Source organism: Pelophylax lessonae (assembly GCF_965119305.1).
Source record: "Pelophylax lessonae genome assembly, chromosome: 5".
Taxonomy (NCBI): Eukaryota; Metazoa; Chordata; class Amphibia; order Anura; family Ranidae; genus Pelophylax; species Pelophylax lessonae.
The window spans coordinates 28,717,036-28,861,214 of NC_138772.1; the positions used below are offsets into that span (position 1 = coordinate 28,717,036).

Here is a 144,179-nt window from a genome sequence, read left to right on the forward strand (position 1 = left end):
GCTCCATAAAGATATGGTTTGACCAGTGTAATGTGGAGGAACTTGATTGGCCTGCACCCAGCCCTCAACCTACTAAACAAATTTGAGGTGAATTAGAACACTGAGCGTAAATCAAGTCTTCTCACCCAACTTCAGTACCGGACCTCACAAATTCCCCCACATATACACTTTAAATTCTTGTGGAATGCCTATCTAGAAGAGTGGAGGGTATTATATCCTTAAAGTAGGGCCATCTCCATAATAATGACCATGGTTTTGGAATGGTGTGCTGGTCATGTGTCCACAAAGTTTGGTCAACATATTGTGTTATGCTGCAGTGAGAGATTGATCATCCTAAAACAAACACCAAGAAGTAAAAAGAGTGTGGAGACAGAGGCAGGTATTGTGGTGAAGATGTCACGTATCAAAGGGATATCCGAGGGGGGATTAGAGGTGAAGATGAGGATGTCATCAGCAAATAGGGCTGCACGGATTTCCTGGTCCCCAACCTGTACAGCATGTAGCTGAGGGTGGGAGGTAAGGAGATGAGACAGAGGTTCCATAGTGATGTTGAATAAAAGGGGGGACGGGGGACATCCCTGTCTAGTACACTTGAAAAGTGGAAATTATTCTGAGACCTGGCCGTTGGTGACAACATTGGCACAGGGGGAGGAATACATGGCTGCAAAGAGATGCAGAAAAGGACCTTCGAATACGAATCTCTGGAGAACTAAGTTAAGCCAAGAGAAGCTGACATTGTCAAAGGCCTTTTCTGCATCTAGGGTAATAATGGCCATGTCTGTTGTGGAGTGCTTTGGCCATTTCCAGTACCGATAATACCTTTCTAATATTGGAGGTGGCGGAACGCCCCTTGGTAAAACCGGAGGCAGGTATTGTGGTAGAGAAATCTCAATCATCCAGCAATAAACAAGCCACCAACTGGCTCAGTCCACCAGATTCCCACCTACAACTGAACTATAAAACGGACCAAGCAGGTTAAAACCTGCTATACAACCTTTAGAGCTACAAAAAAAACAAATGTCGTGTAAGGGTCTGCCTGACTGTATACAAGTTGAAAAGATTGATATTATGAGCAGAGATTGCATGCCTAGGGCCAGCTTCATTGACCACCATCTATGGAACTGGAAGAGATTTTGTGGGCTCTTCTAAAAGATCAGTCATATTTAATCGTTTTCATCAATATCTTTGATTTGATGGGGCCTGAATTTGAAGTTGGTCAGGACTTGAACACAATGGGGTTTATTTACTAAAAGCAAATCCACTGTGCACTACTAGTGCACTTGGAAGTGCAGTACTGTAGGTCTGAGGGAAAGTTCTGCTGATTTCTATTATCCAATCATGTGCAAGCTAAAATGCGGTTTCTTGTTTAACTTGCATGTCCCCCCTCGGATCTACAGCGACTGCTCTTCCAGGTGCACTTGCAGTGCAAAGTGAATTTGCCTTTAGTAAATAAACCCCAATGTCTGTAGGACAATTTTGCTAATAAATGTAACTTTCCTTAATAACTAAAGATTGGTTTCATATTGATGTTCATCTAGAATTTTGTGAGGGAAGTGGTGACCAGACACCCTCCCCTTTTTCTGCACCATCCACAGTCGACTATAAGGATGGCAAAAGCAGGGAGTATCCATTGCATTAAACTGCTTTGGAGCTTTTAAGCTTTTTAAAGCTATGGAACATAAAAATATTGTTATAGGGTATGTGCCACAGCAATAGAACAGGAGGACCACATAGATATTAAGTGCCGATTCACACTTGTGCGATTGCGAACGGGTGCGATTGCAATGCGAATTTGCAGTGCGAGTTTACCTTGTGTTTTTCAATAGTACCAGCGCGATTGTAATGAAAATTGATTGTGTTATGTTAATTAAGCTCAGGAGAGGTGGAGCTGAGGGGAAAACTAAAACAAAAAATAAGAATTCGCACATATCTGAACTGATAATGCGAGTCCAGACCGATTTACATTGATGTCTATAGAGACTAAATTCGCAACGCAGCGCTGTAAACTCGCACAAGACCCTTATCATCATCGCATTATATTCGCATCTGAATCGCAACGCATAGATGTGAACGATCGTCGCGAATACAATGTATTTTGGGAATAAATGCGAATCTAGACTTTTCATAACGCATCGCATTCGCAAGTGTGAACCGGCACTTAGAGTATAAAAGACTCACAGCAAAAAAAAAAAAAAAAACAACAAATACAAAACAGTTTTTACTTTTTACTAGTGTGTACCAGATACACAAAGGCTCAAACACACAGGCAATGTATAAAGCTCATCTGCAGCCTTTTTTTCCCCATGGGGTTTGGATAGAGTAGAGAAGATTTAAAATGTGTCTGGTTTTGAGATCTCCAAAAAAAAAAAAAAGACATCTCTATGAGGCATTGGGACTTGTTTCAAAAAGTGCAAACATTAATTTGAAGAGCTCATTAGCACTGGTGAGGCGGCTCACATAAAACAGGACTCTCTTCCAACAGTACCCAGAACGTGACCCAAGAAAAAAAATTAACAGAAGAGCCAGACCCAGTGATGGAGTCCAAATTGCTTCAACAGTTTAAAATGTGATCACATAAAACAGCCAATGTGTTTCGGGGGCCAAATCAATCCCTCCTTCATTAGGGCTTCAACAGTTATATTTTTATGTGCATATTTATTGTAGTCTTGATGGAGGATTGTGTTGGTCTTCAAAAGGTGTTGGAGCAAGAGCAAAAAACCAAGAGTCCAGACGTGCTTTAATAGTTTTCAATCACCTAAAACAGCCAACGCATTTCATGGGCCAAAACAATCTTCTGTCAGGGCTCACAATTCGTTGGCTGTTTTGGGTGATTGTACTTATACTTGAATGGCCATCCCAGAGACCAAAAGACACAAACAGCAATAAAAGGCTGGCAAATGTTTGGATGTTCTAAAGCCCCGTACACACGAGTAGAAATTTGGCTGGGAAATTTCGTCCGACGACCAATCTGCCGATTTTCGGCTTGTTAGTATGATGCTTCCGACAACCGACTTCGACTTTTCGGTCGAAAAAATCCTGGTGTGCAGGCTATATAATTTTTGTCGACCGTCTAAAACACGTCCGATTTTCGTCTCATTAGTACAGATTTCGATGGGGAAAAATCTGATGAGCAAGACTAGGCATGCTCAGAGATGAAAGAACACAAAGAAAGCAATCCAACACATGACATCACTTCTGAAGTAGAATTCTGTCGTGCAGGAAAATTCGTGTGCAGTCTAGAGCACATTCCAACCAACAGACACCACTCTGGACAAAAGACGGACGACCAGTCGGCGGAAATTCATTGTGTGTGTGTACGAGGCTTTAGTCTTCCCCAATCTACAAAAATGAGTTCTTGTCTGCGTTACTGTTGACGAGATTCCCCATCACTTCTGGTCCTGATAGGAACTCAAATGGCAATAGCCTGGTACAAGCTTGACCCCTTCCTTGTTCAAAACAAAAAAAAAAAAGACCTTGGTTGGAGTTGGGCTTTACTTTTAGATTATAAACTCTTGTCTAAAGAGTATTAGCTTCATCAAGCACATGCAAAGCATTTAACAAGCTTTAAGCAGCTTTCTTGAAGACCTCAAACCATACTTCAGCTCCAGCTTGAAAATGAGGAATACAGCTTTTACTTGTCTGCTAAAAGCTAGAGCCATCACTCAGAGTGGTGGGGATGCTTTAAATAGTACATATGGTATTTTGCAAATACTGATTATGCTCAGTTAAATATTTTTTATTTTTTATTTTTGGTCAGGCTATCAAATGTAGCATAATTAATATTTAGTGCATGGTCTTCTCAAGACCAAAGTTGACTCATTGCTTTGCTGTAAATAAATAACCTTAATGCGGAACTAAACTCTCCTAATCACCAGCTTCCTAGTTTCTGGCCTAGGGAAAAATTATGTCCCGAATCCCAGGAGTCTCATGGACATTCCCCCCCCGAGGCCCCTTTCACACAGGCGGACCCGTTCAGATCCGCCTGTCTGTTTTTTTGGTGGATCTGAACGGATGCCCCATGCATCTCTATGGGGCATCGGATGTCAGCGGAGACATGTCCTCTGACATCCGATCCGATCCGTCAAATCTGGACGGATGGAAACCCTATTTTCCATCCACCCAGATCAGATGAGAACAGACAGACGGTCCGTTCCCATTCGATTCCCCCATTGAGAACAGCGGGACCTGGTAGCTCTGTCTCCGCACACAGCGCGGAGACACAGCTGCCATCCGCCTGCTCAGTGGCGGATCGATCCCCTGCTGAGATAAACGGAGTCCAGCGACGGACTGGAATGTGTGAAAGGGGCCTTAGGCCCAGGGGTGTCAAACTGGTGGCCCTTGTTGCAGAACTAAAAGTCCATGCCTCTGCATGTGGGAGTCATGCTTGTAACTGTCAGCCTTGCATTGCGTTATGGGACCTCGTAGTTCTGCAACAGCTGGAGGGCCACCAGTTTGACACCTGTGCGCTAAGCACACCCTCCTGCATGCCTGAGCTAAGAGCAGATGGATTCCAGGAAGTAAATGCTACATGAATCATCTGCCCTTATTTAGGACAGCCACAGCCAGAAATGTTGGGGGGTGGAGGTGTTTTTCAAAGCTTTGACATTGATAGATGGGGGGAGTTTGCTATGAATATTAACAATGAATTAAATAGCATTTTCAGTTTGTGGTGCTCGGATACAGTTTAGTGCCGCTTTAGCTGCAGGATATCAGGCTATGCACACACAGCCGCATAATTCAAGGGAGAGACACAGCCTCCACCTCTCTGCTAGCAGATGCAAACTATGTGATATTTCCATTAGACAGAAGCAGTCAGCAAGTGAGCAGAAAAAAAACATTAATTTTTATATAAAGAAAATAATAAAATTACACAAAAAATCAATTTATACATCTAAACGGTCACAAAAAAATGTATAGCTAATTGAACAAAAACCATTATAGTTCAGCAACGGTGCTCAAAGCTTGTCGTATGCAAAACGCTTGCTCTTTAGATGAACATTTGTAAGTCAAGGTAATGAAAATGCCTTGTGTGGAAAGGGCCCAATGGCTTTGTGCTCTGGTAACACAGGTAGTATTCTCAGCTCATAGGCTGCAAAACACTTGGTGACGTAACCGAGTCCGAAAATTTCTCTTAATCTGTAGACTGTGCAGGAGAAATGTCACGACGCATCCTACAAAATTTAACAAGCTGGCTTCAAGGTGCAGAAGCGTAGTACACATGGGCAGAATGTTGGACGACATCGGCCGGTTCAAAGATAACTGGCCGACATTTGGCCAATGTGTGTGGCAGCCTGTGTGTATGGCCACCGGCGTCTTTCGGAACGGGCATGCTGGAAAAGCAGCAGCCAACCGGCTCCAGATCAGCACTCTCAGCCAATAACGCGGGGCCTTCCCCATGTCAGAACATAACTGCTCAGCGGAAGAGATTGCTCTACTAACGCCGGATTAATAGTACAGCGGCTCCGACCGGAGTGGTCAGTTTTTTTTCGTTTAACCTGCTGGGTTGAACAAAAAAAAAAAAAAAAAAACAGGGATGTGTATGAGGCTTTAGTGTAAACGAAAAGAGGTTTGACCGCACTCCAGAGGATGAAGATAAAATGCTCCTTAAGATTGTCTTGTTTTGTTGGATTTACAATCGGGCCACAGACAGTTGACAAGTTTCGTGATTCAAGATCACTTAATCATAACATTTATGAATAAGCGATCTTGAATCACGAAACGCGCCAACTTTCTGTGGCTCTATTGTCTTGTTGGATTTACAATCTTAATAACTGAGCCACAGACAGTTGACGAGTTTCGCGATTCAAGATTGCTTATTCATAAATGTTATGACTAAGCAATCTTGAATCGTGAAACACGTCAACTGTCTGTGGCTCGATTGTAAACCCAACAAAACAAGACAATTTTATTAAAAGGAGCATTTTATCTTCATCCACTGGAGTGCGGTCAAACCTCTTTTCATTTACATTGAGTGGATCCAGACCGCGGACTGGACTTGCACCTAGTTGTTTGAGGGTTGGATTTTCCTCACCCTGGACTGGTGTACATTTCATTTCTATGAGGTTTAGTGTCCTGTGTTCGGTGCCAGAGACAAGAGATCTCTATAGTATAATAAAGGGCATTTTTGTTTTGCTTTGGACAAAGTGGAGAGGAATTAAAACCCCTGTTAAGTTTGTATTACGGTCTGTACCCCCCTATGAGAGATTCACCCTATTTGTTCTATTTACCATTATCAATGAAAGTGAAAGAAATTCCCAAGTTTTTGGTTGTCCCCAGAACAGCAATGGGACCTAAATCTTCCAGTGGGGTCACTATTTTGGGTGACATCCAGGGATGATCACACTAGGAAGGGATTTCCTCTCACTTCCTGTTTGGCTATAGAACAGAAAGTGAAGGGAAATCTCCCCAAATAGGACAAAGATGGCAAAAAAAAAAAAAAAACTGACAGCTTACATAACCCTCCCTTTCTTTATCCAAAATAATAAAAAAAAAAAGTTTGCCTTTAGTTCTACTCTAAGCCACCCCCTGCTCAGGGTGGATTACAAGAAAACTCGTGTGGACTGTGCAAATGAGGGAATGCATGCTCATGAGATTCCAAACCCCTTCCCAAACAAAGCCAATGTAGGCCGGCCATAGACGGTTTGAATCTCAGCAGGAACTGGCCAAGATTTGAACCATGTATGGGCAGTCTAATTGAACCCAAGTGAATCGATCAATCAATTTGCTCTGTCTATGTCAATAAGTACAGCTGCCATCAAATTTGGTGATTACCAAACAATATAAGTGTATTACTTGTGAGGCGCTATTGCGAACAATAAACCATATATTATACCCAAATTTAAATTGATAAAATGTCCATAATTTCTTGTGTTCTTCCAGTCACCACGTGAATTAGGTGCTCTATACTCTTCTTAGCAAAAACCAATGAGTGCTCTTGAATGGTGCTCCACCACCTTATTGTGAATGGGTGACTCACCAGATGGCTGCAGGCCACCTGGACCCAAATCGCCTTGATAAAATTCCTTAGTATCCCAAGACCAATTTAAGGATCTTCAAATCTACAGTACAAACCAAAAGTTTGGACACACAAATAACCCTTACACAGCCTGGAGGTGTGTTTGGGGTCATTGTCCTGTTGAAAAATAAATGATGGTACAACTAAACGCAAACCGGATGGAATAGCATGCCGCTGCAAGATGCTGTGGTAGCCATGCTGGTTCAGTATGCCTCAATTTTGAATAAATCCCCAACAGTTCTTTAGCCCAAACAAGTCTCTTCTGCTTGTTGCCTTTCTTTAGCAGTAGTTTTCCTAGAAGATATTCTACCATGAAGGCCTGATTCACACAGTCTCCTCTTAACAGTTGTTCTAGAGATGTGTCTGCTGCTAGAACTCCATGTGCCATTGACCTGGTCTCTAATCTGAGCTGCTGTTAACCTGCGATTTCTGAGGCTGGTGACTTGGATGAACTTATCCTCCGCAGCAGAGGTGACCCTTGGTCTTCCTTTCCTGGGGTGGTCAGCATGTCAGCCAGTTTCTTTGTAGAGCTTGATGGTTTTTGTGACTGCACTTGGGGACACTTTCAAAGTTTTCCCAATTTTTTCGGACTGACCGACCTTCATTTCTTAAAGTAATGATGGCCACTCGTTTTCCTGTACTTAGCTGCTTTTTTCTTGCCATAATACAAATTCTAACAGTCTATTCAGTAGGACTATCAGCTGTGTATCCACCTGACTTCTGCACAACACAACTGATGGTCCCAACCCAGTTTTTAAGGCAAGAAATCACACTTATTAAACCTGACAGGGCACACCTGTGAAGTGAAAAAAATTTCAGGTGACTACCTCTTGAAGTGTGACTCTACAATTTTCATAGACATGAAAATAAAGAAAACTCTTTGAATGAGAAGGTGTGTCCAAACTTTTGGTCTGTACTGTATATCTGCCAAAACCTTTACACCAGCTCCCTGGACTTAATATCAGGAGGTGTGGATCTCACATCCACAGCAGGGTAAAATATGCCAGAGGTTTTCCCAGAATACAAAATGTGAAGCAAAACGATCGTGCAGTAACGTTTTATTTATAAAAAGTTTAAAATCAAATACTTGTACATAAAACTCACATTTGCCTGTGCCTTAAGAGTGAGACCTACTCAAAAGGCCTGGACTGTTGGAAACGCCGCTGCGTTCCACTGGGCGGATGTGACTAAACCGGAAGTGATGTCACTGTACTGGACCTCAATGCATTTCGCAAAAATGCCACTCTTAGGCACAGGCAAATGTGGGTTTTATGCATTTGATTTTAAACTTTTTATAAATAAAATGTTACTGCATGATCATTTTGCTTCACATTTTGTATTCTGGGAAAACCTCTGGCATATTTTACCCTGCTGTGGATGTGAGATCCAAACCTCCTGATATTAAGCCCAGGGAGCTGGTGTAACAGTTTTGGCAGATATAGATTGAAAGTAGCGGTGCACCGATCCGATATTAGGATCGGATATCGGCCTCGATACGCCAAAATAGCTGGATCTGTAAAATGAACAGGTCCACGGGCCGATCCGGTTTCGTCGCAGCAGAACCTACCGTGGTGTCTGCCGAGTCCCGGCTCAACCGTCACTTACTTGCACGGAGCCTCTACTTCCTGTATAGGTCCGGCTCACAGGCGCAGTGATATCAGATGCACTCCGCCTGTGAATGGAGGAGCCGTACACAGGAAGCAGAGGCTTTGCTCTGTACTGCAGCCGCATGCTTCCCGGGCTCAGACAGACAGACAGACACAGTGCCTACAAGAAAATCCCTGCAAGTACCCTTATTGCTATTACAGTACTGTATACTGTGTATATATTATATATATTTCTCAGGTTCAGCTGCTTTGTTGTACTGTATGTTGCATTTTAAATTCCTGTTTGCAGGATGTTGCATTTCATATTTTTTTTCTTGTGGCTACATTTTATTCTTTTGAATTTTGAGTTTGATTAAATATATTTTAGATTTTGAATGCACAATTGTTATAACAAAACAATAGTTCCGGATCGGTATCGGCAGATACACAAAGCCAGACATCGGTATCGGGACTAGAAAAGTTGGATCGGTGCACCCCTAATTGAAAGATCCTTAAATTGGTCTTGGGACACTAGGAAATTTTATCAAGGCGATTTGGGGTTCGGGTGGCCCGCAGCTATCTGGTGAGTGACCCAGTCACATTAAGGTGGTGGAGCACTTGTTGGTTTCTGCTAAGAGTATAGAGCACCTAATTTACGTGGTGACTGGAAGAACACAAGACATTATGGACATTTTATCAATTAAAATGTGTAGAATATATGGTTTAATTATTGTCCATAATAGCGCCTCAGAAGTAATACAATCACATGGGTGTACATTGTAGTACTCAAATGTGAACGGGGCACCAGATCAACTACCTAGATAAATACGTTGGGCAATTATAAAATTATTCTTATTTCTTAGAAGTTCAATCGCAGTTACCATAATATAAAGCAGATGTAAACCCTAAATGAATGTCAGTTTGATCAAGTACTGTGTAATACACACACACATATATATATATGTGTATATACATATACACACACACACGTGTATATATATATATATATATTTATTTTAGAGCTGCACGATTGTGGATAAAATGAGAATTACAACTTATTTGCTTAGAATAAAGATCACGATTCTCAGCATAACATTGTGTTTCACATTATACAAAAAAAAAAAATTGGGCTAACTTTACTGTTTCGTTTTTTTTTTTAATTAATTGAAGTGTAATTTTTGCAAAAAACTGCTTTTGAAAGGCTGCGCAAATACCGTGTGACATAAAATATTGCATTGACTGCCATTTTACTCTCTAAGGTCTCTGCTAAAAATAAATATAATGTTTGGGGCTTCCAAGTAATTTTCTAGAAAAAAAATACTGATTTTTAACTTGTAGGCAATAAGTGTCAGAAAAAGGCTTATTCTTTAAGTGGTTTACCTGCCCTCATTTACAGATGAAGTTCATCTCTGTGATCTAAAAGAACCAAATTATACATTGTTTAAATTTTATTCTCTCAGCGCTGAGCAATGTTGTGATTAACTTTGCCAGCTGCCTTTTTTTTTTGACAGCTCTGAGCAGAGGAGGTCTCTGCACCTGATTAAGATCATGAGGTGGGTTGAATCGAGATCGCAATTGTTTTTAAACGAGTAATCGTGCAGCTCTAATAATATATATATATATATATATATATATATATATATATATATATATTTTTTTTTTTGCATTACATTATCCTTTTTTCATCTGTTGTAGGAAAGGGCTGCTGCCACTTCCCATCTTCATGCACTCCAACAATGGCTGCACGGTGTTTCCGGGTGGTAACATCAGCAGAACATGCTTACCTAAAGTGGCATGTATGCTTGCATGCTCTACTGGAAGCCCATGTGACAACCCAGGAGAACCATTGGGAGGGGGGGAGCGCACGGTCTCTCTACAAGAAGTGTGTACAGGGAGACCTCCATGGCAGGGTCAACAGGTATTTTAATGAACGCACCAGATTTATAACAACATTAACATGTCAAGCTTATATGAAATGTTAGTGACCAGGTTTACATCTACATATGTATGTGTGTGTATATATATTATATATATATACATATATATACACACATATATACACACATACACACACATACAGTACAGACCAAAAGTTTGGACACACCTTCTCATTCAAAGAGATTTCTTTATTTTCATGACTATGAAAATTGTAGAGTCACACTTCAAGAGGTCACATGAAATGGTCTTCCAACAGTCTTGAAGGAGTTCCCAGAGATGCTTAGCACTTGTTGGCCCTTTTGCCTTCACTCTGCGGTACAGCTCACCCCAAACCATCTGGATTGGGTTCAGGTCCGGTGACTGGAGGCCAGGTCATCTGGCGCAGCACCCCATCACTCTCCTTCTTGGTCAAATAGCCCTTACACAGCCTGGAGGTGTGTTTGGGGTCATTGTCCTGTTTAAAAATAAATGATGGTCCAACTAAACGCAAACCAGATGGAATAGCATGCCGCTGCAAGATGCTATGGTAGCCATGCTGGTTCAGTATGCCTTCAATTTTGAATAAATCCCAAACAGTGTCACCAGCAAAGCACCCCCACACCATCACACCTCCTGCTCCATGTTTCACGGTGGGAACCAGGCATGTAGAGTCCATCCGTTCACCTTTCCGGTGGTTGGAACCAAAGATCTCAAATTTGGACTCATCAGACCAAAGCACAGATTTCCACTGGTCTAATGTCCATTCCTTGTGTTCTTTGGCCCAAACAAGTCTCTTCTGCTTGTTGCCTTTCTTTAGCAGTGGTTTCCTAGCAGATATTCTACCATGAAGGCCTGATTCACACAGTCTCCTCTTAACAGTTGTTTTAGAGATGTGTCTGCTGCTAGAACTCCGTGTGCCATTGACCTGGTCTCTAATCTGAGCTGCTGTTAACCTGCGATTTCTGAGGCTGGTAAATCGGATGAACTTATCCTCCGCAGCAGAGGTGACTCTTGGTCTTCCTTTCCTGGGGCGGTCCGCATGTCAGCCAGTTTCTTTGTAGCGCTTGATGGTTTTTGTGACTGCACTTGGGGACACTTTCAAAGTTTTCCCAATTTTTTGGACTGACTGACCTTTATTTCTTAAAGTAATGATGGCCACTCGTTTTCCTGTACTTTTTTCTTGCCATAATACAAATTCTAACAGTCTATTCAGTAGGACTATCAGCTGTGTATCCACCTGACTTCTGCACAACACAACTGATGGTCCCAACCCCATTTATAAGGCAAGAAATCACACTTATTAAACCTGACAGGGCACACCTGTGAAGTGAAAACCATTTCAGGTGATTACCTCTTGAAGTGTGACTCTACAATTCTCATAGTCATGAAAATAAAGAAAACTCTTTGAATGAGAAGGTGTGTCCAAACTTTTGGTCTGTACTGTACATATATATATATATATATATATATACACACGTATATACATATACACACACACATACATACTATATATATATATATATATATATATATATATATATATATATATATATATATATATATATATATATATAGATTTTTGCATGACCCCAATTTTGACTGGTTCTTGAAAACAATGCATCGCCCTGTGCTATTGCAATCATTTTTCCTGCAATTCCAAAACAGATGCACCAGAGAAAAGGCAGAACAATGAAAAGCATAAAGCTCTAACACAACACAGATAAAGACCCAACAGTTAAAAAAAAAAAAAAAACAACCAGTCAAATGATCTTTTTTAGCGTTGACTGGTATTGGGATACAACTCCTTGTATTGCAGCCAATATGAAATGTTGAGGACAGAAAGTCTAGGAGGGAATGGGGGGTGTTACTTCCACAAAGAAATAGCTGGGGTGCAAAGACCGGTTTAATAAACCAACGCATAGCGTGAAGGAAAGAGACGGTCTGGATTCCTGCTCTCCATATTCCTCTGTACTGGAAAGGCGATTCGGTCACAGCACACGGATTAACCACGGTTGCTTAGCAACTGTCGGCAGGACACTTCCAACTCCTTTGAGCGCGGGAATCCGCCGTCTGCGAGGATTCCTTGTGTCTTCCATAAACAGGGACAGCTGACCTCGACTTTCACTCATGTGCGTGATGGCTCCAGGTGGACAGAAGAAAACAAAAAAAAAAACCCAAACCAGCTTCCAATTTCATCTTTCCCGACCTTTTCCGTAGAATACTTAGGGGCAGTTTAACATGAAGGACAAAACAAGAGACAATGATAAAAGGACCGACCATGTTAAAATATGTACTAAAAACAAATAGAAAAAGCACAGTAGCAACAGGACAGACTTGCAGGCCTCGGTCCCCGCCTATTTTAAACCGGAGGGTACGCCGTGTGCAAACATGAGCGCTAAAGAATGTCAGATGATGGCTTCCCTCTCTCCGCCACATCCCTGCGTGACAGAAGAAGAAAGCCAAGACAAAAAAAAAAAAAAAAAGATGTCCGCAGTGCCACAGTCTTGCCTTGAGGAGAACTACAGATTGGTCATTTCCTGGGTTGGTCTAGTTGTTGTTTATGCGGCCGGCGGGGAAGAGTGGAGGTGGGGGCGGAAGGTGATGTGACGGGGGAGGCATGCTGGGAAGTGAATGGAGGAGGGGCAGAGAGAGGGGGTGTTGCGGCAAGGTCGGTGAGAGCCCCGGGCTAGACTGGACTGGCGAGTTGCCGCTCTGTGAGGAGGCGGAGAGACTGGCCACAGTTCCGGGGCTCCCGGGGGTTGGGGGATTGCCGCCCTGGAAGCACTTTTCCCTGTGAGCTTTCAGCATGTTGGAGAATCGGAAGCGCTGGCCGCACACGTTGCAAGGGTAAGGTTTCTCGCCTGTGTGGGTGCGGCGGTGGCGCTTCATGTTCGGCCGGCTGGTGAAGCTCTTGCCGCAGATTTCACAGATGAAAGGTTTCTCTCCTGCAACATAAAGAGGACCAGAGTCAACACCTACACCAGTATAAACAAGTCGTGACGGGGAGAAAATAAACAAATACAAAATAAAATATCCAGACATACTTTAAAAATAAACATGTACTTTACTTATACAGGACAAGGTAACAAGTACAAAATAATACCACCCCTGCAGCAGAGTATGTACATCTTCCCCTTGTTCCTCCACCAATCTGTTCAACCTCTGAGTACCTTCCGGTAACTCACTTTCCTGTCACATGACAGAGATGGTGCTTGGTGATTGGCCACTTAGGTACTCAACACTGTCACATTGGGTGGGTGGAAAATTCTCAGCCCTGTGTATGCTCCAAGCTGCAACATGAGGCTGACACAAGATTTCCTCACTTCGCTCATGGGGACCAAAAAAAATGAAAGGTGAGTATGTGCCCCAAAGCACAGGTTCCCCTCTAATTTTTAAAAAGTCGAAAATTTTCATTATTGAAAAAGTGTGGATAGGAGACGTTTTCAGAGTGAACAGAAATTCATATTGCAGAGTCCAATGACTCAGGTTAGGCAGCTATCCAACACGAGCTACAGAGAGTACGAAAAAGCAAGAAAGCAACACAAAGTACAAGTGTATTTATTTCATCAAAGAAGTCCACAGCAAACCCAACACCTTAAAATATATTTATATTCCACTTCTGTATTTATATTCCTTTAGGCCTAATGAAAAGAGAAAATTCTCAAACCCAAAAAGTGTTGCTGTCAGGACATGGATCTGAACCTGCAAACTGTTGCGTCTGTTCTTACTAAGCCACCTGGAATGCTGGACATATTCCTTGACTATTTCTTGAATGATCCTGCCTTGAACCATGTTTGTCTTGATCCTTGAACGCTGTGCTCCTCCCATGAAGTTCCTATTAAAGGCATTCCTTTGCACTTCCTTTTTGCCAACTGTTTGTGCTCTCTTCAGCCAAAAGCTAGCTCTAGTCACTCCTTCTGCCCACCATGCCCTCATCACCGACCTTTGACTTGTTCCTCAATTACGCTTCTGCTTTATCCTAATTTGCAGCTACGTGTTACTGACCTTTGGCTTATTCACTGGCTACAAAGGGATCAGGGTATTCCGGTGCATGGAGGGTGTATAACCAGCTGATTAGTATAGTTCAAAGGCAATGCTAAAAATGTAATGTATATAAAAGGCATTGGGCCCCGTCCATAAGTTCTCTAAGAGTACATAGGGTGCATACAGTTCCGTACAGATTATAGGGTATGGATTGCAGCAGAAGCGGCAGCCATCTTCAGAGTGTAACAAGCTCTGTGGGCATTGGAATTAAAGAAGGGTGAAGGGAGGGGCCTTTGGAGGTGCCTCCTAAGTGCAGTATTTAAGGGTAAAATTTATTGAGACAAGATTAAAGACTCACAAGATGTCAGTGGAAAAGATGGCTCATCATATTAAAAGTCAGTGGCTCGTCTCCGTCCTGCAGGTTTCCTTTGGTGGTCCAAACAGCTAGGAGATGGTAGTGATAGGCATGGACCTCAACTGGATTCAGGAAGTCCACACCAGCTATTGTGGAATGCACCGATGGAAGGGACGTCAACGGGAGGAATCGAGAGGCCTGCAGAAGGAGGTGGAGGCTCCCAGCATGTAGCCTAGTACAACCCGAAAAATGGATTTGATTTCTCCCAGTAACGTCGCTGGTGTGGACTTCCTGAATCCAGTAAACGTCCACGCCTGTCACTACCATCTTCTAGCTGTTGGGACCACCAAAGGAAACCTGCAGGACGGAGACAAGCCATCGACTTTGAATATATGATGAGCCATCTTTTCCACTGACACCTTAGGAGTCTTTTTAATCTCACGTCAATAAATTTTCCCCTAAATACTGCACTTATGTGGCGCCTCCCCCCCCCCCCCCCCACCCCGTCCCTTCTAGTTTCTGGCTACGCTTCCGCTTGATCCTAACCTGCTATATCTGGTACTGGACCCCTGGACCTCAACCTGCTCACCTCCTGGTGGGGAGATCCCAAAGACTACGACCTGGTACCAACATGCAACAAAACCCCTCTCCACCATCAGGAACTCTGGTGAAAACCAGTTAGTACTTAGATTATATATATATATATATATATATATATATATATTTTTTTTTTTTTTTCTGTCATTCTTCTATATTTATATTTTTAGCACCAACAAAGAGTGAATGTTGTAACACACTCAAGACGGGTTGTCATGTTTCCTCTGTACTAAATAGTATGATATATACCCTTGAACTCCAAAATCTTTGAGATGGCGTCCTTATTTTATTTATATCTTCCAAATTTTTCCTTCTGATCAGTGAACAGGTCACACTAGAAGTACCCCAGCTGCCATTCCCAACCCCCTTTTAGAAAACACAGCAGTACAAAAACTCAATTACTATTAGCTGGGATTGACTTACTTGCACCCCGGAGTTAGTGCAGTTTTCTATGTTTTGCATTTCTTTTTACAAATGTTCCAAAATAAGATGAATGGCATATGGATCCACAAATCTTTATTCTGTTAAAATTGTAGAGACGGCATAACCGGCAATGCGTTTTAAGGATATGGTGTAATCACCTTATGAAAAAACGACATCGGCGAAATGAGTACATATACAGACTGATACTACTGTTGTGGGCTTAGTAAAACTTTAAAGTGGTTGTGAAGGAAGAAGGTGCATTCTATGCAGTAAGATAAATAAAACCCTGTGTGCGCAGCAACTCCCCTAATACATACCTGAGCCCCCTCTCTATCGAGTGATGTGCACGACTGCCTAGGCTGTCAGGGACTCTCCCTCCTGATTGGCTGAGACAAAGCAGCTGTGCCATTGGCTCCAGCTGCTGTCAAAGTCAGTTAGCCAAACAGGAGAGAGAGAGGGTGGGGCCAAACCGCAGCTCTGTAACTGAATGGGCACACAGAGCTGCAGCTCGGCTGCCCCCATGGCAAGCTTCTTGCTGTGGGGGCACGTGGCAGGAGCACCGAACAGGAACCTGAGAAGAGGAGGATCAGTGCTGCTCTGTGCAAAACCATTACACAGAGGAGGTAAGTATTACATGTTTGTTATTTTTAACCACTTAAGCCCCGGAGGATTTGGCTGCTAAAGGACCAGGGGTTTTTTTGCGATTTTTTACTGCGTGACTTTAACGGACAATTGCGCGGTCGTGCGACGCTGTACCTAAACGAATTTGACGTCCTTTTTTTCCCACAAACAGAGCTTTCTTTTGGTGGTATTTGATCACCTGTGCGATTTTTTGATCACGCGCTATAAACAAAAAAAGAGCGTAAATTTTGCAAAAATAACAATATTTTTCACATTTTTTTATATGAAATTCCCCAAAAAAAAAAGTAAAAATCAAAATTTTTTAAAATTTTTCGGCCAATTTCTTTTATGCTACCTATGTTTGGTAAAAAAAATTGCAAAAAGCGTATTTTGATTGGTTTGCGCAAAAGTTATCGCGTTTACTAACAAAGAGAAAGATTTTTGTCATTTTTGGTGTTTTTTTTTTTAACGCGTAATGGCGGCGATCTGCGATTTTTTTTTCGGTACTGCGACATTGCGGCGGACAGATCGCACCCTTGACTGACATTTTTGACACTTTTGGGGTTACCAGTGATATTACTGCAGTAATCAGTGCTATACATATGCACTGTTACTGCAAAAATGACACTGGCAGGGAAGGGGTTAACTTTATTGGACAGGGAGGGGTTAAGTGTGTCCTAGGGGCGTGCTTTCTACTGTGTAGGGACATTCCTATTGGTGTAAAAGCAAAGATCCACCGTTCTACATAGTAGAACGGTCAGATCTTTACTTTTACACAGGGAGAACTGACAGGCAGCTTGTTTACACAAGCTGCTCTGTCTTTCTCCCTTCACAGGAGCGATCGCAGTGTGACTGGCGGACATCGAGTCCGCCGGTCACACGCACTGACTTACCTGTGAACGAGCCGCGGTGGGCGCGCGCCTCGGCGGGCGCGCGCCCGCCCGCGATAGGCTCGCAAGTCAGTGACAGGCGAGTGACGTACCGATACGTCACTCTGCCTGGCCGGGGCTGACCGCCGCAGTATATAGTCGTGCGGCGGTCGGCAACCGGTTAAAGGAACAAATATGAGACTTGACAATCACTTTAAGGCCCCTTTCAGACTTGTGTGACTCGTCCTGTGATTTGGGACTGCAAAGTTGCATGACAAGTGGTACTCCATGATTTCCAATGAGTACCGTTAACATCTGTGCGACTTCAAGTTGCATTGACTTCAAAGTAGTCCCTGCACTACTTTGGTCTGACTTTATGCATTTTGGAGGTCCATAGACATAGGCATTGCTTCAAGTCCAGTCAAAATTGCGTGACTTTTAGGTCGCACAAATGTTAAAGTGGCAGAAGTCAAACTTTACAGTAAACATGTGACAATCCTTAGTAAGGTGAACTGATCTACAATGAAAATGTACGTTAGGATACCTATGGGGATAATTGCACGTAAAAATGATCATTAGATCCAGAAATATTAGCAGCTGGAACATACAAATCAGTTCTTTCCAAGCCTCTCTATGTTACCCTAATGTGATAGGCAGGTCTTACTAGCCAGAAACTCTATGACAGGCTGCAGCAAGAGGAGGATGAGGTTATGGAATGAATAAGTCATGTGACCTGGAACCTCCCCCCTGAACTCCATACCACTCAATACATCATCCAGCCAAAGCCTTCCATAGATGCTACACCTGTCCCTCCAGTGCCTGGACAGAAGCACTGTAGCTTGACAGCCCCATGCGTCAGGTGGCCTTAGGTGTAGTTCACGTTCATTATACAGTATAACATTAAACGGGGGGAAAAAAAGAAGAAAAACCAGAAAATTCATTTTAGCTGCATTTATGGAGATCCATTGCATACCACAATAACAAAAATGCATGCCAAATGTACAGTAACAGATTTAAAAGCAGAGATGTGAATGAGCTCTTACAGGAAAAAAAAAAAACTTTAGTTAAATACCTGAATAATTAAAAACCTGAATAATTTTGCCCAGGCTTGAGAAAGGTTTACTATAATGGAAAGGCGCTCAGTCTTGAGCCTGCAGACGATGGGTGGACATGTTGTTTACACCTTCTAAGATATCACCATACAGTACTGGTGCTTGTACAAGGGGTGACTTCCAGATCCCCTTCCACTGGGTTCCCTGTGTAAGCAGCAGTGATTGATGTAGGAGTTTCCTCTCCGGGTAGCCCTCCCCCCCGACCTTTGCTCTTTTTTTTTTTATTGTATTTCTTTATTTGTGCTTAAGCAAATATACCCCATTCCCTGAAGAAGGACTATACATCCGAAACATGTCGGTGTGACCACTAATACCTACCTGGGCTGACCTGAAGTTGCATATAGGCGGCTCCATGGATGGTTAAGGTTATCTTTGTATGTATATACTGCTATGAGGCATGTAGAAGTGTTTGTTTTTTTGTTACTCTGTTTTCTTATAGGGATTTTGTTCCCTGTTTACTCCAAGTTTTCTAATAAAATTTTATACCTTTTATACATATTCGGGATCGACCGATTATCGGTTTGGCTGATAATCGGTGGACGATATTCCCTTTTTAAAAGCATCAGCCACAAACTTGCCCGATATGACCGATATTTTCTTAGGGTAGGGCTGCCTCTGGAGGGGAAGGGGGGATTAGAGTGCCACGCCTGATTACACAAAGAGCAGGGTTCTCCTGCTTACCCGGTGCGGGCGCTCTCATACGAAGTCCCCCCTCCTGGACCGGTTCCTACCTATGATAGACAGCACACTGGTAACGTCTATCTTAGGAGCCGGTCGGGGAGGCGGGACTTCGTATGAAAGCGCCCACGCCGGGTAAGCAGGAGAACCCTGCTCTTTGTGTAATCAGGTGGTGCTCCAATTCCCATGCACTGGTCACTCTGCATTGCATGGGGGCACCCGCCACTCTGCATTGCATGGGGGCACCCGCCACTCTGCATTGCATGGGGGCACCCGCCACTCTGCATTGCATGGGGGCACCCGCCACTCTGCATTGCATGGGGGCACCCGCCACTCTGCATTGCATGGGGGCACCCGCCACTCTGCATTGCATGGGGGCACCCGCCACTCTGCATTTGGATGTGTGATTAAATGTGCAGTATATCGGCCGATACCGTTACGTTGTGACCAAAATATCGGTATCGGCCCTGGAAAAACCATATCGGTCTATCCCTAATACATATGTTTACTCTTTCTCTGCCTCCAAAGTCCACGAGGGGTTTTGGGATGCACTTTGTGCAAACCTAGTTATTAAGGTTTATTATAAGAGCAAAATTACACAGGAGAGGACACAGTGGTCATGACACACAATGCTAGAGGGGTATCATGCATTTGAATGAGTGACCCATACTTCTACTTATTTACTTTTACACTTTTTTTTTTTAATTGTTTTTGTGTTCATGAAAGGTCTGGATCTGGTAAGTGGAGAGTTGATCTGGACTCCTCAATGCAGCGCTGCAGCAACAGATCCCTTCTAATAATGTATGGTTCATATTCCCATCACACACCTTCCTGGATACAGGCATAGCTATAGTGGGTAGTGCAGCAATCACCAGCGGGACACTGGATATATCACAGCTAAGTATACATGTTCGCCAACACACCATGGATCTTGCATAGCAGTCCAAAACTTTTTATTGTGAAAGGATCACATCATAACAAGGTAAGTGCATTGTTTCGGAGCCCTTCGTCAGGCATGTGATGAATCTGGATCTGGTAAGTGGAGAATTGATCTGGACTCCTCAATGCAGCGGTGCAGCAACAGATCCCTTCTAATAATGATCTATTGCTGGCTGCAATCAGCCAGCAATGGATCAGCATCGCAGTGAACTGTTGCTGCAAATAGAGACTGTACCAGCTTTGTGCTAGCCTCTGTACTGGGAGGGAATGCTGTAGGGTCATTTTTGACATTGTACCACAAAATGAAGAAGCCACAAAGGGTAATTTGAAGCAATGTGTAGAAAGATTCAAAGCCCAAAAAGTCGATTGTTTCAGCTCCTGAGTTTTCTGCTGAATGCCAGCTGTCAGTGACCGTTTCAGGCCTTTGAGCTGGAAAGAAGTCGCTGATACCCAATGCGGTTTCAAAATGGTGCTGGAGCAAATAGTTGCTGTCCCAGGGCCAATTAAAACAGCACCAGAGACAAGAATCATGTATATTCTTCCTTAGATCTTAGTGTATTTCTTCCAATATGTCCATAATCCAGTATGAGACTTCACCCCTGTGCTGGAGCTTCCTGTAATAAAGACTGCTCACTGCTGCTCCTTGTCCTTGTGTGGGATGACTGGTCTGGTCTCCACCCCCTCCTGCAGGCAGCCTTTAGTGGGTAGAGCTTGCTGAACCCCTCCCACAGCTCTGCTCTCTGCACAGGCAGTGATGATGTCACTGCTACTTTTACAAGGTAATGTGTCTGCAAAGGCATTTGCTTGCTATGGAAAGACTTTTAAAGCATTCGTATAGGTTTAGTTTTTCCTTTTTTAATAACAAAAATTTTCTACTTACCAGCTCTGTGTAATGGTTTTGCACAGAGAAGCCCCAATTCTCCTCTTCTCAGGTCTCCCGTTGGCGCTCATGTCCCCTCTCCCCTGCTTGCTCTGGGAGCACACGTGTGCTCGCTCCTGAGCCGTCTATGAGACACACAGAGCACGGCTCAGCCCTGCCCCCAGCTGCACACTAAAGATTTTTTACCTTCATGCACAGAATGCATGAAGGTAAAAAAGAAAACTTCAGCCTTTAGAACCACTTACATTAAATTTTTTGTGCCCGGAGTTCAGCTTCAATGACCAAGATACGTGGCACAGACAACCACATGGGTCAGACAAGATGGTGTGACACCAGCATGAGGAATGATTAAGGGCATGGAGTGGTGGTGGTGTGAGATCATGGAAAGGGGGGAAAAAAAAAACAATATTAAATGAATTTCCTTACTTTCCTTACCGGTATGGGTCTTCATATGTTCATCAAAATACTGTTTCATGTTGAAATCTTTTCCGCACCACTGACACATGAACTGCTTGTGACCGATATGTATGCTCATATGTGACCGCAGCTGATACTTATACTGAAACCGCTCATGACAATTCTTGAAGGGATTGAGGGGAAAAAAAAAAAGGGATAAATTAGAAGCAAATAAATACAACACAATCGCCTAAAGCCCCTGATGTGTGTGTGTGTGTGTGTGTGTGTGTGTGTGTGTGTGTGTGTGTGTGTGTGTGTGTGATCAGGAGTAGCTTTATGCCTTTTCTGCCCAGCCCTAATGTCCCTTTAAGTGGATCTTCATACATGGGGACAGCAGAGACTGCCCAATTGGCTGTCGCAGCGGTCACATGATCCGGCGCTTATCCTGCCAGCTCACTACTAAAGACCAGGAGCGGTCTATGACAGCTCAGTCACTGTGCTGTGAGCACAAAGTGGGCAAGTTCTCAGCACAGGAACCTTGGCCTTCCATTGACACATGTGGGAACTAAAGCCTGCTCTCTTTGCTGCCGAACATATGCATTATGAGGACAACAAGAGGTTAAAGCCCCAATCCCGGTTCGCTTTTCTACTACTGCATACCATTTACTTTTACTGTAAGTTGTGGATATTTATAATAAAATTGTTATTTACCTACTACACTATGAAGTCCTCTCTCCATCTTACCCCTCTATGAGAGAACCTTTAAGGAGACCCATTATCCACACCATGGGCTGTTGATCTGGATATCCATTATTGGAGCAATAAGGAGAAGTGTCTCATTATAAACAACGCTTGAGTTATTCAACATGGAGGTGAGCAGCCATTGCACCCAATGCTGGATTTCTGTTTTTGGGATTAGTTCACATCGGTGACACCATTTGGATTGCTATATACCACATTTTTTGGTTTTAGATCACCATTATATATCTTTCATCACTCTTTATGAACTTATTACTGATTTTATTTCACTCTTATCCCATTTATTTATTCGTTCATTTATTATTTATTTATTCATTATTGTGGTTTATCACCATGTCCAATCCATGCACAGATTTTATGAATAATGGTTATTATCAATTTAGTGATATTTATTTAATGTGTTGACATTTTTGGAATCAGAGCTGATTCACTCACAAATTGCACTTTAATCTTATTGTATGTGGTGGCACTACATCAATTAGCTGCTATATTCCTTTAACACATTTCTCCTTTTTTATTATACTTATACCTTACCTCTCGCTATCAGTTAGTGCATTGGTTCATTACCCCCTTTACCCAGCAATTTCTCTGCCATCTCCCCTCTACCTCAGCTTATTTAAACACCCAAAGTTTCCAGGTATGGGGTAGTATATGAGCTCCTCCCACTTAACCGTGCTCTCTTCTAGCGATCATGGTCTACCTTTGAACAGGGAACACCTAGAAATGTTAGTTGTGCGTACAGCCATACCCTGGAAATTCTACAATTTTTCCCAATATCCTCCTAAAATATAGCAGTGTACTTCCTGTGCCTAGGCATTCTTGCTCTGTAGTCTCATAGTTGTATTCCTGTAGGGTTCGATCATGAGAGGCACTGCTGCCTTTGATTGCTAGTCTTACTAGATTTGGTGACATCAATACTGGGCTGCTCACTGTTCTCCTTGCTGGAGAGGAAGCTGTACCCGAGGTCCTGCAGTGTAAGGATCGCCCAGCTTTTGCCTTCTTCACTCTTTAGATCTGTGCTTCCTCCATCTCCCTTGCTGATTTTTCATCATTACCCCACCAGTCATCAGGGAGGCAACTCTGACATGAGGAAGCAAACCCCTACCTCTACCAAGATTGGCTGCCTCCATCCAGAGAGAGAGCGTAGAACAGTATCGGTGGGGCCTATAGGTAATTTGCTTTTGAACCTTAAACATAAAATCTCTGAGCGATCATCATACATATCCCTGGCGTAAATTTTTGACTCTCACCTCACACTTGAAGGGTTTCTCCCCAGAGTGCTGCAAAGAATGGACCTTCAGAGACATGCTGCGTTTAAAAGACTTTCCGCACGTTTCACATGTGAATGGCATGTCCTTCGTGTGGGCTTTTGTAAAGCAGAAAAAAAAAAAAGTAAAACATCAATATAAAAGTTCCTAACATGCAATCTGCAGTATGGAGAAAAAACAATTATTGTTGAAGTCATTTTTTAATTTGCTGCACACATTTAGGAGTGTTTTGAACTTTTAGCTTAAACTTTACTTTTTAAAACTTTTTCTCTCTTTCTTTTAACTTTAGTAATAGCAGAAGGGATAGTAATAATAATAATAATAATAAAAAATAATAATAATAATAATAATACAGTAAACCCCCGCTCCATCCCAGTATATTGCGTTTTTTTTTGTAATGTTATTTTACTATATAAATCATTAAAAATGAAATATTTTTGTGTTTCCCATAGCTCTTGCTATGTCTCTCAGTATCTTTTATGTGTTTAAATGAGTTTCTATTGTTTTAAAAGTGTGTTTAAAGACCTTAAAATGCCTTTACACGTACAGTGACAGTAAAAAAAACATGCCTACAATGCATTTTAATAGGGTTCTTCTATTTCACGGTTTTTCACTTTTCGCGGCTGGGTCCAGAACGTAACCCCCGCAATGGAGGGGGGTTTACTGTAATAATAATAATAATAGTAAGTGCCGGTTCACACTAGGGCGACCTCGTCGCCTCACAGGTCGCCGCAGGTCGCCTCCCATAGGGAAGCTACGGACCTGTTCTAACAGGAGCGACACAAGTCGCTCCGACCTAGAAAAAGGGTCCGGAGCTTCTTTGGGGCGACCAGGAGGCGACCGCCATAGACTTCAATGTTATGAAGTCCGTGGCGGCCGCTCCGAGGTCGCGGCGCGCTGCTCGCACCGCGATCTCGGAGGTCGCCCCTGCAAGTAGCGTCGCGGTAATGTGAACCGGCGCTTATAGCAGAAGGGAGCTGATGAGACAGCCTGTGCTTGCTCAGCTTCTTTTCCTTTACAGCAACTCAAAGCACCTCTATGCATACTGCTGGATGTGTATAGTAGAAAGGCCTTGTCTACATGGACAGGCAGGGCGGTAAGGGCAGGTGTTAAGAGTTGCATTTTTACTGCCCCTTACCCCGACAGCTGAGCCACGAGTTAACATGGCCATATAAGTAAATGTTACCGTGGTTTGTCAAAACTTACACCACAGGTCACGCTCGACAGGCAGTACTGCAGCCAAACATGACCCATTCAAGTTTATAGGGCCGCTCCAGAACCACTCTGCAACTATGTGTAATTCATGCAGTCGCGGTGCAGTGTTGCCCGCCCTCAATGGTTAACACAAGCAACAAGGAGGCAACATATCTCCTCCAAGCTGCCTGTCAAATGCCTTTGAAATCCCATTCACTGCATATCGATTTTCAGAGGGGCAGCAATGACAGACCAACATGTACACAAGCCCAAAAGGTAAAACAAGCCCTGGCTGCTATATCGGCTGCGAGTTTGTGTACATAATGGCACTGCTGTCAATATAACAGTTACGTCAGTGACACCGAAAGGGTTAAAATCCCATACAGCAGCAAAGCTGCAACATCATTGTAGGAAAAGTTTGCAAGAAAATGATAAAAATGAGAAGCATGTAGAAGATTTCTCCAACCCATCTGTAAAATGACTTGAATGGAGAGGCCAGAAGGGGAAACTCGAATTTGCTGCAACAGTTTATATCTCAAAAGAATCTGATCTGGTTATTTCGGTCAGCTAAATACAGCAACCTCATTGGCTGCTTGAAATTACTGCGCTTTGTGCTTCTAAAAACTTTTGAGACCCAGGCACATGACCATTAGGTGGTACCTCTGTGCTTCTGAAGGTTATGTCAATAGTCATGTCGATACTCACCTACAAGGTGCTTGCGGACATGGGCCATCGTGTAGAACTTCTTTTCACAGATGTCACAGGAGAACTTCTTCTCTGCGTAACCGTGTACAATCTTATTGTGTTCATGCAAGGACCAGAGCTTCTTAAATGTCTTCCCGCATGTTAAACACTACAAAAAAAAGTGACACATTATTACCAGACCAATAGTAATCTAATGCATCATTAAATAAAATGCAAGCAGATTAGTCAACTTAAAGCAAGGGAGAGAGAATGTACTAGTGTAACGCACCATAGACCAGTGCAAGGGACTGTAATGGGGTCCGGCAGCCCACTGCTGGACCCCATTAAATCCCCAAGTGTCAAATATTTTAATTATTTTCTAAATTTTACTCTCTATTTTCCAATGTTATCCAAACTAGCTCAGAACAACAAAAATAAATTTTACTCATGTAAACTTAAGCACAAATAATAAAAAACATATTTGTCTTACAGACCTCTTAGAAAATAACAACAAAGACCCGCCCTTATAAATTTGCCTTTTAAACTGCTTCACAGATTTCTTACCATTACACTACCAAGTCATTTTATTTAAAAATTATTACTCTTATCTAAGCATATGCAAGAAGCTAAATATTGCAATGCAGGTCAGCAAAATCCCATTGCCTTGATTTACTCATTTTGAATGTAATGTGTGTGCCCAATCTTCCTCAGATTTACCAACAGCAAAGATGAATGTTAATCAAATGGGCCTGTGTAAGCCATCCATTCAATTTATAAACAAATCAGAAAAGCCTTCAAACTACATATATGTTGGTACAATCGGATAGTAATGTATGTTGCCGTCAAAAGTCTTGAAATTGAGAGTCAGGGGTCAGAGGTCAGAACTCCGGCACTGGTGTACGGCCTGATCTCACAAATAAGTCACCTAACTCCTGAGTGTTTATAGCAGTGCCAAATACAAAATCTGCAAAGAGAAGTCCAGATTCACACTTGCAAATTTGCCTGAAACCAATTATATGGGAGAAACCCCATCAGGGTTTCCCAGCAATTAGCTGTAGGAGGCAACCCTATTGAAATCAATGGGAGGCTGCCAGCTCCAGCACCTTATCTTGGCCCTTGCATGTAATTGCTCATGCAGAAATCACCTGGCAGTGATCGGCTCTGGACGCAGACAGTATGCGTCCATGGCCAATCACTCATAGGTGATCGTCCTGAGCGATTACATGGGAGCAGCTGTGATTAGCTGTGGGAAATAAGCAGCAGCCCATTGCTTTCAACGGGGCTGCCTCCTGCAGCTAATCACCAGGAACCCCTCTGGTGTTCTCACATGTAATCTGTGAGGGAACTTTCACAAAGAGAATTTATATTTTTTATGGTTTTTCACATTGAAATGCTGGAGAAGATTGTGCAGGGTCAGGGAGTTAAGATGGCAGCAACTGTCAAGACTTCATACCCATCTGTTAACCTGCACCAAAAAAGCATCACTAAACAAGAGGAATAAAGGTAGTCTTCTATTATCAGAAAAAAAAAAAAAATTAGCTGCTTAAACTAGCCACAAACATATCATTCATTCGTCTGTTATGGACAAACTAAAGAGAACAAGTACACAATGTAACCAACAATTTGAGGTTTACGGATGTTTTTTTCTTGCTGAAGTAAAAGGGAAGTCTCGGTAAAAATAAATAAAATAAATAATAAATTAATATCTGCTGGAATGCTTTAAAGCATGAAAAACTGGATTTTTGTCTTACCCTAAAATCCTTTTCTCTGATGTTCATTGACGGACACAGCTTCATATCTTTCTTGACCGATGGGTTATGCTGCCCCCTACAGGAGGAGGACACTAGGCGGAAAAAAAATTGACTACGCCTATAGGGCAGTGCCAGGGGGTATACTACCACTTCCTGCTATAGGATCTCAGTTTTGTAACAAGCAGTGTCAGAAGAATACATAACCCAACTCCACAGAGTGGTGGGTGCTGTGTCCGTCAATGAACATCAGAGAAAAGGATTTTACGGTAAGACAAAAATCCAGTTTTCTTTCGTTCACTGACGGACACAGCTTCATATCTTCCTTGATCGATGGGACGTCCCAAAGCAGTGTGAGCATGAGGGGTGGGAAACAAAAAAAAAGACAGCAAAACCCCAAATTCCCCACCGGGCTTAACGAAGCCAACCAGGTAACCAAAGAGCTCAACTAGGAACAACTGAAGCTCACCTACCAAGAAAATTACACCCTCAAGAAGCAGAAGCCTCTGCAACAGCAGCCTGCAAAACTTTGCGGCTAAATGCAGCATCTGCAGATGCGAAAACATCCACCTTGTAAAACTTGGTGAATGTGTGTACAGACGACTAGGTGGCTACTTTGCAAACCTAGACCCCTGACACCCGATGACAGAAGGCCCAGGAAGCACTAAGCGCCCTCGTAGAATGCGCCTTAACAGGGAAAGGAGGAACCTGACCCTTGATGGAATAAGCCTACACCACCTTCTGCTTGATCCATCTGGAAATGTTTGCAGCGTATGTGGCCTACCCCTTTACGAGAACCATCTGTAAGGACAAATAAGGAATCAGATTTGCGAATCTACACCCTAATGGCCCGAATCACATCCAGGAAATGCAAGGCAAATATTTTAAGTGTTTTGGCTTAGGACACAATGAAGGCAACACAAGGTCTTCATTTAAGTTGAACCCCGAAACGACATTAATTAGCAGCAGCACCACACGGTAATTTGACTTTATTCATTTCTGAGAGTGAGAGATATCACAGTTAGCGCTGGAAGTCCCTTTGTTGTTTGACCCGAAACGACCTGCCCTGTCCCTGCGAACAACCAGGTAAGGAGACCGACAGGACAACGCAGCCAGCTCAGAGACCCTGCGTGCAGAAGTAATAGCTACCAAGAAAGCCCCTTTCTGTGACCAGGTAAGCAGAGGAATCTCACGATTATTTTCAAAGGGTGGTTTTTGAAAAACCAGATTAAGGTCCCACGGGGGCACCAGGGACTGTACCGGAGGAGCCAGGTGGCGAACCCCCGGCACAAAAGTGCAAACCAAGGAATTTGAGGCCACAGGCCTTTGGAAGAAAATTGCCAAGGCTGAAATCTGACCCTTGATGGTGCGCAGGGCCTTGGTAGAAGCTGTAGCGGAGGAAAGGCATATATTAAGCGATACTGGCCCCAAGGGGCCAACAGAGCGTCTACCAGAGGGTCTCAGGATCTTGCTACAAACCTCTGAACCTTACAGTTGATGCGCAAGGCTAACAGGTCCACATCAGGGGTCCCCCACTGGAGACACAGTTGTTGAAACACCTCCGGATGAAGGGACCATTCACCCGGACTCAGGGCCTGCTGACTGAGGTAATCTGCCTGCCAATTTTCCACCCCTGGAATATGCACAGGATATCTCCAGGATGTTGATCGGTAGACTGGACTCCTGCCGAGACCAGACTCCCTGGGCTGATTCCGTTCCCAGGACACCTCCCCATCTCGACAGGCTGGCGTCTGTGGAGACCACATTCCAGTACAGGGGAAGAAAGGACTTCCCCTGTCGAAGCGCTGGGGAGCGAAGCCACCAAATTAGGGATCCCCTCGTACCCCAGCTCAACAGGATCAGATTGTCCAGGGACCGTGGATTCTTGTCCCATTTGGCTAGAATCTTTTTTTGAAGAGATCTGGTATTGAACGGAGCAAATAGAACCGTGTGTATTTAGACTTCTGACTAAAAATGTAATTTTAGTTTTTGTTGTATTTTAGTCATCTGAATTGCTTTAGTCGTATTTTAGTAGACTAAAATATTTTAGTCAATTCAATTAACACTGCAGAATGTGCATATGGGTATTGCTTGGGGGTGTTCCTTGCTTCTTGGTAAACAGTGCTGTGCAAGTGAGAGCAGCATTTGGCATAGCTGTCAACCAATACCTGTGGGAGGGCTGAAGTCCGCTCTCTGCTGACGTCACGGTGCCTGTGCAGGCACCGCATCATCACTAGGGATCGATCAATTATCAGTGGGGCTGATATTCACTTTAAGTATTGTTATCGGCCACAAACTTGCCGATATGACTGATATTTCTTCAAGCAGTTGTACCGGGGTTTTGCCTGCAGCTAGAGGCATCACCCCGGTACCGCTGTTTAGGGCTGACGGTCGGCTTTTTTGTAATGACAACCGCTGCGGCCGAGCAGCCGCCTGATTGTCATTACAAGGAGCGCGAGGGGACTACCCCCACTCCCACCACCTTCCCCGTTCGCCTTGGTCTCCCGTCCCACCGGAAGACCTGAGCAACCAGCCAGCACAACTTCCGGCTGGCCGAAGACCCGAACTAAGCTGCATTCGGCTCTGATCGGGTCTCCGATGTAAAAACCCGGAAGGGATGATTACTTCCAGGTACTAGGACAGCATTCAAAACAGTCAAGCTTGGCATTTGAATGCTTTTAAGTACACATGAAGGGTTTGGGGTCCTTTAGACCCCCGATCCCTCCATAAAGAGCAGCTGTCACTCCCTATTACTGTCACAAGGGATGTTTACATTCCTTGTGATAGCAATAGAAAGGACAGTGTGCAGAATATCGGACATGTGTAAATGTGCAGAATATCGGCACCTAAAATCAGCCTGAAGGGTGACTGGAAAATTGGTATCGGCCCTGAAAAAATGATATTGGTCGATCCATAGTCATCAAGACAATAGAGTCGGGATCCGCCCACATGCCTGGACCTTTGTCCTGTCAGAATACCGTTACCCATCAGAAAATAAAATGGAAGTGACGTTTTGAACAAAAACCCGCTTACTGCGCATGCGTTCCAATAGGTTTCCTAATCTGACAGAACACGAAGGTGGCAGCGGACATCTTCTTACACCCAGCCAAGTCTTCAATTTCACACTCATTTTAGCAGTAAACTCTCCTTATATACTGAAATACAGTATTACATTTGTATTATTATAGTATTATAGTAAATACAGCGACAAGCCTGCAGGCAGAAGGAGGCGATGGCCATCTTGGTACACCCCGCACTGCTCAGCACCAAACTGATTATATAGTGAAATAGTCTATTTCAGTCTATAAGGTGAGTTTACTGCTAAAATAAGTGTGAAATTGAAGACTTGACTGGGTGTCCGCTGCCGCCTTCGTGTTCTGTCAGATTAGGAAACCTACTGAAACTCATAGTGGCCATGTTGGAATGCATAGCGCATGCGCAATAAGCAATTTTGTTTGCAACATCACTTCCACTGCATTTTCTGATGGGTAGCGGTATTCTGATAGAACACCGGCACCCGGCTCAGCCTCTCTGTGAGCCTAGATTCAAATGCGGTCACAGTCGTGGTTTTTCCGTCAGCGATTCCAGCAGATGGCGAATTTGGAGCAACCTGCATTTTTTTATGCAGTGCCATCTTTTTAATAATGCAACTGTCTGATACAGATCTGATATTAAAAAAATGTTATAAATTAGTTAAAATATTAAAAAAAAAAAAAAAAAAAGGACTATTTTTTCTTACATTTTGCATTTTTGCGCATGTTAGTCAATAAGTAAAGAAAAAAGAAAAAAAAATTGTGCTTTTAAAAAGTAACAAAATAAAAAATGTTATATGTTCTTAAAAAATATTTGTTAAAAAAAAAAAAAAAAATATTCAGGCTTGCAAATTAGAGTTATGTTTAACTGACACACATGGACACTGCAGAATTTGGCCCGGGCATTTGGGCATCATTGGCCTCTGGTTATGAAAGGGTTTATAAAAATGAAAATTTTTCAATAGCATAAAGGTGGTGATTCAGTGGTTAGATGGGGACCTCAGTTCAATTTTCTGCCAGCACCATCTGCCCCGCCACTCCACACAGCCCAATGCTCCAGTGAGCGAGGAGGGGGCAGAGCAGAGAGCGGTGACTGACAGTCAGCAGCTCTCTGCTCGGGGAGCCGTAGGAACCCAGCGATTGGCTGTGTTAGATCACTTGATTCATAGAGTTCGAGGTGCCAGGGGACAGATAAAGTATCCACTTAGATGTATCGGAACGGCGACCCCACAGTGTTCTTATGTGTTTCCGTCAGAATACCGCTTCCTTCAGTCTTGAACATAGATATCAGATATTTTAGCCGCCCCCCCATACAAAACTAGCCAAGAATAGCTCGGATAAGATCTGGCACATTTACTGAACCAACTCACACCGAATATAAACCACACCAGGTCAGGTGCCTGATTACATTATCATATGCAGATAAAATCGTGTAAAGAAATATAATAAACATACCTAAGGAACCCACACAAACTATTCTACTTTCCAACTAGTAACTAATAGATGATAGTGATTTCATTAACTTGAGCTAATTAACTAGCAGACTTGCCATCATTGAGCTCATGAAGTACAATACACATTATTATAAGTGTACATATATCCCCACAGTAGGCAATAGGTGAGTTAATCACTACAATCAACAATGTGTGGAAGACAGGTGGTTGAGCTGATATAAGCATCTGCCATGAGTCAGACTGTGCGGAGCAGTCCCCTATTGGCAATAGACAGCTAAGCCTTTCACATGGATCCTAGGCCTAGAGTTCCGGAGTCTGTGTGTCTTGGGGAGATGTGGACTTGAATCCCAAGTAACATTACTCCAAGGGTCCCCCAAGCATACACCCCACAAAGAGCAGTGTTCCCTCACAAGCCAGGGCCCATAGTCAGTAGGCAAGAGACTAGCCTGCAGTCCTCTCCAAAAGCCCCTGTTCTGAGTGAGTTTGTCACACTAGGTAAGTATGATCCTAAAAATCATAAAAGAATAAAAATACATCTTTTAAGCATGATGTAAGCACGTCACCACTACATTCTATAATCTACACACTCTGTAAGGAGATTTTAGCGGAGTTCAGTCACACAAAATAGGAGCTGCCCTTCATAGGCATAAAGTGGAACTAAACTCCCAGATATACTCCCCTCCTCATTCCAGTGACTCGGTGGTTAATCCCTCGCCGGCCAATTCCATCTTCTTTCTTGGCTACTTCCAGGTGCCGGGTTTTCTGCATTTTTTTGGTAAATTCTTCTATTGTTCTTTCAAAGTAAAGAGTGATTCACAAAACAGAGCCTCTGGGCAAAATCCAGCTCCAAAAATAAAACTAACGTAGTCCAACTAAAGACTTGGCTCGAGAACAAAGTAAACAATAACACAGAAACGTTATATCGATCGTGTCCACAAGAAAAAGGATAAGTAAAGTAACGTCAAATTCAACAACCACCATTCTGATGCCTCGTACACACGCATCGATTGTTGGCCGACCGATCGGCCGCCTTTTGTCCAGTGTTGTTGTGTTGGTTGAAATGTGCTCTAGACTGCACACAAATTTTCTCGGCCAACAATAACCAACTTCAGAAGTGATGTCATGTGTTGGTTTACTTTCTGTGTGTTTTTTCTTCTCTGAGCATGCTCAGTCTTGCTCATCAGATTTTTATCTGCCGAAATCTGTACTGACTGACGGAAAATCGGCCGTTCTGTTGACGGCCAACAAAAATTTTATAGCCTGCACACCAGATTTTGTTCGGCCGAAAAGTCGGAGTCGGTTGTCGAAAGCATCATACTAACAAGCCCAAAAACGGCCGATCGGATGTTGGCCGAAAATTCCCGGCCAACTATCGATGCGTGTGTACGAGGCATTAGAACCATAGGGGGGAGGGTGTGTTACATACTTGGTCTATAACCGTGCAGGATAATAGGGGACTGACAGTGGCTAGGAGGCTCTTAAGCACAACTAAGAAGCCAACTGGTATCATAATAATTATTGAGTAGCATTAGCTGTGTGCGATTCAAGCCAAATATTCTATAATTTTGTCAAATTTGGCTGAACATCCCCTGGAATGATACGTGGCTTTATAGAAAGGAATAGAAGAATTAATCAAGGCCTTCCAGAGGTTGAGGGAGGGCACGTTGGGTTGTTTCCATTTCAGAATCAGAGCTTTCCTTGCATAGAACCCTAGTAGTCCTATAAGGGTCTTGCCAAGGTGCCCATCAAGCAGACAGACACATTCAGAGGTTCGGAATCATAGTAAGGGAGGTAATGAAACCCGTGACCTCTTCACAGAAATAGTTTATCTGAGGACAAGACACGTGGCTGAAGTCTGCATCTCCACCACCACACTTCCAACAGCATGAAGAAGCATCCAGATAAATTTTGCTCAATTTTTGTGGTGTTGGGTTGTCGGCTTCTTGATTGAAGTCACCCATGCATGCACAGGGAGTTCATGATTCCGACACAGCCAGAGTGTGCCAGGAATAAAAGCTGAGCTCACATGTGCCTGAATGAAGTATTCAGTTAGCAACAGCCTCCTGGGATAGTCATGTCACACATCCTAGGAGGCCTTGGTGTGCTGTATAGTCCACGCAAGCCATCGTTAGGGGGGCCAGCTATCTTTCTGGTTTTTGAAGCCAACCCCTTGATGCACTGTAGCGCATGCTGCCTAGAAATTCCAGATTGCACAAAAATTCTTGAATGATCTAATAACCGATATAACAACTACCAACTGCTAGTGATAGGTGTACCTGGCTCTGTTCAGTCGGTCTTGTGATTAGCACACCTGAAGTATAACAATGTGACACCACTACTACCAGCCTGCAGTTTCCCCATCACCTCACTGCCTGCAGCCTGCTTACCAGGGTATAAATGGATGACACTAAAGAAGACAGGCATCGCCAAATCAGAGAACGTTTTGCATTAATTGAGAATAGTGTTCCCTGAATGGTGTCTGCGTTGAGCGAAAAAGCAACCTCCAGTGTTCACAATGCAGCAGGGTAGCTGCTCAGCACTAGACCCAGAAGCTGGTGGCAATCATTCTAGTAGTGGTGCCTACTACAGTGATTTCCAGCTTCTAGAGCACAGATCTTCAAAATACGGCCCTCCAGCTGTTGCGGAACTACACGTCCCATGAGGCTTTGTAAAACTCTGACATTCACAGACAAGACAGTTGTTCCTGAACAACTGGAGGGCCATAGTTTGAAGACCCCTGTTCTAGAGGGATCTCACAGGTATGGCACACATATGGTGCTTTTCCACTGCATGGTACGGATCGGTTTGGCGCTTTTCCACTGCATGGTACCGCATGGTACATGTTAGAACGGTTCGGTACGGTTTGGTACAGCAGCGCTTTTCCACTACATGGTACGGCTTGCTTAAACAGTACCACCTCGGTTGGGGTTCCAGGCGGGCCGTACCGATAACATATCCCACAGTCCTTTGCATGCAGCATTGATTGTTTGTCACTACTAGCCACTGATTGGTCAGAGAATAGTTGTAATCCCACCCACTTACTACTAAGTACTACAACAGTGGAAAAGCAAACCAAGCTTAGTAGAGCCTATACAGTGCTGCAGAAAGGTGCTGACTTGTACCATGCAGTGGAAAATCAAACTGAGCCGAGCTGGGCCAAGCAGTGCTGAGTGGAGCCGAGCCGGTACTTGCAGTGGAAAAGTGCCAATACATACTTACATTAGTCCAAACTGGACCAATGCGACTATGGAAATATTGCCATTACCTGCAAATTCATCTTTAAAAACTTTGGGCAGAGCTTCCTGAGGATGACAGGTGGTGGAAACACGTTTAGGCGGAGTCTACAGCCGTCACAGTTCCAGTGATGTCACAGTTCCAGTGATGTCACATCTAGGGGCTCTACATCCGGTAACTGAAATGCACGTCGGCCTTGGTGAGAGCAGAGGAGTTTCTTGTTGGCTATACCAAGGCTATCTATCTTGGTGCCTCCAATAGGCACTTTTAAATGTGAGTGATTTTTCTACTATTTTTACCTGGTGTCACAATAAATACAGCACAGTATTTTTCTTTTGGCTCATGAGCATTTGGCTGTATGAGATGGGGAGAGACACAAGTGGACCATAAGATCCTGACGACGACCCAGGGAAACCTGATTCAAATATGACGTAGAGGAGAAGCTTGATCCAAAGCACAATAAAAATGGACCTTTACCCTCCTGAGGGCAATCCCACCTCTCCATCCCTCCTACCTTCCTCTGCTGGAATAGGGCATCATCTTTTTTTTCCTTTTGTTTACATTTTTTTTTTTTATGCACTTGCCTTAGACCAGTGGTTCTCAACTCCGGGCCTCAGGACCCACTAACAGGCCAGGTTTGCAAGATAACCCAAATGCATCACAGTTGATCTATTTTGCTGCTCAGTGATTGCAGTATTCTAGTCTGCATCTCCCCAAGGTGATACTTAAAATCTGGCCTATTAGTCCTGAGGACCGGAGTTGAGAACCACTGCCTTAGATGAATGACCTGCACACTACCCACTGTGTCTCCCGGGATACGTACGTCACATATCTCAGGAGGCATAGCCTTTCATTCATGAACAGGAGGAGGAGGGGGGGGGGGGGGGGACGACTATTGAAATGTCATTCAGCGTTCCGCCTGCTGAACCTGGAAGAGCCGGCGGGCCTCTTGATGACAGCGGAGAAAACATGGCAGCATGGGACGGAGCTGTGGCTGGGTATGAAATTATCTCAGCAGGTCAATGCTGGATCCACTGGATGGGTGAGTATCTGAAATGTCCAGATACCACCATCAGGTAAGCGGGGCAAAAAAATCCTCTTTAACCACTTGCCGACTGCCTAACGCAGATCTACGTCGGCAGTCAGCCCCTCACAGGCAAAGCGACGTAGGTCTACGTCGCTAGCTTGTGAGGGTCTAGGGAGCAAGCGCGCGCCGCCGGAGGCGCGCTCCCGCGCGGTCACGCACCCCCCCGCGCATGTGACCGGCGGACCCGATGTCCGCCGGTCACTCTGCGATCGTCGGGGGAGAGGGAGAAAGTCAGGCGGCTTGTGTAAACAAGCTGCCTGTCATTCTCCCCTGTGTATGAAGGATGATCATACGGTTCTACTATGTAGAACCGTTGATCACTGTTCATACATCTGAAGCCACAGCCAATCACAGTAGAAAGCACGCCCCTAGGGACACACATAGCCCCTCCCTTTCAAAAAAAGTTAACCCCTTCACTGCCAGTGTATTTTTACAGTAACAGTGCATATGTATAGCACTGATTACTGTAGAAATGTCACTGGTAACCCCAAAAGTGTCAAAAATGTCAGTCAAGGGTCCGATCTGTCCACCGCAATGTCGCAGTACCGCAAAAAAAAAAAAAAAAAAAGAAAAAAAAAAAATCGCAGATCGCCGCCATTACGCGTTAAAAAAAAAAAAACAACAAAAATTACAAAAATCTTTCCCTTTGTTAGTAAACACGATAACTTTTGCGCAAACCAATCAAAATACGCTTTTTGCGATTTTTTTTTACCAAACATAGGTAGCATAAAACAAATTGGCCGAAAATGTTAAAAAATTTTGATTTTTACATTTTTTTGGGGGGGAATTTCATATAAAAAAATGCGAAAAATATTGTTATTTTTGCTAAATTTACTCTCTTTTTTTGTTTATAGCGCATGATCAAAAAAAAAAAAAAAAAAAAAAAAAAAAAAAAAAAAAAAAAATCGCACAGGTGATCAAATACCACCAAAAGAAAGCTCTGTTTGTGGGAAAAAAAGGACGCCAAATTAGTTTAGATACTGCGTCGCACGACCGCGCAATTGTCAGTTAAAGTCACGCAGTGCCGAATCGCAAAATACCCCCTGGTCAGGAAGGGGGTAAAATCTTCCGGGGCTTAAGTGGTTAAGACCTTCTTTATTGTTGAAGAGGTCCAGTTTTTTTCGGGGTGTGAGCACTTGAATCACAGGGTAAACTTTTCAGTTTGGTGGTGTGCAAGAGGATACTATTGCTTTTTGGCTTACTATCACTTTCTGTCCCAGTGACAACAGCCACCAGGACAAATCTCCCCAGAGGGGACAAATACTGCAATAAAAAAACCTTTCCTACTCCATCCAAAAAAAAAAAAAAAAGTTTGGCCTTAGAACCATTTTAACGGAATAATTCACACGTGATTTATGAACAAGAGTTTTATTGTAAGAAATCTGTATTCGCTTCAGTTACTTGTACGACACAATATTACCCAGAGAGGTCAGTGAGAGCTTTGCGGTGAACGTAGATGGCTGGAAATGGAGCCAGAATACCAGGAGACATATGGAAACAGATGGGGCTGAGCGGACGTTTCATGGGACATTAGCCATGCCTCTACACAAAATGATCCCTGCTCAATGAGGCAGCGAGACGGGCAGCAGATTGTGACCCAAAGCGGAATGTCATTCGCACACAGAACTCGTGTCCTTGAATGAATGGCAGACGGGAGGACGGGACATGACAAAATCCAACATTATCTCTGCTGGAAAGTGTTTTTAATGGGCTTGTGTACACAAGAAAAAAATATTTCCTCAGTACATTGGCGTAATCGATGGGGAAACGTCTTTTACTGACAAGTGTTGGATTTATTACCGGTCACAGGAGCTCCCCACACCTGTCCATCAAGGAGCGTATCTCCTGTTAGCCTGCCGCATTAAACTGATGCAAAATTCAGGTGGGTAATAGGACCAGGAGATTGCAACAAGGCACTGCAGATTAGAAAGAGAAGCAGGTCACACAGTATCCTACACTAAACTAGAATCTGCTAACATACAGCCTGTTTATTCTGACATTGCCATTTAGCCCCCGTTCACACCGGTGCGACTTGTCATGCGATGGCACCCTTTTGTTGACAATAGAACTGTGAAATCGATGTGACTCCAACTTTGCCGTGCAGCCCCGATTTGAACAAAAAAGGCTCCTGCACTATTTTTGGCGATTTCAGGTGTGACTTGCATAGGCTTCTGTGCATAAAGTTGCACAGAGGTCAGCTAAGTCGCACCTGAAGTAGCGCTGAACTGCAGCTTTGACATCATGCGATTTCAAGTGAAGTCGTACAATTTGAAGTTGGATTTGATGTGAATGGGGGTGCTCTTTACACGTAAGGACTTATCCTGGCTGGTAGTTAGAATCTTTAATATTTGCAAACAAAATGAAGGTTTCCCATTTAGGCTCGGTTCACACTGGGGCGGCACGACTCTGTACTACTTCGGGGGCGACTTGTGCATTCCCATGCACCAAGACTTCGGAGCGACTTGCACTGACTTCACATAATGGAAGTCTATGCAAATCGCTCTGAGGTCGCCCCGAAGTAGTACAGGACCCTTTTTCTAAGTCGGAGCGACTTGTGTCGCTTTTAATAGAACGGGTCCTGTAGCAGTCAATGGACTGCGAGGGAGCGCGACTTGTCAGGCTGACAAGTCGGGCTGGTGTGAATGGAGTCTCAGAATAATAATCTGTCAGTAAAACCTAAGAAGGCACTGAACACCGTGCACTACGAGCGTCTGTCAAGCAAAAACAGTAGCCGCAATGGATGGTGGGTGACGTCCAAGCTTTTTATAAGGAGGGGTCGGTGACGTCACCACGCTATCCATCGCGGCTACTATATATATATATATATATATATATATATATATATATATATATATATATATATATATATATATATATATATATATATATATATATATATATATATATATATATATATATATACACACACACATACATACATACATACATATATACACATACATATATAAGTGTTTTTAAGGGATAAAGCACTATAATCAGACCTCTTTTTATATGGATGAGTGGATTTACTCTGGGGATCGGAGTCGTCTTGTTATAAAAAGCTTGGATTCCTAAGGAAGTGGTCTGGTCGTACCTGGGGAGTCCCTTGGCTAAGGATCTCTGGTCTCACGTGAATGTGTCATCAGGATTGGGATCACATTTGATTTCCGAGAGAGTCTTGTGCTATGTTAGCCTGTCAGGTAAAACAGGGGCTACCTTTAAAAGTGAGAACACTGTGTGACTGGGTGTTGGACGCACAAAGTGGAGCACGTCGTACAGTCTATGTGCATGATCACACTATTCTCACATTGGGACTTTTTTGCTTTCTTATTTCTATTTATGTTTCATTTTTTATTTCTAGCGCTGCACTATTTATTGTTTATGTTTATGATCTGGGATTTAGTATATTGGCCCTTGGTGCACAGCAGTTTTCTTACATTTGTACTCCAGTGCGCCGATTTCTATTTTCCATAATAGGTTAGTAAAACCGCGATATCAGAACCGATTTAATCATACAGTTTGTAGTGTACATAGATTTGCAAAACAATGAGATCAAGGAATATTCCTGGAATCTGTTTTATCTCATGTGTACTGTGAAATTCTGTGAATGCATCAATGCACTGCATGTTATCTTGAATTCATTGAATGAGTTTACTAAAAATTTAAATATTGCAGAATATACAGCCTCATGCTACATAACTAAGCTCCATTTCATGCTGATTAAATTAAAATGATTAATGTATCTTAAATAGAAAACTATCTTTAGGTAAAATGCTTTTGGAGAAAAAAATCTATTAAAAAAAAAAAAAAAAAAAAGATTTAACTGGTTGCCGACCACCGCAAGTACATATACTGCGGCGGTCAGCCCCGGCCAGGCAAAGTGACGTATCTAGCCTCGAAGGCGCGCTCCCGCCTCGGCTCATTCACGGACACCTCCGGCATCGGGTCCGCCGGTCACTCGCAGTCGTCCGCTGTGAAGTGAGAAACGCAGGCGGCTAATGTAAACAAAGCCGCCTGTCATTCTCCCCTGTGAAAAAGCACAGATCTAACGGTCCTGCTATGTAGGACCGTTGATCTCTGCTGTTACACAACAAGCCACCTCCCTGCACAGTTAGAAGCTAGGGACACACTTAACCCCTCCCTCTCCAAGTTAACCCCTTCCCTGCCAGTGTCATTTTTACAGTAACAGTGCATATATATAGCACTGATTACTGCAGTAATGTCACTGGTAACCCCAAAAGTGTCAAAAATGTCAGTCAATGGTCCGATCTGTCCGCCGCAATGTTGCAGTCCGGCAAAAAAAAAAAAAAAAAAAAAAAAAAAAATCGCAGATCGCCGCCATTACTCGTTGAAAAAAAAAACAACAAAAATCTTTCCCTTAGTTAGTAACCTCAATAACTTTTGCGCAAACCAATCAAAATACGCTTATTGTGATTTTTTTTTACCAAACATATGCTGCAGAAAACAAATTGGCCAAAAATTTAAAAAAAGTTTGATTTTCAAATTTTTTTGGGGAATTTCATATAAAAAAATGTGAAAAATATTGTTATTTTTGCAAAATTGACGCTCTTTTTTTGTTTATAGCGCATGATCAAAAAATTGCACAGGTGATCAAATACCACCAAAATAAATCTGTTTGTGGGAAAAAAAGGACATCAAATTCGTTTAGGTACAGCGTTGCACGACCGCGCAATTGTCCGTTAAAGTCACGCAGTGCCGAATCGCAAAATACCCCCTGGTAAGGAAGGGGGTAAAATCTTCCGGGGCTTAAGTGGTTAAATAAAAAAAAAAAATCTAATTTTTTTGATTTTTTTTAAATCATCCCGCCTTACCCAGACCCCCCTCGGACTCTCTCCTCACTTACCCCTGAGCCCCCTCCGGCTCTTGTCTCACTTACTCCTGACCCCCCTCTAGCTCTTGCCTCATTTACCCCTGAACCCTTCAAACTCTCGCCTTACTTAACCGACCCCCTCAAACTCTGCCTCGCCTACTCCTGACCTCATCCGACTCATCTCACTTAACCCTGGCCCCCTCCAACTCTTGCCTCACTTACCCCTGACCCCCCTCCTGCTCTCACCTCACTTACCCCTGATCCCATCCAACTCTCGCCTCCAATACCCCAACCTAGGTATCTGCAAAAAGTGTTGCAGATTAGAGAATAACAGGACCACCCTGACTAAATGTCAGCTCCACTCTAAAGGGTAGTGTGGAGTCTTTGGGATAAGCCAAAATGGCACCAATACTTGGCACACGTGCAGTAGCAACAGGAAGGTGATAACATTCTCTACTAAACATGCAAGGCATCATCAACTTTTACATGTAGACCAGTTCCATGCACAACAGCCGTATCCACTAAGAAGCACATCCAAAGAAGTCCAAGGAGTAGGAGAATCCTTGTTATGAAGAGACATGACGCAGTTTCTGGCCCCATCATCTTTTACCACCTCCTAACCCTGGCTCCAGCAGATGCTTACACAGCCACGGTAATCTCTGGCCTCAAAGCTCACACCACCAACTTCCTTGGCATAAATGATGCTCCTGGTCTGGAGGACTGCATCTGGATTTACAGCTGAGGCTCCACTCACCACTGCACTTGCAACCACCCCCCCCCCCCTCAACCACCACTGCCCCAGCTCTTCCCATTCCTCTACAATGCCTGAAAACTCTACATGAGTAAGGATCTGTAGGACATGAAGGTGCAGTTATGCACAACCACCGTACCCAGCAAGAAGTACATTCAGAGTGGTCCATGGAGCAGGTGAGTCTGTGTGGAGTTTTTTGGCCCTATCACCTCACACCACCTCCTAACCCCTAGCTTCTGCTGAAACTTATACAACGCCACTAATCTCTGGCCTCAAATATAACACCACCAACCTCCTTGACCTGACTGTTGCTGCTGGTGGTCAGGAGGACTGGATCTGGAGTTACAGCTGAGGCTCAACTCATCACTGCGCCCACAACCACCACTGAACCAGCTCTCACCGTCCCACCAACATGCCCGAAATCTCTCCATAACGTCACGCGTTAAGGATCTGTGTAGTGAGAAGGTGCATTTATGGAGGAGTCAACCACAAAGCTGCCCTAGCCCAACCCCACCACCGAAATTAAACAGGGTGTTCCGTGAAAAAACCATACCCATAAAAATTCCATACCCTCATTACTTCCGGTGCACCTACATCAGTGAACAGCTGAGGAGCTTACTAGTGCGCATGCTCGGAGGGTATGGAATATTCACGGTAGTGTGTGTAACGTTACACCGCCTCAGATGTTGCGGCGGTTACATTAAAATATCTCCGCTGCAACATGAATCATCTCTGCTCCTACCCCTGTCACTTCCCTGATCTTGGCTACTAAATGTAAAAGCGGATCACGGAGCCGAGATCTCAGTGATTTAGATTTCATACACCCGCCGCCGCTTTTACATTTACTAGCCGAGATCAGGGAAGTGACAGGGGTAGGAGCGGAGATGATTCATGTTGCAGCCAAGCTGTTTTAATGTAACCGCCGCAACAGCTGATGCGGTGTAACGTTACAACACACTACCGTGAAAATTCCATACCCTCCGAGCATGCGCAATGCTAAGCTCCTCAGCTGTTCAATGACGTATCCGGAGCTGTGAGCATGCGCACTGCTACGCTGCTCAGCTGTTCCATTTAGTTTCTGACAGGGAGTGACGTGGGTATGGAATTTTCACGAGGTATGCTTTTCTCACGTTACAAGGGCCATACAAATCGGAAAGCCCATGAGAAAATGAAAGTGAAAGAGCTCTCAAGGCAGGACAACCAACGCATCAGGGCTGGGACAATTTAGCAAAAAAATGTCTACTGGAGTCAAAAGCAAAATTATGGATACAAATCAGACAAGAGAAAGAAGCAATGGGGCCTGCATAAACTGACCACCCCAAACTAAACGTGTCAGCTGGTTTTTGCCTTCCAGTTATTGCATGTGATCACAAAGGATTAAGGACTCTTAAGAATCATTTGGTGCTCCCTTTTTTTAAGGTTTTTAATGCTTTCCTGGTGAAGATTGGCATCCAGACAGAAGTGAGGGTGAATCTAAAAAACTTTAGGCCTTAGGATATACAGTGAGGGGAAAAAAGTATTTGATTCCCTGCTGATTTTGTACGTTTGCCCACTGACAAAGAAATTATCAGTCTATAATTTTAATAGTAGGTTTATTTTAACTTTGAGAGATAGAATAACAAAACAATCCAGAAAAAATGCATTTAAAAAAAAGTTATAAATTGATTTGTATTTTAACCACTTGCCGACCGCCACAAGTACATATACTGCGGCGGTCAGCCCCTCCCAGGCAAAGTGATGTATAGGGTACGTCACTAGCCTGTGAGGCTCTGGGGAACGAGCGCACAACGCCGGAGGCGCGCTCCCGCTCGGTCCCGGACCCCCCCGCGTGTGTGCCCGGCAGACCCTATGTCCGCCGGGCACTCGCGATCGTCAGTTAGAGCGGGAGAAAGGCAGGCGGCTGATGTCAACAAGCCGCCTGTCATTCTCCCCTGTGTAGTAACAGTGATCATACGGTTCTACTATGTAGGACCGTTGATCACTGTTCCTACACCTCAAGCCACAGCCAATCACAGTTAGAATCACGCCCCTAGGGACACACATAACCCCTCCCTCTCAAATAAAGTTAACCCCTTCACTGCCAGTGTCATTTTACAGTAACAGTGCATATGTATAGCACTGATTACTGTAGTAATGTCACTGGTAACCCCAAAAGTGTCAAAAATGTCAGTCAAGGGTCCGATCTGTGCAGCGCAATGTCACAGTCCCGGAAAAAAAAAAAAAAAAAATCGCAGATCGCCGCCATTACGCGTTAAAAAAAAAAAACCACAATAAAAATGACATAAATCTTTCCCGTAGTTAGTAGACGCAATAACTTTTGTGCAAACCAATCAAAATACGCTTATTGCAATTTTTTTTTACCAAAATATGTAGCAGAAAACAAATCGGCCTAAAATGTTAAACATTTTTGATTTTTTTTTGAGAATGTCATAAAAAAGTGAAAAATATTGTTTTTTTTTCAAAATTGTCACCTCATTTTTTGTTTATAACGCGAAAAAAAAAAAAAAAAAAAAAAAAAAGGACAGGTGATCAAATACGAACCAGAATAAAGCTCTATTTGTGGGGAAAGAAGGACATGAATTATATTTGGGTACAGCGTTGCACGACTGCGCAATTGTCCGGTTAAAGTAAGACTCCATTCACACTGGGGGCGACCTGTCAGGCGACCTGGTCGCCTGACAGGTCGCCTGCCATAGAGTAGCTGCGGACCCGTTCTAAAAGGAGCGACACAAGTCGCTTCGACTTAGAAAAAGGGTCCGGAGCTTCTTTGGGGCGACCTGGAGCAATCTGCATTGACTTCAATGATATGAAGTCCGTGCCGGCCACTCTGAGGTCGCGGTGCGAGCTGTGCACCGCAACCTGTGAGGTCGCCCCGGCAAGTAGTGTCGCCCCAGTGTGAACGGGGTCTAACGCAGTGCCATATCGCAAAATATGGCCTGGTTATTAAGGGGGCAAATCCTTCCAGTCCAGAAGTGGTTAAGGGGGGTAAAACCTTCCATAGCTGAAGTGGTTAATGATTTGCCTTCATAAACATGAAAAGGAGCCAAGCCATCTAACTGGCATTGATTTCTCAGAATCCTTAATAGTTAAAGTTTTAATAAAGGGGAAAATAGGTTTTTGATTTGGAGACTCCCCATAAAAATAGAGCATAGGAGGTAAAAAAAAACCAAGTCATTACAAAAATGACTTAAAGATGAATGTAATAACATTAAACAATCGCTCAAAGTACAATATACGACAATGTAAAGTCAATGCAACTTCTGGTCAGACGCTGCAGTTATCGCACACAACCTTCATGCAGTGATAGGAGAATACAATCCGATGTCTGCGGAATGCGCTCACTGGTTCCTGATTCTTATCCGTCATCACTTTATGACTACCGATAAACCTCTATAGGAGTGCTCTAGGAAGAGAAAACTCTATAGGCGGGAATAGTTCATATTCCCATCGCACACCTTCCTGGATACAGGCACATGAGTTGTGGGTGCTGCAGCGATCACCAGCTGGACACTGGATCCATCACAGGTACATACATAAGTCACCAGCCCCAACCACATCACGTGCCTGACGAAAGGGGTCCTGCGTGACTCCGAAAATGTTGAACTTATCCTGATGTGATCGTTTTGCAAAAAAAAGTTTCTTCTGACTGCTGTGCAAGATCCTTGGTGTGCTGGTGAATATGTTATGTATCTGTGATATCTCCATAGGTCATTCATCACCCAACTGTCTGTGCAGCATCAAAAATATATGTAGCGCCCTCCTAGATAGGTGTTAGAATAAAAGTATTGTTTTGGTTCTTCTGCTTATCATGGAGCAGGACTGTTATGGCGCTTTTCCACTGCATGGAACCAAACGGTTCGGCTCGCTTTTGTGCTTTTCCACTGCATGGTACGATGTTGGAGCGGTTTGGTTCGGTACAGTACGGTACGGCGGCGCTTTTCCACTACATGGAACCGAACGGTACGGCTCGCTTAAACAGTACCACCTCAGTTGTGTTTCCAAGAGGGCCGTACCGATACCATATCCCACAATCCTTTGCATGCAACCTTGATTGTTTGTCACTACTAGCCACTGATTGGTCAGAGAATCGTTATCCCACCCACTTTATTTTAGTGGAAAAGCAAACCATACCAAACCGTTCCAACGCCGTACCATGCGGTACCATGCAGTGGAAAACCAAACAGAGCTAAGCAGGGCCGAGTGGAGCCGAGCCGGTTCTTGCAGTGGAAAAGTGCCATTAGTTTTGCCTGTTGTATGTGTCCATGTGTGATTCACTTGGTCTGAGGGAGTGTCCCCACTGTATCCCAATAGGGTACAAAAAAAAGGGGGGGGGATGGTCAAGCTGAAATAGTTGGGTGTGATATCCCTGGTAACACCGCAAGTGTGGCAGTCCATCCCCTGGCTCCAGGACGTGGGCAGAAAAAAACACTGTGTCCCAATAGGGTAGCCTGTTGGACAGTGGAGGAAACCCAGATAGTGACACACAGACTTTTGTGGCAGTCCCAGTGGGAAGGCACCACTGCAGTGCATCCTAGGATTGACCATAAAAGCTGAGGGCACATGTGACAGGGTGTCTTTGGCGGGAAGCAGGGTCCCAGGAGGAGGGTGACGGGTGTCTCTCCTCCTGTATGCTGAGGGAAGTGGTCACAGGCAGTCGGCCTGGTGAGTCAGGTGTGGAGCTGAGCCTTGAAGGTCCTGGAGAAGCTGATGGTGGAGCTGCAGGTAAAGCTACCTGGGAAAAAGAGTGTCTGTGAGTACCGGGGGGCTTGCCAAGGGGTCTGCCCAGGAAGGGGGACCACTCCAGTGAGGTCAGTGGACAGAAGGTCAGCGCACACAGTCAGTGGGTAAAGGGGGTGCCAAGTAGGACCCCGAAGAGTGTAAAGGGGGTGTCAAGTAGAACCCTGAAGAGTGTAAAGGGGGTGTCAAGTAGAACCCTGAAGAAAGTAAAGGGGGTGTCAAATAGAACCCTGAAGAGTAATCTACCAAGTAGTTTGCCTTTCAAATACTTCACTTCAGTGGCAAGGTGAAGCAGCGGCCTTGCCGCATTCAACATAGCCAGAAGTCAAGCTTGGGCATAGTTTATTAAGTTGGAGTATGCCACTCATCCCATCATAAAATAAAAACAACAAAAACCTAAATCCCCTGGACTGTTTACTGACTGAGCCAAGAATCTAAAGTCTTAAGAATTCACAAGTTGTTGCTATGGGTAACCCAGGGGAATCCCCTTTAAGCAGCTCCCAAGGAAGTAGTGCTACATATACATGCAGTGGTCCTCAACCCCGGTCCGCAGGGCCCACTAACAGGCCAGGTTTGCAAGATAGCTAAAATCCATCCCAGGTGATATAATTTGCTCCTCAGTGATTGCAGGACTCTATTCTGCATCTCCCCAAGGTAATACTTAAAATCTGGCCTGTTAGTGGGCCCTGAGGACCGGATCAATTCAGAAACATAACACCAGGAGATTTATTTTTTTCAAAAAATGTTTAATTTTCAGCCAAGTCCAATACGATTTAGGTTTAGTTCATGAAGAGTTAATGGTGTTTTCATGCTGTATATTATTCTCTATTTCTCATGTAGCTGTCCTTGATTTATAGTCATAACATCTTGTTTGTTCAGATATGTCTGACTCTGCAGAAATAGTTTCATATGAGAGGATAAGGCTGTTAGGAATACTCTAATTTGTGTAGTATGCTGAAAAGTATCATGTGATCGTTAGTCATACTGAAGTCAAGCCATTCATTTTTCTGTTCTAACTGTATATATGCTCGGGACAATTCCTGAAATAAACGAACATGCTCTGACTCTACCCTCGTGTGTCTCTGTGTGTTCCCGAATATTCGTATGGAGCCCATCTAGCCGTCCCTAACAGTTCACACCGATGCAGTTTGCTTATAATCCGTTTCTGCAGTGCTTTTTGAGGTGCGTTTTGAGTTTTTGCACACACGTCTTTTTGATGCGTTATGCTTTTTTTTTGGGCAATTTGTTGTTGGGCAGATTACAGAAAAGCAAATCGCAGCAAAAAAAACTTACTACATGCTTTTCTGCAGCTTCTTCTTCTTGAAGTCTATTGAATAAAAAACGCACTGTTATGCGTTTAAAAAAAAGTCCCTGGCCCTTTCCAAAAACACAGCAGCTGAAAAAAAGCATAGGATGTAAAACCCGGTTCACACTACTCCGACTTGGGACGTGACTTGTGTGACCTCAAGTCGCCAAGAGCTTGTCATTACAAATTCAATGTAAATGAATGAGAGCCGTCTTAATATGCACTACTGAAGTCGCTCCGACTTCAGAAAAGGTTCCTGTACTACTTCAAGGCTACCTCTATCTGACTTGTGCACATAGACTTCAACAGGAGTCGCCTCTAAGTCGGATCCTTATCTATTTTCAAGTGACTGTGATCGGACTTTCCAGTTAGAAGAAAAAGATTACCCAGGCATTCCCCACAGACAAATTCGTCTATCATTAAGTCGCTTCAAAGCAGTGCACAAGTCACGGTAAAAAGTCGCTCCTTCATGGGGCGACTTTCTGGTTGCGGTAGTGTGAACTGGCTCTAAATGTATCCCAAAGGAAATCCTATAAAATGGACTGTAGTGCGTTTCTGCAAAAAGCATTAAAAAATGCATAGAAGTGAACCAAGCCTCAGATAATACAGCCATACAGCTGACATTAAAGCGGAGTTCCGGGCACAGAAGTCATTTTTTAATAAACATACCCCTGGGACAGTCAGGGCTAGCACATTCCACAATGGCTAGCCTCTGATCTGTCCCGGTTCGCACTTACCTTTTAGAAGAAATACTTACTTATAAAATTTCTTCCACAGCGTTTCCATCTCTCTTGTGGGCAGCTGAAGCCGGCGCGGTTCTCTTCAGTGTCTTCTTCCGCGTCTTCTTGTCCCAGAATGCGCCTGCACCGGCCCCTCTCGTCACTTCCGGTGCGGCGCTGCATTCCTCCACAGCTTCTGGGCATGCCCAGAAGCTGTTTAGCAGGGGAATGCGGCGTCGCCCGGAAGTGACGAGCAGGGCCGGTGCCGTCGCATTGATTCGAGGGAGCGATGACGTTCAGCTCCCAGGAATCATCGCGAGACAGGAAGTGACGGGGTGAGCCGCGGCACCGAGGGAGGAAGTACTCTGAGGTGAGTATTTACAAACTTCAATTAAAAGGTGAGTAAACAAAAAAAAAATAAAAAATAACTATCCAATTCCTTTTCAGGTGATGTCTAACTAGCGGAGGGGCACAAAAAAAAAAAAATGGATTTTTGTAAGATCTTACCGTAAAATCCTTTTCTCTTAGCTCATTGACAGACGTAGTCCTCGGTGATACAGCACCTTCGGGTTATGTTGCCTCCACAGGAGCAGGACTAGACAGGAAATTAAAATGCTCTGGCCACACCCTAGGGGCAGTCCCAGAGGGTATATCCTCTCTCTCTCTGCCTCAGCAAATCAGTTATGTCAAAAAGCAGTCTTTAGAGATTTTAACCCAACCCAACTCCAAAACAGAGGGGCGGGGACTACGTCTGTCAATGAGCTAAGAGAAAAGGATTTTACGGTAAGATTTTACAAAAATCCATTTTTCTCTATCGCTCATTGACAGACGTAGTCCTCGGTGATACAGCACCTTCGGGACGTCCCAGAGCAGTATCACAAATGAGGGGTGGGAAAATGGAAATCAAATCCCAATCTAGAAGGCCCAACCGGTGCCAACTAGAAGTTTACAATGCTCATCCTTAATGATGAGACTCAACAAAAATAACATTTTCAAACAGAAAAAAACCCTCGAGGTAGACCACCGGTCTCCTCAAATTGCGGCCTGCAAAACCTTGCGGCCAAATGAGGCATCCGCCGATGCCCCAGGAAGAAAGGAGGCGGCTCCGCCCCTCTGCGGCGCCTCCCCTAGCTCCACGAGGTGTTTGGATCACCTCAAACATGGCCGCCCCCATGCTGGAGACACGAGGCTACGCCAAAATGGCGGCTCGTGCAATCCAGCAAAAAAAATGGCGGCGGCCTGTACCGAATAGCGGTGTGCTGCAGGGCACACAACACTATCTCTGCATGGGGATTTTTGGCGTGGTTGGCGGTACCGGCCCTGGCGGACCTCATGGCCGTTCGGAAGGCCTGCTATAGCTGGAGATTTGACTAGGAAGGCAGTCTACATGTCCGTGGCTTCTGACTGGTAGGTACCTTATTCTTATCACAGTAAGATTCCCAGACTGCCACTGATTACAATCTTTTAAACATGTATACAATTAGATTGTTCGCTCCCAAACCAAGCCTCCTGGCTTTTTGCACATAAAATCACACTCAAAGTAGGGGGATCTGTGCCATGTTATAGGATAGAGGGGGACTCTATCTTACCATACAGAGAGGGGCCTGCGTTCACCACAAGACCCGTCAGGGGGAAAAGGGGGAACATACTACTCACCATACCGGAACCAGGCGGGCACCAACTCCTGACAGTACCCCTCTCCACCGGGGCGGGACGGCTGTCGACCAATACGGACGCCGTGACTCATGGTCTTTGGCGTTTCAGTGAGACGTTTAACTCGCGGGGTCAGTCCCTTAATGGGACTTTGTCGCGGCCGACCCAGCGCGGAGCTATGGCCTGCACGCGCTCGTAGGCTGAACTGGGGTGACCACCGGATCTCAACATCCAGCCCGTCGCCCAGTTCAGCTTTCTTGCTTGAAGATCTCACAGGAACACTGGAGAAAAAAAGCTGTCTAAAAAATCTTTTTAAGAAAAAAATCTTGCCAGGACCAAAGATCCCAGCAAGGTATCTAGGTCCTTACTCCTAACTAGACAGAAAATAACTGATTTGCTGAGGCAGAGAGAGAGAGAGGATATACCCTCTGGGACTGCCCCTAGGGTGTGGCCAGAGCATTTTAATTTCCTGTCTAGTCCTGCTCCTGTGGAGGCAACATAACCCGAAGGTGCTGTATCACCGAGGACTACGTCTGTCAATGAGCGATAGAGAAATATAGTTTTTGTGCCTGGAACTCCGCTTTAAGGCCCCTTTCACATTTGTACAACCTGAAAGTAATGCGACTGACGCGACTTGATGCAATGCCTGTGTAATGTTGAGGTCTATGGACCTCAAGTTGCATCAAAGTCGGCCCAAAGTAGTGCAGGGACTACTTTGAAGTCGCTGCAACTTGAAGTCGCACAGATATGAATGGTATTCATTGGAAATCATGGGGTACGACTTGTCATGTGACTTTGCACTCCCAAGTCGCGCAAGTGTGAAAGGGGCCTTAACCAAAATTGGATTTTTGACTTACCGTAAAATCCTTTTCTCTTAAGCTCATTGACAGACGCAGTCCTCTTTGATTAATATCAGTAGGGTTATACTGCCCCCTACAGGAGTAGGACACTAGGCAGGAAAAACGTTCTGGCCACACCTTAGGGGCAGTCCCAGAGGGTATATCCTCTCTCTCCCTGCTACAGGATGTCAGTTATGTAACAAAGCAGTGTCAGAGAATTTAACCCAACCCAACTCAAAAATAGAGGGGCGGGTACTGCGTCTGTCAATGAGCTTAAGAGAAAAGGATTTTACGGTTAGTCAAAAATCCAATTTTCTCTGTCGCTCATTGACAGACGCAGTCCTCTTTGATTAATATCAGTAGGGACGTCCCAAAGCAGTGCCACAAATGAGGGGTGGGATAACGGAAATCAAAATCCAATCCAGAAGGCCCAACCAGAACCAACCAGAAGTCTTAAAGGCTCATCGGACAAAAGGATGAGCTCAACTGAAAACCCAACAGAAAAAAACCCTCGAGGTAGACCAACGGTCCCCTCAAACAGCGGCCTGCAGAACCTTGCGGCCAAAAGAGGCATCCGCCGATGCCAGCACATCAACTTTATAAAATTTTGTAAAAGGTATGAACCGACGACCAGGTAGCCGCCTTGCAAACCTGAAGCACCGACGCCTCCTGGAAGGGGCGGCCTGGGCCCGAGTAGTACTCGGCTCGGCCTGCCGGCGGGAGGGAGCTCGCAGAGATGGATTGCGACCCACATAGGAGGAGTGTGTTACAGGATAGAAGGGATCCCGGTCATGAGGGTCCGACCATCCCACGGATAGGCCCGCGTCCACCTGACAGAGGGAAAGGGGACATCCTACTCACCATGCCGGAACAGGCGGGCACCAACTCGTGACAGAACCCCTCTCCACTGAGGTGGGGGGGCTGGCGGCCAACACGGACGCTGCAACTCCGACTCAGACTGGTCGTGGGTGACCTGGCGAGACGTTTAACTCGCGGGGCCAGTCCCCGTCCAATGGGACTATGTCGCGGCCGACCCAGCGCGGAGCTAGGGCCTGCACGCGCTCGTAGCCCGGCTGGGGTGACCACTGGATCTCAACATCCAGCCTGTCGCCCAGATCCAGCATAATTGCTTGAAGATCTCACAGGAACAAAAACTGGAGAGAAAACGCTAACTAAAAAAAGATTTATCTAAAAAAGCTTGCCAGGACCAGAGATCCCGGCAAGGAACTTAGGTCCTTACTCCTGACTAGGCAGAAAAAAACTGACATCCTGTAGCAGGGAGAGAGAGGATATACCCTCTGGGACTGCCCCTAAGGTGTGGCCAGAACGTTTTTCCTGCCTAGTGTCCTACTCCTGTAGGGGGCAGTATAACCCTACTGATATTAATCAAAGAGGACTGCGTCTGTCAATGAGCGACAGAGAAAACACATTTAGCCTTCCTTGCTCTTCCCACCCCACCAACATGCCACTAACATTTTTAACCCCTTCACGCAAATATGTGGCCCCACTGCACCTGGCTTTTTTCCTGTGGGGCCGCATATTTGTGTATCTCCCTTTGTGCTCACTGAGAGCCCTGGGCCCCGTTCTAACAATCGGGAGCCTGAACGTCCGATTCCGGGTCGCTTCTGATTGCCTGCCCCCCCCCCGATTGGCCATCACAGTGATCAGTCACTGTGAAGCCTGCCCCCCCCCCCCCCCCCGTTTGGCTATCACAGTGATCAGTCACTGTGAAGCCTGCCGCCCCCCCCCCGCCCCGTGTTTTCTGTCTCTGTGAATGGATGAGACAGATACATTGTATATTAAATTTAAAAAAAACAATTATAATTACAAAAAATAAAATAATAAAATACCGTTTGATCTAGGTCAGCCCCAGGGTTAGTGTTTGGGTCAATGTCAGGGTCAAAGGTCAGTATTTTTTTTTTTTTTAAATTACTATTAGTGTCGGTGTGTTTTAGGTTGGCCAAAAAAAAAGCACAAATGTGTACGATGATTTCTTGTTTCTGGGCTGCACTACAGGTACATACACAACTAACATAAGCATATGTGGTATCAATGTGATCGTCAGGAGCGGGAGAATTTATTTTGGGTTGTTCTTTGGTGGCAAGTTTAGTAGTAACGAGAAATATACAGTTACATTTGAAAAAAAAAAAAAGAATTTTTATTTTTTTCGGCTAGTTTTCCTTTAACTACTTGCCGCCTGACCACCATCAGACTGGAGGACATGAAAGCCACCCCAAGAGTAACATTGGCAAGACCCAATTTAGAGGCCCGATATCCACAACACCAGATACAAGCTTGGGTGACCCCCCAGACTGAAAAGCTGTGGGTCCATTCTCTCGGGTGAGGGGGGACAAACTTGACAGCATGCTTACATGAAGCACTTCAGCACTTTTTGAGAATTTGGAGCACCAAGCACTTTATATGAGAATTTTTAAAAGACTTTTTTTATATGTATATTTTTTTTGAGCACATTATGTTGTATGATTCCTCTGTAGTTATATATGCATATTCGTCTTTATAGCAGCACCAGCTTTAGAAATTCATGTTTAGGGTGTGCCCCCCCCCCCCCCCAAAAACTTTGTCTCTATGTTGTATGATTATATGTTTTGATTTGCAAGTGCTGTATTATTATAATTGTATTTTTTTGAGGTGTAAGGCTCGGTTCACACTGCCGCGACCACTAAAGTCGCCTCATAAGGGGCGACTTCTAGCGCGACTTGGTAATTATTTTACGCGAGACGTCTTTGTACACTTTGTATTTGGCCAATCAAAATATGATGTGTTGTGACCCAATTTCCCTTTCCTGTTGTTTTTTGCTGGCATTTATCGGGCATTTTTTGGGCGTCTTTGGAGGCATGTCTTTAGTGTCTGGGGGGTCTAAAAAGTGTACCTGTGAAGTTTCATCTCTGTAGCATATCCAGAATCAGAAAAAAAGAGCATTTTTCTTATATTTATTAGTAGCACAGGCATACGGCTTCTCTCCACCTGGGCGTTTTTCTTGCAGGCATTTATCGGGCATTTTTGGAGGCAGGCATGACTTTTTTTGGATTTAGTGTCTGGGGGGGGTCTAAAAAAGTGTACCTGTGAAGTTTCAGCTCTGTAGCATGTCCAGAACCCCCAAAAAAATGATAATTTTTCTTATAAATAATACAGCAGTGTGACGGCTTCTCTACACCTTGCATTTTTTCTTGCAGGCATTTATCGGGGCATTTTTTGGGCGTCTTTGAAGTTATGCCTGCCCCCAAAGACGCCAAAAAAATGCCAGATAAATGCCTTCAAGAAAAACGGCCAGGTGGAGAGAAGCCTTATTCATGTGCTCATAAAAATCATAAGAAAATGCTCTTTTTTTCTAGTTCTGGACATGCTACAGAGCTGAAACTCAGGTACACTTTTTAGACCCCCCAGACACTAAATCCAAAAAAAGTCATGCCTGCCTCCAAAAATGCCTGATAAATGCCTGCAAGAAGTATACGGGACAAGTCGGATCACAAGTCGCCTCAAAGTAGTACAGGACCCTTTTCTGAAGTCGGAGCGACTTCAGTAGTGCCAATTAAGACGGCACTGATTAACATTGCTTTTGTTATATCAAGCGACTTGGGGCGACTTGAGGGCACACAAGTCGCCTCACAAGTCGCGCTAGTGTGAATGGGCTCTAATAGGGTGGACAGCAAGTGCAGATATTTCGGAATCACACACATAGCGCGAGTATTTATAGGTTGTTTCTATTCACGCATATGTGAACCCGGTCTAAACAAATGACGAAGTTGCAAAATTGGGCTTCGGCATGAAGATTTGTTTTACCCTTGGGTGCGAAGGTTAAATACAATTTTTTCCATTTTCATTATGTAGCACTACCCCCTAGAGAGCTGCTGAGATTGGATTCCCCTGAGTTACCCGTAGCCACAGTCTGTAGAAACTGATCACTTTATCACTTGGCTCAGACAATGAACAATCCGGGGGATTTGGTTTTTGTGTTTTTATTGGAACTGGGATGGGAGAAGTGATGAGTGGGATACTCTAACTTAGAACTATGCCCAATGTAGAGGACATCTATCTGTAGTGTGCGGCAAGGCCGCTGCTTCACTCTGCCACTGAAGGGAAGATCGTAAATGTGATCCTGTTGTGTTAAACCTTCAGGGTCCTAACTTGGCACCCCCTTTCTCACTTGCTGTGTGTGCTAGCCCCTGTCCACTGACTCTCACCGGAGTGGTCCCCTTCCTAGGCAGACCCCTGGCAAGCTCCCTGCTCACGGACACTGTTTTTCCTCAGGTTGCTCTGCCTCTTGCTCCTCTGTCAGTATCCACTGGACCTCCTGGCTCAGCACCACACTTCTGGTCCACTAGGCCAGTGTTTTTCAACTCCAGGCCTCAGGACACACTAACAGGCCAGGTTTGCAAGAAAACTGAAATACATCACAGGTGATATAATTTGCTGCTCAGTGATTGCAGTATTCTAGTCTGGATCTCCCCCAAGGTAATACTTAAAATCTGGCCTGTTGGTGTGCCTTGAGGACCGGAGTTGGGAAACACTGCACTAGGCCAACCGCCTGTGACCACCTTCCACACCGACAGGAGGAGAGACAGCCGTCACCTTCCTCCTGGGACTCTGCTTCCCGCCCAAAGATACCTGGTCACATGTGCCCCTGGCTTTTATGACCTAACCCAGGATGCACCACTGTTGTGCCAACCAACTGGGACAGCCACAAAACCCTGTGTTGTGTCACTGGCTGGGTTTCCTCCACTGTCCAACAGGATCCCTTATTTGATACAGTGGGGACACTCCCTCAGACCAGATAAATCACACATGGACACATGCAACAGGCAAAACTAACAATCAAGCTCCCCTGATAAGCAGATGGAGCTGCTAAGCCTTTATCCACCTAGCACCTACCTAGGAGGGTGCTACAATTGCATACCTTATTTTAGACCCAGTGATGTCATCACTGGGTTTCTATTAGGGTTGCACTGATACTGGTATCGTGCCGATACTAAGCATATGCACGAGTACTCATGCAAATTGCTCTGATACCTTTGCTGTGCAATTTGGGCCCATACAAAATGAATAGGGATGCACTGATCCGATATTAGGATCAGATAACAGCCTCAATACTGCCAAAATAGCTGGATCGGTAAAATTAACAGATCCACGGTCTGATCCGGAACACCAGAACCTACCGCGGTGTCTGCCGAGTCCCGGCTCAGCCGTCCCTTACTTGCACGGAGCCGCTACTTCCTGTATAGGTCCGGCTCACAGGGGGAGTGATATCAGATGCATTCCGCCTGTGAATAAAGGAGTCATACACAGGAAGCAGAGGCTTTGCTCTGTACTGCAGACGCATGCTTCCCGGGCTCAGCCACAGAGCCTACAAGAAAATCCCTGCAAGTATCCTTATTTCTATTACTGTATATGTATGTATGTATGTGTGTATATATATATATATATATATATATATATATATATATATATATATATATATATATAGTGTATGTGTGTAGTTCCGGATCGATATCGGCAGATACACAAAGCCAGGTATCGGGACTAGAAAAGTCGGATCGGTGCACCCCTAAAAATGAATGGGCTCAAACCGCACTGCAAAGTATCACGTGATTTGAACAGAAATGTGGTACGATTCCAATACAAATCACATACAGAAACCCCTCCTCTGTGAACTCAGGCTTGTCATAGTGACTTCAGCCTGGCTTCACAGAGGAACACTGTGGAAAACCGCATCTGATTCGGACAATAGCACCAGATTCCTGTTCAAATCGCATGCAATTCTTTGCAGTGTGATTTGAGCAGATTAATTTTGTATGGGCTCAAATTGCACTGCAAAAGTATCGATCCTTGGTATTGGCATTAAAAAAAAAAAAAAAAAAAACACTGCATCAGTGCAACCCTAGTTTCTATGCTTCTTTATGCAACATAGCCAGATCACAACTGGTGGGAGGGGCCTGTACATGGCTTCCTGAAAACATCACAGCACCCTGCCTCCGTACTCCCCTGCTGATGCAAGCAGTGGGCTGGCTCTTGGGAGGAGTTATCCACCCATCAAGTCGGTTTAATATTTGCATGTCAGTATGGAGGAGTGGGCGCTCATAGACAGGCTGTATTTGCATGCAGATCACCTCCATGTGATGCCCGGCCGCCATCATTGAAAAAAAACTGGACTTCAGAATAGGGGTGGGCCAAAGACATTCGGGCTGGGAATGAAAGGGTTGGATGAAGCTGGATGTCTTTCAGCCAAGAAATGAGGGTGGCTCTATCTTACTTGCTGCAGCTACTAATGCATGTTGTGAGGAGCTCACAGTGTGCAGTCAAATCAGAGCATGCAACTGAAGTCTACACCTTCAAAAACAAGTCAGCAAAAGTTATGGTACTTTAGCATCACCTTAAAGTGTATGTCTGTGCAAAATAAACTAAAATATATTCCGTGCCTCTCTGCAATACATGTGCCCAGGTTTTATCCCTTTAAAAAAACTGCAAGAATGGGGCCGACAACACAAAGTCTCTGCTGTACTGTAATCCCCACCAGTGTTGTCAGCTCCCCACAGATCCCCATTTATACCTGGCAATTCTCTCTCCTTTAACTGCACATATTGGAAGGATTCTGCTGCCTGTTCACACATGCTGTGTAAGAAAAGGGATCTTGGAAGATGTAGTTTGGGGGGGGGGGGTGCTTGTACTAATAGTAATTCACCTCCCAGCAGCTGCCCTCTGCAAGAGCTTTACAAGGTTAGTGATGTCACAGGGATACAAAGTAAAAGAAAATGCTGAGACATCTGGAGTCGAGCAGTGTGCCTCAGAAAGGCTAGTTAGGGGTGCAGCAGGAGGGTACTAAGGACCCTGATGTAAAAGGGGGCCCGAGGGGGCTGAGGACCCTGATGTAAAAGGGGGCCCGAGGGGGCTGAGGACCCTGATGTAAAAAGGGGGGGGCGAAGGGGGCTGAGGACCCTGATGTAAAAGTGTTGGGAGCGAAGGGGGCTGAGGACCCTGATGTATAAGAGGGGGGAGCGAATGGGGGCTGAGGACACTGATGTAAAAGGGGGGGAGCGAAGGGGGCCGAGGACCCTGATGTAAAAGGGGGGGAAGCGAGGGGGCCGAGGACACTGATGTAAAAGGGGGGGAGCGAAGGGGGCTGAGGACCCTGATGTAAAAGGGGGGGAGCGAAGGGGGCTGAGGACCCTGATGTTAAAGAGGGGCACAAAGGGGGCTGAGGACCCTGATGTTAAAGAGGGGCACAAAGGGGGCTGAGGACCCTGATGTTAAAGAGGGGCACGAAGGGGGCTGAGGACCCTGATGAAAAAGGGGGGGCGAAGGGGGCTGAGGACCCTGATGAAAAAGGGGGGGACGAAGGGGGCTGAGGACCCTGATGTAAAAGGGGGGCAAAGGGAGCTGAGGAACCTGATGTAAAAGGGAGGGGGCGAAGGACCCTGATGTAAAAGATGGGGCGAAGGGGGCTGAGGACCCTGATGTAAAAGGGGGGGCGAAGGGGGCCGAGGACCCTGATGTAAAAGGGGGGGCGAAGGGGGCTGAGGACCCTGATGTAAAAGGGGGGGCGAAGGGGGATGAGGACCCTGATGTAAAAGGGGGGGCGAAGGAGGCTAAGGACCCTGATGTAAAGGGGGGGGCGAAGGGGGGCTGAGGACCCTGATGTACCAAGGGGGGCTGAGGACCCTGATGTACCAAGGGGGGCTGAGGACCCTGATGTACCAAGGGGGGCTGAGGACCCTGATGTACCAAGGGGGGCTGAGGACCCTGATGTACCAAGGGGGGCTGAGGACCCTGATGTACCAAGGGGGGAGAGGGGGGCCGAGGACCCTGATGTACAAAGGGGGGAGAGGGGGGCTGAGGACTCTGATGTAAAGGGGGTGGCTGGGGTGTCTAATGTGAAAGGGGGACTCCAGTGAGAAAGGGAGAATTTCTGATGTGACATAGGGACCCCATTTTAGACTGGGGTGTGTTGAAATTTTGCATACTTTTAAAGGGTGACTAAAAGAGGGTTCAGAAACCACGATCTAGAGCAGATCTGGGGGGGATACTTTTGGTCAGGTCTGGACATACCCTTTAAACGCCAAACTACAGAAAAGCAAGCATGAAAGTAAAATACAATACAGCCACAATGAAGCCGGTTCACCATTACCATGAATGGTCCTCATGCATACACTAAGCCGAAAATTAGGCGTGTGCATTCCTTTAAGCGCAGGTATGTCGGGTAAATGTCTGGAGCACGGCAGACAATTAGGTGTGCTCAGGCGGTTTTCTCTGTCTCGGCTGGATGTCAGGTATTTGCAGCTCATTAAAAGGCTCCTCATTATGGATCCCGTTTCATCTTGCTGAGCAATTCTGCGAAGGATAAAACCCTGCGGCCAGGGAGGCGGAATTCACCTTTTTTTTAGCTTTCAGCTATAAATCAGAACTCCTCTGTCACCGCTCTGATCCAATATTACACTTCTGGATGCAATTCTATAAAAACCAGAGGAAGGAAAGTTCTAAATCTAGACACTATAGGCGCCCTCCTTGCTGGGGTTCGAGAGGTCATGGATAAACTCAGTGTGGGGGAGGGGGGAGGCTGCACAACATGGTAGGGGGGTACATGTAACATTTAGATTCAAGGTACCGTCATCCTTTAATATGGCCAAATATCCCCATGTGATGCTCAACCTTTTCATGGACTGATACCACTAAAGTCCAGATGCCGAGACTAGCACTGAATTTAGCAGCAAAAGCAGGCACTGGTTAAAGCCCATTTCAGGGCAAAGTAAACCCCCCCCCCCCTCATTTTTAAAGCAGAGCTCCACCCGAGAAACGGGAAGCTTTGCTTTAGGATAGGTACCGACTCCCACTTCCGCTCGAGCCAGAAGTTCTCCTCTCCCCCTCCCTCCTTGCAATCTTCTGGGACACGTCACAGGTCCCAGAAAATTGTATGACCAGTGGGGAGGGACTGCGCGGCTCGCACAAGCGCAGTGCACACCCAGCTGTGAAGCCGCAAGCTGTCGGGTGCCCACACTTGCAATGCTGTTGCCGCGCAGATTAGAGGGAGAGAAGCGAGGCTTCGGGCAGCCACATCGCTGGATCGTGGGACAGGGGAGTGTTTGCTTAATAATAGACAGACACACGTTTTGTAGCTGCCGACTTTTAATAAACACAAAAATTAGGGTTTAAAATTTAAAAAAAAAAAAAAAGAAACTCTACATTTGCACAAGCATCTAGAACCTCCAAAAAAAAAAAGTTCCCCCGGGATCCACAGATGTTGCATACAGCTGTCCATAGACCACAATTACCAGATTTGGCTGTACCCGGGAATGCGCCAGTAGTTGCATAAAGTACAAGCGCAATGTCTGCCTGAACAGAAGCTGTCTGCATTCAGGACATGCGTCAGTAAAGTGCTTTATGCAGCTGCCGTGAAATACCTGCGTATAGTGCCATCTTGTAACTGCTGCCTAGGGGCAGCTGTTCACTACAGGACCTGGGGGGTTAATTATTACACTCACCAAAGCCAATGCTGGAGGTTACTATCCCATGATTCACCCGACGCCAATGCTGGGGGTTATTATGGCACTCACCCGACGCCAATGCTGGGGGTTATTATGGCACTCAACCGACACCATGCTGCAGGTTATTATAGCACTCACCCGACTCCAATGCTGGGGGTTAATATGGCACTCAACCGACACCAATGCTGGGGGTTACTATTGCACTCACCGACACCAATGCTGGGGGTTACTATTGCATTTACCAACACCAATGCTGGGTGTTATTATAGCGCTCAACTGACTCCAATGCTGGGGGTTATTATGGCACTCAACCGACGTCAATAATGGGTGTAAATATTGCACTCACCGACACCAATGCTGGGGGGTTACTATTGCACTCACCGACACCGATGCTGGGGGTTACTATTGCACTCACCGACATCAATGCTGGGGGTTACTATTGCACTCACCGACATCAATGCTGGGGGTTACTATAGCACACACTGACACCAATGCTGGGGGTTACTATTGCACTCACCGACACCAATGGTGGGGGTTACTATAGCACACACTGACACCAATGCTGGGGTTATTATCGCACTCACCGACACCAATGCTGGGGTTATTATCGCACTGACACCAATGCTGGGGGTTATTATTGCACTCACCGACACCAATGGTGGGGGTTATTATTGCACTCACAGACACCAATGCTGGGGGTTATTTTTTCGCTGACACCAATGCTGCTGCTGTTATACTCCAACATCTTCAGTGTGCACAATGATATTCTGCACAAAATACAGCAGGGCCAAAATTTTGGGTGTCGAGGTGCGTTATAGCGCATTCATTTTAAATTGGCTGCCTAACAATGCATGAAAACGTGCTGCTACTGTGAGACCCCCCTCTGGAAGTGAACCCTGGCTTTTACTGCTCTTACAGCGTCCTAGATCTGTCTGGCTGCTCTCACATCGGCTACAATAAAAAGGGCATACTTTAAGAATAACGTCTTATTTTTGTGCTTTTGGGGGGGGGGGGGGGGGTTCCCGCACCTCTAAATCTTCACTCCTAGAATAGAGTTAAGCAGTTAAAAAAAAAAAAAAAAAAAAGGACTTTCGCCCCCATTTTTTCTGCCCACTATACAGCAAGAACCTGATAAAGGGGGTTGTAGTATGAAGGGATTTGAGGACTGACTCCATGAATATCAACTCCCATCCCCTCTGTCCCTGGAAAAATTGGTTGCCACTAATCTTGTCCCTGGGACCAAAAAGTTGGGGGACCACTGATCTATGGAGTTCAGCTTTAATAAAAACTCTTGGGGTTGGTTTACACTTGCTTCAAAATGTGGCATTGGACAAGCTTTTTTAAAGCATTCTGAATGGGGATCAGAGCAACTGTCACTAAATAAATGAGTTACCTTACAGTTCTGCATTTTTGCTTTTGATTTGCTTTCCTTGAAAAATTATACCCCATGCACTTTCTTGGTTCTTCAAAGCGTCTTCATAAAAGTCTATCACAACTCACTAATAGCACCTGCAGCATTTGAGGGGCTTTTTTTTTCCAGAGTTAGCTTTGTTTTGTAGGTATTGAAGGGATGCGATATCCCAGGATGCACTGGAAAACCAACAAGTGAACCAAAAATACGTCATCATTAGTCAATTCTGGTTCATGTGTATATATTCTGGGAGCGTCTGGTGCAGACGTCCCATCTGGTGTGTAGCGTGGGGTAGCAGGAAGGTAAGATGGGTCCAGAGTGAAGCAACTAGTAGACGGCACATGTGGTGTGCAACATGGGAACGCTATAGCGGAAGGTGAGTGGGAACAGGAGAGATAGGGCTGAGGGCAGAGGATCAGTAGAGCTGGGGGACCATAGCAGAAGAAACTAGCATATGTCACATGTGGTGCAAAGCATGGGAGCAATAGAGCAGGAGGTGAGTGAAGACCAGAGAGAGAGAGAGGATGATCAGCAAAACGGAAGATCATCAGAGCTGGGGGGTTACTGCTAAGCAGGGGATCAGAAGCATTGAGGGTTAACAATTAGCGGAGGAACAGCAGAGATGGGGCTACTACTGAGCCAGGGATCTGCTGAACAAAGGTACAAATGAGCTAGGGATCTGCTGAGCAGGGGTACTAATGAGCTGGGGGGCATTACTGAGTTAGGGGTACTACTGAGCCCCTTTAAAACAAATGGAAAAATCAACACACAGGGAATTTGCCAAGCGTCATTAAAGCTTCAAAAAAACATCAAATAGGCATTTTGAAGCGGTAGCAAATGTAAATGAGCCCCTACACTCAGCTGGGACACCTACCTACAACTGCGACTAGTGTCCCACCACCTTGTTCTCACAAAATAGGGGTGGGGACAAGACATTTACGTATAACAACCGCAGCAGAGGAAAATCAGGTCTCCTGCCAGACAGAGCTGTGCAGTGAAGCAGAGCGGTGTACATTAACCCAGTGGTCCTCAACCCTGGCCTACAGGGCCCACTAACAGGCCAGATCTTTATCCAAGATAACTGAAATACATCCCAGGTGATATAATTTGCTGCTCAGTGATTGCAGTACTCTAGTCTGCATCTCCCCAAGGTAATACCTAAAATCTGGCCTGTTAGTGGGCCCTGTAGGCCAGGGTTGAGGACCACTGCATTAACCTGCCAAAATATTCTGTATTTTGTCTTTTCTGGTGCTGAAATAGCTCCATACAGTGCTGTGCAAAAGTATTTGCCCCTTCCTGATTTTTTTCTTTTGCACATTTGTCGCACCAAAATGATTCAGATCAAACAAATTTTAATATTGCACAAAGATAACCCAAGTAAATACAAAACAAATTGGATTTTTGACATACTGTAAAATCCATTTCTCTGATGTTCATTGATGGACACAGCTCCCGATTTGTGTTAACCATTGGGTTATACTAGGGATGCACCGAAATGAAATTCTTGGCCGAAGCCGAATAATAATAAAATGTTTGGCCGAAGGCCGAATACCGAACGCGGTGTTTTGCATTTTTTCCATTTATTTTGCCAATTTTTTGTCCTCTCTCTTGTCCTCTCACTCTCTCTCTCTCTTGTCCTCTTATGTCTCTCTCTCTCTCTCGTCCTCTCATGTCTCTCTCTCTCCCTAAATGTTACTGTAGGGAATGGGATTCAGTGCACACTGCAGCCTTGTACCATAGGGTTAATGTTAGTGACACTGTAGAGATTGGGAAGGATGCTGGGAATGGAAATCAGGAAGCATGCAGGCAGCCTTGTAAATTTTAATTGCAGATACAGGGCACTGGGCAGGTCAGGGTTAATGTGGTAACATCAATTACTCAGTGACAGTCAGTCAGTGTGGACTCTATCAGATTATACAGTGACAGACAGTCTCTCATAGTGGTGGTAGTAGGAGGCTGGAGGTGGACTAGTAGGAGCCTGGAAAGGAGCACAGCCGCATACATACATTACTCACTCGTGCACTGCAGCCCGCCCCACACATTCAGTGAGTCTTACTCTCCTCCCTAGTTTTTTCAATGGCACATTCAGGAAGCCAATCACGCCGTGAGTAGTGGCACAGCGGAACTAATCAGGTGTGCAGGCACGCGTGATTGGTTCGCTGTGCAGCTAATCACGGCGTGATTGGCTTCCTGAATGTGCCATTGAAAAAACTAGGGAGGAGAGTAAGACTCACTGAATGTGTGGGGCGGGCTGCAGTGCACGAGTGAGTAATGTATGTATGCTCACCGCTGAAGTGTCCCGGCTTCCCCTGCCTAACACGGAAGTCTGTGAGTCCTACTGTCCTCCTCCGAGTCCCTTCCCCCTGTAAATATCGCCTACGGCCACAGAACGATAGTCAATATCATATCGACTATCGTTCAGCCCTATTATTCGGCACAAAATTATTCAGCCTTTTGACTTATTTGGCCGAACACCGAAAGTGCTATTTTTTCTATTTTCGGCCGAATAATGTTCGGCCGCCGATTATTCGGTGCATCCCTAGGTTATACTGCCTCCTACAGGAGTAGGACACTAGGCAGGAAAAAGCTTGACTACGCCTATGGGCAGTCCCATGGGGTATATACACCCACACTCAGCTATAGGCACTCCGTTTTTTTTCTGCCTGTAAAATCCTTTTCTTGGGAGTACATCACAGGATACACAGCCGCCATAATAATTACTATCTGGGAAATACCCCACCTATAGATGAATGGACACTGGCAACTAAAAAGACAGGAAGTCAGGAAATAATTATTAAGTAATATTGGGCATATGTTATAGGTCCCGCAACCATAGGGGGAGACAGACCTTTTTTTGTTTCAGTTGTTATTGAAAATTTTGTACAAACAACAGTTAGAAACAAAAACGTATCAACCATAAGCCCCCGTTCACACTGGGGCGACCTGTCAGGCGACCTGGTCGCCTGACATGTCGCTGTAGGTCGCCTTCCATAGAGAAGCTGCGGACCCGTTCTAATAGGAGCGACACAAGTCGCTCCGACTTAGAAAAAGGGTCCGGAGCTTCTTTGGGGCGACCTGGAGCGACCTGCATAGACTTCAATGTTATGAAGTCCATGCCGGCCGCTCCGAGGTCGCGGGGCAAGCAACGCGCCGCGACCTATGAGGTCGCCCGGCAAAGTAGCGTCGCCCCAGTGTGAACGGGGTCTTATGGTAGAGGAAAAACACACCATCTCCAACAGCATAATCATGACCATGAATATGAACAGTATATTCGAGTTGAAATGTGAGCAAGAGTGGTATCTAAATGCAGCAAGAAAATGGAGAGGCATAATGGTGAAGGAGAAACGAGAGGGGAAAAGAGGTGAGAAGAGATGAAAAGAGAGAGAAACATTGAGAAGGAGGGGGCGGGGGGAGGGGGAAGGGGGATAAGGGGAGAAAAATACGGGAGGCGACCGGCTCCTATGGCTGTATAAGTAAAAAATGGTAAGAAGGTGAATAACCATCACAACGTTAGGACATTAACGCAGCATAAGAGGCAGAGTGAGTAAAGGAGATCCAACATGCCCATATCTTGTATGCCTTATCGGGTTGATTTCTATATTCTAGGGTCCTATCTTCCATATGATAAAGGTGATCCACCGTTTGAAGCCAAATTGATATAGGAGGGATAGTTTGGCTTTTCCAATATCTAGGGATTAAGGCCTTTGCTGCATTTAAAAGATCAGGGGTAATGGAGCGTCGATACAGGCCTGTTGGATCCTCCATGCAATGAAATAGTACAACCCATGGATCATTGACAATGGGGCAAATAAGTTTCAATATCTTCGACCAGTACGGTTCTATAAGTGGGCAAGACTACCATATGCGAGCGTGAGAGGCAACCCCTCCAGCAAAGGTCAGAGCAGTCAGGAAAGAGTTTGCGTAGCTTAACAGGAGTGTAGTGCCATCTGGAGAGCAGTTTATAGTTTTGTTTTGCCCATTCTGGAGGAGATGGATGACGTGTGAGTAAGTTGCAATATCTTGGAGATTTGAGTTTTCGAAAGTTCAGAGTCAAAGGAGGCAGATCTATCACAGCATTGGAATGGCAGCAAGGATGGGAAATGTCATAATGGGGGGGGGGGGTTTAATTATCCAGCTATAGAACTGCACATTCGTCTAAGGCTCGCCATTTCCTACATGTTTTGCAGGACAACTTCATGGGTCAGACAGTGAGAACGCACCAACGAGAAACAATGCAATACTAGACCTACTGATTACAAAGAATACAGACCTGATTGCGAACGTAGAAATAAGGGGGCAACTTCGGAAACAGTGACTATAGGTCAATTCATTTCAGTATAAATCACAGAAATAGGAAACATAATGGAACCACTAGGACACTGAATGCCAAAAGAGCCAATTTCCCTAAACTACGCTCTAGGCTAGACGATATTAAAGGAGATAGAATCCTGGGAACAAGGAACATTGGGGAAAAATGGAAGTGCTTTAAGAACAAATGTATTGGCCAGTGCATTCCAACAGGGAATATGTTTAACCACTTAAGCCCCGGAAGATTTTACCCCCTTCCTGACCAGGGGGTATTTTGCGATTCGGCACTGCGTGAATTTAACGGACAATTGCGTGGTCGTGCGACGCTGTACCTAAACGAATTTGACGTCCTTTTTTTCCCACAAACAGAGCTTTCTTTTGGTGGTATTTGATCACCTGTGCGACTTCTCCTTTTTGCGCTATAAACAAAAAAAGAGCGTAAATTTTGCAAAAATAATATTTTTCACTTTTTTTTTATATGAAATTCCCCCCCCCCCCCCCCCAAAAAAATGTAAAAATTAAAATTTTTTAACATTTTTGGCCAATTTGTTTTATGCTACATATGTTTGGTAAAAAAAAAAAAAAAATTGCAAAAAGCGTATTTTGATTGGTTTGCGCAAAAGTTATCGCGTTTACTAACAAAGGGAAAGATTTTTGTCATTTTTGTTTTTTTTTTTTAACGCGTAATGGCGGCGATCTGCGATTTTTTTTGCAGTACTGCGACATTGCAGCGGACAGATCGGACCCTTGACTGACATTTTTGACACTTTTGGGGGTACCAGTGACATTTCTACAGTAATCAGTGCTATTTCTTTTTCCACACAGGGCCAGATTGGACAGCTTTTTTCCCTTAATAAGTGAAATTATTAAAAAAAAAACTGCATTTTGTATTTACTCGGGTTAGGTTTGCGTCATATTAAAATTTGTTTGAGTTCAGCTTTAACATAATGTTGTCATGAATTTTGTGTCACATTTTAAAGTGGAGTTCAAGCCAGTTCTAGACTTTTTTTATTTTATTTTTTTAAATAGTTGCACCAATATGTATTGGAAATCGGCATATGCTGCATGTGTCAACGTTTTCTGTGTCATTAAGTATTAGTACTCACTGTAGCCTCCTGAGATCCAGCAAGTGTCCATCCTGAGTGTGGGCATCTGAAGCCCACTAGGAGTCCCTTCCGGGATAAGGTGCTGCTGGCTACCCAGCAAGCACCTCCCGATCTCACGCATGTGCAGTGGGACTTTATCACGGACGTAGCCTTGCCTAGCATCGTGTCATTTCTGGTTTAGAAGTAACGCGATGCTAGCCTTAGAGGATGCCAATTGGCTCCTGGGATTGCTTACACTGGTATCCCAGAAGCCATTGCAAAAGAGGATATGACGTACTTTGCCGCGGCCGGGTTTGGACTGAAGTGGATCTTTATTAGAAGTAAAGGTACTATATATTAAAAAAAATAATAATGACACTATCCAAAAGGGAATGGCGGAGTGATCAGCAGCACATGCAGATTTAGATGAAAATTAGGGTGGAACTCCTAAAGAGATTGCATTCAATGTTCCATAAACAGAATGTTGTACTTTCTATCACACTTATTACTATGTTGTGGTAAAAGCGAGCCCTTTAATACCCATAGATTTTGCTTGCATTCATGTGCTTCACCTGTGCAGGAAAATGCACCAGCAAACATTACAAGGCGCTGTATAACTGAGCAATAAGTTCTAGCATACTGCCCAATTTCACAGTATGGACCTCATTGCAGGAAAAAAAAAAAAAACACTACTGAAAGCAGTCGTCTTTTAAAAATGATTACATTGTAATTTTAAATGCAACGAGTGTAAATAAATTAATTTGACTTAGTATTCACCTCCTACAGCTATGCTCAGACTGGGAGAGGAAGGAGCAGCACAAAGATCTAGTAAGGTTGCCATAATGCTCATGTGCTGCCAAGGAACACAAGGATGAACTTCTCAGCCTGTTGCTTCTCCTTCACGGTCCAATCACAGGCTGGAGACAGGGAGGTGACTAAGCCGTGTTGCTTAGCTGCAGCAAAATAAAGTCAGATCGCCAACCTCGCCGTGCCATTGCGATATTTATTGCCGAAATCAAATCTCCCTATTTTAATGCAGATAAGACTGTATATACACACAATACGGCCCTTCTTTTGGTGTGATTTCATATACTAAGGGCTATAGCAAAGGGTTAAAATACACTGTAGAGTCAGTAACTGGAGAGTCGGAACACTGCTCTCATACACAAGCAACAGCTTGGGTTCCTAGAGGTCCAACACACTATTCCCATCAACAGCACCCTACTCCCCACCCCGAGCAGTGATCAGCAAGGGGTGTGGAGTGTCAGACCACTGCAGACCAATGAATTGGCTTTATAAACCATTTGCACAACTCCAAACAAACTTTTTTTTTTTTGTGGACATATCTGGGAAGTGGGAACAAGCCAATTACGATCAATTATAATAGTCTCGTCTTTCTCCTTGTGTGTTCATCTGAGATGAATCTCTATTGGGGACAATGACCGAAATGAAAAGGCTAACAGATAAAATAAACCTTTGTCAATGCAAAAAAAAAAAAAAAAAATGAGTTCCCCTTTCACAAATCAAATTAACCAACAAAAACTATATCCAAAGTTCTTATTTCACTGCCTTCACCACCAAGAAGGACTTTCTATAGGACAGCCAAAGCGTTATACGAGGCGGGATCCAAAAGTCCTCAGCCCAACGTGAAGAAGTGATTTGATTGGGGTGGTGTTAGAATGTCATAGTGTGTTATTTTGTATGCGTGCCAGCCAAATTTTCAAGGGTCTAACCCAGGGATCCTCAAACTACGACCCTCCAACTGTTGCAGGACTACACATCCCATGAGGCATTGTAAAACTCTGACATGCCCAGACATGATGGGAATTGTAGTTCCTGAACAACTGGAGAGCCATAGTTTGAAGACCCCTGGGTTTAACCTTTGTGCAGTTAGCAATTTACAGAGAAGAGGCCAGGCAAGTTGCTCTCTATAGCAGGGGTGGGGAACCTTTTTTCTGCCAAGGGCCATTTGGGTATTTAGAAAATCATTCGGGGGCCGTACAAAAATTATAAACTTAAAAATGCGCCTGTTATATTTGGTCAAACATTTAATCAACTCACCCCTAACTAATGTAATAGCTGCAACTGCTTCTCTTTGGTGAGGTGTGTGATGTTAGCTGGTATTGATGATGTTGCTACTCGCAACTTGTATTCCAGGTTTTCGTCGGTTAGTCTGGAGCGCAGTCGACTCTTTGTGGTGGTAAGTTTTGAAAAGAACTGCTGGCAGGTACTGCTGGTGGGTATAGCTGGCTGGTACTGCTGTGGGTGCTGCTGGCTCAGGCTGGTACTGCTGTCTCAGGCTGGTACTGCTGTGGGTACTGCTGACTCATACTGCTGTGGGCACTGCTCGCTCAGGCTGGTACTACTGGCTAGTACTACTGGCTGGTACTGCTGTGGGTACTACTGGCTCTGGCTGGTACTGCTGTGAGTACTGCTGGCTCTGGCTGGTACTGCTGTGAGTACTGCTGGCTCTGGCTGGTACTGCTGTGTGTGCAGCTGGCAGGAAATGCTGGCTAGCAGCGGCGCCGCACTGGAGGAAGAGGCAATGTTTCCTGTATCGGTCACAGGCGGAGAGCATTTGATATCAGACTGTCAAAACAGAGCCGGAACTATACAGGAAGCATCGGCTCCGTTCTGACAGATCAGCTGAGAGACACTGACTTAGCTGCATGGGGGGCCGGACCAAATGACTTTGAGGGCCGCATACGGCCCCCGGGCCATAGGTTCCCCACCCCTGCTCTATAGGATAGCCGAAGGATTATACAAGGTGAGATTCAAAAATCCTCAGCCCAACGTGGAAGAAGTGATTTTATCAGGATGGTATTAGAAGGTCAGTGTGTTATTTTGAATGCGGGTCTGCAAGTTGCTTCCTGCTCAAACGTTGCATGCTTGAATTTTGTCACACACATTCAAAATAACACACTATGACATTCTAATACCACCCTGATAAAATCACTTCTTTCACGTTGGGCTCAGGACTTTTGAATCCCACCTTGTATAATGCTTCAGCTATCCAATAGAGAGCAACTTGCCTGGTCTCTTCTCTGTAAGTTGCTTCCTGCTCAAACGTTGTATGCTTGAAATTTGTCAGAGAAGAGGCCAGGCAAGTTGCTTCAAATGTCCTCATTTGCTCGGAGCGCCATCACTGAAGCATTGAAAGAACTAGAGACTCAACTCTACTAAGTCGCCACTATTCTAAAGATTGGAAAAACATTTGCTAAGAAGTCATTTTGGAAGCTATAATGAAGTCATGAATGCTGTTGTAGAGTGGTTTAAGGGTCAAGCGGAGAGTTTTCCTGGATGGAATAAAATAAAATATCTGCACGCTCTACAAAAGTGCATCAAAAGTGATCATAAGACCATTTTATCGTAAAGGAATAGAAGCTTTAATATACTCACAAAACTGAACGACAAAGCATGAAATGAATCCAGTCTAGATGAATGAACGAGGCTTATCCACAAGGGCATAGCTAATGCGTTTCAAAGGGCAGTGCCCGCATTTCAAAGGGCAGTGCCCACTTTATTAGCTACAGCCTTTGCGGATGGGCACCCTTTGTTCACCTGGACTGGATTGCTTTTATTATTTTTATTTACTTTTGAGAGTAAATTCGAGTTTCTATTCCTTTACGATAAAATGGTTTTGGAATGCACTAGGCTGGTGTGCCCTCTCTTCTTTTTGTTTCAGTCGTTGGTTAAGGATCCCCACTATCTGAAGTGGGTAGCAAGCCCTATTAATTGCAGAGCTCCCCATGGTCAGTTTCGTCCTGGACCTGTTGAGATCAGAACAGAAACACCATTTACCGTGGTAGTAAACTACCATTTTTTTTATGTTTAAACCTGCAAGGCAAAGTTATAATATGCTAGTATGTATCGCATACAAGCGCATTATGTAAAACATACCTTAAAGCGGTTGTTTTAAAGGATAGCGACGATTCGGATGTCTCTTTCTGGCACATCGCTTGTGGAATTTGGGAAGTTTATCAAATGATTCTTCCGAATTTCCAACGGAGCGATGTGCCAGAAAGAGACATCCGAATCGTCGCTGTCGTCACTTTCCGTACCTGATGACGAATTTTCCCACGAATCGCTATCGCTCAGTTCAAGTAACTCAGTTTCGCTGTCACTGTTTTCCAGTTCGTCTAAAAGCGATTTTGCGCAAAAAGAACGCTTTGTGGATGCCATGGTCGTTCTCTATTTTCCAGGCACAAAGAACTGGAAAAGCACAGGCAGGGCACTGGAAAAATCACCAGGTGAAATCCTGTGGTGAAATGGGATGATACAGTGTAATCCGTTAGGATCATAACTTTGTATCATCTCATTTGGCGTATTTACATTTTTGAATTTGCCGCCGGTTCCACCCCCCTGCATCGCAACGCTCGCAGGGAAGGGAAACGGAAGAAGGTGCTGGCATCAGCTGAACACACAGCGGGAGGACAGCGGGGGAGGATGGTGGGGGATCCCAGGGGAAGGTGAGTTTTAAAATATAAAACAGATTTCCATGCAAAACAATGTACCGCTTTTAGCACAGAAATCCTGACATAATCATAGCGCCAGGGAGGTTAAACAAAACTATGATGAAAAATCAAGGTGATCCTCCCGAGTCTTTACTTTGTGTGTACGGCTATGGACTTTTAGCAATTTCTTCGCATAAAAAAGATTGCTTCATCAGAGAAACCTGCTCAGGCATGCATGCAAAGAAAAACAGAATTGAGGAATGCAAACTTACCTTTGACTAAAAGACCCAAGATCAGCATTTATAATTTTTTTAAATTAATGTTTACTATGGGCAGCAGACGCCAAGCATAAAGAAACTTACTTGTATATTCTTTTCACAGTCTGTCTGGTGATGGAGCATGAGCTCGCTTTCCAAAAGAAACCTCTTGCCGCACTTGTCACAAATCCTCATGCGACTGTGGGTGACGTTCATGTGCTTTTCCAGATACCACCTATTATTGAAAACCCTAGGACACTTTTTACAAGGAAAGTTCTGCTTCTCCTCAAATTTGGCCTTTTGCCCCAACACATCCTGTCCTTTCTTTTTCCGCCTCCCACTGCTTCCTCGGTTTCGGGATGCTTTTGCTCCTTTCCTTAGCGTGGTAGTGTTGTCTTTGCCCGGCGACTTGCTCCCCTCACCAGGAGAGTTTTCATCTTTGGCCATGTCTGCCGATTCATCGTCCTTCTCCTCCTCTTCCTCTTCTTCCTCCTCCTCTTCCTCTTCTTCCTCACGGGGTTCTTCAATGTCCTCCTCTTCACTTGGAAGGATGTCGTCATCTTCATCCTCCAACATGTCTAAAAAATCCTCCTCTTCCTCCATTCCACCTTCTTCCTCATTTTCATCATCCCCCTCTTCTTCTGATCCCCGATCATCCCCATCTGACCGGTCTAAGACCGTCACCGGCTCTGTTGACCCCTTACCATCAGTCCCTTTAGAAACATTTAGTGTCTGGTTATTTAAGTTGACCTCTACAATGATCTGTTCTCTGTTGTAGGACTCTTGGCTTTCCATATCCTCCTCAGAGTCCGCTCCTTCAATTTTACAGACCCTGCCCCCGCTTCTTTCCTCATTTTTAAAATACTGCTTAGGTGATGTGGCATTGGGCAGATGTCCTTTGCTCACACTGTCTTCTACTCGAACAGAGTAAGGGTCATTCCCTTCCCGGGCGTAAATCTTTGTTGAAGGGGCATCAACTTCTTGTTTGATCTCCCTATAGAACTGAGGCTGCATGACCGTGGTGACATCCGTCCTACTGTCATCTGTCTCTAAGATGTCGTTGGCCATTGACAGGTTCAACGACCTGCTGTGGATGAGCTCCTGACAGGATGTCACAATTTCGTTCATTTGCAACACAGCAGCAGCATTTAAAACGTCCTGCACATTGCAGCCATTGACTAAGAGCTTAGAGGTGTAAATAAAGTTGAGAATCTGCTGGAAGCCCCGAGACGTCAAAGCCTCCAAGGACAGTTCCACCCTTTGAAGCTGCTTGTTCTGGGTGAAGAGTGAATGGAAGAACTGGCTGTAGGCAGCAAGGACACCCTTGTGAGCAGGGAAAGTGCTCTTCTGTTGGACCAAAACAATGTCCACATCGCAGAGGTCGGGCTGGAACAGACGCTGCTCGTTGAGTCTGTCCATTAAACAGGTGAAGTGGAGAGCCACATCTTCCACCAGGGAATACTCCGTGGAGGGGTAATCCGTTGTCTTCTCGACGATCAACTGTAAGAAGAAAGAGAGCGGAGTGTAAGGGTGTATCAAACAAGCAAGATCACATTAAATAATATTACCAACAAATTGTGTAGCGCTAAGCCCCCGTTCACACTGGGGCGACCTGTCAGGCGACCTGGTCGCCTGACAGGTCGCCTCCCATACAGAAGCTATGGACCCGTTCTAATAGGAGCGACACAAGTCGCTCTGACTTAGAAAAAAGGGTCCGGAGCTTCTTTGGGGCGACCCGGAGCGACCTGCATAGACTTCAATGTTATGAAGTCCGTGCCGGCTGCTCCGAGGTCGCGGTGCAAGCAGCGCGCCGCGACCTCTGTGGTCGTCTGGGGAAGTCGGATTGCCCCAGTGTGAACGGGGCCTAACATTAACAGTGTTGATCATAAAAATATTAAAAACATCAAAAAATATTGATATTAATAAAACATAAAAACAAAAAAAATAGTGACATAAATCCTGCATCTATGTGAAATAAAAGTCCATTAAAGGAATTAAGGAATCAAAATTGGTGCACAAGTCCCAGAGTTGGTTGATAATAGGTAGGAGGCTGATATCCCAAGGAGGTGATGGAGTAGGAATACACCGGTGAAGTACCGTATTTTCCGGCGTATAAGACGACCCCCCTAATTTTCAAGTTAAAACCTAGGTTTTGGGCTATACTCGCTGTATAAGACTACCCCCCTTCCGAAGCAAGGCAACACCATTGAAAAACATCAGATTTCTCATAGATCTCCAAGGTACCCCAAGTACTGTAATACATGTAATCTCTCATAATATCTCCAAGGTACCCCAAGTACTGTAATACATGTAATCTCTCTGGCTGTGCGGGAATCCTGTACCGGTGCTTCGGCTACATACAGTGTACCGCGCTGAGCCAATCACAGTGAGCGATGTATTCTATTATTGAATGCAAAGCCTGCTCGGATTGGCAGAGTCTGAGAGGCGGGCTGATGTTACTCTGCCAATCCGAGCAGGCTTTGCATTCAATAATAGAATACATCGCTCTCCCTGATTGGCTCAGCGCGGTACACTGTATGTAGCCGAAGCCACGGGTCCCCCAAGTCGGAGCGACCTAATGTGAACGGTGTCTTAGACCGGGCCAATTTTTTTTTGACACTTTACAAGCTAAAATCTGTTTTTGCTAGAAAACTACTTAGAAACATTATATATATATTTTTTTAGCAGAGACCCTAGAGAATACAATAGATATCGTTGCAATATTTTTTATCACATCGGGTTTGCGCAACGGTCTTCCAAACTTTTTTGTTTTGGAAAAAACTTCACTTTTTTTAATTAAAAAATAAGAAAACAGTAAAGTTAGTCCAATTTTTTTTCCATAATGTGAAAGATAATGTCACGCCGAGTAAATAGATACCCAACATGTCATGCTACAAAATTGCGCTTGCTCGCGGAGTGGCGACAAACATTGGTACTTAAAAATCCCCATAGATGACACTTTAAAAAATTTCTACAGGTTACCAACTTAGAGTTACAGAGAAGGTCCAAGGCTCAAATTATTGCTCTCACTCTAACGACTGTGGCGATATCTCACATGTGTGGTTTGAATACCGTTTACATATGTGGGCGGGACTTGCGTTTGCGTTCGCTTCTGCACGCGAGCTAACAGGGACAGGGCGCTTTAAAATTTTTTTTTCCTATTTATTATTTTTACCCATTTTTGAAAAAAAAATTAATAATTTTTGATAATTTTTATTCCTATTACAAGGAATGTAAACATTCCTTGTAATAGAAATAGACATGACAGGACCTCTTTATTGTGAAATCTGGGGTCAAAAAGACCTCAGACCTCACATATACACAAAAAATAAATAAAAAATCGGCCCTTTAAAGCACTTGCTAGGCGTAGAGTTTGCCGTCGCTCTGGTCCTCCTAGAGCATAGAGTCAAGTGGGGGCCTGTCTCAGAGGATTCGGGACCGGATCGTTTTCCCCGCTGCTGGCGGGTGCGGTAAGTGGGGAAAAAGGCTGGGACGTGGCGGGGGGCACCTTTTCCACCGCACCGTAAGGGTGATCCAGCGGCGAATCCGCTGATGGGACCACCCTTATGTGAAAGCCTATCGCCCGCTGCTGAAAAAAATACCGCGGTTATGGCAGCTATTTGCTGCCATAACCCTGGTATTTAGCTTCAAAGGACCGACATAAAACTGCGGCGGGTGGTCGGTAAGTGGTTAAGAGCGCAATGTCCTTGTGCTTCCTGTAGATAGCAAGATCAATATAGAAAGCCCCCTATTAGATGTAATAACCCAAAGGGCAGGACACTCATACTTCCTTTTCCTTATTAGATGTTAATCTCCAAACAGCGGGGTTCTCATACCTTCTGTTTTATATTAGATGGCAAGCTCCAAAGTACAGGACCTCACACGCCCTACACTAGAGGTCTTCAAACTATGGCTCTCCAGTTGTTCAGAAACTACAATTCCCATCATGCCTAGTCATGTCTGTGAATGTCAGAGTTTTACAATGCCTCATGGGATGTGTAGTGCCACAACAGCTGGAAGGCCCTGGTTTGAGGATCCCAGTCCTACACCCTCCTAGATGTTATGTTCCAAAGGGCAGAACTTAAATATTCCCTGTACCCTACTGGAGGGTAAAGTGGAGTACCTTCAGATGTTCTAGACCCTAAAGATAGTGAGAGTTTCAAAAGGACAGGGTCCTCATACTTTGTTTTATATTAGATGGCAAGCTCCAAAGGACAGGATCTCATACTCCCTGCTGCCTCCTATATGTTATGTTCCAAAGGGCAAAACCTTCATACTCCCTGTATCCTATTAGAAGCTAAGTTAAAAACCTTCATATGTTCTATTCTCCAAAGATTGTGAGTTTCAAAGGACAGGCCGCTCCAGTAGACATCCTTCTGACGAAACGCGTAGGGCAGAGTCTGAACATCACACATCGCTTCCGGTTACGGAGTTGAGGGCCGTGGAACGCGGAAGCTTCCCGACGCACGCTATACGGATACAGATCAGCACAACGAGTGAGTCTACACTGTTCTCTTATATCACTGCCTTGAAATTTTTACAAACTATGGGGTTGTGTCTCTGTTGGAGCATATAGATCATCAGGATCATCAGTCCATCAGAAGTGGAAATCAAACCCCAAAGCTGTAACAGCCCATCGGCCCTTATACAGGTCGTATTGCAAGTGCGCCATCTAGTGGCATACACGGATGTGCACACGCTTTTTTGCCTTTTTTACACTCTTTACACTTTTTATTTTAAAAACTGAGGATTTGTTCTTTGTTGATATATATTTTTTGACACTTATTTGAGTTGGTGATAGAAAAGCTCACTAATTTATCACTACACAAGTGATCTTCACACATTATTTTGGAGAATATATTCACTATCCCTTAAGGATTTGCCTTGAGTTTTGTTTACAATATGTGCACTCATTTTTACTGTTTTTAACTTGCACTTTTAAATTTAATAAAATATTTTAAGCACTCTATTATTGATTATCACACTTTTATTGACCCACAATATCACACTTGCATATATTAAGTTGGGTGGCACCGTGAGATATACTCCCTTTTTTCACTATTAATTATTGGCACTGCATACCACCCAATATGTTTACCTTTGAGTCACATCTATAGGTAGCGCCTGTACCAGCCTTCACGCACTTTTATTCACTTCAAAAAGGACAGGGCCCTCATACTCCCAGAACTCTAGTTACCGCCCAAGGGCAGGACTCTCCTGATTTGGTGGCAACTCAGGTGGTTGGATTTTCCTTTAGTTGCAGTCCCAGTGGTCAGTATTGGTCATATACAGTAGAGGACACCATAATTCAATCAAGGACATCAAACCAAGTTTTCCGATTACCACATTACTCCCGAATGATGAGAACTTTAGAGGACACTTCGTTAAATCTCTGCCCTGCTGCCAAAAAAGGGGTCTTGAAAGTTTTTAATTGCGCGGTCATGCACCGCTGTACCCAAACAAAATTCTATCATTGTGTTCACTCAAATAAAGCTTTCTTTTGCTGGTATTTATTCACCACTGTTCGTTTTATATTTTTCTGGTAAATAAACTAAAAAAGACCGAAAATTTTGAGAAGAAAAACAAAAACCAAACAGTTTTCTTGTTGCAAATAAGCCCCCATTCACACTGGGGCGACGCTACTTCGCACCGCGACCGGAGGTCGCGGTGCGAGCAGGGCGCCGCGACCTCGGAGCGGCCGCCACGGACTTCGTAACATTGAAGTCTATGGCGGTTGCCTCCTGGTCGCCCCAAAGAAGCTCCGGACCCTTTTTCTAGGTCGGAGCGACTTGTGTCGCTCCTATCAGAACGGGTCCGCAGCTTCCCGACCTGGTCGCCTCACAGGTCGCCTCCCATAGAGAAGCTACGGACCCGTTCTAATAGGAGCGACACAAGTTGCTCCGACCTAGAAAAAGGGTCCGGAGCTTCTTTGGGGCGACCAGGAGGCGACCGCCATAGACTTCAATGTTATGAAGTCTGTGGCGGCCGCACCGAGGTCGCCCCTGAAAGTAGCGTCGCGCCAGTGTGAACCGGCGCTAAATCAGTGTATATTACTCTATAGGAAAGGCATAGAGTCCATAAACTAGGATATAGATATTTATATAATAGATTTATATTAAATAGGTTTTTTTAAAAGTTGTAATTTTTTGGAAAATTAAAAAACTAAAATAGAAAAAATTTAATTTTTTTTTTTTTTACATACGTACCATTGTAGAACAGCGCAATCATAACTGGTATGGCAGTGATCAGGGACCGTAAAAAATAAAAGCCCTCGGGTCCAATATATGAACCAATTGCGGCCCTCAAGTCAAAAAGTTTGCCCACCCTTGCCATAGACAATTGCATGGTAAGAGTAATGCTGGCCATACATTAGCCGAAATATCGGGCTAATCATTTTCGAAAAACGAAAAATCGGCCCTGAGAGCAGACGATCGTGCCATCATGTAATGACCGAATATCGAACGATAAATCATTCAATGGACATAAATGAATTCAGTTTGTCACATATACCGAGTGCAAACAGGTCGGCCAAGAAACACATTAACCTTTCAAATTATCGTTCGTTTTTTCAAACCGGTTCCTTCGATTTTTCGGCTCTGAAAAGTTGAATACGATTTTCTATTTGTGCCCATTAACTGGACGAAAAACGGACGATTGGACCAAATGACAACATTTTCGAACGATTTTTCGGCAGGTGTATGGCCAGCTCTGCGTTTCAATGAGCCAATAATAAGATGCACACCAAAAGCCAGCTGGAATTGCAAACACTGAAAAAGCCAGGAGAAGCTCCGTCATCTTCATATGTGACCCCCCCCCCCCCCCGCCGTCCTTCCTGCCCACCCGCAGCAAGAGGAGGGGTGCGCAGGCGTCCCACTGAGGACGAGCGCCAGCATGGGGTCAGCAGAATTTAATTATCATTCCTAGAATCCAGAATGTACAAGGAGCATTTATCACCACTTCTCCATAACCAAGGCCAGAAGTTATCAAATCACGCCCCCCCCCCCCCCCCCCAAAATCTCACTGCCTTCATTTTTTTTTTTACGAAGAACCCACCGTGTATTGTCACAATACGAATTAAATTGATGCACATGACTCCACATTTGCTAAATTGTACAACTGCAGTTCTCAAAAATACATTTAAATTTACCCCCAGGTGTCTCGAAACCTTGGCCCTCCAGTTGTTCAGGAACTACAATTCCCATCATGCCTAGTCATGTCTGTGAATGTCAGTGTTTTACAATGCCTCATGGGATGTGTAGTTCTGCAACAGCTGGTGGCCCGTAGTTTGGAGATCCCCGATGGACCATGTGGGGTTATTGGGTCACTGATCCATATCATATGTTAGTGCAGAACCCTGATCCCTCTATGGAGACGTATTTATCCTGATATTGGAATCCCCATCATCCCATATCCCCCTCTACTGAACTTTTGTTTGAGGAGTTCAATAAACAGAACAGTTGTCATCCACATTCCACTACCTGCCTAACGTAAAGCGGAACGTCACTCTCTCAATCAACAATGACTATTTTTAATCCTTATTCTGCTAGTTTTGGCAAATAGATAGGAAGGTATATTATATATTTTTGTTTTAAACCACTTAAGGACCGGGCCCATTTCTGACACTTGTTTACAAGTTAAAATCAGTTTCTGTTTTATATTAGATGGCAAGCTCCAAAGTACAGGACCTCACACGCCCTACACTAGAGGTCTTCAAACTATGGCTCTCCAGTTGTTCAGAAACTACAATTCCCATCATGCCTAGTCATGTCTGTGAATGTCAGAGTTTTACAATGTCTCATGGGATGTGTAGTTCCACAACAGCTGGAAGGCCCTGGTTTGAGGATCCCAGTCCTACACCCTCCTAGATGTTATGTTCCAAAGGGCAGAACTTAAATATTCCCTGTACCCTACTGGAGGGTAAAGTTGAGTACCTTCAGATGTTCTAGACCCTAAAGATAGTGAGAGTTTCAAAAGGACAGGGTCCTCATACTTTGTTTTATATTAGATGGCAAGCTCCAAAGGACAGGATCTCATACTCCCTGCTGCCTCCTATATGTTATGTTCCAAAGGGCAAAATCTTCATACTCCCTGTATCCTATTAGAAGCTAAGTTAAAAACCTTCATATGTTCTATTCTCCAAAGATGGTGAGTTTCAAAGGACAGGCCGCTCCAGTAGACATCCTTCTGACGAAACGCGTAGGGCAGAGTCTAAACATCACTTCCGGTTACGGAGTTGAGGGCCGTGGAACGCGGAAGCTTCCCGACGCACGCTATACTGATTCAGATCAGCACAACGAGTGAGTCTACACTGTTCTCTTATATCACTGCCTTGAAATTTTTACAAACTATGGGGTTGTGTCTCTGTTGGAGCATATAGATCATCAGGATCATCAGTCCATCAGAAGTGGAAATCAAACCCTGATCCCTCTATGGAGACAAGTATTTGAAATGGAGCCAAAGACACAGAGGACCACTGAGCAATCCGCTCCGCAGCCGTCCCGAGCTGTGTGAACCACCTCCAATGCCAAAAACTCCAACAACGTTACTTCCGGTGAGTGTACACCAGAAATAATTGGAGGCTTCCACCACTTGGTGTTTTCACAGAACACCAGTATATAACTCCGGTAGATGCTATAATTAGTGGAGATTGTTAGTCCACCCACTAGTTGTCTCCGCCTTGGAGGCAGCCATGTTCTTGGTTACTTACGGGCGGAGTAACACTCTGCACTAATTATAGCATGTACTGGAGTGTATAAGCTGCCGGTGTTCTGTGAAAACCCCAAGTGGCTGAAACCTCCAATTATTCCTGGTGTACACTCACCGGAAAGAACGTCGTTGGAGTTCTCGGCAAGTTGGGGTTTTTCGGCAGAACACCCGGCACACTCTCCTGGCATGCAAATTGGATGCGGGGAAACCCACATCCAAATGACATTAGTGTGAACCCAGCCTAACATTACTTTATTACATAGCTATTAGATTGTAATTACAGGTGATGTTGCAATATACATTAACCAGTTGCCGACCGCCGCGAGTACATATACTGCGGTGGTCAGCCCCGGCCAGGCAAAGTGACGTATCGGTACGTCACTAGCCTGTCACTGGCTTGTGAGCCAATAGCGGGCGAGCGCGCACCCACTGAGGTGTGCGCCCGCCCTGGCTCGTTCCCTAACAAGTCAGTGCGTGTGACCGGCGGACCCGATATCCGCCGGTCACTCGCGATCATTCGCCGGGAAGGGAGAAAGGCAGGCGGCTAATGTTAACAAGCCGCCTGTCATTCTTCCCTGTGTAAAAATGGAGATCAGACGGTTCTACTATGTAGGACCGTTGATCTCTGTTTTTACACTAGTAGCCATGTCCAATCACAGTTAGAAACACGCCCCTAGGACACACTTAACCCCTCCCTCTCCAATACAGTTAACCCCTTCCTTGCCAGTATCATTTTTGCAGTAACAGTGCATATGTATAGCACTGATTACTGTAGTAATGTCACTGGTAACCCCAAAAGTGTCAAAAATGTCAGTCAAGGGTCCGATCTGTCCGCCGCAATGTCGCAGTCCCGCAAAAAAAAAAAAAAATTGCAGATCGCCGCCATTACTCGTTAAAAAAAAAAAAAAATATGACAGGAATCTTTCCCTTTGTTAGTAAACGCGATAACTTTTGCGCAAACCAATCAAAATACGCTTTTTGCGATTTTTTTTACCAAACATATGTAGCATAAAACAAATTGGCCGAAAATGTTAAGAAATTTTGATTTTTAAATTTTTTTTGGGGAATTTCATATAAAAAAAAAATGCGAAAAATATTATTTTGCAAAATTTACGCTCTTTTTTTATTTATAGCGCAAAAAGTAAAAATCGCACAGGTGATCAAATACCACCAAAAGAAAGCTCCGTTTGTGGGAAAAAAAAGGACGTCAAATTCGTTTAGGTACAGCTTCGCACGACCGTGCAATTGTCCGTTAAAGTCACGCAGTAAAAAAAAAAACCCTGGTCAGGAAAGGGGTAAAATCTTCCGGGGCTTAAGTGGTTAAAGGGCAGTTATAGATGGGGCAGGGGCTCCCTAGGGGAGGTGTGGGCTACCTCTCCAGGCCCACCTGTCCCTCATCTATCCATTAGATTGCATGTGCTCCCATTGTGGAGACACTTATAAATTAGTAGTGCAAGGCCCCTTTCACACGAATGATCTGATCCGCCTGTCAGTTTTTTTTTTATGCGGATCTGATCGGATCCTCCATGCATCCCTATAGGGCAGCGGATGTCAACGGTGACATGTCCGCTGACACCCGCTGCTACCCGCATCCGATCCTGTCCATGAAATCGGGACGGATGGAAACCCCATTTTCCATCCGTCCAGGGGATCGGGGCGGTCCGTTCTCATCCGATTCCACCATAGAGAGCAGCAGGGCTCTGACACCTCCCTCTCCGCACACAGTGCGGAGACGGAGCTGTCACCCGCCTGCTCAGTGGGGATCGGCGAATCGATCCCCGCTGAGCAGAGAACGGTCCGCACTGGACAGCCTACCGTGTGAAAGGAGTCTTAGGACTGCAAGCAATACAGAGTGCCGTGATGGGGCCTTGCAGCTTACGCATGCGTTTGCAAACGTGCGTTAAATAAACCCCTGTTTTTAACCAACATTGTTAGACAGGTCAATTCGGTTTGTTAGACTGGTCGGTGAGTAGATTTACTAAGGGCCGGTTGTTCTCACGCACCTCATTTAAAGTCCCAAACCTTTTTCCTCATTTTCCATATACAGGGATGGAGACGCTGAGCCTTACCCGGCTTGTGCCTCATTTAAAGTCCCAAACTGTCTTTATTCCTAAATCAAAACCACCCTGCTACCCGGACTGGCTCAGAAGAGACACAATTATGTAGTTCCTGGCACATTTGGTAGCAACTACTAGAGGTGCGCATCTTCACTGGTCTCACGATTCGATTATCATGTCAACGATTCAATTCCACGATGCATCACGATTACTGCCCATGGTTTTCATCCAAAAAAATTCAAGCAGTCAGAAGAACTCAATTTTTTTTATTCTATCTGTTCTTAAAAAAAAAAAAAAAAAACACACCACAACACATGTAGCGAAGTCTACACAACTTAAAGAGGAGATAGCCAGAGACTGCAGATGTGAAACAAGAGATGGCCAGAGACTGCAGACATGATACAAGAGATGGCCAGAGACTGCAGACATGATACAAGAGATGGCCAGAGACTGCAGACGGGACACAAGAGATTGCCAGAGACTGCAGACATGATACAAGAGATGGCCAGAGACTGCAGACATGATACAAGAGATGGTCAGAGACTGCAGACATGATACAAGAGATGGTCAGAGACTGCAGACATGATACAAGAGATGGTCAGAGACTTCAGACATGATACAAGAGATGGCCAGAGACTGCAGACATGATACAAGAGATGGCCAGAGACTGCAGACATGATACAAGAGATGGTCAGAGACTGCAGACATGATACAAGAGATGGTCAGAGACTGCAGACATGATACAAGAGATGGCCAGAGACTGCAGACATGATACAAGAGATGGCCAGAGACTGCAGACATGATACAAGAGATGGCCAGAGACTGCAGACATGATACAAGAGATGGCCAGAGACTGCAGACGGGGCACAAGAGATGGCCAGAGACTGCAGACGGGACACAAGAGATTGCCAGAGACTGCAGACATGATACAAGAGATGGCCAGAGACTGCAGACATGATACAAGAGATGGTCAGAGACTGCAGACATGATACAAGAGATGGTCAGAGACTGCAGACATGATACAAGAGATGGTCAGAGACTGCAGACATGACTAAAGTGATGGCCAGAGACTGCAGACATGACTAAAGCGATGGCCAGAGACTGCAGACGTGACACGAGATGGCCAGAGACTGCAGGCTATATCGTTTATAGCGTAAAGAATAAAAAAAAAAAAATGCAGAAGTGATCAAATACCACCAAAAGAAAGCTCTATTTATGGAGAAAAAAAAAAGAAATCAGATTTATTTGGGTACAGCGTTGCATGATCGTGCAATTGTCAGTTAATGTAACGCAGTGCCCTATTGCAAAAAATGGCCTGGTCATTAAGGGGGGTAAAAGCATAATTGCATGGATCATCCATCTATCTATATATATATATATGAATTTCAGAGTTCCTGGGCGCCGCAGCTCCCTCCAGGCGAGCCACAGAGAAGAACCCCCAACCCTACAGAAACAAGTCCCCTCACCGTGCTAATGAGCCGCCTCTCCCCCCCCCACCCCCGAGTCCCGGTCATCGGGTCAGGAATAGAAGAGACCATTTATCACTAGGAGAGCAAAGAGACCCGGGAGCAAAGCCTGCTGGGAATCCTCATTAGTGTGCCAAGAGAAATCCGTGCATTTAAAGTGGACCAGCCACGTACACCTGGATATATCCTCTATTACTCTGCTCTACCCATTCCCCTCTACTTCCTTACAGTGGAAGTTATCACCAAATCTCTACCATAGTTTGTAGATGCGATAATGCGCAAACCAATAAAAAAACGCTTATTGGGATTTTTTTTTTTTTTTTTTTTTTTTTTTTTTTTACCAAAAATATGTAGCAGAATACAAAATCGGCCTAAATGGATGAAGAAATGTGATTTTTAAATTTTCTTTTTTTTGGGGGGGGGGGGGGAATGTTATATAGCAGAATGTGAAAAAAAAAATTATATTATATAGACACACACACTTTTTTTCCACAATGGTTGCTCTTTTTTTTATAGCGCAAACAAAACCCCCCCAAAAAAAAAAAAAAAAAAAAAATTTTTCGCAGAGGTGATCAAATACCACCAAAAAAAAAAAAAAAGCTCTACTTGTGGGAAAAAAAAAAGGACATCAATTTTATTTGGGTACAGCGTCACATGGCGCAATTGTCTGTTAAAATAACGCAGTGACGAATCGCAAAAAATGGCCTGGTCATTAACCACTTAAGCCCCGGAAGATTTTACCCCCTTCCTGACCAGGGGGTTTTTTGCGATTTTTTACTGCGTGACTTTAACGGACAATTGCGCGGTCGTGCGACGCTGTACCCAAACGAATTTGACGTCCTTTTTTTCCCACAAACAGAGCTTTCTTTTGGTGGTATTTGATCACCTGTGCGATTTTTTGATCATGCACTTTAAACAAAAAGAGCGTAATTTTTGCAAAAATAATATTTTTCACTTTTTTTTTTTATATGAAAATCCCCCCAAAAAAAATGTAAAAATCAAAATTTAACATTTTCGGCCAATTTGTTTTATGCTACATATGTTTGGTTAAAAAAAAAAAAAAATAATAATTTGCAAAAAGCGTATTTTGATTGGTTTGCGCAAAAGTTATCGCATTTACTAACAAAGGGAAAGATTTGTCATTTTTGGTGTTTTTTTTTTTTTTTAACGAGTAATGGCGGCGATCTGCGATTTTTTTTGCGGTACTGCGACATTGCGGCGGACAGATCGGACCCTTGACTGACATTTTTGACACTTTTGGGGGTACCAGTGACATTACTGCAGTAATCAGTGCTATATATATGCACTGTTACTGCGAAAATGACACTGGCAGGGAAGGGGTTAACTGTATTGGAGAGGGAGGGGTTAAGTGTGTCCTAGGGGTGTGATTCTTACTGTGCAGGGACATGTCTCCTAGTGTAAAAACAAACATCAACGGTTCTACATAGTAGAACTGTCTGATCTTCATTTTTACACAGGGAGAATGACAGACGGCTTGTTTACATAAGCCGCTCTGTCTTTCTCCCGCTGTACCGGCGATGGTACTGTGACCGGCGGACATCGGGTCCACCGGTCACACGCTCGGACTCCTCTGTGAACGAGCCGAGGCGGGCGCGCGCCTCAGCGGGTGCGCGCTCGCCCGCTATTGGCTCTAAAAGGAGTGACAGGCGAGTGACGTTAATTAACGTCACTCTGCCTGGCCGGGGCTGACTGCCGCAGTAAATTTACTTGCGGCGGTCGGCAAGTAGTTAAGGGGGGAAATTCTTCCGGTCCAGAACTGGTTACAACAGAAATGGTTGCTGAACTCTGAAATCTGAGACTCCCATTCCCTGAGGTAGTGGGTAATGCAATTACCAGCAGGCTCCACCCACAGCGTCACCTTGCCTCCTGACACGTGACCTCTAACCACTTGCCGACCGCCGCACGACTATCTACATCGGCGGTCTACGTCGCTTGCCTGTGAGGGTCTAGGGAGCGAGCGCGCGCTCCCGCGTGGTCACGGACCCCCCCCCGCGCGTGTGACCGGTGGACCCGATGTCCGCCGGCCACTCTGCGATCGGCGGGGGAGAGGGAGAAAGTCAGGCAGCTTGTGTAAACAAGCCACCTGTCATTCTCCTCGGTGTAAAGACACTGATCAACGGATCTGTAGATCCGTTGATCAGTGTCCTTACAGCTCAAGCCACAGCCAATCACAGTAGAAAGCACGCCCCTAGGGACACACACAGCCCCTCCCTCCCAAATAAAGTTAACCCCTTCACTACCAGTGTATTTTTACAGTAACAGTGCATATATATAGCACTGATTACTGTAGAAATGTCACTGGTAACCCCAAAAGTGTCAAAAAAATGTCAGTCAAGGGTCCAATCTGTCCGCCGCAATGTCGCAGTACCGCAAAAAAAAAAAAAAAACGCAGATCGCCGCCATTACGCGTTAAAAAAAAAAAAAACAACAAAAATGACAAAAATCTTTCCCTTTGTTAGTAAACGCGATAACTTTTGCGCAAACCAATCAAAATACGCTTTTTGCGATTTTTTTTTACCAAACATAGGTAGCATAAAACAAATTGGCCGAAAATGTTAAAAAATTTGGATTTTTACATTTTTTTTGGGGGGGAATTTCATATAAAAAAAAAAGTGAAAAATATTGTTATTTTTGCAAAATTGACGCTCTTTTTTTGTTTATAGCGCATGATCAAAAAATCGCACAGGTGATCAAATACCACCAAAAGAAAGCTGTTTGTGGGAAAAAAAGGACGCCAAATTAGTTTAGGTACAGCGTCGCACGACCGCGCAATTGTCCGTTAAAGTCGCGCAGTGCCGAATCGCAAAATACCCCCTGGTCGTTTAGCAGCCAAATCCTCCGGGGCTTAAGTGGTTAAAGATGATCATTTCCAAGACCAATGCAATTACCAGCAGGCTCCACCCACAGCGTCACCTTGCCCCCTGACACGTGACCTCTAAAGATGATCATTTCCAAGACCAATGCATGAAATATGACCACAGCTGCTAGATGTATAAAACAAAGGTGGTTGCAGCAGTCACCCCTTCCCTCCACTCCCTCTCCTATTTCACCAATCAATGCAGACTCTCCCATTTATATATGGGGGTGATTGAAGCCTCGCACAGAGACAGTATATTGGTTACATAGACAGTCTGCTACCTGCTCAGTGGTTTACACATTTTGCAATCATCACAATGACTAGATTGCTCCCCCCGGGGTTCTCCTTTAAAGCCCCAGAGAATGAAGATCAGAAGAGCTCCTCGTTCAGCAAGGTGCAGTGAATCTTCCACACAGCGGTTTAATCATACAGAAACATTCCTCGCTATAAAAGTCCTTGACCGGCGGGGTCATTCCGCACCGCCGCTCCCGTATTATATAATGACACAGGACAATAAACACAAAGCCAGTTCCAAATAATTAGGAGAGATCAGCGCCAGCATGCAGGGAAAACAAAAGCGGGAGATTTCTGCAAGAAAAAGAAAAACGGCTCGGCAACCTCCCGGGGCTTCTAGAACTAAAATTAGATGTCGGGCAGGTTTATCATTTATAAGAACTACCAGCTTCAGAAAACAGCTGCATGGCGGTCAGCTGCGGCTACTGGGGGGGAACAGCTGTATTCCTCAACCGCCGCAAAGGATATACAGCGCATCCAGAAAGTATTCACAGCGCTTCACTTTTTCCACATGGTGTTATGTTACAGCCTTATTCCAAAATGGATTAATTTTATTATTTTCCTCAAAATTCTACAAACAATACCCCCATAGCACTGCCCCCTAGAGGACTGCTGAGTATTACAATTTCTGGATTCCGCTGGGTTACCCTGAGCAACTGATAGCAGAAAATTAGCATCAAAAGTCCTTGGCTCGGTCAATCAATCCAGGGGATTTGTTTTTATTTGGAACTGGGATAGGAGAAGGGATGAGTGGGATACTCCCAACTATGAACTATGCACAATCTCGAGAACAACTAGCTGTAGTGTGCGGCAAGGCCGCCGCTTCACCTTGCCACTGAAGTGAAGATAGCAAATATCTTCCCGCTTGAATCACTCTTCAAGGTTCTAACTTGGCACCCCCTTTCTCACTTGCTGAGTGCGCCTACACCCGTCCACTGAATCTCACCGGAGTGGTCCCCTTCCTGGGCAGACCCCTGGCAAGCTTCCCGGTACTCACGGACATTGTTTTTCCCAAGGTTGCTCTGCCGCCGACTCCACTAGTCAGTTCTCCTGGCTCAGCTCCACATTTCTTGTCCACAAGGCCGATCCCCTGTGACCCCCATCCACTGCAGCAGAAGGAGAGACAACTGTATACCATGTATACACTGTTTTTTGTAGTCTTTTATTCTATGATGTATCAATAAAACTACCATTTTCATATGTTGTATGATCAAAGTGCCAAAACCAGTGGAATGGTTGCTTTGTGTAGTTCTACAACTTGATTGGAGTCCACCTATGGTCAAATCAGTTGATTGGACATGATTTGGAAAGGCACACACCTGTCTATATAAGGTCCCACAGTATGTCAGAGCACAAACCAAGCCAAGAACTCCAAGGAATTGTCTGTAGAGGCGCAGTTCTGGGGAAGGGTCTGCAGCATTGAGCACAGTGGCCTCCATCGTCCGTAAATAGAAGTTTGGAACCACCAGGACACTTCCTAGAGCGGGTCGTCGAGCCAAACTGAGCAAAACGGGGGAGAAGAGCCTTAGTCAGGGAGGTGAACAAGTACTAGATGGTCAGCGTTTCTCTGTGGAAAGAGGAGAACCTTCCAGAAGAACAGCCATCTCTGCAGCACTCCACCAATCAGGCCTGTATGGTAGAGTGGTCAGACGGAAGCCCATCCTCAGTAAAAGGCACATGACAGCCCGACTGGAATTTGCCAAAAGGCATTCAAAGGACTCTCAGACCATGAGAAACAAAATTCTCTGGTCTGATGAAACAAAGATTGAACTCTTTGGCCTGAATGGCAAGCGTCATGTCTGGAGGAAACCAGGCACCGCTCATCATTGGCCCAATACCATCCCTACAGTGAAGCATGGTGGTGGCAGCATCATGCTGTGGGGATGTTTTTTAGCGGCAGGAACTGGGAGACTAGTCAGGATTGAGTGAAAGATGAATGCAGCAATGTACAGAGACATCCTTGATAAAAACCTGCTACAGAGCGCTCTGGACCTCAGACTGGGGCGAAGGTTCATCTTCCAACAGGACAACAACCCTAAGCACACAGCCAGGATAACAAAGGAGTGGCTACGGGACAACTTGTGAATGTCCTTAAGTGACCCAGCCAGAGCCCAGACTTGAACCCAAATGAACATCTCTGGAGAGATCTGAAAATGGCTGTGCACCAACCCTCCTCATACAACCTGATGGAGCTTGAGAGGTCCTGCAAAGATGAATGGGAGAAACTGCCCAAAAATAGGTGTGCCGAGCTTGTAGCATCATACTCAAAAAGACCTCAGGCTGTAATTGGTGGTAAAGGTGCTTCAACAAAGTATTGGGCAAAGGCTGTGATACTTATGTACATGGGAGTTTTTTCATTTTTTGTATTTTTTAATAAATTTGTAAAGATTTCAAAACAAACTTCTTTCAGGTTTTCATTATGGGGTATTGTTTGTAAAATTTTGAGGAAAATGAATTTAGTCCATTTTGGAATAAGGCTGTAACATAACAAAATCTGGTTAGAGGAAACACAATCTGACCAGCGCGCAGAAGGACTTCCATTTAAGTATTTTTGGCGATGCGTTTCCTGTTGCTTTAGAAGGTGGAGGTGGTGTCTATTTCTCATGGGCAATCCTGGAAGAAAATTTGGGAAATAATTTATGCTCACACAATAAAAGTATGGGAGTGCAAACATGTACTGAAATGCTGGAGACTCTGGAGAAGGCTGGGTATCACTGTGGGGTGGATGGGGGAATTTGGGTTAGGTTGTAGGACTGTACAGCAGACTTGGAGACCCTGTAGGGGATAAGGTTCCTGGAGTGAGGCTACCGTGGGACATTGTTGGAGGTTGGCGGGGAGACTATGGAGGTCTGGAGGATCTGCAGCAGGCTGGGGGCACTTTGAAGGGCTCTCTGCCTCCCCAGGCTTCCTGAGGGCTCTCAAAAAGCCAGGGGACACTGGAGGCTGAGGGCTCTTGGGAAGCCTGGGGGTAACTGTGGAGGCTGAGGCCTCTCAGGAACCCTGGGGGGGGGGGCACTGTGGAGGCAGAGGGCTCTAAGGGAAAACTGAGGGGGGCACTGTGGAGGTCTGGAGGATCTGCAGCAGGCTGGGGGCACTTTGAAGGGCTCTCTGCCTCCACAGTGCCACCCCAGGCTTCCTGAGGGCTCTCAAAAAGCTGGGGGCCACTGGAGGCTGAGGGCTCTTGGGAGGCCTGGGGGTAACTGTGGAGGCAGAGGGCTCTAAGGGAAAATTGAGGGGGGCATTGTGGAGGCTAAGAGCGGCACTGTGGCCCACTATGGGAGCTTGGGAAGGCATTGTGGTAGGTTAAGAGATCAGCAACTGACTGGAGGCCTGGGAAAAAACAAGGCATGGCCTGGTGGTTGAGAACTGCCACCATAGATAGACCTTCAGCTATCTATCTTTCTGGATCAACTTCCTTTAGATGTAGGGTTTTTACGTCAGGTAACCTCTACTTATGCATTTTTTTTTTCAATTTAGCGCACACCATCTAATCGGTGTCCTGCGATTCGTAATTGCTAGAACTGCTCTGAGTTAAGGCTATCCATTAAACATGACCTGCTGAAAGTATTTGAAGAACTGCTTTGAAAAGCACCGGACTAAACGCATTTTTTAGATTTTCTCCTGGAATTTAACTTGGTGGGAAAAAAAAAAAGCAACTACTATTTTAGGTTTGGAGGAGGAGGAGGAAAGTGCGGCGCCGCGGGTAGCCTCCGCTTCAAGAAGTTCAGGTCACACTTGAAAGATGGCACAGGGGGTTCCCTGCTGGGCTCCCCTCACTTTCCACCACACTTAAAAGCCGCTCTCCGTGCTGTGAAATTACAGAGTGTTTAAAATAAGTGCGCACACCAGTTGTAACGTTTAAATTAAAATGGACCAATATCGGCTATACATTTCATGTTAACAAATGTGTTTGTATAGCACATCCAGGTATAGATTAACCCTCACAGAGGTGACAGTATTCTCCCCCGACACCGGCTTTATCTGCTTTTCTCAAAGCCATCATCCAAGATCGCCATCAAGCTCCTGGGCTGGGATACCAGCTCAAACTTCAGACAATTATGGTAATCCTGGTCTCTAAAGGTGTTCACAAATGTCTGACAAAGCAGCAGCAGCACTGCCTCGCACCTTGTGACTTGCTACGAAGTTACAATGTTGCAGTTTGATCACTGGGAGAGAAGAGACTTATGCCCAGTACACACGATCCGAAAATCGGGCGACGTTCCATCCGTTATTTTTCGTATTCTAGCAGCTCTCAATAATATTCGCTTAAAGGGAGAGGTTACTCACGATACGAATTTTCTCGGACGATAATTCTTAGCTTCCGGTATGCGTAACCACGCTGTAGCGTGTGAGGGGAAAATGATGTCTACTGCTCATGCGCTGTCTACTGCTCACCATTTTTTTGGGACGAACAACATACTGATAATACGATTATCGTACGATGTGTTATAATACGATCAAAATTTTTATGCATGCACGACCGGATATATCGGGTGAACTGTCGTGATCGCCTCTCGTAAGCTGTGTACTAACGATCCGATTATCGTCCGATCCTTTCACAAGCGTTAATTTTCGTCCGATTTTCGGATCGTGTGTACGGGCCATTAGGCCCCTTTCACACAGGCGGACCGTTTTTTTGGCGGATCTGAACGGTCCCCCCATGCATTCCTATGGGGCATCGGATGGCAGCGGAGACATGTCCGCTGACATCCGACCCGATCCGATCCGTCAAATCTGGACGGATGGAAACCCTATTTTCCATCCGTCCAGCGGATCAGATCAGATGGGATCGGGTGAGAATGGATTGACGGTCCGTTGACATCCGATTTCCCCCATAGAGATGCATGGGGAACTGACAACTGTGTCTCCGCACACAGCGTGGAGACACAGCTGTCCTCCTGCTGCTCAGCGGGGAATCGGCGGCTCGATCCCCCGCTGAGAAAAATGGACTCCGTCCAACGGACGGAGTGTGTGAAAGAGCCCTTAGGAAGTTCTCTCTCCTGCCTGCAGCACAGTGATGACATCATCTCAGTTGATGCAAAGTCACTGCAAAGTCACTGACCGGCACATATCGGAATGTGAAGGTAGACGTCCTTGATGTTGATAGAAGCGAGAAAATCCCCCAGATGTAGGGACGCAACTACCGTGCAAATGGACTCCATTCGGAACGTCTGTACCCGCACAAAGCAGTTTAGAGCATTGAGGTCCAGAGTTGGAAGTACCTTGCCTTACTTCCAGGGAACTGTAAACCGGTTTGAGTAAAACCCCTGAAAACATTCCGAGTCTGAACCAGGACAATCACCCCATGAAGTAACTTTGCATTGACCCAAAGTAACCCCGTAAGCCATCTGGGGGCAAATGCAGGTTGGATGGGAAGAACCCTTCCGGAGGAAAAGACCAAAACTGATCTTGAAGCCGGACCAAATGACTTTGTAGACCCACTTGACCTGTACCAAAGAGGTCTACAGATCTGGAAATAAGTGAAGATGTCCCCCCACCCTAGATACGGGTGAGGGCGCTCCCTTCATGCAAAGGAAGCCTTGTCCGTAGGTCTGAAAGAGCCCCTCGTGGCCTCCAGACCAGGTCATCTTGGATTCTCCGGAGGAGGCCCTGAAGGACTTATCCCTGAGGGACGAAAAAGGCCTCTTATGAGCCAAGAAGAATGGCCCACGTCTACGACGGGGCTCCTTGCCCTCGGTAGCCTGCAGAAGAAGAGTACTCTACCCCCCCCCCCCCCCCGTGAGACCCTTAGTCCCGGTTCACACTGGGGCAACTTGTCAGACAACTTAGCCGCCTGACAAGTCGCGCTCCATTCAGTGCAATGGAAACGCTGTAATCAGAGCAACTCAAGTCGCTCCGACTTAGAAAAAGGTTGCTGCACTACTTTGTGGGCAACTTGCATTGACTTCTATTAGAGAAGTAGTTTGCAAGCCACGCTGAGGTCGGGCAACTTTGAAGCCGGCCCTGTGTGAACCAAGCCATAATGTCATCCAAGGAAGCTCCAAACAGGCGATCCCCCACAAAGGGAAGATCAAATAAGGTCTTCTTAGAAGTCTGGTCCGAAGACCAGCATTGTCAGCCAGATAAGACACCGAAGGACCACTGCTGATACAGACAGCCTAAAATCAAAAGGAGCCACATCCAAAGAGGCATCACAGATAAATTTTAGCTCCTTGATCAACTGATCCGCCAGCTCCGCAAAGGCAGGGGGGGGAAGCAGTTTCCCCTCCAGGTCCCAGCATTAAAGTTTAGCCCACTCGTCAGAATTTGCGACACCAGGGCAATCGAAAATACCGGCCTAAGCCGAACCAGCCATAATGAAACATATGACGGGCCAGAGCCTACGCTCTCCTATCAACCGGATTTTTAAAGGCCAAGGACTCTTCAACCAGAATGAAGGTAGCTTTATTTAAGCTATAAACCGGTCCACTACAGGACCATCCACTGTTTAAACAAGGAATCCTTAAAAGGATGCCGCATAGCAAAACAATTAGGGACCACAAGAGTGCGTTTTGGACAACCCCACCGTTATGTGACAATGTGTCAAAGTAAGAGAGAGAGGGGAACACCCGTGCCACATTGGAGGACCTGTGGTGCCAAAAGGGACCGGCGCCTCAGACGTAGTATCTCTGCTAGGTTTAAAATCTCATCAGTGCATCCACCATGCACTGCTAGAGGAGCAGAGGAAACATCCTCACTGTCTGAGCACTCAAGGCGTGTTGACACATACCCAGTAGGGTGACTCACATCCGCGGCGGCCAAAACGGATTCAGGATCGGATTGACAGATGAGGCAGGGCAGGGCGGTGGATGCTATATACTAAGGTCACCCGGGAAAACATAATCAGGGGAGGGCCAAAGATTGCGATCCCACAAGGGGGATGTTGACCCAGGGTTCATGAATGGACCACTTACTGGACCCTGCAAAAAACAAAGGGGTTGCCCTCCGAGTCCCTCCATATAGGCCCACACAACAGAAAATAGCAACCTTAAAAAGGGGGCCGCCTGCCGTGACGCAAACCCGCATGCAGATTAACCTAATGGTCCCGCAGCGTTAAAAGGGGTAGGTGCCCGCCACAATAACTGCAGCATGGTTGCCATCAAAAATTAAACAGCCCTACAGCTCCCCTTCCAAGGGAGGTGCCAAGCTGGCTGCATGGCCTAGTAGGCCATAAGCCGCAGCTTAAATTTTTGTGGAGGCCCAGCCCAAAATTGCCAGGACTTGAGATCCCAGCAAGGAACTTACTCCTGACTATAGCTGAGTGTGGGAAAAAAGAAAAATCCCAAAAAGCGTATTATACTTTGTTTGCGCAAAACTTATAGCGTTTACAAACTATGGGATAGATTTTTGGACTTAATATGAACTGTTCCTGTATAAATGACACTGGCAGGGAAGGGGTTAACACTAGGGGTGATCAAGGGGTTAAATGTGTTCCCTATATTTAATTTCTAACTGGGGGGGGGGGGGGAATTGAACAGAGGCACAGAGAGATCCGTGATTTAGCTTAGCTGAATCACACAATCTTTCCCTGCCTCTTTGACAGGAGAGCCGTCTTACATTGTTTACATTCCAGACGGCTCTCCTGTCAGTCTAGCCGAAGATCATAAGAGGCCGGCGGCGTTCGTGCCTCCCGCTGTGTCAAATCACAGTGGGAGCGCGGCTCCGGCGGTGCGAGACCGCGTGCATAATCACGTAGATCTACGCGATTATGCGCAGCTGAGCCGCCCTGCTGCAGTAAATCTGCTTGGGGCAGTCGGCAAGTGGTTAAAAGTAGTGGTTGTATTGTATATGGATTATTTTGGGATAATAAGAATATTGTATAATGTTACGTTAGAAACACTGGCACACTCTTCTATCACTTAAGGACTCTATTGGTAAGATCTCTACACTAAGTTCCCAGGTCTGTACACCTGCTGTGCCCATTATGAGGGGTCCCCACCATCCCTGTGCTGAGTTCCTGGGTCTGTACACCTGCTGTGCCCATTATGAGGGGCTCTCACCATCCCTGTGCTGAGTTACCGGGTCTGTACACCTGCTGTGCCCATTATGAGGGGCTCCCAGCATCCCTGTGCTGAGTTCCCGGGTCTGTACACCTGCTGTGCCCATTATGAGGGGTTTCCACCATCCCTGTGCTGAGTTACCGGGTCTGTACACCCGCTGTGCCCATTATGAGGGGTTCCCACCATCCCTGTGCTGAGTTCCCGGGTCTGTACACCTCCTGTGCCCATTATGAGGGGTTCCCTCCATCCCTGTGCTGAGTTTCCGGCTCTGTACACCTGCTGTGCCCATTAGGAGGGGCTCTCACCATCCCTGTGCTGAGTTCCCGGGTCTGTACACCTGCTGTGCCCATTAGGAGGGGCTCCCACCATCCCTGTGCTGAGTTCCCGGGTCTGTACACCTGCTAGATTCCTATTTATTTTAAATTATGGAGCATGTAACAGGAGGAGCTGGAACACCCACAGATCCAAGTTGGGTAAGACAGATTTTTTTAATAGCAAACAGACCAATTTCCTTTGCAACAGAAACAGTATTCACAACAAAAGGCAGCCTGCCCTGGCATGGCAACATTAAAAATCGCATGGTCCAAGGCCTGCATAAAGCTGGATACACACTATACAACTTTTGTTGTTTGATTTCCTTTAAATTTACCTTCAACTATGTAGTATAAGGGTCGGCCTGATTGCATACAAATTGAAATTGTTTTTTAGGTTTGACCTCATATTATATGGTTTTGGTAAATCTAAAGGAAGAAATCCAAAGAAAATTGTATAGTGTGTATCCAGCTTTAGAAACATCTGATCGTCACCAGACAGTAGGGATCGCCAGCTACCCCGCAGGACTAGAAGATCTGATGGTGAAGGATCCACCTATAGGAAGCCACCACAGACCGTCTGGAGACACGGATGTAGCAGAGATCTCTCCGAGATGGAACACATTAGAAGCTGCAACATTGCTCTGGCTGGAGGGCCTGTCTGCAGATTATGTAATATCACCGACTAGAAACACATAAATATCAGCCGACAGACGCAGAGGAGATCCAGGAAAAAGAAAGGAGCTTCTGTACCACAAATACCAGAAAAGGAGAATCTCCTCCATACCCACAACGTCAAAACGTTACCTTTCATAGTATGTTACCCACCTCAACACCGGGCCTACTCCGACACTTCTCTCCTACATAGAAAAATATACATTTTGTTGCTAGAAAATCCCTTCGAACCCCCAAATATTTTACATATGTATTTTTATTTCTTTTTTTTTTTTCCAAAAAAAAAAAAAAAAAAGCTTTATTGAAAAAGGAGTATTAAAGAATTATAAAATATTTCTTTGAAACACATTTCAAAAAGGGACACATTTAACTCTTTAAACGCCCCTGGTGTTACCCCCCTTCCCTGCCAGTGCTATTATTACAGTAACAGTGAATATTTTTAGCACTGATTACTGTAGTAATGTCACTGGTAACCCCCCCCCCCCAAAAAGTGTCAAAAATCTCAGTTCGGTGTCCGATCTGTCCGCCGCAATGTTGCAGTCCCACAAAAAAAAAAAAAAAAAAATCACATACCAGTAAAAAAAAATTAACAAATCTTCCCCTAGTTTGTAGACGCGATAACATTTGCGCAAACCAATCAATATACACTTACTGGGATTTTTAAAAAAAAATTGGCCTAAATTGATGAAAAAAATTGATTAATTTTTTTTTTTTTTGGGAATGTTTTATAGCAGAAAGTAAAAAATTTGGGTTTTTTTTCCAGAATGGTCACTCTTTTTTAGCGGAAAAAAAAAGAAAAAGAAGAAGAGCTGATCAAATACCACCAAAAGAAAGCTCTATTTGTGGGAAAAAAAGGACATCAATTTCTTTTTTTTTTTAATACATACAGCATCCGACGACTGCGCAATTGTCTGTTAAAGTAACAGTGCTGCATCACAAAATATGGCCTGGTCATTAAGAGGGGGGGGGGGGGGGGAGGATCCTTCCGGTCCAGAAGTAGTTAAACTCCGTTTTGTCGAAATTTTGGAATTAAAAACAAGAATATTGATTAAAATCTTACTTTTCAAAAGGGGTGTACTCATTTATGCTGAGCACTGTACCCATAGGTACAATCAATGTCTCCTAAACTTGCGGAGGTTAGGAGATATTCAGGCTTGAAGCAGCTGGCGACCTCACCAGAGCATGCGCAGTGCCGCAACTGTGGCATCATCACGGCCCAGGCAGTGCAAACCCTGACGGAAGACCAGGTAAAGACAGAGTGCTGGATCACACATATGTGATGCGGGAACCCTGCGAATCCACTGCAGGTTCCCGCATCGCACTCGACTCGCAGGCAGTTCACACTGCCATGTGCAAATCGCTATACAATACAAAGTTACGGACACCCCCGGATTAGTTTGCATATCGCAGTGCGAACTGTCAGTTCGCACATGAATTCGATTGTATAGATGTGAACATCCATGTGATCCGATTCTGGTGCAGATCCAAAAAAAGGGTCAAATGCGACGCAAATTCAGCCATAAAATCTCTATGGGCTGAATTCACATCACACAGACATCGCATGTGATTTGCAGAGCTTCCATTGTCGGCTGTGTCCTCTGCCCCCCCTCCACAGCTCAGCGTGGGACCGGACCAGAGTTCCTTCAGGAAAGGTATATATATATATATCTATATCTCGATTTCTTCTTTACAGGGCTAGATAGGTTAGTGTTAGATTATGGATGTCTGCAGAGGTAGAGATTTTAGTGTTAGGGTGGACTTCTTTAAAATCAGAGACTTTGAAAAGGTTCCCGCACTACTTTGATGCAGCTTGAGAGTCGCATCAAAGTCACCCTCAACACTTTCCACTTTTTGGATAAAAATCGATTAAAAAAAAAATTATATATATAATATATATATTTTTTTTATTATATATATATATATATATATACACACACACACACACACACACACACAGATTCCTTCTCCGGCTTGCCAATCGCACGGGCGAGCCGGTAGAAGCACCAGAGGGCTTCAGGAGGGGGGGGGGGGGGGGAAGGATATCCCCTCCCACCACCTGTAAGAACGACCAAGCCGCTATGATTGTTCCTATGGTGAAGGTGAAGGGAATCACCAGCTGAGAAAAATGATGATATCTGAATGATTCCTGCAGCTGCACCCATCATTCAGATATCCCCACTTAAAGCCCAGGACGTCATATGACATCCAGCGGTAAGGAAGTGGTTAAGATACATTAATAATTTAGTTAAATCAGCATGAAATGGAGCTTAGTTATGTAGCATGAGGCTGTATATTCTGCAATATTTACATTTTTTACAATGAATCCAAGCTCTGCAAGCTGAGATAACATGCACAGCATTGATTTATTCACACAATTTCTCACTACCTACCAGCAAGAATGAGTCCTTACATTTAACCACTTAAGCCCCGGAGGATTTGCCTGCTCAAAGACCAGGGCCTATTTTGCGATTCGGCACTGCGTGAATTTAACGGACAATTGTACGGTTGTGCAACGCTGTACCCAAATGAAACGGACGTCATTTTTTTCCCACAATAGAGCTTTCTTTTGGTGGTATTTGATCACCTGTGCGATTTTTTTATTTTTAGCGCTATAAACAAAAAAAAAAGGCGACAGTTCTGAAAAAAAATTATATTATACATATATATATATATATATTTATTCACATTCTGCTATACAACATTCCCAAAAAATGAATAATCAATTTTTTTTTACATTTTAGGCCAATTTGTATTCCAATACATGTTTTTTTTCCAAAAATATCACAATACGCGTATTTTGATTGCTTTGTACAAAAACCAACTACAAAACTAGGAGAAAGATTTATGTCATTTTTATTTTTTTTACTAGTAATGGCGGCGATCTGCGATTTTTAGCGGGACTGTGACATTGCGGCGGACAGATCGGACCCCTGACTGACATTTTTTACACTTTTGGGGGTACCAGTGACATTACTACAGTAATCAGTGTTATACATATGCACTGTTCCTGTAATAATAACAGTGGGTGATGAAGGGGTTAAATGTAGGCCTAGGGGAGTGTTTCTAACTGTATGAGGGAGGGGATTGTGACATGATCATAGAGACCTGTGATCCTATATAGAAGGGATCACAGGCGCTCTGTGATCATTTCAGAGAGAACGGTCAGCCCCAGAGAGGCAACAATGGGGGGGTGGGTGGGACCCCCTTCCACCACCCATAGAAGTGATTGAGTGGCTAATTAGCCACTTGGATCACTTCTGCCTTACCCAGAAATCGCAGGCTGAAAAGAATGATCCCGGGATGATGCCTGTAGGTGCACCCACCATCCCGGTATAACCAATGAAACATGAGGATGTACAGGAACGTCCATTTGGGTGAAGAGGGTAAAAGTTATGATTTAAATCAAGGCTTTATACTAGTGGTTTAAATCAAATCCAGCCTGCCAAAAACCAAATCTGCTTTGGGTAAAAAAAAAAAAAAAAAAAAAAAAAAAAAAAAAAAAAAAAGCCTAGATGTGACTGTGCCCCATAGGAAACAATGTTAAAAATGGACTGCAAAATGCAAAAAAAAAAAAAAAACGCATTAGGTATGAACCAAGGGAAAGTGAAGGTTAAAAAACAGTTTGCTGGTTTTTCTTTGTGTATGTCCTGTTGGAGAGATTTCCCATCACTTCCTGTCCTGGAGACAAAACAGGAAGTGAGAGTGGAAAGATTAGGTGAATCTTCCCTTCAGGCATCCGTCTCAGAAAAAAAAAAAAAAACGTTTTAATCCAGGAGGGGATATTCTTTCGGGGGTTACACTTTGCATACAACAAAAAAACAGCATGCAGATTACCAGGATCTCCATTATAGAACGGTTTCCTAATTGGATGCGCCCCACAGATACACAATATAACCCCTTGCCATTCACTCAGCGCTCACTATAAATCCAAGCCTGCACACCGCTGAACGGCCTCATGAATTACTTATTTCTCTTGCATGATTTTCCAGAGCAAAAAATAAAAACAAAATAAAAAACACGGGAGAGGGCGACCCTTCCACAAGCTGAGAAAAGACCAATATTACAGATCCAAGAGCATATATTAAAAAAAGAAATTAATTAATTTATATAATATCATATATATATATATATATATTTTTATTTATTTTTTTTTAATTAAGCTGAATGAAAAGCACCTGACTTCACCCACCAACAGCTGAGGACAGACACAAAAACAGTCTGAAAATACAACACATTGGAAAACAACATACAGTAAAACCTTGGATTGCGAGCATAATTTGTTCTGGAAACATGCTTGTAATCCAAAGCACTCTTATATCAAAGCGAATTTCCCCATAGGAAATAATGGAAACTCAGATGATTTGTTCCACAAGTCCTTCAGTTTATAGTCTATATACAAAGATTATAGCAATGTGATAGGTTGTGTAACCATAAAATGTCCATCCACAATATGCAGCCTTCCCAAGGGGATTAGAAGCAAAATCTAGCAGAGCTACAGAATATAAGAGAGATGAGAGGCGCCTCTAAGTGTAGCAATATGGTTACATTTAATGAAGGTTCAACATTTAGCAACTCACATGGTTGATGATTAAAACAGGCACATCTTAGTATGCAGGAATCCGGGGTAAAGCTGTCCACATAGACCATCTTCTGAACCACCAGCTCTCACCACTGTCAGTCTGCAATCCTGACCGGGAAGAATAGCCTGCAGTAGAGTGATCTGAAAGTGAGGCTTTGAATCACTCGTGGAGTGCAGGGGGGAAGGGATGATGAAGATGGCTGTGCAGAGGACGGTCTATGTGGACAGCTTTACCCCGGGTGCCTGCATACTTAGATGTGTCTATTTTAATCATCAACCATGTGAGTTGCTAAATATTGAACCTTCATTAAATGTAACCATATTGCTACACTTTAGAGGCTCCTCTCTTCTTTTTATACATGACGCTACTTGTATATCAAGACATCGCTTGTATATCAAGTCAAAATTTATTTTAAAAAATGTGCTTGTCTTGCAAAGCGCTCTCAAACCAAGTTACTCTCAAACCAAGGTTTTACTGTAAATTAAAAAAAATAAAATAAATAAGTTACTTTCTATGCTTACAACCACTTAAAAAAAAATAAAAAATCTGCAATTACATGTACCCAGTGAGGTGACAATCCTCTGGTAATGTCATCCTACACAAGTTGTACCTCTTTATCTGCAGGCCCTCTCCTCTACAGCATTCACAGTCCAGAATATATAAAGCTTGTCTGAGATTTCGGATATCAGGGGGGATGGGGAGCTAAAATTAAACTCTGCAGAGCTCAGGCTCCGTTCACATCTAGGCGTTTTGGGGCGTTTTTGGGGCGTTTTTCTGCTCTAGGATCAGCTCTCAAAACGCCCAACAAGACAAATCCTATTCATTTCAATGGCCCCTGTTCACATCTGAGCGTTTTGACGCTGTATACAAAACGCCCAACGCTCAAAAAAGTACATGAGCTTCTTTTTGGGCAGATTACAGGCGTTTTCCATTGATCTCTATTCAATCTAAAAACGCCTGCACAAAAAACGCAGTAAAAATCGCGGTAAAATCGCGGTAAAAAACGCCGCAAAAATCGCGGTAAAATCGCGGTAAAAAACGCGCGAAAAACGCTACGCTCAGGTGTGAATGTAGCCTCTGTGAGGAGAGCTCCGAGTGCCGGTTCACAGATATGTGATGCGGGAACCCTGCAGATCCACTGTGTGTTCCTGCATCACATCTGACCTGTTCACACTGCAATATGTGAAAAGTGTGGTGTGCATTTGTATTCACCCCCCCCCCCCCCCCCCCGAGTCAATACTTTGTAGAACCGCCTTTCCCTGCAATTAAAGGCTGCGAGTATTTTTGGGGATGTCTCTACCAGCTTTGCACATCTAGAGAGGGACGTTTTTGCCCATTCTTTCTTTGTAAAATATCTCAAGCTCTGTCAGATTGGATGGAGAGCGTCTGTGAACAGCAATTTTCAAGTCTTGCCACAGATTCTCAATTGGATTTAGGTCTGGACTTTGACTGGGCCATTCTAACACATGAATACGCTTTGATGTAAACCATTCCATTGTAGCTCTGGCTGTATGTTTCGGGTCGTTGTCCTGCTGGAAGATGAACCTCCTCCTCAGTCTCAAGTCTTTTGCAGACTCTAATGGGCCATCAGATTTCCTGAAGACTTTTTCCTTTAGGTTTGACCTCATATTATATGGTTTTGGCAAGTCTCAACACTTTCAATTTGTATGCAGTCAGGCAGGCCCTTGCACTACATAGAAAAAGGTAAATCTGAAGGAAATCTAACCACAAAAGTTGGATAGTGTGTATCCAGCTTTAGGCCCCTTTCACACACTGTGTCCGTCAAACGGACTCCGTTTTTCTCAGCGGGGGATCGATCCGCCGATCCCCGCTGAGCAGGAGGATGACAGCTGTCACAGCCCCATAGATCTCTATGGGGGAATCGGATGGGAACGGACCGTCTGTCTGTTCTCATCCAATCCGCTGGATGGATGGAAAATAGGGTTTCCATCCGTCCAGATTTGACGGATCGGATAGGGTGTCAGCGGACATGTCTCCTCTGACATCCGATGCCCCATAGAGATGCATGGGGGGACCATTCAGATCCGCCAAACAAAACGAACAGGCGGATCTGAACGGTCAGCCTGTGTGAAAGGGGCCTAACAGGTTTTCCTCTAAGATTGTCCTGTATTTGGCTCCATCCATCTTCCCTTCAACTCTGACCAGCTTCCCTGTCCCTGCTGAAGAAAAGCATCCGCACAACAGGCTGCTGCCACCACCATGTTTCACGGTAGGCATGGGTTCGTTCTGCCGGCACCAATCCTAACGCTGACACCAAGGATGGGGGAAGGTTCCTCATTCTACTGACAGCAATGATGGGGCACTACTGCTCCCACTGACCACCAATAATGCATTGTTTACCCCAAATGGCTCCAGGACATTTTCTACTCCCAATGGCCAAAGTGTGCCCCCCCCCCCCCAAAGTCTTAAGGACAGTCAATTGGCTACTCCTTTAAATGATGATGTAAAACAGGGATCTTCAAACTACGGCCCTCCAGCTGTTGCAGAACTACACGTCCCATGAGGCATTGTAAAACTCTGACATTCACAGACATGACTAGGCATGATGGGAATTGTAGTTACTGAACTGGAGGACCATAGTTTGAAGACCCCTGATTTATAGTATCAGGGTTGGGAGTCAAAAAGCAATTTTATTTACTGAACTCCGCCCAAAAAAAAAAAAAAAAAAAAAAAGTTATATATTATACACACACACACACACGTACAGAAACCTCTAAATTCCTCCAGACACATTGCCATGGTGCTGAACTATATACAATGACAGCACAGGGCAGAGCCTGCCAGCCGGTGCTGGATTGGTGACCCGTCCAGAACTCTATATGGCCGGGTATGTCATCTGTGACCAACGTAAAGCCCAGGCACCACCCAGCACAGAGGTGGATGATCCATGGGAAGATCTATAGGGATAACATTCCAGATTTCCATCCCTACTGTGCGATTCTTAGAGAGGACTTCAACCCTCATTCTTTACCTCTCTGCACCCCATTTTCTGTAAAGGGGGAAAAAAAGGGGGTTGTTTACCCCCTTTTTTTCGCTGGCTCCAGCTCACTTTAAAGCGGGATTTACCCCAAAAGCAAACAAACATTGTATTATATTGCAGCTTAGCTTACCAATGCTTAGATGTGATGGCTGCATTAGTTTTCTTTTTTAGGCTTTCTATATCTGGTGATCCAGCCAGCAAATCTGTGTTTCAAAAAGAACACAGTACAGCAGAATGTTTTATGGATGAGACAAGCCATTGACAGGGGTGCTTACAATGATCAGCTTTTATTTATTCATGCAAAACCTTTATCCCAAAAGGACCAAAAATGTTTGCTGTAACTGATTATAAAGAGTTGGAGTTTAGCTTCATCTTTATAGTGTATCTGAACCTGCTAGTCCATCTAAACAACCCACCCCCCCCCCCACCAGACTGACAATGCCGCTGTCCCATTTGCCTCCTGTTCTCCTTTCTCCAGAGTGGGGGGGGGGGCTCTCTAATACAGGGAGGTGTGTTACTGGTCAGATCACCAGGTGAAAAACATCCAAAGAACAGAAAACTAATGCAGCCACGTCTAACGACTGGTAAGCTGCTTCATCCCAGATCCAGGGTTGGTACCCATCTCAGTCTCCTCTTCTTCCCAGATCCAGGGTCGGTACCCATCACAATTTTATTTTCATCCTATATCTAGGCTTGGTTCCCATCTTGGTCCAATTTTCATCCCATCTCCAGGGATGTTTCCCATCTCTATGCCTCATCTTTGTCCAGGGGTGATACCAATCTTAGTCATCCATCCTATCTCTAGGTTTTGGTTCCCATCTCTGTCCAATTTTCACCCCATCTCCATGGTTGGTACCCATCTCCATGGTTGGTACCCATCTCCATGGTTGGTACCCATCTCAATCTCATCTTTATAGTGTATGTGAATCTGCTAGTCCATCTCAGTCTCCTCTTCATCACAGATCCAGGGTCGGTACCAATCACAATTTTATTTTCATCCTATATCTAGGCTTGGTTCCCATCTTGGTCCAATTTTCATCCCATCTCCAGGGTTGATACCCATCTCAATCCCTTCTTCATCCCAGATCCAGGGATGTTTCCCATCTCTGTGCCTCATCTTTGTCCAGGGGTGATACCCATCTTAGGATGGATGACTATCTCTAGGATTGGTTCCCATCTCTGTCCAATTTTCACCCCATCTCCATGGTTGGTACCCATCTCCATGGTTGGTACCCATCTCCATGGTTGGTACCCATCTCCATCTCATCTTTATAGTGTATCTGAAACTGCTAGTCCATCTAAACCAGTGGTCCTCAACCCTGGCCTACAGGGCCCACTAACAGGCCAGATTTCAGGTATTACCTTGGGGAGATGCAGACTAGAGTACTGCAATCACTGAGCAGCAAATGATATCACCTGGGATGTATTTCAGTTATCTTGCAAATCTGGCCTGTTAGTGGGCCCTGTAGGCCAGGGTTGAGGACCACTGATCTAAATAACCCCCCCAACCCCAGACTGACAATGCTGCTGTCTGATGCGCCTCCCGTTCTCCTTTCTCCAGAGTGGGGGGGCTCTCTAATACAGGGAGGTGTGTTACTGGTCGATCACCAGGTGAAAACAGAGGGGGGGGGGGAATCCCAAAGAATAGAAAACGAATGCAGCCACGTCTAATGATTGGTAAGTCGCAAAAGATGACATTTTTGATTTGGGTTTAATACGGCTTTAATAACAGAATGTATCTTTGAAATCATTTCAGGTTTCCCTCTGCAAGGACGGATGATGAAGTAAGTTTACACATCTATAATTTAAAAAGGCACCCAGACGAGACGGGGAAATTCAACATCTTTTTCCCTGCATATTTTTTTTATTACATTCAGCCGTCAGCGAGGAAACCCCACTGACAGCCGACTCCTCATCAGCTGTGAAGGAGGTGGCGGTCGGCTTCCTGGCCCACTCCTTAGAAACCAGCAATACACAGCGTATTATTGCGAAAAAAAAAAAGGCAAGACGAATCAGAAACTTGTTTTTGGTGTGACTCCATTGAAGTCCGCTATGCACAAAATGCAATCTGTTGTGGAGAAAAAAGTCCCTGACCCTTTCCAAAAAAACAAAGCACTGCAAAAAGCACAACTGTGAGCTACATCCATTGGAAGCCATGTTAAATGGACTGTAGTGCGTTTCTACAAAACATGCCAAAAAAAACGCATAGATATGAATGCAGAGTAAGGGCCCATTTACAAGCATAAAGTTCTGTTCACATTTGTGAGATGCAGGAGCGCAAGCAAAGTCGCACGCATTCCCACGGCGCATAAAACCACACCTTTATGTGCAGGCGCCATTCATTTCCCAACGTCACCCAATGAACCAATGCATGAGAAATCATATGCAAAAAACGCAAAGTAACAAAATAAAATAAGGTGCTTGCACTATTTTTGTGCAATTGTCTCATGTGGGGGCAGCCCACCCACTGAAGTGAATGTGCGGCTCTACCAGCAACATGTGAAAACAAACAAGCACCATCGCATGTGCATGAATGTGGACCGAACCCTAATGCAAATGTATGGCAATAAAGAAGAATTCCAGGTATGAATTATTTTTATATACTTCCTTTCCAGCTTGGACTAATTATATATATATATATATATATATATATATATATATATATATATATATATATATATATATATATATATATATATATACACACACACACACATATATACACACACACACACACACATATACATACACACACACACATTATATATATATATATATATATATATATATATATATATATATATATATATATATATATATATATATACACACACATACACACATACATATACACACATATATATATATTTTATACATATATATATACATACATACATACAGTGCCTTGCGAAAGTATTCGGCCCCCTTGAACTTTGCAACCTTTTGCCACATTTCAGGCTTCAAACATAAAGATATAAAACTATTTTTTTGCGAAGAATCAACAACAAGTGGGACACAATCATGAAGTGGAACGAAATTTATTGGATATTTCAAACTTTGTTAAATAAAAAACTGAAGAATTGAGCGTGCAAAATTATTCAGCCCCTTTACTTTCAGTGCAGCAAACTCTCTCCAGAAGTTCAGTGAGGATCTCTGAATGATCCAATGTTGACCTAAATGACTAATGATGATAAATAGAATCCACCTGTGTGTAATCAAGTCTCCGTATAAATGCACCTGCACTGTGATAGTCTCAGAGGTCCGTTTAAAGAGCAGAGAGCATCATGAAGAACAAGGAACACACCAGGCAGGTCCGAGATACTGTTGTGGAGAAGTTTAAAGCCGGATTTGGATACAAAAAGATTTCCCAAGCTTTAAACATCCCAAGGAGCACTGTGCAAGCAGTAATATTGAAATGAAAGGAGTATCAGACCACTGCAAATCTACGAAGACCTGGCCGTCCCTCTAAACTTTCAGCTCATACAAGGAGAAGACTGATCAGAGATGCAGCCAAGAGGCCCATGATCACTCTGGATGAACTGCAGAGATCTACAGCTGAGGTGGGAGACTCTGTCCATAGGACAACAATCAGTCGTATACTGCACAAATCTGGCCTTTATGGAAGAGTGGCAAGAAGAAAGCCATTTCTTAACCGCTTGCCGACTGTGCACAGTATATTTACTGCGGCAGTCAGCCCCGGCCAGTCAGAGTGACGTAGGTCTACGTCGCTAGCCTGTCACCGGGTTTTGAGCCAATAGCGGGCAAGCGCGCGCCCGCTGAGGCGCGCGCCCGCCTCGGCTCGTTCACAGAGGAGTCCGGGCGTGTGACCAGCAGACCCGATGTCCGCCGGTCACTCTACGATCGCTCTGGTGAAGGGAGAAAGGCGGGCGGCTTATGTAAACAAGCCGCCTGTCATTCTCCCTGTGTAAAAATGGAGATCAGACAGTTCTACTATGTAGAACCGTTGATCTCTGTTTTTACACTAGTAGCCATGTCCCATCACATTTAGAAACACGCCCCTAGGACACACTTAACCCCTCCCTCTCCAATACAGTTAACCCCTTCCCTACCAGTGTCATTTTTACAGTAACAGTGCATATGTATAGCACTGATTACTGTAGTAATGTCACTGGTACCCCCAAAAGTGTCAAAAATGTCAGTCAAGGGTCCGATCTGTCCGCCGCAATGTCACAGTACCGCAAAAATCGCAGATCGCCGCCATTACTCGTTTAAAAAAAAAAAAAAAAAAAAAATCGCACAGGTGATCAAATACTACCAAAAGAAAGCTCTGTTTGTGGGAAAAAAAGGATGTGAAATTTGTTTAGGTACAGCGTCGCACGACCGCGCAATATCCGTTAAAGTCACGCAGTAAAAAAAAAAAAAAACGCAAAAAACCCCATGGTCAGGAAGGGGGTAAAATCTTCCGGGGCTTAAGTGGTTAAAGATATCCATAAAAAGTGTTGTTTAAAGTTTGCCACAAGCCACCTGGGAGACACCAAACATGTGGAAGAAGGTGCTCTGGTCAGATGAAACCAAAATCAAACTTTTTGGCAACAATGCAAAACTTTATGTTTGCCGTAAAAGCAACACAGCTCATCACCCTGAACACACCATCCCCACTGTCAGACATGGTGGTGGCAGCATCATGGTTTGGGCCTGCTTTTCTTCAGCAGGGACAGGGAAGATGGTTAAAATTGATGGGAAGATGGATGGAGCCAAATACAGGACCATTCTGGAAGAAAACCTGATGGAGTCTGCAAAAGACCTGAGACTGGGACGGAGATTTGTCTTCCAACAAGACAATGATCCAAAACATAAAGCAAAATCTACAATGGAATGGTTCACAAATAAACATATCCAGGTGTTAGAATGGCCAAGTCAAAGTCCAGACCTGAATCCAATCGAGAATCTGTGGAAAGAACTGAAAACTGCTGTTCACAAACGCTCTCCATCCAACCTCACTGAGCTCGAGCTGTTTTGCAAGGAGGAATGGGCAAAGATTTCAGTCTCTCGATGTGCAAAACTGATAGAGACATACCCCAAGCGACTTACAGCTGTAATCGCAGCAAAAGGTGGCGCTACAAAGTATTAACGGGGCTGAATAATTTTGCACGCCCAATTGTTCAGTTTTTTATTTGTTAACAAAGTTTGAAATATCCAATAAATTTCGTTCCACTTCATGATTGTGTCCCACTTGTTGTTGATTCTTCACAAAAAAATTACAGTTTTATATCTTTATGTTTGAAGCCTGAAATGTGGCAAAAGGTTGCAAACTTCAAGGGGGCCGAATACTTTCGCAAGGCACTGTGTGTGTGATATATATATATATATATATATATATATATATATATATATATATATATATATATATATATATATATATATATATACATACATATATATACATACACATACATACATACACACATACACACACACACCCCAAACCTGTGGCATCCCTCTAGAACAGTCTCTCTCTCTCTCAACCTTTTACCCCAGAGGAAGCCTTAGAAATAAAAGTCAGGTCTCAGAGAATCCCTGGTAAGATTAGTCTATAAAGGGTCATTGGGTCAGGACAGTGAAAGACTGTAAGAGGCCAGAGACAGCCAGGCATCCAGGAGTTTAGCAATCGCAGCCCCATGGTCCTTTCAGGAAGGATTTCCTTTAACATTCGCTGCTCTGAAGACTTCCTGATATATTAAAGTCCTTCTCCGGGAAGAGGATACAATGTCACCTGTTCAGAAATCTTTTTTATCATCAACCACCCAGAAATGCTACAAATGATCAAAGCAGATAAAAAGCTGGACAATGATGGATGGAGACGGCTGCCTACCCTGGGGACGTGTTGAAAACTGGGATAAGGAGAGACATATGGAGATAGGATGAAGCAGAGATGGGGATGGACGTCAGTCTTAGAGATGTGAAGGAGAGAGGTTAAGGATGAAGATGTGATGAAATAAGTGCCAGGTGGCTTGAAGCAGGGACGAGGACTGGGAAAGTACAAAGCAGGGGTGGAGATGGGTACAAGCCGAGATGGGATGGAGTTAGTTACCAGGGAAGGAGAAGGGACAAAGTTGGTATGAAAACAGAGATAGAGATGCGTGCCAGACTACCTTAGATGGTATAGAAATTGGTTAAGCCATGGATGAGGCTAGGGATGGGATGACACAGGTGTGGAAAAGTGTTCAGGTTCTTGGGACGGGACTGAGGAGGAAAGAAGCAGGGATGATGATGGGATGGAAATGGAGATTGGCATTAGTCTAGAACAGTGTTTCTCAACTCCGGTCCTCAGGGCCCACTAACAGGCCAGATTTTAAGTATTACCTTGGGGAGATGCAGACTAGAATACTGCCATCACTGAGCAGTAGTGTTGAGCGAACACGGACTGTATTATTCGTGTTCGTACCGAATAATTGGATTTTTTGTACCCGAACACGGACACGGACACTTTACTGTATGTTCGGGTAAAAATCCGTGTTCGGTCGTTTTATTTCCGGGTTTTGCATGCTTTGGCGCTCTTTTCATGGCGGGCTTTCAACAGCCAATCAACAATCGTTTAACTGGTGTGCCTTAAGCCATCCCAGCCATGCCTGCAAATGTCTCAGTAGCTGTGATTGGCCGTCTGAAGCATGTGACCAAGTCTTTATAAGTTCGAGGCAGCCGCAGCGGCGTCATTATGCTGCTTAGATTCAGGGACAGAGCACACATCAACGTGCTGGCTGCTGATTAGGGAAAGATAGGCAGGAAAAAACCATTTGTGTCCGGATAGAATTGAGGGACAGGTCGGAGTGTTTAGGCAGGGCGAGTTGTAGGCATTTTAGGGATAGAGTCTGCTGAATTATAGGGTCAGTGTCTTCTACAAACTACAATCGATATTGCTGTGTGGGGGGTGGGGTGAATCTGCACTCAATCCTGATCTACGATCTCTTCTCAATCCTGTTAGGGACAGAGTCTGCTGAATTTTAGGGAAACTGTGTTCTACAAACTACAATCGATATTGCTGTGTGGTGTGGGATTGGAGATAGGCAGGTGTCAGTGATCCACATCCATTTTTCTGTGTGTGAGCTGCAGTGAACACAATCTTTTTGGGCTGCAGTGAACACAATCTTTTTGGGCTGCAGTGAACACAATCTTTTTGGGGTGCAGTGAACACAATCCTTTTTGGTGTGCAGTGAACACAATCTTTGTGGGGTGCAGTGAACAAAATCCTTTGTGGGGTGCAGTGAACACAATCTTTTTGGGGTGCAGTGAACAAAATCCTTTTTGGGGTGCAGTGAACAACATCCTTTTTGGGGTGCAGTGAACACAATCTTTTTGGGGTGCAGTGAACAAAATCCTTTGTGGGGTGCAGTGAACACAATCTTTTTGGGGTGCAGTGAACAAAATCATTTTTGGGGTGCAGTGAACAAAATCATTTTTGGGGTGCAGTGAACACAATCTTTTTGGGGTGCAGTGAACACAATCTTTTTGGGGTGCAGTGAACACAATCTTTTTGGGGTGCAGTGAACACAATCTTTGTGGGGTGCAGTGAACACAATCTTTGTGGGGTGCAGTGAACACAATCTTTGTGGGGTGCAGTGAACACAATCTTTTTGGGGTGGAGTGAACAACATCCTTTTTGGGGTGCAGTGAACAACATCCTTTTTGGGGTGCAGTGAACACAATCTTTGTGGGGTACAGTGAACAGAATCTTTGTGGGGTGCAGTGAACACAATCTTTGGGGGGTACAGTGAACACAATCTTTGTGAGGTGCAGTGAACACAATCTTTGTGGGGTGCAGTGAACACAATCATTGTGGGGTGCAGTGAACACAATCATTGTGGGGTACAGTGAACACAATCTCATACTTCTGAAGGTTTGAGGGTGCTGCCTGTTCCATACTCCCCCTACTCCTCATCTAGCCTTTTAGGGGTACAAACAATAGTAATTGGGGCCTAGTGTGGTTGTGTACGTGTGATATACATACACTTTTTTGGGATCATATTTTCTATTCCGCTATTTAATCAAAAACCTTTGGGGATCAGTTAAATTGGGGGATAGTCTGTGTTGGTACGTGTGAGAGAGATCCACCTTTCCAAGTTGTTGGGGTTCATCTCATACTTCTGAAGGTTTGAGGGTGCTGCCTGTTCCATACTCCCCCTACTCCTCATCTAGCCTTTTAGGGGTACAAACAATAGTAATTGGGGCCCAGTGTGGTTGTGTACGTGTGATATACATACACTTTTTTGGGATCATATTTTCTATTCCGCTATTTAATCAAAAACCTTTGGGGATCAGTTAAATTGGGGGATAGTCTGTGTTGGTACGTGTGAGAGAGATCCACCTTTCCAAGTTGTTGGGGTTCATCTCATACTTCTGAAGGTTTGAGGGTGCTGCCTGTTCCATACCCCCCCTACTCCTCATCTAGCCTTTTAGGGGTACAAACAATAGTAATTGGGGCCTAGTGTGGTTGTGTACGTGCGAGATACATACACTTTTTTTGATCATATTTCCTATTCCGCTATTCAATAAAAACCTTTGAGGATCAATTGAATTGCGGGATAGTCTGTGTCGGTACGTGTGAGAGAGATCCACCTTTCCAAGTTGTTGGGGTTCATCTCATACTTCTGAAGGTTTGAGGGTGCTGCCTGTTCCATACTCCCCCTACTCCTAGCCTTTTAGGGGTACAAACAATAGTAATTGGGGCCTAGTGTGGTTGTGTACGTGTGATATACATACACTTTTTTTGGATCATATTTTCTATTCCGCTATTTAATTTAACTGGGCCTCCATGCGAGACCTGTGTGCCTTGTTGCGCTGTTTTGAGTACTCCACCAACATGGCCAGTGGCAATGACGCCGTTCTCAGCTTAACTATCCCACTTCTATGCCTCCTTGAAAAAACAATTCGGGCGATGATGGAAGAGGATGTGGCACAGGATGAGGAGGAGGAGGAGGATGAAGAGGTAACATTTCCAAGGCTTTCAGGGCAGTCATTCGCAAGGGGCTCCGAGGGTGGGTTCCTGCACACGCAAACGCCAGGGACGCAATTGTCCAGCAGGGGCACAGTTCTGGAGGATGAGGAGGATGAGGAGGAGGAGGAGCTGGAGGAGGAGATGGAACCATGTTCACAGCAGGGTGGCACCCAGGCCAGCTCATGGCCATCACTGGTGCGTGGCTGGGGGGATACAGAGGACACGGACGATACACCTCCCACAGAGGACAGCCTTTCGTTGCCTCTGGGCAGCCTGGCACACATGAGCGATTACATGCTGCAGTGTCTCCACAACGACCGCCGAGTTGCCCACATTCTAACTTGTGCTGATTACTGGGTGGCCACGCTGCTGGATCCCCGTTACAAGGACAACGTACCGTCCTTAATTCACTCACTGGAGCGCGATCGCAAGATGCGCGAGTACAAGCGCACGCTGGTAGACGCCATGCTGCTGGCATTCCCATCTGACAGCGGGGCCACAGTGGAAGCACAAGGCAGAGGAGGAGGAGGAGGAGGTCGCCAACGCAACCAGGGCACCGCCAGCACCTCAGAAGGCAGGGTTAGCATGGCCGAAATGTGGAAAAGCTTTGTCAGCACGCCACAACAAACAGCAGCACCAGCAGCTCAGATGGAACGTCTTAGCAGGAGGCAGCATTTTACCAACATGGTGGAGCAGTATGTGTGCACACGCCTACATGTAGTGAATGACGGGTCTGCCCCCTTCAACTTCTGGGTCTCCAAATTGGGCACATGGCTTGAGCTTGCCCTTTACGCCTTGGAGGTGCTGGCGTGCCCTGCAGCCAGTGTATTATCTGAACGGGTATTTAGCACGGCTGGGGGCGTTATAACAGACAAGCGCAGCCGCCTGTCCAGAGACAATGTGGACAAGCTCACGTTCATTAAAATGAACCAGGCATGGATCCCACGGGACTTTTCCGTACCTTATGCAGAATAGCAATGGATACCGACCTTACCCACCCATTGTTCCATTTTTGCTCTTTCTCACTCTTTTGGGGTGTACCCTCATTTAAAATTTTTGAAAAGAAGCAGTGTTGGCTACCTCGTCCTCCTCCTCAGGGCCAGATTAATGTAGGGGCTATTGGAGCTGCAGCTCCAGGCCCCTACCTTTTATATAGGCCCCGGGTTGGCCATATTCACTGTTACCGCTCTTCTGTCACTTGTAAACACAGAAGTCTGGCTTCTATGCTCGCTTCCCCAGGCAGCACCCTCAGAACCTCCCCACACAGCGCGAAGGCCGGACAAGGAGGGACAGTTGGCGATGCATGGATGTGTTTATGGGCTTCAGAGACAGCATCCCATGTTGAATTAGGCATGCATGGCTGCACCCTTCCTCCTCTGGGTGCATGGCAAGGCACGGCCCTTAAGGCCCTTCAAAATCCTCAGCACCAAGCCCATGATGCTGTTAATCCGGCCCTGGTCCTCCTCCACCGCCGCTTCCACCTACACCGCCCATAGGTGTGCGCAGCCTATTGCATTAAGGTGTGCACCCCAAAGTTGAAATACACATGCATGTGTTTGCCAGCAGGGAGAGTAATGTATCGGGGCCATGTACCTGTAGGCAAGGAGAAATAGAGCAGAGCAGGTCCCAGGGAGATCTTTCCCATCTCCTCACTGGCAATGCTATGTGCCCTAGGTGATTAGGGTGTGCCCAGGCACACCCAGCACACCCTGTGCGCACGCCTATGTCACCGCCACATCCACCACCACCTCAACCTCCCTCCTACTCCATATGGGCCTCGTCCTTCAGAGATGAAGAAGAACATTGTTTTATTTTTCTGTTTTTTTTTTGTTGTTTTAAGTTATTTCCCTATCCACATTTGTTTGCAGAGCACTTGCCATGCTCTTAATTACGTTTTGCTGCCATTTGCAGCACTCTAGCCCTTTCCTTTGGTGTTTTAGAGCCATTTTAGTGCCTTAAAGTTCGGGTCCCCATTGACTTCAATGGGGTTCGGTGTCCGGGAAAAGTTCGGTAAAAGTCCGGGACACGGACCCGGACTTTTTTTTAAAGTTCGGCCGAACCCGTCGAACACGGACATCTAGGTGTTCGCTCAACCCTACTGAGCAGCAAATTATATCACCTGGGATGTATTTCAGTTTTCTTGCAAACCTGGCCTGTTAGTGTGTCCTGAGGACCGGAGTTGAGAAACAATGGTCTAGAAGATAGAGCTGAGATAAGAATGGGATGGAAATAGGCGCTAGTCCTGGAGATGGGATGAAGATAAGACCAAGATCTGCACCAACCCTGGACATAAGATGAAGAGATGAAGTTGAGATTGAGAAGGTTACCATCCCTGGAGATGGGACAAAAGTTGGGTGTCAGAGATGAGATTAAGCAGGGTTGAAAATAGGAGAGAGATGAGCACCAGGCGTGGAGATGGGATAAAGATGGGTACTGGCCCTGGCAATGGGATGAAGATAGGACAGAGATGGTTACAAACCTTGGAGATGGGATGAAAATTGGACAGAGATGGGAACCAACCCTGGAGATGGGTACCAACCCTGGAGATGGGATGGAGATGGGTACCAACCCTGGAAATGGGATGGAGATGGGTACCAACCCTGGAAATGGGATGGAGATGGGTACCAACCCTGGAGATGGGATGGAGATGGGAACCAACCCTGGAGATGGGATGGAGATGGGAACCAACCCTGGAGATGGGATGGAGATGGGAACCAACCCTGGAGATGGGATGGAGATGGGAACCAACCCTGGAGATGGGATGGAGATGGGAACCAACCCTGGAGATGGGATGGAGATGGGAACCAACCCTGGAGATGGGATGGAGATGGGAACCAACCCTGGAGATGGGATGGAGATGGGAACCAACCCTGGAGATGGGATGGAGATGGGAACCAACCCTGGAGATGGGATGGAGATGGGAACCAACCCTGGAGATGGGATGGAGATGGGAACCAACCCTGGAGATGGGATGGAGATGGGAACCAACCCTGGAGATGGGATGGAGATGGGAACCAACCCTGGAGATGGGATGGAGATGGGAACCAACCCTGGAGATGGGATGGAGATGGGAACCAACCCTGGAGATGGGATGGAGATGGGAACCAACCCTGGAGATGGGATGGAGATGGGAACCAACCCTGGAGATGGGATGGAGATGGGAACCAACCCTGGAGATGGGATGGAGATGGGAACCAACCCTGGAGATGGGATGGAGATGGGAACCAACCCTGGAGATGGGATGGAGATGGGAACCAACCCTGGAGATGGGATGGAGATGGGAACCAACCCTGGAGATGGGATGGAGATGGGAACCAACCCTGGAGATGGGATGGAGATGGGAACCAACCCTGGAGATGGGATGGAGATGGGAACCAACCCTGGAGATGGGATGGAGATGGGAACCAACCCTGGAGATGGGATGGAGATGGGAACCAACCCTGGAGATGGGATGGAGATGGGAACCAACCCTGGAGATGGGATGGAGATGGGAACCAACCCTGGAGATGGGATGGAGATGGGAACCAACCCTGGAGATGGGATGGAGATGGGAACCAACCCTGGAGATGGGATGGAGATGGGAACCAACCCTGGAGATGGGATGGAGATGGGAACCAACCCTGGAGATGGGATGGAGATGGGAACCAACCCTGGAGATGGGATGGAGATGGGAACCAACCCTGGAGATGGGATGGAGATGGGAACCAACCCTGGAGATGGGATGGAGATGGGAACCAACCCTGGAGATGGGATGGAGATGGGAACCAACCCTGGAGATGGGATGGAGATGGGAACCAACCCTGGAGATGGGATGGAGATGGGAACCAACCCTGGAGATGGGATGGAGATGGGAACCAACCCTGGAGATGGGATGGAGATGGGAACCAACCCTGGAGATGGGATGGAGATGGGAACCAACCCTGGAGATGGGATGGAGATGGGAACCAACCCTGGAGATGGGATGGAGATGGGAACCAACCCTGGAGATGGGATGGAGATGGGAACCAACCCTGGAGATGGGATGGAGATGGGAACCAACCCTGGAGATGGGATGGAGATGGGAACCAACCCTGGAGATGGGTACCAACCCTGGAGATGGGATGGATGAAGAAGAGATTGAGGTGGGATGAAGATGGGACTAAGATGGGTATAAACCCTGGACAAAGATGAGGCACAGAGATGGGAAACATCCCTGGATATGGGATGGAGAATGGACTGAGACGGGATGAAGATGGGATTGAGATGGGATGGGATGCAAATTGAACAGAGATGGTAACCAACCCTAGCTATAGGATGAAAACAAAAATTGTGATGGGTACCGACCCTGGATCTGGGATGAAGAGGAGATTGTGATGGCTATAAACCCCGGATAGGGGATAAAGAAGAGAATGCGAGGGGATGAAGAATGGACAGAAATTGGAAACATCCCTGGATACGAGATGAAGATGTGACTGAGATAAGTACCAACCCTGAAGATGGGATGAAGATGGCACTGAGATGGGAAACATCCCTGGATATGGAAAGAGGGGACTGAGATGGGTACCAACCCTGGAGATGGGATGAAGATGGGTATTATCCTTGGAGATGGGAAACATCCCTGCATATGGGATGAAGATGGGACTGAGATGGGTACCAACCCTGGAGATAGGATGAAGATGGGACAGAAATAGGAACCAACCCTGGAGATGGGATGAAGATGGGACTGAGGTGGCATCAACTCTGGAGATGAGTACCAACCATGGAGAGGAGTTGAAGATGGCACTGAGATGAGAAACATCCCTAGCGATGAGATGAAGATAGGACTGAGATGGGTACCAACCGTGGAGCTGAGATTAAGATGGGTACCATCCCTGAAGATGGGACTGAGATGGGTACCAGCCCTGGAGATGGGATGAAGATGGGACTGAGGCGGGTACCAATCCTGGAGATGGGATGAAGAGGTGACTGAGATGGGTACCAACTATGGGGATGGGATGAAGGTGGGCATAAAAAGAGTGCTAGTCCTGGAGATGGAAAAAAGAAGGAAGCAGAGAGGTGCCAGTCCTGGAAGTGGCTGAGGAAAGTTTGAAGATAGGATGGAGATGGGTGCCAGTCTTAGACATTTAGTGGGGAAGGAAAAGAAATGGGTGCCAGTCCTGAGAACAGGGATGGAGATGAGGATGAAGATTTAAGGAAGGAACAGGAATGGATGCCAGTCTTAAGAAGGGGGATAGAGACGGGTACCAGTTTCAGACATATGATGGTGATGGGTGCCAGTCTTGAGGAAGATGATGGGTGCTGGTCCTTGGGATGGGCACAAGTCCTGTCAGAAGTCATGTTGGGGTGATGTTGTGCACCTTGGTGGAGGATGAAGTGAATAGGGGCCCCCAATGTCCCCCATGCAGGTTCCAGTAGGGGCCCCCAATGTTGCCTTTTGTGGCCCCCCTTGTCCCCTGTGTAGAGTCCAGTGAGGGTCCCCATTGTTCTCCGTGTAGGGTCTGTGGGGGGGCCCTATTGTCCGCTCTAAGGGCCCCCCATTTTGCCCCCTGCAGGGTCCACTAGGGGCCCCCCATTGCCCCCTGTATAGTGTCCAGTAGGGCCCCCCCCATTGTCCCCCATGCAGTGTCCGGTAGGGGCCCCCCATTGTCCCCCCATGCAGTGTCCGGTAGGGGCCCCCCATTGTCCCCCCGTGCAGTGTCCGGTAGGGGTCCCTATGCAGTGTCCTGTAGGGGCCCCCATTGTCCCCCCATGCAGTGTCCGGTAAGGGGGCCCCCATTGTCCCCCGTGCAGTGTCTTGTAGGGGCCCCCATTGTCCTTTGTGCAGTGTCTCGTAGGGGCCCCCCATTGTCCCTCCATGCAGTGTCCTGTAGGGGCCCCCCATTGTCCCTCCATGCAGTGTCCTGTAGGGGCCCCCCATTGTCCCCCATGCAGTGTCCTGTAGGGGCCCCCCATTGTCCCCCATGCAGTGTCCGGTAGGGCCCCCATTGTCCTCTGTGCAGTGCCCGGTAGGGGCCCCCATTGTCCCCGGTATATGATGAGTATATGAGGGTAGATCCCGGTGTCATTGTCCCCCTCCCCCCTCCTCAGGCCTCACACACAGCCGGGGGGTCTCCTACCATTGTGCCGGCTCCTCACACAGGGCAGAGAGAAGGGTCGCTGCTCCGGGCCGCTCCACTCGGGGCTCCCTCTGTCCATGTACGGCGTGTGGCTGCTCGGGGCCCCCGCTCCTCGTATTGTCCTACATGCCGCCTCCCTCCCCGGGCTCCCCTCACTCCGCCATGACACATTCCCGGCCTCTCCGGAGCGGGGGGTGTGCTGTCCGGGGACCGCCCCTCATTGGACCGACCGAGTCACATGGCCACAGCTGCCGGGACCGCCCCCTCCGCCTGAGAGACAAAAAGAGAGGAGGGGAGGGGCCGGGAGAGAGAAAGATACATTGTAACAGGAGGGGAGGGGTGTGATACATTGTAACAGGAGGGGAGGGGGGTGATACATTGTAACAGGAGGGGAGGGGTGTGATACATTGTAACAGGAGGAGGAGGGGGTGATACATTGTAACAGGAGGGGAGGGGTGTGATACATTGTAACAGGAGGGGAGGGGTGATACATTGTAACAGGAGGGGAGGGGTGTGATACATTGTAACTGGAGGGGAGGGGGTGATACATTGTAACAGGAGGGGAGGGGTGTGATACATTGTAACAGGAGGAGGAGGGGGTGATACATTGTAACAGGAGGGGAGGGGGTGATACATTGTAACAGGAGGGGAGGGGGTGATACATTGTAACAGGAGGGGAGGGGTGTGATACATTGTAACAGGAGGGGAGGGGGGTGATACATTGTAACAGGAGGGGAGGGGTGTGATACATTGTAACAGGAGGAGGAGGGGGTGATACATTGTAACAGGAGGGGAGGGGTGTGATACATTGTAACAGGAGGGGAGGGGTGATACATTGTAACAGGAGGGGAGGGGTGTGATACATTGTAACTGGAGGGGAGGGGGTGATACATTGTAACAGGAGGGGAGGGGTGTGATACATTGTAACAGGAGGGGAGGGGGTGATACATTGTAACAGGAGGGGAGGGGGTGATACATTGTAACAGGAGGGGAGGGGTGTGATACATTGTAACAGGAGGGGAGGGGTGTGATACATTGTAACAGGAGGAGGAGGGGGTGATACATTGTAACAGGAGGGGAGGGGTGATACATTGTAACAGGAGGGGAGGGGGTGATACATTGTAACAGGAGGGGAGGGGGTGATACATTGTAACAGGAGGGGAGGGGGTGATACATTGTAACAGGAGGGGAGGGGGCTGTGATACATTGTAACTGGAGGGGAGGGGGTGATACATTGTAACAGGAGGGGAGGGGGTGATACATTGTAACTGGAGGGGAGGGGTGTGATACATTGTAACAGGAGGGGAGGGGGCTGTGATACATTGTAACAGGAGGGGAGGGGGTGATACATTGTAACTGGAGGGGAGGGGTGATACATTGTAACAGGAGGAGGAGGGGTGATACATTGTAACAGGAGGGGAGGGGTGATACATTGTAACAGGAGGGGAGGGGTGACACATTGTAACAGGAGGGGAGGGGTGTGATACATTGTAACTGGAGGGGAGGGGTGACACATTGTAACAGGAGGGGAGGGGGTGTGTGATACATTGTAACAGGAGGGGAGGGGTGACACATTGTAACTGGAGGGGAGGGTGATACATTGTAACAGGAGGAGGAGGGGTGACACATTGTAACTGGTGGAGGAGGGGTGATACATTGTAACAGGAGGGGAGGGGTGACACATTGTAACTGGAGGGGAGGGGTGTGATACATTGTAACAGGAGGAGGAGGGGTGACACATTGTAACTGGTGGAGGAGGGGTGATACATTGTAACAGGAGGGGAGGGGTGTGATACATTGTAACAGGAGGGGAGGGGTGATACATTGTAACTGGAGGGGAGGGGGTGTGATACATTGTAACTGGTGGAGGAGGGGGTGATACATTGTAACAGGAGGAGGAGGGGTGATACATTATAACAGGAGGGGAGGGGGGATACATTGTAACAGGAGGAGGAGGGGTGATACATTGTAACAGGAGGGGAGGGGGGATACATTGTAACAGGAGGAGGAGGGGTGATACATTGTAACTGGAGGAGGGGATGTGTGATACATTGTAACAGGAGGAGGGGGGGTGTGATACATTGTAACACGAGGAGGGGGAGGGGGATGTGTGATACATTGTAACTGGTGGAGGAGGGGGGTGATACATTGTAACTGGCAGAGGAGGAGGGGGGTGATACAATGTAACTGGCGGAGGGGGAGGAGGAGGAGGGGGGTGATACATTGTAACTGGCGGAGGGGGAGGAGGGGGGTGATACAATGTAACTGGCGGAGGGGGAGGAGGAGGAGGGGGGTGATACATTGTAACTGGCAGAGGGGGGGAGGAGGAGGAGGGGGGTGATACATTGTAACTGGCGGAGGGGGAGGGGGGGGTGATACATTGTAACTGGCGGCGGAGGAGGAGGGGGGTGATACATTGTAACTGGCGGCGGAGGGGGAGGAGGAGGGATATCAGTGGCGGCTGGTGCTCAAAATTTTTTTTGGGGGGGGGGGGGGGCGCAAACAGAAAAATGTAATAGGCATTGCTTTGCGGCAAAAAACGCTGTAAAAATTGCGTGACTTTGAGGTTGCAAAAGTGTGAAAGGGGCCTTCAGTAATTAAGGTATAGTGTGCCCCCTTTCAATGCAGTGACCAGCATACATGCCCCCTTTCAATGCAGTGACCAGCATACATGCCCCCTTCAATGCAGTGATCAGCGTACATGCCCCCTTCAATGTAGTGACTAGCGTACATGCCCCCTTCAATGCAGCGACCAGCATACATGCCCCCTTTCAATGCAGTGACCAGCATACATGCCCCCTTCAATGTAGTGACCAGCGTACATGCCCCCTTCAATGCAGTGACCAGCGTACATGCCCCTTCAATGTAGTGACCAGCGTACATGCCCCCTTCAATGTAGTGACCAGCGTACATGCCCCCTTCAATGCAGTGACCAGCGTACATGCCCCCTTCAATGCAGTGATCAGCGTACATGCCCCCTTTCAATGTAGTGACCAGCGTACATGCCCCCTTCAATGTAGTGACCAGCGTACATGCCCCCTTTCAATGCAGTGACCAGCGTACATGCCCCCTTCAATGTAGTGACTAGCGTACATGCCCCCTTCAATGCAGCGACCAGCATACATGCCCCCTTTCAATGCAGTGACCAGCGTACATGCCCCCTTCAATGTAGTGACCAGCGTACATGCCCCCTTCAATGTAGTGACCAGCGTACATGCCCCCTTCAATGCAGTGACCAGCGTACATGCCCCTTCAATGTAGTGACCAGCGTACATGCCCCCTTCAATGTAGTGACCAGCGTACATGCCCCCTTCAATGCAGTGACCAGCGTACATGCCCCCTTCAATGCAGTGATCAGCGTACATGCCCCCTTTCAATGTAGTGACCAGCGTACATGCCCCCTTCAATGTAGTGACCAGCGTACATGCCCTCTTCAATGCAGTGACCTGCGCACATGCCCCCTTCAATGTAGTGACCAGCATACATGCCCCGTTCAATGTAGTGACCAGTATGCATGCCCCCTTCAATGTAGTGACCAGCATACATGCCCCCTTCAATGTAGTGACCAGCATACATGCCCCCTTCAATGTAGTGACCAGCGTACATGCCCCCTTCAATGTAGTGACCAGCATACATGCCCCCTTCAATGTAGTGACCAGCATACATGCCCCCTTCAATGTAGTGACCAGCGTACATGCCCCCTTCAATGTAGTGACCAGCATACATGCCCCCTTCAATGTAGTGACCAGCATACATGCCCCCTTCAATGTAGTGACCAGCGTACATGCCCCCTTCAATGCAGCGACCAGCATACATGCCCCCTTTCAATGCAGTGACCAGCGTACATGCCCCCTTTCAATGTAGTGACCAGCGTACATGCCCCCTTTCAATGCAGTGACCAGCGTACATGCCCCCTTCAATGTAGTGACCAGCGTACATGCCCTCTTCAATGCAGTGACCAGCGTACATGCCCCCTTCAATGCAGTGACCAGCATACATGCCCCCTTCAATGTAGTGACCAGCATACATGCCCCCTTCAATGTAGTGACCAGCGTACATGCCCCCTTCAATGTAGTGACCAGCGTACATGCCCCCTTCAATGCAGAGAGACCAGCCAGCGTGCCCCCTTCAATGCAGTGACCAGCATACATGCCCCCTTTCAATGCAGTGACCAGCATACATGCCCCCTTCAATGCAGTGACCAGCGTACATGCCCCCTTCAATGCAGTGATCAGCGTACATGCCCCCTTTCAATGTAGTGACCAGCGTACATGCCCCTTTCAATGCAGTGACCAGTGTACATGCCCCCTTCAATGCAGTGACCAGCGTACATGCCCCCTTCAATGTAGTGACCAGCGTACATGCCCCCTTCAATGTAGTGACCAGCGTACATGCCCCCTTCAATGCAGCGACCAGCATACATGCCCCCTTTCAATGCAGTGACCAGCATACATGCCCCCTTCAATGTAGTGACCAGCGTACATGCCCCCTTTCAATGCAGTGACCAGCGTACATGCCCCCTTCAATGTAGTGACTAGCGTACATGCCCCCTTCAATGCAGCGACCAGCATACATGCCCCCTTTCAATGCAGTGACCAGCGTACATGCCCCCTTCAATGTAGTGACCAGCGTACATGCCCCCTTCAATGTAGTGACCAGCGTACATGCCCCCTTCAATGCAGTGACCAGCGTACATGCCCCTTCAATGTAGTGACCAGCGTACATGCCCCCTTCAATGCAGTGACCAGCGTACATGCCCCCTTCAATGCAGTGATCAGCGTACATGCCCCCTTTCAATGTAGTGACCAGCGTACATGCCCCCTTCAATGTAGTGACCAGCGTACATGCCCTCTTCAATGCAGTGACCTGCGCACATGCCCCCTTCAATGTAGTGACCAGCATACATGCCCCGTTCAATGTAGTGACCAGTATGCATGCCCCCTTCAATGTAGTGACCATCATACATGCCCCCTTCAATGTAGTGACCAGCATACATGCCCCCTTCAATGTAGTGACCAGCGTACATGCCCCCTTCAATGTAGTGACCAGCATACATGCCCCCTTCAATGTAGTGACCAGCATACATGCCCCCTTCAATGTAGTGACCAGCGTACATGCCCCCTTCAATGTAGTGACCAGCATACATGCCCCCTTCAATGTAGTGACCAGCGTACATGCCCCCTTCAATGCAGCGACCAGCATACATGCCCCCTTTCAATGCAGTGACCAGCGTACATGCCCCCTTTCAATGTAGTGACCAGCGTACATGCCCCCTTCAATGTAGTGACCAGCGTACATGCCCTCTTCAATGCAGTGACCAGCGTACATGCCCCCTTCAATGCAGTGACCAGCATACATGCCCCCTTCAATGTAGTGACCAGCATACATGCCCCCTTCAATGCAGCGACCAGCATACATGCCCCCTTTCAATGCAGTGACCAGCGTACATGCCCCTTCAATGTAGTGACCAGCGTACATGCCCCCTTCAATGTAGTGACCAGCGTACATGCCCCCTTCATTGCAGTGACCAGCGTACATGCCCCCTTCAATGCAGTGACCAGCATACATGCCCCCTTCAATGCAGTGATCAGCGTACATGCCCCCTTCAATGCAGTGACCAGCGTACATGCCCTCTTCAATGCAGTGACCAGCGTACATGCCCCCTTCAATGCAGTGACCAGCATACATGCCCCCTTCAATGTAGTGACCAGTATACATGCCCCCTTCAATGTAGTGACCAGCGTACATGCCCCCTTCAATGTAGTGACCAGCGTACATGCCCCCTTCAATGCAGAGAGACCAGCCAGCGTGCCCCCTTTCAATGCAGTGACCAGCATACATGCCCCCTTCAATGCAGTGACCAGCATACATGCCCCCTTTCAATGCAGTGACCAGCATACATGCCCCCTTCAATGCAGTGACCAGCGTACATGCCCCCTTCAATGCAGTGATCAGCGTACATGCCCCCTTTCAATGTAGTGACCAGCGTACATGCCCCTTTCAATGCAGTGACCAGTGTACATGCCCCCTTCAATGCAGTGACCAGCGTACATGCCCCCTTCAATGTAGTGACCAGCGTACATGCCCCCTTCAATGTAGCGACCAGCGTACATGCCCCCTTCAATGCAGCGACCAGCATACATGCCCCCTTTCAATGCAGTGACCAGCGTACATGCCCCCTTCAATGTAGTGACCAGCGTACATGCCCCCTTTCAATGCAGTGACCAGCGTACATGCCCCCTTCAATGTAGTGACTAGCGTACATGCCCCCTTCAATGCAGCGACCAGCATACATGCCCCCTTTCAATGCAGTGACCAGCGTACATGCCCCCTTCAATGTAGTGACCAGCGTACATGCCCCCTTCAATGTAGTGACCAGCGTACATGCCCCCTTCAATGCAGTGACCAGCGTACATGCCCCTTCAATGTAGTGACCAGCGTACATGCCCCCTTCAATGTAGTGACCAGCGTACATGCCCCCTTCAATGCAGTGACCAGCGTACATGCCCCCTTCAATGCAGTGATCAGCGTACATGCCCCCTTTCAATGTAGTGACCAGCGTACATGCCCCCTTCAATGTAGTGACCAGCGTACATGCCCTCTTCAATGCAGTGACCTGCGCACATGCCCCCTTCAATGTAGTGACCAGCATACATGCCCCGTTCAATGTAGTGACCAGTATGCATGCCCCCTTCAATGTAGTGACCATCATACATGCCCCCTTCAATGTAGTGACCAGCATACATGCCCCCTTCAATGTAGTGACCAGCATACATGCCCCCTTCAATGTAGTGACCAGCGTACATGCCCCCTTCAATGTAGTGACCAGCATACATGCCCCCTTCAATGTAGTGACCAGCATACATGCCCCCTTCAATGTAGTGACCAGCGTACATGCCCCCTTCAATGTAGTGACCAGCATACATGCCCCCTTCAATGTAGTGACCAGCGTACATGCCCCCTTCAATGCAGCGACCAGCATACATGCCCCCTTTCAATGCAGTGACCAGCGTACATGCCCCCTTTCAATGTAGTGACCAGCGTACATGCCCCCTTCAATGTAGTGACCAGCGTACATGCCCTCTTCAATGCAGTGACCAGCGTACATGCCCCCTTCAATGCAGTGACCAGCATACATGCCCCCTTCAATGTAGTGACCAGCATACATGCCCCCTTCAATGTAGTGACCAGCGTACATGCCCCCTTCAATGCAGCGACCAGCATACATGCCCCCTTTCAATGCAGTGACCAGCGTACATGCCCCTTCAATGTAGTGACCAGCGTACATGCCCCCTTCAATGTAGTGACCAGCGTACATGCCCCCTTCAATGCAGTGACCAGCGTACATGCCCCCTTCAATGCAGTGACCAGCATACATGCCCCCTTCAATGCAGTGATCAGCGTACATGCCCCCTTCAATGCAGTGACCAGCGTACATGCCCTCTTCAATGCAGTGACCAGCGTACATGCCCCCTTCAATGCAGTGACCAGCATACATGCCCCCTTCAATGTAGTGACCAGTATACATGCCCCCTTCAATGTAGTGACCAGCGTACATGCCCCCTTCAATGTAGTGACCAGCGTACATGCCCCCTTCAATGCAGAGAGACCAGCCAGCGTGCCCCCTTTCAATGCAGTGACCAGCATACATGCCCCCTTCAATGCAGTGACCAGCATACATGCCCCCTTTCAATGCAGTGACCAGCATACATGCCCCCTTCAATGCAGTGACCAGCGTACATGCCCCCTTCAATGCAGTGATCAGCGTACATGCCCCCTTTCAATGTAGTGACCAGCGTACATGCCCCTTTCAATGCAGTGACCAGTGTACATGCCCCCTTCAATGCAGTGACCAGCGTACATGCCCCCTTCAATGTAGTGACCAGCGTACATGCCCCCTTCAATGTAGTGACCAGCGTACATGCCCCCTTCAATGCAGCGACCAGCATACATGCCCCCTTTCAATGCAGTGACCAGCGTACATGCCCCCTTCAATGTAGTGACCAGCGTACATGCCCCCTTTCAATGCAGTGACCAGCGTACATGCCCCCTTCAATGTAGTGACCAGCATACATGCCCCCTTCAATGTAGTGACCAGCGTACATGCCCCCTTCAATGCAGCGACCAGCATACATGCCCCCTTTCAATGCAGTGACCAGCGTACATGCCCCCTTCAATGTAGTGACCAGCGTACATGCCCCCTTCAATGTAGTGACCAGCGTACATGCCCCCTTCAATGCAGTGACCAGCGTACATGCCCCCTTTCAATGCAGTGACCAGCGTACATGCCCCTTCAATGTAGTGACCAGCGTACATGCCCCCTTCAATGTAGTGACCAGCGTACATGCCCCCTTCAATGCAGTGACCAGCGTACATGCCCCCTTCAATGCAGTGATCAGCGTACATGCCCCCTTTCAATGTAGTGACCAGCGTACATGCCCCCTTCAATGTAGTGACCAGCGTACATGCCCTCTTCAATGCAGTGACCAGCGTACATGCCCCCTTTAATGCAGTGACCTGCGCACATGCCCCCTTCAATGTAGTGACCAGCATACATGCCCCGTTCAATGTAGTGACCAGTATGCATGCCCCCTTCAATGTAGTGACCATCATACATGCCCCCTTCAATGTAGTGACCAGCGTACATGCCCCCTTCAATGTAGTGACCATCATACATGCCCCCTTCAATGTAGTGACCAGCGTACATGCCCCCTTCATTGTAGTGACCAGCATACATGCCCCCTTCAATGTAGTGACCAGCATACATGCCCCCTTCAATGTAGTGACCAGCGTACATGCCCCCTTCAATGTAGTGACCAGCATACATGCCCCCTTCAATGTAGTGACCAGCGTACATGCCCCCTTCAATGCAGCGACCAGCATACATGCCCCCTTTCAATGCAGTGACCAGCGTACATGCCCCCTTTCAATGTAGTGACCAGCGTACATGCCCCCTTCAATGTAGTGACCAGCGTACATGCCCTCTTCAATGCAGTGACCAGCGTACATGCCCCCTTCAATGCAGTGACCAGCATACATGCCCCCTTCAATCTAGTGACCAGCATACATGCCCCCTTCAATGTAGTGACCAGCGTACATGCCCCCTTCAATGCAGTGACCAGCGTACATGCCCCTTCAATGTAGTGACCAGCGTACATGCCCCCTTCAATGTAGTGACCAGCGTACATGCCCCCTTCAATGCAGTGACCAGCGTACATGCCCCCTTCAATGCAGTGATCAGCGTACATGCCCCCTTTCAATGTAGTGACCAGCGTACATGCCCCCTTCAATGTAGTGACCAGCGTACATGCCCTCTTCAATGCAGTGACCTGCGCACATGCCCCCTTCAATGTAGTGACCAGCATACATGCCCCGTTCAATGTAGTGACCAGTATGCATGCCCCCTTCAATGTAGTGACCATCATACATGCCCCCTTCAATGTAGTGACCAGCATACATGCCCCCTTCAATGTAGTGACCAGCATACATGCCCCCTTCAATGTAGTGACCAGCGTACATGCCCCCTTCAATGTAGTGACCAGCATACATGCCCCCTTCAATGTAGTGACCAGCATACATGCCCCCTTCAATGTAGTGACCAGCGTACATGCCCCCTTCAATGTAGTGACCAGCGTACATGCCCCCTTCAATGCAGCGACCAGCATACATGCCCCCTTTCAATGCAGTGACCAGCGTACATGCCCCCTTTCAATGTAGTGACCAGCGTACATGCCCCCTTCAATGTAGTGACCAGCGTACATGCCCTCTTCAATGCAGTGACCAGCGTACATGCCCCCTTCAATGCAGTGACCAGCATACATGCCCCCTTCAATGTAGTGACCAGCATACATGCCCCCTTCAATGTAGTGACCAGCGTACATGCCCCCTTCAATGCAGCGACCAGCATACATGCCCCCTTTCAATGCAGTGACCAGCGTACATGCCCCTTCAATGTAGTGACCAGCGTACATGCCCCCTTCAATGTAGTGACCAGCGTACATGCCCCCTTCAATGCAGTGACCAGCGTACATGCCCCCTTCAATGCAGTGACCAGCATACATGCCCCCTTCAATGCAGTGATCAGCGTACATGCCCCCTTCAATGCAGTGACCAGCGTACATGCCCTCTTCAATGCAGTGACCAGCGTACATGCCCCCTTCAATGCAGTGACCAGCATACATGCCCCCTTCAATGTAGTGACCAGTATACATGCCCCCTTCAATGTAGTGACCAGCGTACATGCCCCCTTCAATGTAGTGACCAGCGTACATGCCCCCTTCAATGCAGAGAGACCAGCCAGCGTGCCCCCTTTCAATGCAGTGACCAGCATACATGCCCCCTTCAATGCAGTGACCAGCATACATGCCCCCTTTCAATGCAGTGACCAGCATACATGCCCCCTTCAATGCAGTGACCAGCGTACATGCCCCCTTCAATGCAGTGATCAGCGTACATGCCCCCTTTCAATGTAGTGACCAGCGTACATGCCCCTTTCAATGCAGTGACCAGTGTACATGCCCCCTTCAATGCAGTGACCAGCGTACATGCCCCCTTCAATGTAGTGACCAGCGTACATGCCCCCTTCAATGTAGTGACCAGCGTACATGCCCCCTTCAATGCAGCGACCAGCATACATGCCCCCTTTCAATGCAGTGACCAGCGTACATGCCCCCTTCAATGTAGTGACCAGCGTACATGCCCCCTTTCAATGCAGTGACCAGCGTACATGCCCCCTTCAATGTAGTGACCAGCATACATGCCCCCTTCAATGTAGTGACCAGCGTACATGCCCCCTTCAATGCAGCGACCAGCATACATGCCCCCTTTCAATGCAGTGACCAGCGTACATGCCCCCTTCAATGTAGTGACCAGCGTACATGCCCCCTTCAATGTAGTGACCAGCGTACATGCCCCCTTCAATGCAGTGACCAGCGTACATGCCCCCTTTCAATGCAGTGACCAGCGTACATGCCCCTTCAATGTAGTGACCAGCGTACATGCCCCCTTCAATGTAGTGACCAGCGTACATGCCCCCTTCAATGCAGTGACCAGCGTACATGCCCCCTTCAATGCAGTGATCAGCGTACATGCCCCCTTTCAATGTAGTGACCAGCGTACATGCCCCCTTCAATGTAGTGACCAGCGTACATGCCCTCTTCAATGCAGTGACCAGCGTACATGCCCCCTTTAATGCAGTGACCTGCGCACATGCCCCCTTCAATGTAGTGACCAGCATACATGCCCCGTTCAATGTAGTGACCAGTATGCATGCCCCCTTCAATGTAGTGACCATCATACATGCCCCCTTCAATGTAGTGACCAGCGTACATGCCCCCTTCAATGTAGTGACCATCATACATGCCCCCTTCAATGTAGTGACCAGCGTACATGCCCCCTTCATTGTAGTGACCAGCATACATGCCCCCTTCAATGTAGTGACCAGCATACATGCCCCCTTCAATGTAGTGACCAGCGTACATGCCCCCTTCAATGTAGTGACCAGCATACATGCCCCCTTCAATGTAGTGACCAGCGTACATGCCCCCTTCAATGCAGCGACCAGCATACATGCCCCCTTTCAATGCAGTGACCAGCGTACATGCCCCCTTTCAATGTAGTGACCAGCGTACATGCCCCCTTCAATGTAGTGACCAGCGTACATGCCCTCTTCAATGCAGTGACCAGCGTACATGCCCCCTTCAATGCAGTGACCAGCATACATGCCCCCTTCAATCTAGTGACCAGCATACATGCCCCCTTCAATGTAGTGACCAGCGTACATGCCCCCTTCAATGCAGCGACCAGCATACATGCCCCCTTTCAATGCAGTGACCAGCGTACATGCCCCTTCAATGTAGTGACCAGCGTACATGCCCCCTTCAATGTAGTGACCAGCGTACATGCCCCCTTCAATGCAGTGACCAGCGTACATGCCCCCTTCAATGCAGTGACCAGCATACATGCCCCCTTCAATGTAGTGACCAGCATACATGCCCCCTTCAATGTAGTGACCAGCGTACATGTCCCCTTCAATGTAGTGACCAGCGTACATGCCCCCTTCAATGTAGTGACCAGCATACATGCCCCCTTCAATGTAGTGACCAGCGTACATGCCCCCTTCAATGTAGTGACCAGCGTACAGGCCCCCTTCAATGCAGTGACCAGCATACATGCCCCCTTTCAATGCAGTGACCAGCGTACATGCCTCTTCAATGTAGTGACCAGCGTACATGCCCCCTTCAATGTAGTGACCAGCGTACATGCCCCCTTCAATGCAGTGATCAGCGTACATGCCCCCTTCAATGCAGTGACCAGCATACATGCCCCCTTCAATGTAGTGACCAGTGTACATGCCCCCTTCAATGCAGTGACCAGCATGCATGCCCCCTTCAATGCAGAGACCAGCATACATGCCCCCTTCAATGCAGAGACCAGCATACATGCCCCCTTCAATGCAGTGACCAGCGTACATGCCCCCTTCAATGCAGTGACCAGCATACATGCCCCCTTCAATGCAGTGACCAGCGTACATGCCCCCTTCAATGCAGTGATCAGCGTATATGCCCCCTTTCAATGCAGTGACCAGCATACATGCCCCCTTTCAATGCAGTGACCAACGTACATGCCCCCTTCAATGCAGTGACCAGCGTACATGCCCCCTTCAATGCAGTGACCAGCGTACATGCCCCCTTTCAATGCAGTGACCAGCATGTGTGCGTGCCCCCTTCAATGCAGTGTGACCCCCCCCCCCCCCCAGATCAGTGCACTTACCTGGAGCAGCCGAGGCGGCGGCTTCTCTTCAGTCCCGGCGGCGGCTTCTCCTCTCTGTGTCCCCCGGCGGCGCGTCTCCACTCTCCTTCGAGTCCTCCCGCTCCCGCCTCCTCCTCGGCCAATGGCATGGGGTTTTCCTTGAGGCCAATCAGGAAGCCGGTATTAAATCCGCTTCCTGATTGGCCAGGAGGAGGATTGATGTGACAATAGCGAATTTTCATTCGCTATTGTCACACAATGGGTGGGCTCGGGACGCACTGCTCTGTGCCCCGATACCACCCTTTGCATCACCCTATTAGAGCCTCTGGCTCTAATCAGGTGATTTAAAAAAAGAGAAAAAACCATTAGGCTCCATGCGTCTGGCGCCCCTACATGCAGATTAGGGGGCCGGACGCATGGAATGGGGGGCGGCGCCCCTGCGCCCTCAATACACTGGGTGATACATTGTATCTGGAGGGGGAGGGGGTGATACATTGTAACTGGCGGTGGAGGGGGAGGGGGGTGATACATTTTGACTGGCGTCAGAGGGGGAGGGGGGTGATACATTGTAACTGGCGGCGGAGGGGGGTGATACATTGTAACTGGCGGCAGAGGGGGAGGAGGAGGAGGGGGGTGATACATTGTAACTGGCGGCGCAGGGGGAGGAGGGGGTGATAGATTGTCTCTGGCGGCGGAGGGGGAGAAGGAGAAGGAGGGGGGTTATACATTGTAACTGGCGGAGGAGGGGGGTGATACATTGTAACTGGCGGAGGAGGAGGGGGGTGATACATTGTAACTGGCGGTGGAGGGAGAGGAGGGGGGGAGGAGGAGGGGGGTGATACATTGTAACTGGCGGCGGAGGGGGAGGGGAGGGATGTGAGATACATTGTAGATTTTCTTTTTCTTGGTGAACTTAGAAATCTCATAATTTAACCCCTTCAATACCGAGCACTTTCTCCACAGGACAATTTTTAGCTTTCAGTGCTGTCGCACTTTGAATGACAATTGCGCCGTCATGTTACGCTGTACACACAGGACATCTTTATCTTTGTTAAAATAAATAAATACCCCCACAAGAAAGCTCTGATCACCTCGGGGGGTTTTTTTTTGCTAAATAAATGGAAAAACCCCCCAAGATTTTGGGGTAAAAAGGGGCGTTTTTTTTTCATTTCTGTTATAAACTTTTACAGATTTCTGCTCTGATGAGGCGGCACTGATGGGGCTCTAATGAGGCGAGACTGGTGAGACTGAACTGATGGGGAACTGATGAGGCTCTAGTGGGGCGGGACTGGTGAGGCAGCACTGCTGAGGCTGCACTGATGAGGTTCTAGTGAGGTGGCACTGGTGAGGCTGCAATGATGAGGCTATAATGAGGTGGCACTGGTGAGGCTGCAATGATGAGGCGGCACTGATAGGCACTGATGAGGCTCTAATGAAGCAGCACTGGTGAGGCTGCACTGATGGGCACTGATGAGGTGGCACTGACAGGCACTGATGAGGCTCTAGTGAGGTGGCACTGATGAGGCTGCACCAATGAGGCTCTAATGAGGTGGCACTGGTGAGGCTGCACTGATGGGGCACTGATGAGGCTCTAGTGAGGTGGCACTGGTGAGGCGGCACTGATGAGGCTCTAGTGAGGCGGCACTGATGAGGCTCTAGTGAGGCGGCACTGGTGAGGCGGCACTGATGAGGCAGCACTGGTGAAGCTGCACTGATGAGGCTCTAGTGAGGCGGCACTGGTGAAGCTGCACTGATGAGGCTCTAGTGAGGTGGCACTGGTGAGGCTGCACAGACTGGCACTGATGGGGCTGCACTGTTGATCAGTTCCCGGCCGATCAGTGTCATTGTCCCCTGTCAGATTTGCAGTTCCCGGCTCTCCGTTCCTCTGGCTGTGACGGTGAGTGAGGGAAGGAATGCCGAAAACCAACAAGTTTGTTTACCATGTGATCAGCGATGTCCAATCACAGGTGATTACAAGTAAAGGGCCGCTATGATTGGCCCTTCACCTCATCCACAGAGCGCTGCATAGGGGGCTTAGAAAGTCGGAATGGGGTCTGCATAGTGTTGTGTCAACAAGAGGCAGAGAAAGGAGCAGCACACTGATCTTCCCTGTGAATGACTCTGCAAGGGGGAGGGGGTGTCAGCAAAAGTCTGACGATTGGAGGACAGGCAGAAAACTGACCACTCTGGGATAGATGTGCTCTCCTGCTTAGTGTGGTCAGTTTTTTTTAATAAGAAAGCTGAGAGACAGGCAGGAGCACCAGGGATTTTCTCATACGAGTACAGCAGCCACATATCAGGAATATGAAGGGGAGGGGGGGAGGGTAACATACTCTGTAAGTAGTTTGTTTGGGCCAATGAACTCTCTCCATGGCAGAAGGATGCAGTCGCTGTGCGCAGGAATGGAGTGTAGTAGCTGCACACAGTCAGGCACCATTCACACTTACAAATCGGTGAGATTTCCATTGCGACTTTACTGCGTAACGTAACGGGACTTTGATGCGACTTTCGATGAGAGCGACTTCGTTCGGTTTCTTTATTTTCTTACGAATTCTGAATTTTCAGAATGATCAAAATTAGCATACCAGACCCGAACGGCCAAAATTGAAAAAAAAAAGCCTCACTTTTTTTGGTATATTTATTCACATGGGGGGGGGGGGATCTGGGGGCCCCCTTGTTCCAGATTCCAATAAGCCCCCCGCCCACAGACCTCCACAAACACCGCCCATGTTGAGGGCGTCTGGTATGGTTAAGGAGGGAGGGGGGCGATCGCTTGAAATGATCATAGAGACCTGTGTTCCTATATAGAAGGATCACAGGCGCTCTGTGATCATCCCAGAGAGAAGAACGGTCAGCTGTGTTTACAACAGCTGACCGTCCTTCTCTCTTAGCAGGGAGCGATCGCGGGTGTCAGGAAGCAATCGGTGCCACCGGTCCCATGCATCAGCATTCCCGCTGCCTAGTGGGGGTGGGAGCGAGCCCCCAGGACCGCTCCCGAGAGCCAACGTACCCCTACATCAGTTCATGCAGCTGATCCAGCCTGACGCAGTAAATCTGCGGCGGGCAGTCGGCAAGCAGTTAAGGACGCAGTGGCTGGCTTCCCGGCCCAGCTCCTTATCAACCAGCTATTCCTCACACAGAGTTCGAATCGGTCGATCAATTTTCGACCAATTTTAATTTTGATAGTTCCAAAATTCAGAATTCATTAGAAAATAAAGAAACCTAACAAATTTTACATTTCTGCACAAGTCGCACTCATCCAAAGTCACATCAAAGTCCTGTAAAGGCGCAATGGAAATCGCGCCTTAATGCTTCGCCATTCAGGAGAAGCTTTGTATTTTTATCAGTGAATGCAAGGCTTCCTCTGGTTTGTCTTTGGCAGTATCGTGATATCACCCACTGGCTTCTCCACCTCAGCCAATCAGAGAGAGCCTTGTATTCATTACTAAAAAATACACAGCTTCTCCTTTGCATTGCAGCTGTGGCAGGAATTATACCTGCCTGTCCTATTCAAGTGAATGTGGCTGCTCTGCACATAGTGGTGGCTGCTCTGCAGGAGGTGGTGATTTCTCTGCACGTGGTGGTGGCTTCTCTGCACATGGTGGTGGCTGCTCTGCACGTGGTGGTGGCTGCTCTGCAGGTGGTGGTGGCTGCTCTGCAGGTGGTGGTGGCTGCTCTGCAGGTGGTGGTGGCTTCTCTGCACGTGGTGGTGGCTGTTCTGCGGGTGGTGGTGGCTTCTCTGCACGTGGTGGTGGCTGCTATGCACGTAGTGGTGGCTGCTATGCACGTGGTGGTGGCTGCTCTGCACATGGTGGTGGCTTCTCTGCACGTGGTGGTGGCTGCTCTGCACGTAGTGGTGGCTGCTCTGCACGTGGTGGTGGCTGCTCTGCACGTGGTGGTGGCTGCTCTGCAGGTGGTGGTGGCTTCTCTGCACGTGGTGGTGGCTACTCTGCGGGTGGTGGTGGCTTCTCTGCACGTGGTGGTGGCTGCTCTGCTCGTGGTGGTGGCTTCTCTGCAGGTGGTGGTGGCTGCTCTGCAGGTGGTGGTGGCTTCTCTGCACGTGGTGGTGGCTGCTCTGCGGGTGGCTTCTCTGCACGTGGTGGTGGCTGCTCTGCACGTGGTGGTGGCTTCTCTGCACGTGGTGGTGGCTGCTCTGCACGTGGTGGTGGCTGCTCTGCAGGTGGTGGTGGCTGCTCTGCACGTGGTGGTGGCTGCTCTGCACGTGGTGGTGGCTGCTCTGCAGGTGGTGGTGGCTGCTCTGCAGGTGGAGGTGGCTTCTCTGCACGTGGTGGTGGCTGCTCTGCACGTGGTGGTGGCTGTTCTGCACGTGGTGGTGGCTGCTCTGCGGGTGGTGGTGGCTTCTCTGCTCGTGGTGGTGGCTGCTCTGCTCGTGGTGGTGGCTTCTCTGCATGTGGTGGTGGCTGCTCTGCAGGTGGTGGTGGCTTCTCTGCACGTGGTGGTGGCTGCTCTGCACGTGGTGGTGGCTGTTCTGCACGTGGTGGTGGCTGCTCTGCTCGTGGTGGTGGCTTCTCTGCATGTGGTGGTGGCTGCTCTGCAGGTGGTGGTGGCATGCTTGTGCAGGGTTCAAGGCGATAACAAGGCCTCCTCACTGCCTGTCAAATGTTCTCTAAAGAGTAATCTAAATGCAGAGCCCTAAGGCTGGGTTCACACTTATGCGAATTGGATGTGGGTTTCCCCACAGGAGATTGTGACCACCTCTCAATGGAGCAGGGTCACACAGCTCTATGGCAGCTGCGGAGCAGATTGCACAGGAGTCCTGTGCGTCTTTGGTTCTGTTTCAGGTCTGAATTTAGCCAAAAATTTGGGCCTGATTCATCCCTGAAAAGGAGAACAGGGACGCACCGGATCCCTGCTGTGAGCCATATTTGGTGTGAACCCAGCCTAAAAGGGTAGGAACACCCTGCTAGATTAGTGGCAATGAAGCAACAAAGAGTTTCTAGTGTTCTGACATGCTGAAGTGTCCATCATAGCAGGTGGGCGGATCACAGGACCTATTTAGAGAATTGTATTGGACGTTTATTCTATTTGAGCTGGACATGTCTAGGGGACCACTCCTAGGCCACCAAAGTCTCCTCAGCACTCCATTTTCCACCCGACTCCCTTGCTAGCATGACTCATCCATTTGTGAGGGCTGTCTGAGCCACCCTGCCAGTCCCACTGCCTGAGGATTGGCCAAGTTCCCCTAAGTATGAAGATCAACCCTCCTGGCCTCCACCCATTAACTTCTAGAAGTTTCTCCAAACTTCCAGAATTAGGGGGAGGCACCAGAGACCAGCCTGCATGAGTCATCCAGCCTGACCTGCAATAAACCCTGACCCAGATGCCAGACTCGTTTTATCATGAACCACTTTCACCGGCAACTTTATTAGGTACACGTTGCTAGTACCAGGTTGGACCCACTTTTGCCTTCAGAACTGTCTTAAGTCTTTGTGGAATAGTAGTCATAAAGGGATGGACATGGTGAGCAACAATACTCAGGTAGGTCGTGGCATTTAAACGATGAGCAATTGGTACTAAGGGGCCCAAAGTGTGCCAAGAAAATATCACCCACACCATTACACCACCACCACCAGCCTGAACCATTGATACAAGGCAGGATGGATCCATGCTTTCATGTTGTTTACGCCAAATTCTGACCCCACCATCTGAATGTCGCAGCTGAAATCGAGACTCATCAGACCAGGCAACGTTTTTTCCAATCTTGTCCAATTTTGGTGAGCCTGTTCCAATTGTAGCCTCAGTTTCCTGTTCTTAGTTGACAGGAGTGGCACCCGGTGTGGTTTTCTGCTGCTGTAGCCCATCACCTTCAAGGTTTATTGTGCTGTGCATACCTTGGTTGTAACAAGTGGCTATTTGAGTTACTGTTGCCTTTCTATCATCTTGGACCAGTCTGCCCATTCTCCTCTGACCTCTGTCATCAACAAGGCATTTTCCTCCGCTCACTGGATATTTTCTCTTTTTCCCACCATTCTCTGCTCCCAGCTACACTGCTTGCAGGCACCACCATCCCTCCTGACTGCTCTGAAGATCTCCCAGTGCAATGTAATAAAACGGTTAAGCACAGCGCTGTCCTCTTAGAAAGCTTGCTCCTTTTGGCAGTCTCTCCCCTTGAATGTCTCTGGGTGTCATAGGTGTGTGCACAGGGTGTGCTGGGTGTGCCTGGGCACACCCTAATCATCCTGTGCGGTGGTGATTCCCCCTGCTTCCTGGCATCCCCTGCCTCTCCCCTGCAGTGCTGCAAGCTTCCCTCTTCTCTGCTTCCGCTGGCTGCTGCAGGGAATGTTTCAGGATGGATGAATGAATGAACACAGTGAGTGATTTGTACCGATCGCTCCTGTGTTCATTCTTAACTGAAGCATAGTAAACAGTTTGTGAATGAACAGGAAGCCACTTAGCACAGAGCGCTTTCCATTCATTCACTGTTCAGTGAAGCTGAGGCTGCAGAGAAAGGGACTGGGGAAGCTCTGTCCTCAGTCCCCTTCTTTCTGTTTAGACCCCTGATATTTCACCAAAGTCTCCCTAATGGGGCTCCCAAAGAAAATTGTAAAAAAAAAAAAATAGTAATAAAAAATAATAAAAATCCGGAAAATTAAGAAGAAAAAAAAAAACTGACACCATCCACTGCTCTACTGACACCAACCTCTGCATGGCTGACGCCGTCCACTACTCTACTAATATACACACATGCATATTTGTGCTCTGGGGTGCACACCCTAATGCAATAGGCTGCGCACACCAATGCTGGGTGTGCTGATGTACTCACACTGTCCTCCATGCTCCCACTACTTCCCAGGCAAGATTCAATGTCAAACTGCTCTGCTGAATGGATCCTCCTGAGCCAGCCCGAGCCCAGCCTGGAGCTGGGGGTCTCACCTAGACCTAGGAGACCCCTCCTAAGCCAACAGCAGTCTCCTCAGCACTCCATCTTCCACTTGACTCCCTTGCTAGCATGACTTATCTATATTTAAGGGCTGTCTCAGCCACCCTGCCAGGCCCACTGCCTGAGGATTGGCCAAGTTCCCCTAAGTATGCAGATCAACCCTCCTGGCCTCCGCCCACTAACTTTGAGAAGTTTCTCCAAACTTCCAGAATCAGGGGAAGGCACCAGAGACCTACCTGTATGAGTCATCCAGCCTAACCAGCAATAAACCCTTGACCTAGATTCCAAACTCATTTTACCATGAGCCAAATACATTTGTCTGTACTTATATACTAGCACACTAGCGGGTGCTACATACAATTAATAGTGAAAGATTCCAACTCAATATGTTCCATTGTTTGTTGGAAGTAGACCATAAAATACCAATGGGTTTATAAACATTCACTACTAGCTTGGAAAAAAATGTATTTATTTTTAACTTATTTATTAGGCCTTGGGATCTCATGCAAAAGGAATGATATATTTAAAACGCAGAGGGGGGGGGGGGGGATACACAAGGGCATTGTCAGAATGGCCAAAAGAGAACAGGCAGTATTGCCAATACTCAACATGGCCTGCATCTGGTGCACTCCCATGCACATTGGTGCATGCATGGCGAATTGGTGCACGCACATGCGCGGCAGCGGGAATTGTCGCATAGCATGATAGATGCTGGCCCCCACTGGCCAATAAAAAAAACTGCTGTTCTGCTCACTAGATTGCTGGATTATTGCCAGCCCCCCACCCCCCGCCATGTTCCTGTGCTTCTGTGTATTCTCATCTTGGATTCCCTCTTGCCTCTGCCCTGTTTGATCTCCATCCCTGGCTCTGACCCCGGCTTGTACTACTGACTCCGCTGCTGCCTGATTACCTGTGTATGACCTTAGCTTGTTCCTGTTCTTGCCTCTGCTCCTGACTGATCAACTGTGCATGAATCCTGATCCTGTTTCCTGTCTTGCCCTGCTGCCAGGTTACGCCTGGAACTTCTGAGGGACACCTACCCTGCAGTGCATCCTGCTTGCTCCTGCCATTATCTGGTGATTGGCCCATCAGGCTACCCATGCTTCTTTGGGCACTGCATCTCCTGTATTGCCTTCAGGGATTTTCTGTAGTCAGCCACAAGAGGAGCCCTCTCAGCACTCCAGCCAGGTACGTGACAGGTATGTAGCCAACCACACTACAGGGGCCCTGCAGCTGCTGAATGCCTGCAGTTGGACAAGGATAAGCAGACTCTCAGAGGCGCAAAATGGAGGGGATTGGTTCCTCTATTTGCTGCCCTCACTGCCCCTCCTATCCAGAGGGGTCGCACGGAGCATGGAGCTGGGTCGTAAATGCAACCCCTGTAGTTACGCCCCTGTGTCTCCCAACAAAGATACATCAGATTTATCTACCCAGTTCAAACACACTGGCAACATGGCTGCTGGGAGTCCATCCTGTTATAATGAGGGTGCTGGGTTGACCATTCTTTCAGATTATTGGCTTTCTGGATCCCATCAGACTAGGGATATGCAGTGCACTATGGGTTTGGGCGTCCATTTGCACCTGAGTTTTGCCAAACTATCAAATTGTGAACACCCCATCGAAACCAAGATGGTTTCTGAACAAAAAAAAAGTTTTGGCTTTAGAACCATTTTAGAATATAATTGTAAACATAGAATGTGTCGGCAGATAAGAACCATTTGGCCCATCTAGTCTGCCCAATATATCTGAATCCTATGAATAGTCCCTGGCCCTATCTTATATGAAGGATAGCCTTATGCCTATCCCATGCATGCTTAAACTCCTTCACTGTATTTGCAGCTACCACTTCTGTATACGTACTTGTTTATGTATTAAAGCATGGTAACAGGAACATGAAGCTCTTTGCAGGTATATTTGTAGCCTTTACCTTTACCATGCTTGTCAACAGTGTTGGTCATGTAACCAAAAAAAAGGAAATTAGTTATAGTTACTTCTCCCAAAAAGTTACTGAGTTACATCAGTAAAAAAGTAACTAATTACCAGGGAAAGTAACTATTGTGTTACTTTAAAAAAAATAATCAAATATGTCAAATAACTTGTATGCCCCTTGTATGCCTTGTATTTGCTGAGTGGTACCTGTGTGGTACACTGGTATGGTACCGAATTGGTATTTGCTGAGTGGCCCTGGTGGTAACTGAGTGGTATTTGCTGAGAGCGGTACCTGCATGGTACACTGCCGGTGTATAGGGTGGGTGGGTAGGTGTATTTGGGGGTCAGTGGGTGTATAGGATGGGTAGGTAGGTGTGTATATAAGGGTCAGTGGGTGTATAGGGTGGGTAGGTAGGTGTATATAGGGCTCAGTGGGTGTATAGGGTAGGTGGGTAGGTAGGTGTATATAGGGGTCAATGGGTGTATAGGCTAGGTGGGTATATCGGGGTCAGTGGGTGTATAGGGTGGGTAGGTAGGTGTATATAGGGGTCAGTGGGTGTATAGGGTAGGTGGGTAAGTAGGTGTATATAGGGGTCAGTGGGTGTATAGGCTAGGTGGGTATATAGGGGTCAGTGGGTGTATAGGGTGGGTAGGTAGGTGTATATGGGGGTCAGTCGGTGTATAGGGTAGGTGGGTAAGTAGGTGTATATAGGGGTCAGTGGGTGTTTAGGGTAGGTGGGTAGATAGGTATATAGGGGTCAGCAGGTGTAAAGGGTGGGTAGGTGTATTTGGGGGTCAGTATGTAGGTGTGTATATAGGGGTCAGTGGGTGTATAGGGTGGATATGTAGATGTATATGGGGGGGTTGGTGGATGTACAGGACATGTACAGTGCAGTTCAGTATCGATGGGTCTTTCACCGCTATCATGGTTCCCCTCGGCCGGTCCGCTCTCCTCCATTTCACACATGCCACTGCCAGTACCGCAGACAGCGCCGGCAGGGTCATGGAGGAGTGAGGAGGAATTACACTACTGCCATCTAGTGGCGGTAGATGTAATTGCGGTAACGGGATCGGCGTTACCACGAGGGGAAAAGTAATCAGTTAGATTACTAGTTACCCTCAAAAGTAACGCCGTTTACTTTAACGCAGTTACTACCATCACTGCTTGTCAATAACCTTCTTCCTTTTTCAGAAAACTCCACTTTTCTTTTTCTTGTCGCTGATTACAGTTAAGAAGACCAAAAACAATACAACTAATATAGGGGTGGGTAACACAGAAAACAAAAACTAACAGGCTCGAGGAAGACAAATGACAACTAGGGATGGCCTGCAGCTCAAAGTGCCACCTGGAGGACCTTACCCCAGAAGCTGGTATCAGATAATTCAGAGATGTCCACCTTCTAGAACTTAAAGTGGTTGTAAACCCTTCCATATACCAAGTGATTAAAGGTAAGGGACACACCCCACTTCTCACACTACAGGAGAACAAGCTGTGGCTGTCAATCACAGGATGTGTGCTGGAGCTATCCTCCACTGTCACTTTTTTTTTCTTTTGGCGTCAGGGAAACCTATCAGAAGTGACTTGTGGTGTTAACAGAAGAACACTGAAAGCTTTGGCTATAGACAAGTACACACTATAGAGGGATATGCTTTCTTTAGATTTCTGAGGTTTACAACCACTTTAAACAAATGTGTGTACAGAAGAACAAGTAGTGGTCCTGCAAATCTGGGAAACAGAGGCCTGATGCCAAAATGGCCAAAAGTCCTGCTTGACAACTGTAAAAATCTCAGCCGAAAAGGCAAGGGACCCACCAAAATCCAATGGAGCTAGCAGCATCGAAATTTGGAAACTCGATGTGCAGGAATTTAACAGTTAGAATGCTTTAAGCAGGTTTAATACTTCCTTAACACAGCTAGTCTGGAAAGTGCACTCACAGAGCCCAGTGCCTGAAGGTCACTTCTACTGTAGACTCAGTAATTCCCACCAAGACTGCACCAGATAGCTAGGAGTTGGTGAAGAGTCACCAGCAGCTGTGTAGATTAAAGAAAAATGGAGGCATGCTGATAGTAGGAGGAATTATACCCTGAGATAGCCTACAGGGATTTTTTTTTCTTTTGTTAGCTAATAATTACAGTATCTACAGCTCACAGTACATTAGCGGGGTGGTCAGTGGGAAGAATGCTCCTAATATTAGTGGTCAGTCATGAGAATCAATCCCCTTACAGATAGCTGAAAAGATTTTTGGTGTCAGTAGTACTCATCTGGAGTCAGAAATTGCTCATCGCTTAACCACTTAAGCCTCGGAAGATTTTACCCCCTTCCTGACCAGGGCCTTTTTTGCGATTCGGCACTGCGTGACTTTAATGGACAATTGCGCGGTCGTGCGACGCTGTACCTAAACAAATTTTACGACCTTTTTTTTCCCACAAACAGAGCTTTCTTTTGGTGGTATTTGATCACCTGTGCGATTTTTACTTTTTGCGCTATAAACAAAAAAAGAGCGTACATTTTGCAAAAATAACAATATTTTTCAATTTTTTTTATATGAAATTCCCCCCCAAAAAAATGTAAAAATCAACATTTTTTTACATTTTTGGCCAATTTGTTTTATGCTACATATGTTTGGTAAAAAAAAAATTGCAAAAAGCGTATTTTGATTGGTTTGTGCAAAAGTTATCGTGTTTACTAACAAAGGGAAAGATTTCTGTCATTTTTGGTGTTTTTTTTTTTTAACGTGTAATGGCGGCGATCTGTGATTTTTTTTGCGGTACTGCGACATTGCAGCGGACAGATCGGATCCTTGACTGACATTTTTGGGGTTACCAGTGACATTACTGCAGTAATCAGTGATATACATATGCACTGTTACTGTAAAAATGACACTGGCAGAGAAAGGGTTAACTTTATTGGGGAAGGAGGGGTTAAGTGTGTCCCTAGGGGCGTGCTTCTTACTGTGATTGGACATGGCTACTGGTGTAGGAACAGTGATCAACAGTCCTACATAGTAGAACCATATGATCACCATTCCTACACAGGAGAGAATGACAGGCGGCTTGTTTACATTAGCCACCTGCCTTTCTCCCTTCACGGAGGACGATCGCGAGTGACCGGCGGACATCGGGTCCGCCGGTAACACGCACAGACTTCCCAGGGAACGAGCCGGGGTGGGCGCACACTCGCCCGCTATTGGCTCACAAGCAAGTGACAGGCTAGTGACGTATATACGTCACTTTGCCTGGCCGGGGCTGACCGCCGCAGTATATGTACATGTATATGGCAACCGGTTAAGGAACCCCTAGAACTCTTTTGAAGCGTAAGGCTGATTTAACCACTTCAATACCGGGCACTTTCACCCGCTTCCTGCCCAGGCCAATTTTCATCTTTCAGGGCTGTCACACTTTGAATGTCAATTGCTTGGTCATACAACACTGTTGTAATGGAAATTTTTATCATTTTTTTTTTTAGACGGATAAGAGCTTTCTTTTGGTTGTATTTAACCACTTTAATACAGGGCACTTCCCTCCCTGCCCAGGCCAATTTTCCCCTTTTAGCGCTGTTGCATTTTGAATGACAATTGCGCGGTCATGCAACACTGTACCTACACCAAATTTATGTCAGTTTCCCCCCACAAATAGAGCTTTCTTTTGGTGGTATTTGATCACCTGTGCGATTTTTACTTTTTGCTAAACAAATAAAAAAAGACCGAAAAGTTTGAAAAAAAAAAAAAAGTTTTTTTGTTTATGTTATACAATTTTGTAAATAAATAAGTTTTTTCCTGCACTGATGAGACTGCACTGACAGACACTGATGAGGAGGCACTGATATGTGGCACTGATAGGTAGCACAGATATGCAGCATTGGTGGGCACTGATAGGCAGTATTGATGGACACTGATAGGTGGCACT

The 144,179-nt window shown here is 46.3% G+C and overlaps 1 protein-coding gene across 2 annotated transcripts; it reads right to left on the reverse strand.

Annotated features, from left to right (window-relative positions):
• Positions 1-12,298: 12,298 nt before the first annotated feature.
• Positions 12,299-118,865, reverse strand: ZBTB47 (zinc finger and BTB domain containing 47). 2 transcript variants are annotated; one of them, XM_082258021.1, is made up of 6 exons: positions 118,694-118,865; positions 71,783-73,177; positions 25,299-25,446; positions 23,382-23,497; positions 21,412-21,556; positions 12,299-13,463 (listed from the first exon to the last, which is right to left on the reverse strand). In XM_082258021.1, the coding sequence occupies exons 1-6, from the start codon at positions 118,694-118,696 to the stop codon at positions 13,066-13,068; spliced, it is 2,205 nt and encodes a 734-aa protein (XP_082114147.1). In that variant the 5' UTR covers positions 118,697-118,865; the 3' UTR covers positions 12,299-13,065. The 2 variants fall into 2 exon arrangements, with proteins under 2 accessions (XP_082114147.1, XP_082114146.1); XM_082258020.1 differs by having other exon boundaries at positions 21,403-21,556.
• Positions 118,866-144,179: the final 25,314 nt, after the last annotated feature.

Bases quoted from the DNA above. Each gene is read 5' to 3' on its own strand.
- ZBTB47 (XM_082258020.1), bottom strand. The intron at 23,498-25,298 runs GTGAGTATCGAC...GCTTTACAAAAG, and splicing joins TGTCCGCAAGCACCTTGTAG to CCCACACGAAGGACATGCCA. The intron at 13,464-21,402 runs GTAAGGAAATTC...TTTATGTTGCAG, and splicing joins GACCCATACCGGTAAGGAAA to GAGAGAAACCTTTCATCTGT.